The following is a 144179-nucleotide window of genomic DNA, read 5'->3' on the forward strand; positions in this document are numbered from 1 at the left end:
TTAATGTAACAAGTACAAACTTAAAGAGAGAACTCATCTTAAAAAACTAGCCTATTAATAAGGAGAACCCTTTAAATTTATAAACTTCATACTATTTATGAGGCTCCCCGATGTGAGACTTGTAATATTAAGGTGTCGCTTGATTATAATACTTCCAAGATAAAAATGCACCTTTAACTCAAATTTTTTACATGTATTGATCAAGACCAAATGGAAACTTGTCTTAGAAAAGACAAAAATTATGAATTGGTTAAAACACCAGAAGCAAAGCAAATGAGAAAATATCAATAAGATGAAAGAAAATAGTGATTTTGAAACTGAGAACAAAATGAACACACGTTCAAGAACTCTAGCATACGAAACCCAGCACCAGATGGAAATATTGGCTCAAGAATCCCAAGTACGTGATGGAAGAGTCAATCAACCTCTTATGTCAATTACTATCCTCTCTCAAGAATACAAGGGAGCAGGCTGAATAAACTCTCTTGAAATCTATCAAGTGAACGTACATTGCTTGCCTTTAAATAAGAAACAAGACTCTAGACCCAAGACACTAACTAGGAAAAAGAGAGTGATAAGGATATAATAAGATAATTAATGATTTCAGGTTAGGTGGGTCTTATAGAATAATAAAGAGTTGTAATTTAAATAATTTGCAGGATATGATAGATGCGGATATTAAAAAGATATTAAAGGGATATGGTTGGTTTATAATCCATTCAAATCAGATTTGATCTGATTTAAATGAATTTAATAGATATTGGGATTTTTAAGTTAATTCCTAAATAGATAATTGACTAAATCCTAATATGCCATATTTAATTAATTAAGGCACCTAAAACTTGTAAAATAATTAAAATTTGTTTGGGCTTTATAAACAAGTTGATGCCATTTAAATTTTTTGCTTGTTTACAAGTATTTTCTTATTAAAGATAATTTTATTTAAAATATTATCGAGTACTAAATGTGAGCATCTCTTTAAATGAAAATTTAAATTTTAATTGGTCATGTTATAAAAAATTAATTTTTTTTGTTAGATCCAATCTTGTTAGTAGATCATTAAAAATTAAATACAAAAGAATTTGCATTTCAAAATAGACATTAAGGATGCCAATTATGGTGGGCTTGGTGAAAACTAGTTCAAGCCCATCTCGCACGCGCTCGCACGCCCTTTCATGTCTCTTGGCCCATTTGGAAGCTTTAAACGAAAGATTCCATGATGAATGGTACCAAAAAGAGGCAGCTCACATGCACGAGACAATACCTTTTGTTCATTTTCCTGATGCTCCTCACGCTAATCCCAAAAGTCAAAAGCCATCCGTCCATGCGCCTCCCAACCGTTTTGTTGTCTTCTACAACTTGTCGCTCTCTTCATCTTATTCCATTTAATTAATTTCATTATACGGCGCGTATCCATCCCAATGGCTTTGAGAAATAAATTATACTCCCTCCTCCAATTATTAATATAAAATAAGTTTAATTAAGTTTACATTTATCAAGAAATATTCTCTCAATCTCAAATTCTAAAACATTTTTAGACAAAATCACCTAGACAAACAGAACGCCTTTAATATACACTTTACAATTTTATTTTTTTAAAAATATAAATATAAATTTTAAAAAATGTCTTTTATTTAATATCTCATGTGTGAAGGAATATTAAAAAAAGAAAATATAATGAAAAGGATAAATATAAAAAAAACTACTTCCTTCGCCCAAATTATATAATACTTTTGAAGGAGTTTCTTCATTTCAAATATAAGATACTTTAAGTAAAATAAGGTTTCATTAAATACATCAATTTTCATATTACCTTTTCTTTCTCTATAATTAATTTTTATCTATTCTCTTTTCAATATATTAAATGATGGGCATTTTTTAAAGTTTGTATTTTTGTTTCAGAAAGATAAGGTTATTAAGTGTATTTAATGAGATTTATTAATATGTAAAATTTTATCTAAAAATGTCTTATAATTTGGGATGAAAGGAGTATCGCTCTTATTTTGTATTTCTTATAAGCAAAATTACATATCTTAATCAGCACTTATTATGGTTTTCCTAAATTATATACCTCTCATAAAGTTCATCATTTTCATTCACAAGACAAACAACAAATGCATCTATATTTTAATTTTAATTAACAAGGATATTTTAATCCAGTTTTTTTATTTTCCAAACACAATTATTACCGTTAACTAATTTTTTAAAATTATATGATATAATTATTTTCTCTTGTATGTAGAAATGGATGGAGTATATCTTCAAAATTGTTATAAAAAAAATATGAATTTTTAAGTTTACCTTTCTTTGCAATCACTAACTATATTAAATTGCACTTAGTGCATCGCCCTAGTGGCAAAGTTATCCCCTTATATGGGGAAGGTGATAAGTTCATTCCCCATAGGGCTAGTTTAGGATCCTATATTAAATTGTTATTAATGAATTCAAACCATAATAAATAGTCCATCCGTTCAAAAATGTAAATCATTTTTTGAATAGTTAAATGTTCAAAAATATAAGACATTTTTAATCTTTTGAGGTGTAATCATTATTTTTTTTAAAAGTATCCCTATTGATAGAGACTTTATATTTATTGTAGGGAGTTTAAAAGGAGTAAATATAAAAAGACAGAGTTAGTTTGAAAATAAGTAATTACTTTATTGAAGGGTGAGATTCAGTTAAAAATACCTTATTTTTAAATGAAGGGAGTAAATAATAAGGAAACTTGAAAAAAAAAATTAATTACTCTGACTTTACTTTATATTAAGAATCATATAAATAAAGTCTTTCAAATTTGTCTTACGTTAAGGACTGAATACAGTACTATTCATGACTCACAACTATATTTAGCTTATAAAAATATTCAGTTTGCATATATAAACGCACATATAAAATTTAATGCCTATTTAATTCCTTCGCTTTCATGCTTTGAGCCGTAAAGGGATCAAATTACCAAAACTTAAAATATGAGAAGTACCATGCAAAAGACAGTTGACACTTCAGCATCAACTTGAACGTACGTTTCAGTTAAAAGACTACTATATTCTTTGACAAAAAAAAAAAACTACTATGTAAAAAGAAAAATTGAAAATAGTTTAAGTGGTTGAGTGAATAACACACACACAGAGGAGTGTGTACTATATCTATTATTAAATAGAAATCAAAAGCATATACTGCATGTAGTTGTATTGAAGCGTCTCTATTATATTGATATTTAGTCGGCGTGGCCTGCATATCGTTAGAATATCATTATCATTATCAACACTCAACATACACCAACAACTTGAGCATGTGGCATGTGAACAAAGCTGTCATTGGATGGTTGAGAGCTGTTGCTTCTATATATAAGTCACTTTACATAAGTTTTGGGAATGCTATTTGATATATATATATATATATACATATATTTTAAAAATACCCTTTGTAAATTTTCAAGGTATGTCTTTCATATATATTAAATGGAGGTAAAAGTAGAAATTTATTTAATTTAAGATCATTTTAATAAGGCAACTAACCTTTTTTTATTCCGTAGTTAAAAGTGACTTATATTTGATATCAGAAGAAGCAAATATATAAATATATACAACTTTTGTATGTATCCCTTCTAAAATCAAATATAAGACACTTGTTGAGATGTTTTGTTGGCCCAAAATATTAGACATGCTTTCAAAATATTTAGACATTATTTTGGTCATTTATTTTTTTTCTAAAATACCCCTTATTTAAATAAAGTATGAAAGAGATTTGAGATTCACAAATAGGAATGCCAATCATTAATAAAGGATAAATCTAAAAAATATTTTTTTCTATTCAAATTTAATTAGCTTAGCTATTTAAATAATTAATTTCATTAGTTTGTGTGTGTCTTGTGCTTGAAACTAGAGAAAGTATATAAGTTTTGTTGGTCAAACAGAGGAAGAATTTATGAATCGTCGCCATTTGTTTAAGTTTTCAATAATAAACTGTATACCACAGCTAAATAAAGACACTGGTTTTAAGTGTGATATTCTAATTACAATTAGGCCACAATATTGGATGGAATATATTCAAGCAAGTAACTCCGACTACCTCATTGTACGATTAATTAGTTGCAGTTAAAACTGCAAACAGGTAAAAAAAAACTGCAACTAAAATTTGTGCATTTTTTAAAAAGTAAATTGAAAGTTTAGGTAAATTGAATTTCAATAGTTCATCAATGGCAGAGCAGATCTCACAGCTAAAAGTGTGTTTATAGATTTCCTTTGAGATTACTTACTAATAAAATCTTCACATCAAAATAAACACCTTATTTATCATATATGATATTTTAATATATGTTACTCACGTTTTGTCTACAAACTAATCTTATACAATCTCTCTTATGAGATAGGATATGCATTTTTAATGAATGTTATTCACTTTTTCTCTGCTAAATAATCTCATACAATTTCATTTTATTCTCCTATTTCTGCATATATTGAGATGTTAATTATAATTAATAAAATGAATAAAAGTTTGTATGTTCTCGTATTGAAAAGTTGGCATAAATCATGTAACAACATGGTTTACCTATTCATTGCACCTTTGTCTTCACTACTATTTCAACAAAAAGTAAGAACAAATCATTAAATGTATCACTCTTATCTTATGTACAATGTTGTTCCGGAGCTTTAAACATTTCTTATGTATGAAGAAAATGAAGAAAGAAGCTACGAAAGCAATAAAATTTTAACTAAATATTCTTTTGTTGAAATTTAATTCTTTCACGTTAATTTTCCTCTTAAAAATGTCATAAATTTTATCCTTTTTTTTAATATCAAAGTAGCAACCAGCCAAAAAAAAAAAGTAGTGCTAACAGAAAATTAAGAATCAAATTAAACAAAAATTGAATTTCATGTTTGAGTATATATCATAAATTTTTCAACAGCTTATCATATTTAGATATATATATATATATATATCACATATAGATTATAAAAAGTTATTTATTTACTATCCAAACATCTGGCCAATAAAAATATTTTGAATTGCTATAGAAAATAATAAAATTTTTATTATTATGCCAAACGGCACAACTTTTTAAAAATTTTTACCCCTGACAAACAACGCGGCTTTACTTTTTCAAAAATGCATCTTTACCCAAATCAGGGAGACGGTCAAGGGATCAAATTTTGAGATTAATGAGGAGGGAAAAAGGAATAGATATAATTAGAAACATCCCATCAATAAAGGAGTTAATTAAATGTATGTAACCAAAGGCCGATAGTAGGACAAAAGGGGAAATGCAATAAATTGAATTTTTTTTTACATATATTCAGAGAAATAATAATATAAAATTATACTATCTATGAAATTGATAATTTTTCTCTTTACAAAAACAATTATCCTTTTTCCTTTTTCTATCTTCGACGAATATTATGTGTGCGCTCGTGCGCATGTTGGTTGGAGTAAGCAAGCATGAAAATAAATTTAGAGGGAAACCCTAATGTGTTTGGTAATTTGTTGGGAGGGGAGGGTTGTCTAAAACTAGGGTTTATGTATATTTACCCTAATCAGGGAGATGATGTTGAGGGGAAAAGCAATAGGCATCAGAAACATCTTATCATAAAAGGAATCAGAGCCTCAAAGTGGGACCAAAGTGGGACCAAATGCATAGGGAAAAAAAAAATAATGAAACAGAAACCCTAATAATAAATCAGATTTTTTGTTTTTAAAATCATGCAGTCATATGTTAAAAAATAATGACATAAGTTATATTATTGATTTTTGTTATGAATATATATTATATGCAGTGATTTAATTAATTGGTGGTGATTGAAAGCAAACCCTATATAATTAATTAACGTATTTGGTAAAGGCAAGGGAACAAGACTAGAAAAAGGGTTTTATGGACAACCACCAGATAGACACAGGGGCCTTAATCAGTGTGGAAGATTGAAGCGTGATTGAGCAAAATAACAAAAGCAAAACCATGTGATTCTTATCCACTAGTTGCCTTAGCCTACACACACATGAACGCTACTTAAAGGTGCATGCGTGGTCCTTCTGCTTCCATTTGGGTGTGTGAGAGCATATGTCATTGTTTGTCAACTAAATGCTCCAGAGCTTAAGACAAAAATTGCAGGACAACTGATTCCACCAACCTCTTCCCTTACTTTCCTCTCTTTTTTTCTTCTTTAGTTACAGTCCGTTAGTTTTATTAATTATAGCTACTTTGTTCAATAATGTTTGAATACTGATTAATGAGAAATAATTAAGTTGGCTGTATAAAGTGGACGAAGAAGTAATTAATAGTCTCAAATCACATGGGGACGGGATCTTTAATAGATGTTTGGGGTAAGATTAAATTAAATCAAATTGGTCAAATGTGAGCCCAAAGGGCAAAAGTGTGTGTCTGAAGCTTTTTAGTGAACAGAAACGCTTCTATGGTTGAAGGACGATGTCTTCCCTCTATGTTCTAATAGACACTATGCATGTGACAGTTGCAGCGCATGAGAAGCAATAAATTTGTGTGTTTATTTTGGCGGGCCCAAGGTTTATGATTTAACTACTATAATGTTATTGTTTGTTAAAAAAAAATCCTTTAATTTCCGATGTTCAATTTTAATTGATAATCCATTTAAATTTTAATTGAAGTTTTATTTTTTTATCATATGCTATATGAACTGTTTGTATGTGGTTGGTATTCAATATAGCATCATATGGTAAAGAGTTATTTTATTCTAAAGATATTGTTTAGTGAATCACTCCCTCTACCCTTGAAAATATAGGAAGTTTTACCAGTTAGTGTTGGTCTAAAATAAAGAACAGTTGCATAAAATCAATAGCATTAAATCTTTCATTTACACAAAATATTTTAATTATTTGTATGGAGAGATTATATAAAAAATAAATTAAATATAATTAAGATAAAAGGTAGTCTTAATGTAGTAATAATTTTTTTTTTGTTACCGTTTTAATGATAGAAATCACTTTTAACTATTTTCTATAATTCGTGTGAAGTAAATAAAAATGTCCTTTATAAATTTTAGAGGGAGAGAATACTGAATATTTTATTGAAGCAATATGATGTTTGGTCAGTAGGAATTTGATATAATTTCTTATTATATTTCACGAGATTTAATACCTAAAGTAGTTGTTTAATAAAATGATATTATATCCTGGACCTAGAACATTACCGGTATAATAAAATTCTAATTTCAATAGGAAATTGCATTTTTCCGGCTTCCTTAATTTGTCTTTTATGTCTGTTTATATATATATATATATATATATATATATTATTTCTTTGGATTGAGGACAACATCATGTGAGGAAGGAAATTAAGAAATATGAGGTCAAACCATGCACATTTTTGGGTAAATTATATCTAGGACGTAAAGCAACAATTTTTTTTAAATAACCTTAAAAACTAATGATATTATTCTAGAATCAAAATTTTTATGAAGTTAATAACATTTATTACCATGTTTCAAAACTATCACCAGCTACAACACATTTTGAGAAATCAGGTTCTCATTTAAAATATTACTAATATTTTTTCTAAAATTTAATATCAAGTCTCATAATTAATAATTTTAATTCTAGATAATAATTACATTTTTTATTCTTTTTAGCGTACGTTTTTTAGATTTAAGTAATGAACTATACTTTCTCGTTGTCCACCTTTTCTTTTATTCTTCATTTTTGTGCATAATTATCTGATATCCTAAAGTCATATTTTAGCATTATACATTGAGCTCAATTAAGATAACTCTTTTAATATAATTATTTTGTATTTAAAAAAAATGAATTCATCAACATGACGTTACTCAGAGATAGCAAATCCTTTCTACTCTATCAAAACACAAAATCTCTCTCTCTCTCTCCATTGTTTTTTGTTATTCTCCATTTTTATGAATTATAACAAGCAGTGGTCCCCTTGAGATTAAATTATAACAAGTTCAACAATGTAAAACCTACAGAGTGATGGGGGGAGAGAGCGGGGAAGGAGTCAGTGTCAAAATAGCTGTAAGGGAAGAAAGGGAAGGACCAAACCCACCATTAAATACCAACTCTCTCTCTCTCTCTCTCTCTATGGCACAGTGTCACAGAATAAAAAGCCTTCTTAGGGATCCATCATCGTCGCCCTGAGAAGAGAAGAGATCAGAGAATCACGAGACGGCTTTATCTCTCTTTTCTCAATTTCTATGTTTCTTATCCCCTTCTGTCTGTTTTCCATTTATCTGATTTCCTCAAACGCCACCAAATATAGGATTCCTTCCTTCGTCCTCGCTGGTGATATTCTTCACTCAATTCACAACTTGTTGGTCTGAGAGCTTGAAGCTGCCAGCATGATCTGGTAATTAACCTGCCTGCCGCACTACTGCTTAATATCTATCTAAATCTATATAGTTAGTGGGAGAAAATTCTATATTCAATATTCGTTCCGACGGTGGATTTTAGAGTTTGTGTTCAAGAGGTACGTATATTTAGTTTCAATTCCTTCTAGAGATGAGTTAAGCCACATGGATTTCTGAAAATAAATGAGTTATTTTTTGTAAATCGAAAAGATTAATCAGTCAGCGAGAAGCTACACACCTATATATATACAGATCTCGTTAATGTCCTAGATTTGGTTCTTTCTGCTGGGGCATTCTGATTAACTGGGAAAGGATATAGCAAGCTTGAGCAAATGAGGATGCGATAATTCAAAATATTTAGAAGGATTTTAATAATTAAGTCGTATTGTTATCCACAATTACTGGGTATGAAAAAGAAAAGATAATTAAAGAAAATTAACGAGATAAATTAAAAATGATTCCAATGATATCTTTAATTTAAATAATCAAGGCTGTTAAATAATGATAATAAGAGTATACGGCAAATTACATCCACACCTTTAATTTCTCAATCCACAAACCAAATGATTTTTCCTTTGAAGTGGATTTTATAATTGATAGGCAAGCTAATTTCCTAGAATTAGATAAAGTTAAATCCTAATACGACCACTAATTGAAGAGAAAACTTGGTAATTATAAGAGATGAGGTTCCGTCATCAGGTCATCTTGCAGCTTCAATCACTCAAATACCAACAGATCCGTTTCTCAACTTCTGAGTTCATTCTCTGGGATTATTGCTCTCATGCCCTCAATTCATCAATTATCTGATAAGGTATACATTATCTTTCACATTTTCATGTTTTATTCTCTCCTTCTTAAATATTACGGTATTAAGCTAGATGACAATGTTATTATATATTAGATATCCTTTTGGAAATATAATTATATAGAAATGGAGGATGAAACTAGACACACATGGGTAGACACCAGACAGATATTGACATTAATGATGGAAATTTGAAAATATATATGTAAGACAAAGTTAAAGGGTAGTTGCTATATTGAAGATTCCATGACTGCAAACGGATTTGTCTGTACATGCATGTGTGGTTAGGTGAATTTGAAAGTGTTCTGTCCTGAAGAAATAATATAGTAATTTCTTATTTATTACTATTATTTAATGTTTTTAAGCGCAATAAATACTCTCACTTGTGTCCGTTTCATCCACCTTTATTTTGCTTCTTTTGGGAACATTTATTGTGAGTCACATGATGATGAATCTGAAACATAAATAAGCAACGTTTATAGTAGGCACATGTTGATGTGGTCCAATTCAACATACTCAGCCTCCACACAACACACACACAAAAGTACATACTCTCACACACTGTTGAATTTACCATTCAGTACTGCTAAATTCATTTTCTTCATTCAGCATTTAGCCAACTAGAGTTTCAAACTCACTCACATAAATAGCCTAATTAAATCAGATCCAATTCTTTCTTCTTTCCTTTCTTCCTTTCGGCCTTAATTTTGGGTTAGGCCAGCTCGCACACAAGTTTTGACATTGCCATGCTTGTGCTGCATTTTGGTTAGACAAACTTTATTTTAATCCCTGCTGCGATATGTGTTGTGTTGTGCGCGCGTGTATGTATTTTACTTTCCATGCATTAATTTATTTTACTTCAATCTCTCTTTTAATTTGTTGTTACAACGTATTTATTAAAAATTAATGCTATAAATATATGTTGATCTATCTAGCAAAATATATATATATATATATATATATATTAGGGTTAGTATTATTTTTTGGAGAAAAATAGAGATTATAACAGTTAAAAACACTTTATGACCAAAAAAAAAAACTGTAAGAGACCTTTAAAATTGAGTAGCCAGTAAATTTAAAGAAAATTCTACGCAGACCAAAGTTAGGGATGCAAGTATCTGTCATAGACAAAATAATAATAATAATAATAATAATAATAATAATAATAATAATAAAATGAAGTTTCTCACTTCAATATATATATAGGTTTCATGTTGTGTAGGCACAGATGCATGACTAAACCTTTATACTACACTTATCTTTCTCTTCTTTCCAGACAGATAATTACTTACATTTTTTAGAGTTTGTTTTTTCGACCAAACTCAACGTTAGATTTAATATTTTAAAGTGATGTGTCCATGCATAAGCAGGAGACGTACAGCTTCAAAAAATTTGCTTCAGACGCTTCTTCTTGTTTTCTCCCCTTCTAGCAACCATATAACTTGGGCTTGATTTTGAGAGATTTCAAAAAATTAAAAGTACATTGGCTTGTCATTATGAAAGGAAGGTCAACAATGGATACTGAGAGCATATTGTTTCCACTACTGATCTTCCATTAATTAAGAAGGAACATATATGGTTAGGATTCAAGTTAACCTGCATGTTTCTCATTATTACATGGAGTTTAAGAAATGAAATGCATTCTTCAAAGTTTCGAAATATATAGCGCGATTTCTTTTTTAGATTTTTTTAAATATTGTATTTGACCCCATTCTTCAAGAGAAGTATCTTTGCACTATCTTCTTTTCTCTTGTATCCAGTACAATTGTTCTGAAACAAACTAACAGAAAGAGGTTTGTCACTTACGTACCACCCTTGCCTCTTTGGTATCGTACTGCCTCAAGGCAGCAAGGTGTCACCTGCAAGATTGAAGAAGACAACGATGAGCAAGACAAGAAATGCAAAGAGATAAAAGGTACTGTGTAAAAAGTAGAAACTAATGTGGCATAGTCGTTGGTTAGTAAAAGAAAGTTGAAAATAAAGTCATGCAAAATGTTAATTAAGGCTTCATATATACGTTGTATGAGTATTATATATACGTTGATTTTCTTAACAGCTTTTTTTTTTCTAGATTTGCTGTGACATGTGTATTTTTTTGGGATAAAACACAAATATGTATATATGTTACTCTGTGAGATATATAGTTGGTTCATAGCATAATTTTATATTTTTTATCTCCTATTTCTTAGCTCTTAGCATTTATTTGATATTTAGTTAGGATCAATTGTAAACTATTTGATTTCATGGGCTTAATTGGAATTTACGTGACTTTTGGGTTTTATCTGAATTAATTATCCTATTCTTAAATATTATAAATGTCTCATCATTGATTTTATTTTAATATTTGGTGTAGAAAATAATAACTTCTAACGGGTTAAGAGGCCAAGGGGGTGAGGCATTAAATGGAAGGTCAAGATTTATTAAAAGGTGCAAGAGTGAATGATCTAATGGTGGAGTTTACCGGTTTGAAAAATTGATGATTCCAAAGTGAGAGCTAAAATATCTAAGGGCCAAGAAATTGTCCTGCAAATTCAAGTTGATCCAAGGGCGTAAATCAAACATGGCTTTGGGTTTAGGTGATAATTCATATATTTAATTGAAGATCATTTCAAGGATTCAAACAGAGCTAAGTTCTTGAGATTAATTCTTCTCTTTTGTCCTTTTTCTTAAGCATAATTCTCATTCTATTTGTGTATAATTGTGCCTAAGTGTAATTTTTCCATATATATGTTAGGGATATCTAATATGTGTGATTGAATGGAATTAACTCTTCAATTGATCAATTGTATATTCAATTTCATGTAATTTTTGGACTCTAGATTGAGTTGTGTGTTGATAATTTCTTAGACTTAAGTAACTTTCAATGGATGCAATTATATTTGTTGGAATGATTTTCTTATACAAATTCTTAAATTGCTGGAAAATGCATGAGATTGAACAATGTTGAGTTTCATTATGTGTTTGGAGTGCTAAATGGAAAATTTGGGTGGATTAGGATAGCTACACCATCAAGTGTTGATTGTTTCTTGAGAAGTTCTTATTTTCTTAACTAATTTTGAATTCTCCATATATTAAACCAAATTTTAAAGTAGTGCATTTTAGGTAGCTGCTGAATTGTTTCTTCATAAATCATCAACCATTAGTGTTGGTTTAGGTCCTTAGTGAATTCTAGCCTGCATGTTGCATCTTTTTAAATTGGTTCGTTAATTACCAAGTTGGCTCTTTGGAGATTCAAATTAACTTGCCACTCGCTATATAGTCGTTGTAATATAGAATTAATTTTGGTTCGAAGCTTAGGACACCGAATAATATATATTTTATAGTTCTATCTTTTTTTTTTTTGGGTCTTTTGGTCGTTAAGGTACATTTTACGCAATTAGTTGGAAGATTCTCAATTTTTTAGTATCTCTCACTTGGACATATGACTTTTTACATCACTTGTAGATGTGGCTTTATCTACATTACTATTGGGCGGAACTCAGTTTTAGATGTAATAAAAAGTTGGCTAATCTATGTTGTTCTTAAAAGAAACGTAGATAATAGTATCTGCGTCACTTTTCGACATAAAGTGACATAGGAAGTCAATAATAAAGTGATGTAGAGATACTATTATTTGCAAAAGTGACGTAGGAAATCTTTCTATCTCTATATATAATTATATATATGTGTGTGTATATATGTCATGCATATACGATGTATTGATATATTCTTCCTTACACTCATAAATCGAATCAATATCATAGCTAAAAAAAAGCTATATAGCTAATATATAAATGTTTTTAACTACTATATATTTTAGAAGCAAACATACACTACCAAAAAAATGATCTTATTTGACACTTAAAACTTGATGGTTAGATTAAAAAAAACATGCCATATAAGTTAAAGTGGAGGTGGGAGAAGAAATTATTTAACAATTATATGTAACATCCCGATTTAAATTTAAAAGTTAATTAGAATTAATAGAAATTAGGAAGAACATGTAAAGATAATTAAATTAATTAGGAGATGTTTATTGAGCTTAAATCTTGATATAATTTCAAGTTAATATTTTTAAAAAATATAAATAAAATAAAATGAATAAATAAACATGAAAATGAGACACAAAATAAAACAAAGACGGGAGGATAAAACAAAAAAATAGAAAGAGGATTGGCTTAATTAAAGTGCAAGTGTTTTGGCTTAGAGTACAAGGTGTAAGAGGATTGGCTTCAGGTACAAGTATTTTGGCTTAGAGTGCAAAGTGCAAGGGGATTGGCTTGGGAGTGTAAGGATTTTATCTTGGGGTGTAAGGATTTTGGCTTTAGGTGCAAGGTGCAATGGTATGTTTTGACTTAGAGCGTAAGGGTTCTAACTTAAGGTGGCATATTCTCTATATGTTTTTCTTTTAACATGGAATCAGTTTCACCTTACACATAATTTTTGCTTAGGCATGCTCACAAATCTCTTTATAGATTTGTTTTACATGGAATTAGTAGTCGTTTCCATGGAATTTAGGGGCATTAACAGTGGCATGCTTTTTGTGTATTTGATTTACATGGAATCCATTATATCTTACTTGTAATTTTTGCTCAAGCATGATCATGAATCTCTTTATATATTGTTTTACATGAAATTAGGGGTTGTTTTCATGGAATTTAGGGACACAAACAGTGGTGTGATCTTTGTGTGTTTGTTTAACATGAAATCTATTAGATCTTATGTGTAATTTTTGCTTAGGCATGTTCACGATGCTCTTCATAGATTGTTTTACATCAAATTAGTGGCCATTTACATGGAATTTAGGGATACTAACAGTAGCATGTTCTCTCTGTGTGTGTTTTACATGGATTCTATTAGATCTTACATGTAATTTTCACACATTAATTTACGTGTTCTCTGTATGTTAAAATTATATGTAATTGTTTATAATCATCATGAAATCTAGAGTTGCTGTCATGAGCTTGCACTATGTTTGTTAAAATTACATGTAATTATTTGTTATGTATATACTAACCTATAAATGATGCAAATTCAACAATATAACATGGAGGACAATTGAATTGTCCTTGAAAAACAAGTAAATGTGAAGAGTGAGAATGAACAAGAATAATTTTAATGAAGAAATATTCATTCCTATGGCTTTGGTCTATCTTCTTGCCAAGTACAAACAAAACTATAAACAAAGAGCATAGGGCACCTTATATTAAAAAATGTACCATAGGGGTAAGAACAATATCATTCTCATGTTAAATTATATCCTACCCTATATAAAAAAATAACTAAGGGAGATGGCTATAAGTACAATGTTGTCCAGCATGACTTGTTCATTGAATGGTGTTGAGTAGAAATTCCTAACAATCATATATTGTACACTTCTATAGCCTATAACAACAGGAAACAAATAAGTTAATCGAATAAAGTGTTTAGCAAACAATCTTCGCATAGATTGGAAAATGAGGAGGTGAATATATCAACCATTTCAACCAACGTTATACAAGGATGGAATTAGCTTGGGTACAAAATTCCATTAGTCTGAAAACACAAACTATAATAACACACAACTAACCTAAGACAACATTGAGTTCAAGATCATTCCTTCTTGTTTGAAACTGTAGATAACGTGAGATGAAAACTATAGTTCACATGAAAATTGCCTATTCAACCTATGTTAATTGTCAAAAATGGCTTCATTATCAATTTTGATAATTTAGTATACCTTACATCTATATATTGAAAATCAAATCATAAAATGCTTTTGTCGAAGATATAAATTTAGGACTTCATTATGGTGATATGAAACTAAAATTTTGATGTACCTTTAATTGTATCTAAATCTTACTCTGAATAAATTTTGTAGCCTTTTCCTCTAAAGACAAATTGGATGTAGAGTTGATGTTCACACAACTATTATTAGCAGAGTGAGTTAAAGAATCAATTTCTATTCCTTTAGATATATATTCACTTTCGGGTATAAGAATCAAGATCAAATAATTGTTCTAATAGAAAACTTTCAGTTAATAAAAATATTTCACTTTGCAAGCTTGTTCGTTCTAGTTCTTATTACTCTATTTGCAATCTCACAGATAAAACTATGATTTATTTCTTGTGGTTTCAAAGATATTCCTATAGGCATGTATGCTTGTCACTAAATCATTCATACATATCATGTTTGCACTAATTTGTAATACTCTCTTCAACAATCTCACTAGAGTTATATTTAGAAGTAGTGAAGCATGTTTTCTTAGTGCAGTTGTGACCAAAAGCATAAAATTAAGAAAACCAATTGTAGGAACAAAATGGTCAATCTCAATAGTTTTTATTTACATTATATTCTTTGACTTCAGAATCATTCATGCAACCTACCTAATTAAAATTCAACTATCCCAAACTCGCTAACATATAAAAGTTTAAACTCTTATCAACCTTGAATTATTTTCTATTGTTCCAAAGAAAGAAAACCTTAAGGATGGAATTGAAGAACAAAATTAAGAACTGAAACTATAGAGTGAGATGTACCTTGGAGCGAAGTAGTAGACATTTTAGTGAATGTTTTTGCAATTATGGGCTGTGATTAGTAGTAGGGAAGCAAAAAAGCTAAGAGATCATTGCAACCATCGTGATGTCATCAAAATTCAAGATCAAGCTTGTTGGTCTTAACAGTAGTGATGACAAATAGGGCAAGTACTCTTTTATTTAGCTAATCATGAAGATTTAGAATGGGATTTGAGGTAATGGACGAGGAGGTAGTGGAGGGAGGAGTTGGTAAAACATATTCTTTACACATATCTTCCCTTTTTCCTATTTAGCAATAGTATTCTTAAATCTAACATTTTGATGATAACTTTCATCCTTATGAGGAGTGAATGGGGAAAAACAAGAGGTTCCAAACCATCGATTTACTATCATCATCCCAAAGGGACTACATTTCCTAAAGTGATTAAGGTATGAGATGATAGACCTCCAAGGAAAAGTTTGCAAACATGAAAAAGAGACTACAAGGTTTAAGCATTTGAGGGAAAGCAATGGTGATGACTCTAGAGCTATTGACAAGATGAAATAGAACCATGCTAATTATTGGGTGTAAAAGCAGTGAAAGTCAAATGAAATTCACAATAAGCTTTGATAAAAGTATACTTATAGTTCTTGTTGATGACAATGAAGTAGAATAGCTAATTAAGTACAATAAAGAATCTGGACATGTATATATGGTGGAAAATGGAAATAACATCGCAGAAGCATCAATAGATGACCTAATTGACTACTAACATGGGTGAGTTGTGTTAATTGTTTTTATTAGTGTAGATAATGTTAAAATGTTGTACTATTAATGTGTTGTGATTGATATTTTCTATAGAATAGATAATTTATTAGGAGGTTAGAATGGAGGCTCTTTGTCTCTACATAGTTTGTATGTTGAGATTAAAGACTCACCATTGGCATGTGCTATATAAGTAGTGCCTACACTAATACGTGAAATGAATTCAATGAAATGTGTTTGTATGTAAAGGCCCAATTTATTCCAATATAGCAGCCTTTAGACAAATTTTATACAAGAATAGTATTTGCACAAGTTTTCATACAAGTTTTTGAAGAATACTATGAAAAAAAATTTATTGTGAAGTGCAAGGTTGAGGGTCATCCATGGAATATTACAACATATTCAATTGGGGAACATAATGAGTTTTTAAAGGCAAAAAAATTCAACAATGACCATTTCCACAATACATAGAACAACCTTATTGTTTCGCACCCATTAAGGTTAGATTTAACATCATTGATCATTATTTGTGCTTTAAGGTATACTATAGACAAAAGTACTAATGAAATTAGAAGAAAATTATATAGAGAATATGGTATGTGGTTGACCTATAGTCAAGCATATAAGAGAAGAGAAAAAGCCTTGTAGGATATACATGGTCTTTTACAAGATTCTTATATGATAATCACTTGGATTTGTGATAAATTAAGAAAAATTGATCAAACTATAATTTCAAAATGGGATGCCTCAGAGAGCAATAGATTTTAAAATATAAATGATATCTTTAATATTTGTGCACAGATGCTATTTAACTTTATTTTATTTGTGTAGATTTTTTAGATTTAATTTGGAAGATATCGATAGAGAATATTTTGGATAAGAAGAATTTGGGCATACTTGAAGATCAAATAAATAATTAAATCTTTAAAATTTTGTTTAAATTTATTTTGGGTATTTTAATATAGTTTTTTAATTAGGGTTATTCAGGATAATTTTATTATTTTAGTAAATTATTAGACTTTATTTTATTTTGGAAGAGATGCAGCACAGGAGGCGCATGGCCTTATGTATATTATATATATAAATGAAAGAGATGACTTGGATGATTTTTGGATGAAGGCATCATGAGGAAAAAAAAACAGTGTAGCAGTGACTGTGGTTCACTTTTTCTTAAATTTTTCCAGTGATGGCTTGTCAATTTCTCATCTCATGTTTCTTGATTTTTATTTCTATAAATAGCTAATTTTTTTAGTATGATCAATCACAAATTATGATCCTAAATTTTAATTAGAGTCTTTGATATTCAAAGAAAATTTTATTTTAGTTTTATTTCAATTTGCTCTTCTTCTCGCTACCTCTGAATTTTATGCTTTAACTGTTATTACTGATTAAAGTAGCTTTATTGTATAATTTTGGGTTATAAATTTTATATGAGGCTTTGCTTGCTATAGTCGATTGATATAGTAACATAAGAGTAATTTGGCCTAGCTTGGGTAATTATCCATGCTTTGTTTCTAGTGTGGCTAATATGGAATAGTTGTTAGGCTGTGGGTTAAAGGAGATCTCAATTAATCTATAACTTAATTTTTTGTTTAATTCTTGAATGATAATTTGAAAAATATATAATAAAACTAGAATAATAAGGTTAAATAAAATTAATTTAATTTGTGAATAAGGAAGATTAAATTTAGATGATTAGATTGTGATTGACTACGCTGCTTGTGTTTGATAATTTTTTAGTTGAATTTCCTCTATTTATTTAATTCTAATTTAATTTTAATTTCATCATAAAAAACCCCCCATTATTTACCTTTTCATAATCATAATTTAAATAGTTACTCTATTGACTCTTAGGGAGATAACCTAGGTTACGCTTTATTACAAAATCTAGTTTTTATTAATTTTGGTGCTATTCGACAATAGTGTCATATAGTGGAGATATATTGTAAAATTAGTTGAATAAGTATCGATGAAAAATTCATCTTAACAAGGACTGCCTTAATGAAAGACTAAGAGATTCTATCAAAAGCCTTTGAGAAGTTAATCTTCTAAGAAGCTACTTTCTTCCTTTTACCTTTTGCTTAATAGACTTGATACCTTAGATCTGCATCTATAAGGATATTATCGATGATTCCTTTCACACATGTAGTTTGAAATGGAGGGAATAGCTTAGACATTATTGGTTTAAGCTTATTGTTGATGATCTTAGATAAAACTTTACAAGTGATATTATAGAGATTGATTGATCTAAGATCATGTAAGGTAATAACAAGGTTATTATGTTTAGGAATTAAGATGATGAAGGTTTTATCCAACACAGTAAGGCTATGCCTATAACTCCAAAAGGAGGATATCATTTGAAAAATGTCATGTCTAATTAGATTCTAATTTTTTTGAAAGCAAGAGGCATGAAAACCATTAGGACTTAGAGAGTTGTCCTTAAGAAATTGAAAAAATCTTCTTTAATTTCCTGTTAAGAGATCTAAGTATCAAGTAGCCTATAATCATTTTCCAAAATTTGTGGAGAAGAGGTCATGATATGCAAATTACTGAAGCAGAAGAGATATATTCAAAGAAAAGGATGATGAGTAAACAGAATTGAAATAAGATCAAGTCATATTAAGAAGCTCCTCTTAGTTCTTTGACTATGTGTCATCAACTCTTTTTAGCCTCTTATTATGATTTTTGGTCTTCCTTTTATTGACCATGGCATGAAAGAACTTGGTATTTCTTTTTCCCTTTGTCTTCCATTTAACTTTAGCTCTTCACTCCTAATAATAGAAACTAATAAGAGGGAACTAGTTAATGACTCTAGGTCTAGTTAACTTAGATCACTAATTGAAAAGTGAGAAGATCACTAATTGACAAGTGAGAAGCATTCATCAAGCAACTTCATAATTGGGATGAGGATTCTTTTACCATGTAATTTGTACATAAGAACCACATTCATCCATAACATGAGAAGACCCTTAGTTAGCAAATATATTGAAATTACACAAAATATAAAGCTAGAGACATTACAAATAGGTTACTAGTCTTTAGCCTCAAAGCCTTTCCCTTTGTCCTTAGCTTGATCCTTTCTTGTGATATGTTAAACTATGGGGGTGAAATAGACATATAACCGAGCCAATATGTGAGCTTGCAAAGTCGGCATATTTTAAATCAAGATTATCCAAGTCCTCAAGGATGCAATTAAGATAGATATGACATGCATGATCAATACACCACCTTATTACTCTCTTTATTTCTTTTGAGTGAATCCATGGAATGTTATTATGAATAGGATTAATCCATTTAGTTAAATTAGCTTAATGTCATGATTCATCATTTTTCATGAGGTTAAGGAGCTCCGGTATGTTCTAAAACCCTCCAGAAGGCTCCCGGACAACTTTAAGAGTGCTAAAGAGTGCAAGAACATTTTAGAGAAATCTACACAACTCTAGCCTCAATATTTTAATATTTACTACTAGATCTTTCTATGTAAATATTTAGATATTTGTTGTAAATATCTAGGAGAGGATTCTAGAGAATGAATTGTAACTGTAGGATCAATTCAATCTCTACCATCCATTAAGGAGGTGGGAAATATCTAGATCCAAGGGGGAGGCCTATAAATACCTTACCCCTTCCTCATTTGTAACACACAACCCTTGAGTTCTCAAAGCAATACTACTCTCACATTCTCCAAGCTCTCTTCCAAGTATCCTTGCCCTCAAGCTTTTCTTTTCCTCAACTTAGCCAAGCATCCTCCTTTCATACAAATTAGGCTTACTTAGCAACTTCTAGTAAAGATTGTCTAAGTGCCGCATGGGTCGAAAGACTAGCCCCATGACATTAAGCTCTATAGTTGTGAGGCATCATCCGGCCAAAAGAGCCTACACTTACTCTCAAATTATAGATTCCCCCTTTCTCAAACATCAAGGGTGTCATAACACTTAATCCACATCGTTCCCATAGGAACCAGTGACATCAGGCAATACCTAACCCATGCCATTTTTTGAAGGATAATGAATATACTAAGTAATTTAAGTATAATTACACCAACTATGTGGGCTGGCCATGGTGGAGGCTTATCATGTGGATTTAAAGTCTCTATTCTCTCTAGGGTGATCTTCCACCTAAACATGATCATGCAAAAGATACAATTTATATGCTCTTTATGCACAATTTCATAAACTCATGCTTAACTATAGCAACAATCATCAACGTGCTTAAGCTTCATGTTAATTTACACACAAACCATCTCCCTAGTATCATAAAGCATATTCACCCTCTTTATATTATTTTCTAAAACCTAACATATAAAATTTTCATATTAAAATACATTGTAAACATTTCACAAAAACTCATAATCATAAATAACAAGCAAATACAAGAATTTAGGTTCTCGATTACTTCGACTCTTGGTTTTACTAAACCAAGACTACCTGCATCAATCAAATTGAGCATCTAATAAGCCTAAGTATACTAAGGTAAGTTTAATCTACATTCAAAACAATTTAATTATCATCAAATGACCAATCATTATTAATTTCTCCTAATTAATGTCTTAACCTAAAATTCACATTATGGTGATTAACTAAACCTAAGCTCATTTCCACCTTCTACTAATTAGCTTATTTAACCTCTCATTAGTCTAAACAACATCATTAGACAACTATATTGTAATTAACTCACTTACATTGATCTAGGATTTACTCCAAACCTAACTTAAAACCTTAAGTCACCACACTCTTATCAACGCATGGTCTAGTAATGCAAAACAATATCTAACAACCTCATCAAAATCAAATTGATGAGTGAAAATAAACCCTAGCTTCATATCACAACCCTAACAACTTAAAAATGCTAGAAAATGCATAGAAAATATAGATAAGGGAGTTTTAGAGCTTACTATTGTTCTCTAGCTCCAACTAAACTCTAAAGGTTGAAATCCTTAAGCCCTGCGTAACCAAATTGCCACTCTCACACTTACCCTTTGTCTTTTCTATTTCTACTTGTTGTTTATAAATTTAGTATTTTAATTTATAACACATATGTCACGATGCATTGTGTATTCACAGCAGCTAATGACATAAAAATGTGAGGCCTAATTTTGGTCCATTAATCTAGGCCTAATATAGCCTAATACTACTTAGGGTTCAATAAACCTAATGGTTGTCTGTCAATCATAATCTACCTAAGTGAATCTCTAATTTAATAATTTTCTCTTAATTAGCCTTATAAACATTTATTAAATTTTTAGGATGTTACACATAATCGACATAACTCTATCTTTATTTATAGCTGATCCCAAGCTCAGGTAAAGGAGGAGAGTTGTGTTAGGCCATCAACAGCAAATGTAAAACTTTGTTGAATCTATCATGAATATGAATAATAGATGTTATAATACTAATGTTAGGTTATTCCTGTAAGTAACGTGCTACATGGCTCAAGTATAGTGATAAGTGAGTTAGAGCCGCTGTATCGGTGTTGGATGTAGTGTTAAATGAGCAAGGGCTACTGCTTCATTCTAGATGCATGCGACTAAAGAAGTTAGTCCATGAGAACAAGATTAGATTTGGTACTTGAAATGTTGAGACATTAGATTGTAAATCTATAGAGGTTGTAGGGGTTATGATTCAAAGGAAAATTAATATCCTATACCTGCAAAAAACAAAATGGTGTGGAGAAGATGCTGAAGATATTAAAGGTTTCAAACTTTGGTATACAAGAAAAGTAAGCACACGTAATGGAGCAGGCATCATTATTGATAAGAAGTGGAAGAAGAACATCGTAGAAGTTAACAGAATTTGAGATAGAATTATTTCCTTAAAAATGATATTTGGATATAAGACTATTAATATTGTTAGCACTTATGCGCCTTAAGTCGGGACAGAAATAAGTCTTAAGGAATTATTTTGGGAGGACTTGAAAGGGTTGATTCAACACATACCATAGAGCAAAGAGATTTTATTGGAAGAGACTTTAATGGGCATGCCAAGAGGGAGGCTGGTCAGTATGCGAGGGTAAATGGTGGTTTTGGTTTTGGAGAGTTAAACAATGAAGGGCAAACTTTTCTTGATTTCTCGTTGGTGTATGATTTTAAAATTGCTAACACTTTTTCAAAAAGAGAGATAAGCATCTCATCACTTACAAAAGTAGAGCCTCAAGGTCACAGATTGATTTTTTTTGTTAGGAACACAGATAGAAGACTCTGTAAAAATTACAAGGTGATTCTCAAGGATGCTATAATAACACAACATAGGGTCCTTATCCTTGATGTGTGTATTATGAGTAAAACTCAAAAATGTCGACAAGTAATAACACTAAGAATTAGTAAAAGGTGAGAAGCAAGATATTTTTAAGTAGAATCTTTCGGACAAAGGAATTTGAGAATCTCAAGAAAGTGCTAACATCTTCCAGGAGGATATGGCTAAAAAGATAAGGGAGGTTGCAAAAGTAGTTTTAGGAGAATCAAAAAGTTTTGGTCCAAGAGATAAGGAGTCTGGGTAGTGGAATAATATTATGTAAGATAAAATCAAATATAAGAATAACTGTTTTAAGGCCATACATTAACAATGAGGAAAATTGGGAAAGGTACCATATGGCTAAGAAGGAAACTAAGAGAGTTGTGAGTAAATCTCATTCTAAAGCTTTTGAAGAATTTATAAAAGCCTTAAGACGAAGGAAGGAGAACGAAACATTTATAAGATTGATAAGAGTAGGGAAAGAAAATTAAGAGATCTAGAATAGGTAAGGTGTATAAAGGATGAAGAGGGAAAAATTTTAGTTACAGATGATGAAATTAAAAACAGATGAGAGACTTATTTTTTCAAACTTTTCAATGATAGAGAGAGTTTGTCTAGTAACTTAGAGGATTTAGTAACTCATGAAGGAGAATAAAATTTGTCATTCTATCAAATAATACGTGATAAGGAGGTAAAGGAAGCTCTTAAGAAAATGGTAAATGGTAGAGCCAATGAACCTGATTGTATATCTATTGAAGTATAAAAATGTTTAGGTGAAGAAGGGGTGACATGGTTAATAAGTTATTTAATGTGATTTTATAGTCCAAGAAAATACCTAAAGACTAGAGGATAAGTACATTAATTCCTATTTATAAAAATAAAAGAGATATTCAGAATGGTACTAACTATAGAGGGATTAAACTCATGAGCCATGCAATAAAAATTGTGGGAGAAAGTAATTGAGCATAGGTTAAGATTAGAGACAAGTATTTCTGAAAATTAGTTTGGCTTTATGCTAGGAAGATCAACTATAGAGGCAATTTATCTATTAAGAGAATTAATAGAAAAGTATCATTGTAAAGATAAAGATTTACACATAGTTTTTATTGATTTACAAAAAGCTTATGATTGTATACCAAGAGAAATGCTTTGGAAAGCCTGGGAAAAGAAGGGAGTATGGATTGCTTATATTAAAGTTACACAAGATATGTATGAGGGGGTAAAAACTAGTATAAGAACGTCTAGTGATCAAACAAAGGACTTTCCTATAAAAGATTGGACTACATCAGGGGTCATCTTTGAGTTCTTATTTATTTAATTTGATCCTAAATGTTTTGATGGATATATTCAAGGGGAAATTCTCAAGTGTATGCTCTTCGCGGATGATATAATTCTTATAGCAGAGACAAAAGAAGAGATTAATTATAAACTTAAGTTATGGATGAGGATGTAACATCCTAAGTTTTCTCATTAGTAATTATCAGTATTTTCAAGGGTAATTTAGTCAATTTAAATAAATTGTTATTTAACAAGGTTTATAAAGACTAATATAATTTTTGGATCCTTGGATAGCCTTAGAAGAGGGCTAGGTCGAGGTTCAAGTGGGCCATAGCACGAAAGGGAGTTTAAAATAATGTGGGACTTTTTGTGCCATGCGTCGTAGTGGGCATGTTGACACACCGCGGTGTACGTGCAAAATCTGCACTTATCAGATCATGGAAACAGACCGAAAACATAAGAGAGAAGAAGGAAAAATGAGAGAGCAATGAAGGAGAGCTTATAGTCTACTAGGACACGATCCCTGGGCTACTTTGAGAGTATTTGGAGCTTGAATCACCATTAGGTAAGTTGTACATTCTCTCGTCTCCTTCTTTTATGTAAAAATTTGAACATTTGGAGTAATGGGAGCTTTGATTTTGGTTCCCTTGGGTTTAGACCAAACCCATTAGTTTATTTAAGATCTTGGGGAGTTAAATTAAGCTTCTAACCTTAAGTTTATGAGTTTTGTGGTGATTGAGAATTTTTGGTAAGGGATTAAATGAACCCTAAGTGTAATTTAAGGATTTTGAGATAATATGGGATATTGATTAGTGAATTTGGTGAGTTAGAATGTTTAATAGGATGGTTAGAGTGTGTAGGAATGGTTGATGTTGTTAGAAAAGGAATTTGAGTATTATAAGCACTTAGAACCTAGAGAATTTAGAATTATCTGAAGTGATAATTGACAATTGTCACTTATTGGTGTAGATTGAGCATTGCTTGAGTTATTTTGTGCGTATAGAGCATGTGGAGCTAACGTTGAGCCATGGTAACCCTTTTTATGTGACAAAAAGTTGAGGTAACCATATAGTTTATTGTGGTTATTAACTATTATAACTGTGTAGAAGTAATTGCAAATGACAAGGTTGTGGTTTTGAAGAGTTTTATGCATAATTTGGCATCGTAAATAATTTCTAGCATGAAAAAGTGTTTTGTAAGTAGTTATTGTTTCTAATTAAAATGTATATACTATATATATAAGTTTGCGATATGAAAATGTGATGTAAAGTAGTGAAAATTATGAAAGAGCATGATTATAGGGGGTGGGAGTTTATCCGAGATATGTGGGGATATGTGTGTGTGGAGATGTGTGAGTGAAAAATTCACATGGTCGGGTTGATACATAGGTCATCTGGTGCAACAATATATAGGACAGTTACCATGGGTCATCCAGACAGTTTGGCAACTCCTTAGTACTTGTTAGGGTGCAGTTAGGAGTCAACGATGCCTCTATCACAAGTGTGTGAAGAAAGAAAAATCATAGTCTGTAGGCAGATTATATTACCTTTGGCCAAGTATTTCTACCACTGAAAGTGTGCTCGGGTCAACAAGTGGTTGATTCAGGAGAGCCTATGGTTTCATGTTTAGAAGCAATGAAAGTTCGGTGGTTAGATGATCATACTAGTGTGAAACTATATGTTTTATTATGAAAAGATACACTTATCTCATAATTATGGTATACTTGTTATTACTATAGTTATGATACTTTTTCATGGTTATTTGTAGTAATAAACATTCAATGAGCTATATTGGTTACTGAGATGTTTATCTCATCCCATGGTTATATTTTACAGGCGAGGGCTCTGGTAGAGGCAAGGGGAAGAAAGGAGCATCTGCAGAGTGAAGAGCGTTATAGTATAGCTCTTCCCTTTCTCTTTTTAGTTTTGTAATAAATATTGTCACTAAATATTTCTAACTTTAGAACATAACATTATTTGGATATCACTTGCATGAATTTGTAATAAGTGTGTGTATCTTGGTCTAAGATTGATGTTGTGGATTAAGTGTGTGCTTGGCCAAGTTATATTTACAATATATATATATATATATATTTCAAGTGTTTAAGTGTCAAAATGACTAATTGATTTGTATGTTGAATTTTATTCACCCTATTGTTTTCTTGTCATTCGGGAGTTTGGTGGTCATTTTGAGTGTGATTACTCATTTGTGTGTTATAATTGAATTATTATGTGGTGTGTGGTCCATTTGAGGTGGTCAAGTTATATCTGAGGCTAATGGCATTGTGTATGGTGAGTTGGACACCATAGTATGTGTTTTGTTGTGAAAACAAACCATTTTAGGTTCGAGTGTCCATCTTTTAAATGGATGATTGTTTGAGTATGAGGCCAATGCCATTAGCTAGAAGGCTCAAAGAGCTTTGTGTGAACACTTGAACCGCTCAAATCAGATGTCGGATGGCGAAACGATGCGTTCCAGAAGTTTGGAGAGGAGCCATTTACTGTCATGACAGCAGGTGCGCGCCGCGGCACGTGGTTGTTGCACCGCGACGCAAGATGCCCTTAAGGGATTCGTCTATTTGTGCCATTTATAGCGGCGGGGACCGACCAAATTAAGGTTAAAAGGCTTATTTTAGTCTGTTTCGAAGTGAATTGATTTCCATGCTTCTGTATGTGCTCTTAATCGATTTTTAACCATGGTTTGAGCTCAAACAATATTTTAAAATAAAAGGGTTTTCTTGGAATCCTAATATTTTAAACTAATTATCTTTAAACCCTTGAGTTGTGATAATTTCTTTAGAGGGTTTTATATAATCCTAGTTATCACAACGATGTGTGAGTGTTGTCCTGGTAATGTCAAGGTGGACAGTACAAAGGACATTAGAGTTGAAAGGTTTTCGTCTGAATAGGAGTAAGACAGAATATTCATATTGTAAATTTGATAAGAGACTAGTCGACAATAATTTGAAAATAAAATTGGAAGATTAAATTATACCTCAAGTGAAAAAATTTAGATATTTGAGAGCCTTTATTCAAAATGATGGCAAAATTAATGGGGATATTTCACATAGGATTCAAGGGAGTTATTTGTGACCGTAAGGTGGCTAATAAACTTAAAGGAAAGTTTTATCATACTGCTATCAGACCAGCTCTGTTATATAGTAGTGAATGCTGGGCTCTACTAGGACAGTAAGAGCATAAAGTTGGAGTAGCAGAGATAAGAATGTTACGATGGATGTGCAGATATACACATAAAGATAAAATTTGAAATGAGCATGTAAGCAAAAAAGTAAGGGTAGCACCTATTAAGTAAAAAATGGTAGAAACTTGTTTGAGATGGTTTGGGCATGTACCAAAAAAACTGTGAGAGGTACCAGTAAAAAGAGTGGAATATATATCTTTAAGCTCTATTAAGACAGGTAGAGGAAGGCTTGAGAAAATACTTTTAGAAGTTATTGAACGCAATTTCTTAATTAATAATATTTCTAAAAGCTTGGTAAATGATAAAGCACAATAACATCTTGTAATTCATGTAGCCGACCCTACTTAGTGGGATAAAGGTTTCTTGTTGTTATGGTTATTGTTATACATAATCGACATCTTCAAGTCTTATTAAGCTTTTTAAATGCTCTTAATTGGCATCTAACTCTTTAATGTTCAATGCAATGCATGCTTCAATAAAGTCAACGTATGTCATTTGAGTAAAATGACAGAAAGCTAGTTTATCAATAAGATTATTACAAAAACAAGGCTCCTTTATAATTGGGAATTCAATAGCTTTAGTTAATGAAAATTCTCCCCTCTCATTTCCAATCCTAAATATTAATTTATTTGTAAGGACATCAAGTAAAGCACCCCTAGTAAGCAGAAAAGGTCTACCTAAGATAAGAGAGTCATCTATCTCATCTTCTAATTCTAATACTAAGAAATTAGTAGGGGTGTAGAATTTACTAACTTTTACTAATAAGTCTTTCGCAACTCCTTAAAGGTACTTCAGAATCATTCAATCATTTTTATGGTGATATTAATTGGCTTTAAGTCAATAATCCCCAAGCTCCCTAAACATAGGCATACAATTAATAGAAGTACCCAAATCACATAAACATTTATGAATATTAAGATCACCAATAATGCAAGGAACAAAGAAACTCCCTAGATCTTTTAGCTTGGATAGGAGCTTCCTTTTAATGATTATGCTACATTCCTTAATCAAAGCAATTGTAACAAACTCTTCTAGTCTCTTTTTATTTGAGACTATCTCTTTCAAATACTTAGCATAGGATGAGTCTTTCCTAATGCTTCTGTAAAAGGAATGTTTAAATGTAATTTTTTAAACATATCAAGAAATTTCTAAAAATTAACATCATATTTTCTTTTGTTAAGAGCATGTTTGGAGGAAATGGGTGGCACAAAAGGCTTCAAACCAAATGGCAAAATTCCTTGTAGGTACTCACAAACCCTTTTTAGTGCATCATCTTCCTTTCCTACCTTTGAGACTTTCATCTTGTCTATCTTAGGAGGAGTTAAGTTTTTCAATTCCTTTTTTCTCTGTAGGATAATGATCATCACCCTTTAAATAGGATTGATTTCTATGTTGCTAAGAAATTTCCCCTAAAGTCAATCAAAGAGAGTCTACTTACAATTAGTTAATTTAGGTCTCTAAGTTTTTAAGGGTAGCCTAATGTCGAGCTTCCATATTTTTTACCATAGTTTCGGTGTAAGTATGTGCATTCATCTAAGTGGTGCACAACTTAAAGATATCCTTTCTAGCTTGGAGAACTTTGGGTCCGTGTCGGATGGTAAAGGATGGACTACTTGTACAAGTAGTCTACAAGTAGTCTCTCTTGTTGTTGATTGAAGCCTAATGGTTTGGTGCCTTCATGAGTTTTCTAACAGAAGTTAGGGTTGTCCTTCTAGCCCTTATTATATGTGTTGCCATATGGGTTGTAAGGTTGCTCCTGATTGTTGAACCAGTATTGGTTGGCTCCTAAAAAAAATACTTCTTCAACTTGCTCATTATAAGAATCCAACATATAACCATGATCATAGTTAGAATTATTAACAAGAAAAGAGGAAATGGAAATAATGTATGAGAAACAAGGTTATGAACGTTCATGTGTAGTTCTTCTAACTAGGTAATCACAATAAATCTAGCTCTTATCTTATGAGGTTGAACTCTCTATCGACTATCTAACTTTTGCCTTAAGTTCTAAGTAGCATCACACAAATATTTATTATTTAATTAGTAATAGTTTGGCCATCGTAACTGTCGGCCATCGTGTCTACTTGGGTTTGATGCACCACAAATACCTCCTTGTAAAAACTATCAATGAACATTATTAGGGTAAAATTATGGTGTGGACATTGTCTTAATAGTGTATCGAAATGTTCCCATACTTCATGAAATGATGCCCTAGGCATTTGGGAAAAATGAAAAATCTTCTCCCTTATTTCTTCAGTTCAGTGGAGTAAATAAAAGTGAGACATGAAAGCCTTGTATACCTTTGCATGAGTAGTCAATGAATCCTTTGGCAAGTTTAGCAACTACTTACTCATATGGTCATTTAAGTAATGAGAGAAACACTTCATCTTGAATTCATCTTTAGTCAATTCATTAAGAGGCAATAAGGTAACAATAGCATAAAACCTCTTATTAAAAGATAAGTCATCCTCAGCTATATAGCCTGATGAAATTAAGGTAGGATATTCAGGTAGAGTGCTTTGAACTCAATTCTGAGCAAGAGAAGTTAATCTATTCAAGGATAGGCTTGAGACAATGTGAGGAACTGTGATGTCTTGCAACACTTACTAATAAGAGCATTGTTATTGTCGTCATTGTTGTTGTTGTTGACTTCAACCATCTTAGATTTCTCCCACTTCTCTTTATGATTTTTCCTATAGGAATGTTCAATCTTAAAGTTAATTGGGTTCAATTCAAACTCACTTAAAATTTTGAAGCATCTAGTAAGCATAAGAAAGCACGATAAATAAATAAAGGAAAGAAACAAAAAACAACAAAGTTATATGCTTTTCCTGACAACAACACCAAAAATTTAATTGCTCTTACAAGTGTATGGGATTGGAGCAATAAAAATTCTAAAGTATTCTAGGTGTTGAACCTAAAGAAAATTAGTGATCTTTATTATTTCACAAGCAAGCAAATATCAAGAGGTTAATTAAACTAATTAAAGCTATGGAATTAATAAAACAAAGGCAATGAATAAATGAGCTTGTCAAATTAATTACAAAGTGCTAGGGATTACTATTCATCTGCTAGGATAACTTACTCTTAATTAATTATTCCTATTCAATTATAGTGACAATCGTTACTAAACTGCCTAAATTACTTTCCAATACATTAGCTTATATTCAAATAGAGTTTAATTAGCTTTTATTGAATCCCACAACCTCTAATTATATCATTAAGAGACAATTAAAGTTACCATAAATCCTTAAATTAGGTTCACTCTTCTCCTTTCAGTTCATCAAGCAAACCCACAAGCAAATCATATAGTGGCTAGCCATACAATTAGAAACAAGAACAAGGAAAATAAATATAATTGTAACTAAATTCTCATAAAATATAAAAACCAAGTTCAATAACAATCATAAAGAAAGAGAGTAAAGAGTAAGTTCATCCTAGGTAGACTAATCTCTACCCTAACTGGAAACTTAGAAACTAGAAGAAATCATAGCTATAAAAATCCCAAATAAAATAGCTTAATCATATATAAAAGTAAGGGAGAGATGATGTTCAGCTCCCAGATCACAAGACTTCCTCTCGGAGTCCATATTCAACTCCTAAATCATCATTGTTAAAATTGGATGCTCAAATAAAGTACTACCTTAGGGCTTTATTTAAAATTTTTCCACTCCCCTTTGTGACCCCTCCCATTTAGAATTATCAATTATGCCTCTCCTCATTAAAATGATTGAATCATTCATTTTAATTTTACTTTTATGTTAGCCACGTGTGTTAAAGTGATATTTACTTGTGGTCGAACTGCGTTATAGCTCATTCATGCAAGAGGAAACAATGAGCATCGTCTTGTCCTTTACATCTTCTGTAGGTGAATGACAAGTGACCTTCTGATAGGAAATTAGTCGCTTATCCTCAAAATTACACTAAAGCTAATCCTAAAGCAATATAGGGCCAACCCTAGGTCATCTCCCAAGGAATGGTTTTAAGTCTAATTGAAAGTTATCTAGTGAAATAAATCAACCAAAGTTTGTAGGAATTTAGTTACCTAGCTAATTATCTAAACTAATTACCTAATGTGCAAGTAATTAAAATGCTAGTGAAAGTGAGTGAAATGAACTTCCCTTTTCACAATAATGGAACCCTAGAGATTAGTTGATTTTGGACTCATTATCTTCTCATGATTAGGCTAAATTTAGCTTCCATTTCCTCTTGACTAAAGCTGTCATGACTTAAGAAAATTATCCTAAGCCAATTAACCTAATTAGCTAACCTCCCTAGGTCTTAGATTAAAGTCCCTAGTTCAATTAACCAATTAGTGAAGACATTAGCCAAGTGATTCACTCAAAATCCTCTCTCAACAGCCATGGTGAAACACATAAATTGAGCAACCACAAGATTATGTCAAGCTACTCAACAACACAAGCATTAACACCACAAGATTATGCAATATTAACACAAGATATTCACTAATTGAAAAACACAAGATTATGTGCCAAACAAAGAGTGGCAAAATTCAGTCATGGCTGTCCAAGGAAGAAATTAAATGAAACAATCCTCTCTCTTTACATCAACATCAAATTTAAATTAGAATTTATAAGCTAAGATGATTAAACCCTAGATTAAGGAATCTAACCATCTAGTAAAAGAGAAGAGGATAGGAAACAAAAGAACTTAGCCAATTTGAAGCTCAAGACTCATCCTCCATCTTCATCTCTCTAGGATTCCACAAAGAAACTTAGCCAATCTTCATCTTCAAGAACCCTAGTGATTGCTTGTGAAGGCCAAATTCCATAGCTCTTGAATGATGGAAATGAGCTTCAATCCTTGTGAAAATGGAAGGGATGGAACGAAAATGAAGAGAGGAGAAGAATGGTATGAGTTTTGTGGAGGTTTGGTGGCTGAAAATGGAGGTTAGGGTGCTGGAAAATGAAGAACAAAAGAGAGAAAATGAAGAATACTATGAACAAGAGAGAGAGAATGTGGAAGATGAATGAGATATGTGTTGGATCCCATTTAGGGCTTAAAATGGTGTGCTCCTTGGTGTCTCCCATCAGCTGAAGCTTAATTAAAATAAGGAAAAAGAAATTAAAAATGTAAATGGGAGCCTTGTCACACTTGCAAGGTGGCAACTTCCTATTGGTTTGTAGATGATTCCAATGTGTGCCTAATTTCTCATGTGTCATCCACATCATTTTAGCTGATTTAATCCCTCAAAATAATCATAATTCACGTGCAAACCATCAGCCATTGACCTCAAGGAGTGTTGACCTCAATTGCCCAATTGATGCACAAGTCACATGCCACCTATGTCACATAAATCACATAAATCAATTAAATAGCATATGATATAATAAAATCTAATTCATGTCCAGAATTAAATTCATAATTAGAAGAGAGAATTTATTAAATTAACCAAGTTTCAGGCTGCACAAAATTATATAAAAATTTTCACACAAAGGCAAACCAAAAACTAGGACAAATTAAGACACTTAAGAAAGTGTTGACTTTTTTATTTAATTACTCCCAAACTAAAATGAATTTTAAAAACATAATTTCACCATTCATCAACTAGACATAAAATTCACTTTCTCAATTTTTCTTGTACATTTTCTCAAAAATTCATTTTTTGGACCAAAATGCTCCTAGTGCACTGAACCTAGAAACTTGGCAAAATTACAAATCTAATGCAATGTGTGCACTTGAAGGTGATAAGTCATTAATAAAAGGGTCCTAATTGACAAATAAAAGTGGGTAACAAATGTGTTCTATCACCTTCCTTCTTATCTGCGACCAATGATCTATTCTTCTATTTGTATCTTCAAGGTCCTCCCAACTGTGAGTGACATAAGCATTGAATCTAAACAAAGAGCAAAGCTTTTCCCTGGGTCCATTCTTCCACAAGCTGCTTTGGATACACTAAGCTCTTTCGTGACTAGTTTGGGATAGAGACATCAGCTTCTGGTAATGGCTTTATAACCTTTCCCTATATATACTAGATATAGAAAAGGATTAACACAATCACCACTCATACATACCAAATTATGCATTTAAATATTTGGTTTAAAAAGCTTAAGCCCAAGACTTATTTTGCAAAATATCAAAATCTTAATATATCAGAGCCATGCATAGTGAAAACAAATCATATGCATTCATATCAATCATTGCGTGCTTTTAAAATAAGGAAATAAGGTCAAATTATGAGACACGTTTCATGGCATGCAACATATGTGCTATAGCATGTGGCACAGAGCCATATGCCTTGACCTTCTCTGTATCATGTACTGCAATGTGATGCTAACTAATGATTGGATATGATTTAATAGTCTGATCAAAATTTAGACTTTCAGGTGTAAAAAATTGCTTTTTAAAAAAATTTTGCGCACCTAAGTGCTAAAATCTCTCACATTATCTCATCAGTCTATTTTAAGCCTTAACCTAAGTCTAAAAGGACTTTATTCACCTAATTGACCACTTTATATAGCACAAATTCATATAAATCACAATTTGGCCATTCAACAGCTCATTTTTGCAAACACAAACTTTTTACAACTTGGCACAAAAACATTTCTCTGGCCATTTTCACTATAATATCACCATAAATTCACTTCATAATCACCACTAGCATATTTACAACATGTTCACAACTAAATCTTAGCTCTAATTATTCATTTCACCACACGTTTTTATATATGGGCTAAGATTCATAAAATCACTACAATTCTCAACAAATCACAAGTTTAAACATGCATGCAATTTCTTAGGGTAACTTATATATAAGATACACAAAAATAATGTTTATTACATAAAGCTCGAAGATTACACAGCCACGACACCACTATGCCAGTCCTGACTTTTTTCCTTGCCTTGATCATTGCTTTGACTTGTAAAATATAATCACTGGGGTGAGATAAAAATCTTAATAATAGAATAACTTTTTACTATTGACTATCACATGCAACTATAATACAATAAACATAATATTAAGTATCAATTTCATCTCAAAACATTATATGAATATAATAACTCTGCACTTTCACCACTTTCACAACTTATTACACAATTCACCACTAATATAATGTTTAGCATGATCAACACCATTTGAACCTCTGAATCAACCCGACCTAAAACCATATTTTCACCTTAGACTAATGCACACACTCACTGACCCTAAGCTCACCTTCAATAATAGAATCATCCGACCAAAGGTATTTTATCTCACCTTCAGATTATAGATTCCCCTAATACATATAATAGGGTGTCATTGATTCCAACACCTCATCACATTGATACTAAGGAGTTTAAATTTCCAACATCACACATCAATAGACACTAAGGAGATAATCTCCAATACCGCATCTCGAAAGGTACTAAGGAGATACAATTCTCTAATACCGCACCCTATTGGGCATTAAGGAGAATAATGGCATATGGTTTTTCTCTATTTCTCCCTATGGGTGAACTCCCACCCCCTATGATCATGCTTTAGTATCAATCACAAATTCATATTCACCACCATACATACAAATATATATGTATAGAGTATAGAATCACACATTTTCACTTGTTTGTTCGATTAAAATCCATTTTTATGCAACAACCATGTCATGCCACAAAGCATGCTCAATTTAAAATAGTTTCATGTACTAAATAGCTTACTTTCACACAGTTATAATAAATGATCAAACAGAGAAAGTTATTCAATTACCTTAACCCTTCTGTTACTAGAAATGTTATTCATGGACTTTCAATTACCATTATAGCTCTCAACAAGCTTCTTACCACAACTTACTCACAGTATATGCCAATCTACATACAATTGGCACACTATTAGTCAATTAATTCAAATGACCAAAAATACTTAATTATCAATTAAAGCCATAACTAGCCATTCATTTCTTTTCACTTAGTCAATCTAATCTCAATACCACTCAATTATCACTTTATATCACATCAAATGATCCCATTTTGCACAAACACAATTTCACTCCTAATTTCCTTTTAATTTAGGGTTGCATTGAGCTTAGAGGTTCAAAACTCTATCATTCAACTCCAAATTAGTTATGAAGCTCTAATTTAACTCTTGAAAACTTTTTTATTACTATAGGGTAAGAAACAAACTTTTTAAATCTTCTCGATTCATTTCCTCTATAACTCATACTAAAAGAAATTATAGTGAAATTGGAGATAAGGGCTGTATGGAGCTTACCCGATAAGTTACCAGTCGAGAAATGCCTTCCAAGCTCTCAAGCTTTCTTGCCTTATTAGACCTCTACTTCTTCACTTCTCCCCTTACATTTTTTATGTTTCTCCCTTCTGAAATCTAAGCTAAATCACAACTTCTTAGGTCATTTTCTGTACAATGCATTGTGCCACAAGCAGCATCAATCATGATATGTAGCACAGCAAGAAAGATTCTCACCATGCGCACACACTTCATTTCGAGATGTAATTCCTCCTCCCGTATCTGTCCATTCAACATCCAAAGGAGTCAAATTTTCAAATAACCATCCAAATTTTGAATCATTTACTAATTGTTAATCCACCCCTAATTAATAGCTAATTGTAGGATTAGAAAATCAGGACGTTACAAACTTCACCTTGTCATGGTTGGGAAGTACACTGATTTCATTTATGACTAATGTCAAACAAAAGCACAACTCTCTCCCTCCATCTTCTTCCATGGCTAATCACAATCCTATTGAAACTAATCTACGATTATTGGAACCATATTGAGCATAAGGTTCTGACTTCACTCTTTTATCCATTTTTCACTCTTATTTGCTCCTTTTCTTGAAATTTACATAAAGACAATAAGTGAGACAATACATCTTTTTTCCCTCAATTCTAAGTCACAATTAATTAATTTAAGCACCAAAACTTAATAAAACATGTAACATTTGGGCTTATCAATATGTTTCAAGTGCAAAAAGCCTAGATATATCAAATAGAAATGTTCACTATGTTTAAAGGAGCATGAAAACAAAGGGAAGATATATAAGAAAAAGAAGATAAAGACATACTTTGTTCTATTGAGGGAGATAGTGATAAGGAAGATGAGCAAAGTAATGTTGAAGAAGCTAAACCATGCCTGTTGGCTCACTTTTGAAAAATTATATAATGCTTTTAATGAACTCTATAATGAGCCTCTTATTTTGGCAAAAACTTTGATTTCAATAAAGAAGTGATTTGTAATTGTTGAAAATGATTTTTCAAAACTAAAAGAAGAAAATGAGTCTTTAAAGAAAAAGATACAAGTTTTAGAAAATCAAACTCATTTTTCATGTTCCCATTGTGAAACGCTTGCCTATGAAAAAGAAGATTTGAAAAACACTTTAGCCAAGTTTGTAAAAGGAAGAGAAAATTTAAATGTGATTTTATGTCAACAAAAAGTGTTTTTTGACAATGATGATTTGAGTTATAAGACTAACATAAAACAAAAATATTATAAGAACGTCTTTATTCTTGCAAGTATATCAAGTTTTCCTTCTTTCAGTACTTTCCATAACAAGGAAGGACACTTAAATAAATCACATCAAAATCATATCAATAATTATGAAACCAACACCATAGAAGTTGTTCGATGAAACTAAAAAAAAAAAAATCTATCATGCATACAACTTATATCGATTACAAAAATATATCATGATATCATGTAAGTTCCAAAATATGAAATGACATTAAAACAAGCAAAAGATATTAAAAATTACGAAACAAATCTTAAAATAAATCCCACGCAGCTGATGGGGCACAAGGCTTCAATCTTGTTATTGTTTAGAATAATATACACCAAGCCCCCTCTATTTTACCTTAATTACAAATGCCTCTCTTTTATTTTTAAAACTTCTATAAACTTCCATTAAAATAAAAAATTACATTACACATGCCTCTTCTCTATTTTAGAGATTCAATTTCCATTCATCCAACTGTTAACTAACCATTAAAGCATATATTTTCAAATGAAGTACTCCTATTTAACATAATATTATGTAAGAGTCATTTAAGTTTCCAAATAATAATTATAATATATAAGTTCATAAAAATAATAGTAAATATAAATAAACATATCTATGTAGCATACAAGTTCAAGATTCATTTAAATAAACTTATTTATATAGTAATTTTTTAAATTTTAAATATATAAGTTGATAAAAATAATATTTTAAATATATATGAATAAAAATATAATGAATTAAAAATTTAAAATAATCATAATTATAAATTTAATATCATGAGGGATAGATTAATTAATATGAATTTTATTTATTTTATTAATTTAAATATAATTTTATGTTTACTAATTTTAATATTTTGTGATATGTTTATATAAATATGACCATAATATTCTTTAAAATAGGAGGAGAGAAAAGATGTTAGATTATGAGAGTATATTGGTAATTTTAAATTTTTATTACATATTTTAATTAGGAGATAAAATATTTTAGAATTTTAAATGGAATATTCATGTTAAAAAATATATTAAAGTGCATATATTTAAAATAACGCAGGACTGTAATTTTAACAAATTTAAATAGAGGCAGAGTATGTTTGGAAAATACTCTAAGGATTCTAAACCTCATTATGTTTTTGTTTGGTTTAAAATTTTTTAAAAAGAGCATTTATCCTAAAACCTTAATTAGACCAGAAGCTAATGATTCTGGCTTCTGGCATTGCATTAGTCCCGTCGGCATGTAATGCTATTTACATTTTTCTATCATCTGTTAATTACAATCATATCCTTTGTCCAGTGGTTTTGACATTCTTGCTCATTGAATAATTTTGGCCTCTACTATCTATATTTTTTAACTTAATAAACTCTTTATTCGGTTATTATTCCAGTTGTTTTTTTTAATATTTCTAGGCTCCAACCGTTGGATTTAGAATGACTTATTTACTTCGTATGCATAGAGTTATTTTAGTTTTTTATAATTTAATATTTTGAAATTTGTTAATTTATTTTAGAGTTTTATAATTTACAAACAATAAATTATATATCATCTCTCTTTTTTAATTATAACTTAAACTTTAATGCTCCTTTCATTAAAAATGTGATGCATTTTTTGGAGAGTTAGATATTAAAAAATATAAAGCATTTTTAGTTTTTTGAGGTGTAATCTTTATCCTTTTTTAAAAGTGCCCTTATTGATAATAACTTTATGTTTATTATAAGCTATTTAATAGGAGTAAATATAGAAAGATAGGAGTTAGTTGAAAAGTAGGTAACTACTTTATTGGGGTGATATTCAATTAAAAATACCTTACATTTTTGAACGAAGAGAGTATTTTTCATTAAAATATATGCAAGAAAACTTATATTCATTTTTGTCATTATATAACTTAATTGACTTTTAAATTAAATCATCTAAATATTAATTAAATTTTTTAAAAATATTTAAATATAAATCATATTATAATCACATAATTTTTCCTAATTTTAATTGATTTTTAATTTCAATTGAAAATCTTTTCATTCCAACGCACGCTTAATTATATTTTGTTTTCATAATTTATTGTAGTTACGGTCGACAAGTCAAGATATCGTAATCTTTGATCGTCCACCATCTTAGGTATCCGTAGGAGGTGGATGATGATTGTTTTTAGATTGCCCTTTAGTCTGCTTTTAGTTTCTTGTCTCTTCAGGATTGGATGATATTCAGTTTCTTACTAAAAAAAAAAATACCGTAATCTCTACGTTACTATTTCTCTTCTTCTTTTCTTTTGTTATTATTATTATTATTTTTTTAGAATACCGTGGGTGGTCTCGTTTGACACGAGTGCTGTCATCTAATCATCTTCACTCTCACTTTCGTCGTCATAAGCCCCAAATCCAAACCCTAATTCGATTATCTCCCATTTTGTTCCACCTATTGCCTGTCGATTCTCCCATTCTGTTTCATAATCATTCATCCATTCGCGAACATTCTGAATCCGATCGCAATTTTGTGATCCTGACGTTGTTTACTTGCTGGATTTTTCATCTGGCAATGGCTGTACTGTTGGACGATATTTTGCAATCGGTGGAACTGTGGTTGAACCTTATCAAGAAGCCCCAGCCTTACGTGAATCCCAATCTCGACCCTGTTCTGTTGGTGCCTGGTATTGCTGGTTCGATTCTTAAGGTTGTGGATGATGAGAATGGTAAAGAAGATAGGGTTTGGGTTCGTATCCTCTCTGCTGATTATACGTTTCGGACCAAGCTATGGTCTCGATTTGATCCTGCTACTGGTAATCGAATTATATTAGTTAAGTTTGAAAGTGTTTCTTGTTCAATATAAGCGTTTCGTTCTTTCTTAAGCTTTTATACGCTTGCAGGGGGGGGGGGATGGAAAAACTATTAAGCTTTTATGAGAACTATGTAGGTGAACTGAATTTGCTGACTGAAAAAATGCGAACGTTTGGCGCTTATCTGCTTCCACGATTTTTTTCCCCTTAATAACTTTTTGATCCAAAATAGTAATTTAATGTCACTGCAAATATCCTGGGTTTACTATCCTAGCATTTAGAAAGTCAAGGTCAACTCAGACTAGTCTCCTCAGCTTTCCTCATCCTCGTTTGGTTATGCTTTTTTACATTAATATTATCAGTTGTTAATGCAACTTTGTCTGCGTTCTCTCCTTTTATCTGAATGCCATTAATAACGAATGGGTTGTATTAGGGTAAATAAAATATTTTATTGAATATGATTAATACCTTTTTATTTTATATGTTACTACTGAATTAGTAAATTACAAAATGGAAACATGGGAATTATAATCATTTGGTTGTTTATATGGAAGAAGTGAAGATGGTGCAACATGAAAATTAAAATTCAGAAGGCTGAACGCTAATTATTTCTTTTGGAACCAGGTAAAACTGTTTCTATGGATTCAAACACAAGTATTACAGTTCCGGAAGACAGATATGGACTCTATGCAATTGATGTTTTGGACCCTGATATGGTATGCCACCATTGTAGTTCTTGAGATAGAATTAAGACGCCTTCATTCCTTTTGTTCCATGTTCATGTCCTTCTTGATGCATGATTTGCTGTTTTGAACACTAGTACACATGGCATTCCAAGCTGCTAATGTTTTTGATCATATGGTGCAATGAAGTTTGTACGTCTCTGCATTAATTCTCCTTTCTCTTTCACATGATAAAAGTTAGCATGTGCATATGCTTCTCTTTTTTTCCTCAACTAAATAATCCATATGTGAATGCGAGGAGGCTTTTGCCCCCATGTAAATTGAGAATGTACAGCAGGTGCCTGTAGTTTCTTCTGTCTTCTGGTTTATGGTGATTAAATGCTGTGGAATTGCTTTTTTTTTTTAATCAATACTCCCTTCGGTCTTATTTATAAGACACCTTTTAGAAATAATTTTTAATCCAAAATATAGGCATCTTGTAATATTTAATCCACTTTTTTTAATTTTACCTCTTCTTGATTAGTGTGAAGGTATTTAATATAGTTGTATTATTATTTAAAACCACGGGTAAAAATGAAAGTACCTCTCACTTTTTTATGATATCAAGAATAAAACTAACTTTTCTTAAGATGCGTAAAATGATTGAAAGTGTTCCATAATAAGGACCGAAGGGAGCATATATTTAGCAAGAAAAGTGCACTTTGTTGGCGAACTTTACATTTTATGATAAATTAAGTATTTATAGGCATAATTGGCCTCAAAATTCTATGAATTAATGTAAGTCTATAACTTAGATGTGTATCCTACAATCCAGATGAATCGACAGTTGATTCTTGCTTCCTATTCATATTTTATGATGCAGGTAATTGGACGTGAATGTGTTTATTATTTCCATGACATGATCGTTGAAATGATTAAATGGGGGTTTCAGGAGGGAAAGACCCTTTTCGGCTTTGGTTATGATTTTCGCCAAAGCAACAGGTGCCATAGCATTGGAAAACTGAATCTGTTTAATCATATTGGTCATACGTTAAAAGGCTGGGGGAATTCCTTTCACTTTGTTGAGGCATGATAGAGAATGTTATTCAACACTCCACTCTGAATAAGTTAGTGGGATTTTTTTTTTTAAATAAGCTCTACAATAATACTTTTCATACAAGGTCATATTAGATTATTAGATTTTTATCCTTCTGTGTTTGGCACAGAAGCTATAGGCATTGTTTGCCACCTCTGCACTCTTGATCCATTGGCTTTGTGCTTCTTTTCCTTTATAATTATGGATGAAAAAAAGATTATGATTCCTCAAATGCAAACCTAATGGGTGGATGTAATGGCTTACAAAAAATGTAGAGAGCTTGTTACTTGGAAGGCATAATTAGAAACATTTGTTTTTTCATTTGATGCATACCTGTTACAGTATCACAGAGGATAACATGCTATGGTGATTAATGATTTTTCTCCAGGTTTTGTTGGTTCCACTGGAAGTATACGTCTGGAAAATTTTTCTTTTTAAGATGGGTGGGAAAATTTTTTACTGTTCTTGTGTGGAAAGTTAGCCAGAACTAAATTGTAACTGCAAATCAAGGGGAAAATTACTGCTGAAGGCCCCATGTTAAAGATATTTAAACTGAAGGGCCTTAATTTGAAAATCATTTTTAGGGACTCTAGAATACAAAATTTTAACTTGTGGTTTGAACTATAAGGTTGTGCGTTTTAAATTTTTGGTCTAAGGGTCCTTTAGAGTAATTTCAAAACTTAAGTCCCTTCAATGTAGATATCTTCAACTTGGGTCCCTGAACTGTAATTTTGTCAAAATTTAATTTAATCAGACTTCTTATTCTTAATATGTATCTGTTGGGTTCTGTTTTGCTGGTCGTATGATCGGCAATTTATTCAAGGATAACTTCTTTAATATGTATTTACTTTTTAGTAAGATTAAATTCAGTGCTGTGACAATTGTACCACTTTTTGTGGTGCAGGTTTCCGGAAACTTTAGATCAGTTGGCTGCAAAATTAGAGTCAGTGTACAATGCTGCGGGAGGGAAAAAGATAAACATCATAAGTCATTCTATGGGTGGCCTTTTGGTGAAATGTTTCATGTGCTTGCATAATGATGTAAAGAATCCCTCTGGCCTCTTAAATTTGTATGAGTTTGTTTCTATTTGTCACTACAGTTTTCTGTAATATTTTAATTTGTCTGTCAGCTTGTGGTCTGTAGATGTGTATCGTGGAATTTTTTTTAATGGATGTTAGGTAAAATTGACAAGTTTGTGCCTTTTGTTTTGCAGATTTTTGAGAAATATGTTAAGAATTGGATTGCGATTGCTGCTCCATTCCAGGGTAAGTAACGGATCTCATATATGCTCAGAGGTACCAGCATTGATACTGAATGAAATCACACTATGCATTTTTCAATTTGATTTTTCAAGCTAGGGACTGTTTGTTTTGAAGGAGATATTAAATGTTTATAGGCTAAATTTGTTGCTGGGAACATAAACAATGGCCGTGCAGAGGTTACAAAATGATTGATAAATAAAAATAGAACATGGTCATGATCTTGCGTGTGGCTTTGGGAAAGAGATAGAAGGAAGCGTGAAAGGTTATTCAATAGTGAATAGTTAATGTAACTTGATATTTACTTAATTCAATTGCTTTTGCTGCAACTCTAAAAGCTAAAAGCTTGTTTAATGTGGGTTGTAAGAAGGTTTATTTGTTACTAGTATAATTATTTCCTAATTTGTATTTTTTTTCTTTTACTTTTTTTTTTGGTTCATCCACTTTTGTTTCTTTTTCATTTCTCATTTCAATTTCCATAGAGTTTTGCATTACAAAATAGTCTTTACATTTGCATGGAAAAAGAGTGTGTACCTGGGAAGACATTCTTCATGCATCTTTCTTATTCTGTGATTGTGATACCCTAAATTAAGATGTCCAAACTATCACAATCTGAGTAGGAGTAAAACAGAATATCTACATTGTAATTTTGATTAGAGGTTAGTGAGTAGTAATTTGGAAGTGAAATTGGGTGATTAGATCATACTGCAAGTGGAAAAATATAGATATTTGGGAGCAATTGTTCAACATAATGGGGAAATTGATGGAGAGATTGCATGTAGGATACAAATTGGGTGGTTTAATTGGAGAAAGGCTAAAGGAGTTATCTGCGATCGTAAAATACCTAATAAACTTAAAGGGAAGTTTTATCGAACTACTATAAGACTAGTAATATTATATGGTAGTGAATGTTGGGCTTTAACGATACAAAAAGAGTATAAAGTTGGAGTAACAGAGATGAGAATGTTGAGATGGATGTGCAGATACACACGTAAATATAAAATTTGAAATGAGTGAATATGGGAAAAAATGGACGTCGCACCTATTGAAGGAAAAATGGTAAAAAAATCGTTTGAGGTGGTTTTGACATATATAAAGAAGACCACAGGAGGCATCTGTGAGAAGAGGGGAACAGATGACTTTAAGTCCGGTCAAGAAGGATAGAGGAAGGTCAAAGAGAATATTTTTAAAAGTTATTGAGGATGACTTTTTACTTAATATTATTTTATAAGCTTAATAAATGATAAAACACAATGGCGTCATATAATCCAGTAACCGATCCCATCTATTGGGATAATGCTTGTTATTGTTGTTGTACTTAATTCTCGGGTTTACCACTTCTCGTTGCTTTTGATTTTTACTCTTAATGTGCCCATCAAGTATGAGGAACATGTGTTTTGTTGTTATGCCTTCCTTAAGAATCAATGAAATTGTGGGAAAGAGTAATTGAACATAGGTTGAGATTGGTGATTGATATTTCTGAGAATCAATTTGGTTTGATGTCAGGTAGGGCAACTACAGAAGTAATTTATCTGTAAAGAGAGTTTATGGAAAAAAATATCAAAACAAGAGTAAAGATTTACACATTGTTTTTATTATTATTAATTTAGAAAAAGCTTGTGATGGCGTATTAAGAGAAATTTTTTGGAAAGCCTTGAAAAAAAAAAGGAGTTCGAGTTGTCCACATTAGAGTGATACAAGATATGTATGAAGGGGCAGGAATCAATATATGAATGTTTGGCAGTGAAACAAAGTGCTTTCCTATAAGGATTGGACTACATCAATGCAGGAATTGGATTAGATAACACGTTTATTCCATTATTAAGGAGAAATATATACACATTATAGTTGACTATACTCCGAAATAATAAACAAAAAATAAAACTCTCATTTATTCTCATTTGCTCCCCAAATATAATTATATCCTTGAAAATTTGGAGTAAATAATTCTCAATTAATTTCTAAATAATTCTATTTCACACTCCTCTTCAAGTTGCATTATAGATGCTAATTATGTCTAACTTGCTTATGCAACTTTTGAAAGCGGGTTTATGTAACCCCTTGGTCAACACATTGGCTGCTTGGAGATTTGTTGTTAGGAAGGTCAAGCAGATGATCTCATCTTCTACCTTCTCCCTAATAAAGTGCCTATCGATTTCTACATGCTTTGATTTCTCATGCTATACTAGATTTAAAGCCATACTTATGGTTGCTTTATTATCACAATACAATTTCAGTAGTAGTTTTACATCAACATGAATTTCTTCAAGTACTCTTCGTAGCCATATTTCCTCTGTTATGTCCTGTGCCAGTGCTCTTAGCTCTAATTCAGCACTACTTTTGGAGACAACTCTTTGCTTTTGACTTTTCCATATGACTAGATTTCCCTATACAATCGAGCAATAATCAGAAGTAGATCTTCTGTTTGGGTGATGTCCTCCCCATTCTTCATCAGTGTAAACTTCTATAGTTCCCTGTTCATGTTTTTGAAACAACAAACCGTTTCCAAGAGTGCCTTTCAAGTATCTTAGGACTTTGTATGCTGCTTCCATGTGTTTTTCCTTTGGCTCACACATATACTGACTAGCCATACTTATTGCAAAGGCTATGTCGGGTCATGTGTGGGAGAGGTAGATGAGTTTTCCCACAAGCCTTTGATATCTCTCTTTATCAGCTAATTTTCCTTCCTTCTCATCCTCCTTCTCTTCCACTAGTTCAACTTCTTTATCAGAATTTCCTTCTTTTGTCTTGGCCTTGTATCTTTTCTTTGGAACAACAATAGGTGTCTTAGCAGGCTTACACCCTAATGTACCTATCTCCTTTAAGAAATCAAGTACATATTTTCGTTAGGACACATGAATGCCCTATTTTGATCTTGCAACTTCTATTCCCAAGAAATACTTCAACTTTCCCAGATCCTTAACCTTGAATTCCTGACTCAGAGCCTCCTTGATTCTCATGATTTCTTTATTGTGATCCCCGGAAAGGATCATATCATCAACATAGCAATGAGAACACATCTTTTACCTCCTTCCATTTTGACAACATGGTGTGATTAGATAATCCTTGGTTATAGCCCTAAGACTTCAAGACTAGTGAGAATCTATCGAACCATGCTCTTGGTGACTGCTTCAATTTATATAAGGACTACTTTAGCTTGCGCACTTGATCACCTCTTCCTTGATCAAAACTTGGAGGCAGAGTCATATACACTTCCTCTTTCAAGTCTCCGTTCAAGAAGGCATTCTTGATATTCAACTAATGCAAGGGCTAATCAAGGTTGGCTGCTATAGATAATAGCACCCTAATGGTGTTTAACTTGGCAATTGGTGCAAAGGTTTCCTGGTAGTCAATGCCATATGTCTGTGTGAATCCTGTGGCTACCAAACGTGCCTTCAATTTCTCAAGGCTCCCATTGGCTTTGTATTTTGGGTTGAACACCCATTTGCAGGTAACAAGCTACTTGTTCTTTAGTTTATTCACAACTTTCTAGGTCCCATTTTCCTCCAATGCCTTCATCTCTTCAAAGACGGCTTCTCTCCACCATGGTGATTTGAGGGCCTCTTGAATGTTATATGGGATACTAGTTACATCTAGATTGGCAATAAATGCTTGATACTTGGGAGATAATGCTTTATATGACATATATTTTTAAATAGGATGTTGTGTACAGGATCTGGGTTTCTTTTTAGGTGCAATAGGTAGGTTCAAATCATTCTCAAATTCCTCCCTGTCATCATCTACTTCCACAATTTTAGTGATATTCTCACCTTCTTCTATAGAACCTCTTGTTGGTTTTGAATCAAGGACTTAGTACCTTGCTTCTTCTTTTGTTTGTATGTTATGATCTCTTTTTCTATGGTACTTGTGTCCTTGTTGTCCTCTGTGCTTGCATTTTCTCTTGTTTTTGGACTAGAAAAGTCAGGGACAGGCACAGGTTCAAAAAAGGAGTCAGGAATAGATGTAAGCTTAGGTGGGGTAAGATCAATAGAAGGAACAGGAGAATACTCAAAAAATGACTGAAACTCGCTTCGAGACTAAAAAAGAGAAACTGCAGGCGCAGAGTACAAGAAGTTGAGGCTTTATATTCAGCACGAGGGAAAGAAGGATGATGGTGTTTGGCCAATTCACAAGTATCACACTGAAAAGTAGAAATTTTATTTGATGAAAACTGAAGAAACAAGCAACTCAAATTTTGAACATTAGGATGGTCCATTCTTTTATGCCATAACAAAAGATTATTACTCTCAGAGGTAGATCAGCACTACCAATCATCTTCCCCAACAAGAGATCTTGAGTAACACAATGACTAGAGAAGAAGTGAGCACTGCAGTGGGCATGCTTAGTCAACTTGCTAATGGATGGTAGATTACAAGCTAGATATGGAACATGGAGTACTGAATCCAAACGTAAAAGATCAAAAAAAGTAATGCTTCCCTTTCTAGCAATAGAGGAGGACGTTCCATTTGCAGTGGCAATTTTCTCACACTCACTACATGGACAATATGATATAAACAGGGTAGAGTTTGCAGTTAGGGCTGCACAAAAGACTGGACGGGACTGGACTTTAGCCTAACCCGGAGTCTGGTCTTTTTCATGAAAAGGACTGGGTTAGGTAACATGTAGTCCGGTCTGGTCCTGTGAAAACCCGGAGATTAACAAGACTGGATTTAGTCCATAGGACTGGAAGACTGGTCCTGTTAGTCCAATACTCACTTGGCCTTTTTTTTTTCTTTTTTTCTCTATGATGACCAATAATCTATTTCAACTTAACAAATTCAATTAAGATAATAAAAACACTTATAATCATAATAAATCCATAATAATTTCTAACACCAAGAAAATAATATTTTAGTTACAGTCCAAACTCCAAATGATTTAAATACATAACTTCAATAAAAAATTAGAGGAAAGACCAAAAATAGACTAGAGGAAAAAATCAGCAAGAACAGAAGTAATAAAAATCAAAACACAGACATGTTCCTTCAAAGTTCGAACAGATCAAGATCAGAGTGCAAAGTGCAAGGCAGGGGCTAGGGCTTTGGCGCACTGAAGAAATTGAGAATGAGAGCAAAGTTGAGTGAGTGGTTGAGAGGCTAAGTGCTGTTGAGTAACAGTGTTGAGGTTTTTTTTTCGATCAGAGTGCAAAGTGCAAGGCAGGATTAAGACTTTTTTTTTCTAAGGCTTATTAATTAATAATTTATAAATTAATTTTAATTATATTAAAATAATTATATAGGACCAAACCGGACCACTTAGTCCAGATGCTTGGTCTCTAGTCTGGTCTTACCCGAAAAATCAATCCTGTCTTTTTGGTCTTTTTGGTCCTATAGGACTAGCATTTTACAGGACTGGACAGGATCGGATTTTCATGGGTTGGATCGGACCGAACGAGACCACGAGACTTTTGCATAGCCCTATTTGCAGTCATGTGGTTAGAGGCCCCAGAGTCGACAATCCATTGGGATTTATTGAAAGAAGCATTCAAAGCATAATGATCATTACCTTGTTCAGCCATAGAAGTAATGTGTGAGGACTGTGCAGGCTCCTCGGATCATTGTAGAGCGTTCAACATCTCTAAGAGCTTGGTTAACTTGTCTTTATCAATTGTAGGAATAGAACCAGATTTTTCTGGTGCTTTTTCAGGAGCTGCTTGATATCCATGTGCCTTCCCCTTGCATGGTTTCCAGTCAACAGGCTTCCCATGAAGATTCCAACACTTGTCTTTTGTGTGTCCCATTTTTTTTACAGTGATCACACAATAATTTCCCTTTTGTTTGCTTCATACCTTGATCAAGGTTTCTGCTTACCAGTGTAGAGGATTTAGATGGAGACTTTGGAATAGGATTAGGAAGTATTACCTTTCGGCGAGAAGCCTCTCTATGAACTTCTCCAAAAGCATCTTTGGTAGAGGGTAATGGTGAACGAGCCAAGATTCTGCTACGAACATCATCTAAAGAAGGATGAAGCCTAGCCAAGAACTGAAACACACGCTCATCTTTAATCCGTTTTTTATATCTTGCAGCATCAAGAGCACAAGACCATTTGTCCTCTTTGTTGAGATCAATCTTCTGCCATATTGAAACCAATTCCAACCAAAACTCTTGAAGATGCCAGCTTTTAATTTTCAGATCATATATTTGGGCACTATCCTCAGCATCCTAGATGTCTTTTGTCGTCGGCAAGAGCGTGAATGAGCATCGAACCTGTGGGATCATAGTTGTGACCAACCATGAAGCCATTATTGATTTCTTTGTCTCCCACTTCAACCTTGCCTTCACGTCTGACTTGTTTGGTGCCTTGGAATCGCCTGTGATGAAACCCAACTTGCCACGACCACCAACAACAAGTCGAATTGCTTGGACCCACTCACAGTAGTTTTGTCCATTGAACTTGTCAGACAGGAAGAGAGACAATCCTTTGGCAGAACTCAACTCGTGAGGGGTTCCACCATAGATATGTTTAAGGGATCTTGGTGTCGGAACCCATGGAAGACTGTCTCGAGTTGCTTGATTGAGACCCCCCTTCTGGCTGAATGTGATCGTGTTCGATTTCCAGGTTAGAGTCAACCTGCTCTGGTACCATGTAGGAATTGGATTAGATTAGGGAGAAATTTATACACATTACAGTTGTTTGTACATCGAAATAGTAAAGGAAATAATAAACAGAAAATAAAACACTCATTTGTTCTCATTTAGTCCCCCAATATAATTATATCCTTGAAAATCTGGAGTAAATAATTCTCAATTAATTTCTAAGTAATTCTATTTCATAATCAATGATCATTTTTGAGTCCTTACTTGTCTGACCTTGTTCTAAATGTTTGATTGAGTATATTCAAGAGAAAATTCTCAAATGCATGCTTTTTCCGAATGATATAGTTTTTATTGCGGATACAAGAGAAGAGATTAATTATAAATTGAAGTGGTGGAGGAGGATCCTGGACTCAAAGAGTTTGTGCTTGAGTGGGAGTAAGACAATATTTACATTACAATTTTGATAAGAAGTCAGTAGTAATTTGGAAGTAAGATTAGGAGACCAGATTATACTTGAAGTTAAAAAGTTTAGGTACTTGTGAGTTATTATTCAACACGATGGGAAAATTGATGGGGATGTTGCTCATAGGATACAAGTTAGGTGGCTTAATTGGAGAAAGGGTAAATGAGTTATTTGTGATCGAAATGTATCTAATAAACTTAAAAGAAAGTTTTATCGAATTGCTATAAGACTCACTGTTATATAATAGTGAATGTTCAGCTTTAAAGGGATAGCATGACCAAGAAGTTAGAATAGCAGACATGAGAATGTTGAGAGAGATGTGAGAGTATACATGAAAAGATAAAATCCAAAATGAGAATTTATAAGAAAACATGGGCATGGTATTTGTTGAAAGGAAAATGGTAGAAAATCATTTGAGATGGTTTGACCATGTATAGAGAAAAATATGAGAAACACCGGCGAGAAAAGTGGAATGGATAATCTTGAGCATTATAGAGAGGGGTAGGGGAAGATCAAAGAAAACATTCATGCAGTTTGTTGAATGAGACCTAATTAAAAATATTCTTAAAAGTTTGGTTGATGATATAGTATAATGGCGTCGTTCAATTCATGTGGCCGACTCTATGTAGTGGGATAAGGCTTGTTATGTTGTTATTTATTTTCTGAAGGAGGCATGAGGCTTTGGGAGGGGCTTGGAGAGGGGAAGGGCTAGAGTAAGAATCAAACCTGGGTGTGCTGCTAAGGATCTTATGCTTTGTTTTTCTCTTTAGAGTGGTCTAGCATATTGTATGGTCCACAGCCGACTCTTTGGGATGGCTTTGGATCATCTGCAAGATAATTAAGTTATTTTCTTTATCTAGTTTTCATAGTTAAGTAAATTAAGCTGCTTCAAATCTCAAAAAACATGGGGCTTTTCTGTTCTTTCATTTTCAATGTTTTGGGAGGTAAACATGGTCATAGGGATTAGCACCATGCTTCTTAATCATCGTGCAAGCTTCAGGTATTTGGCTGGAAATAATGCTCGAGTATGTTTTGGGAGGTAAACATGGTCATAGGATTTTTTTTTTTTTTTTTTATCGGACAGCGTTGATTTTAGGCTGTCCTATGGATTGAAGCTCATCAGTTCCTTAGGAGGTTGTCAAATTGGATATATCCCTATTTATGCTTTACCTTTTCCCATTATGTCTTTCTTTTGGAGGACGCCTTGCAATCTTCAATTAATAGCTGTAATTGCAAGTGCATAACAGTGAAGTGCATTTTTCGACAGGTGCACCTGGATACGTCAATTCTACCTTTTTAAATGGAATGTCATTTGTTGAGGGGTGGGAGCAGAATTTCTTCATTTCAAAATGGAGCATGCACCAATTGGTAGGGATCAGTTATTTTCAATTCATAAAATTAAATTTGAGTTTACTCTTTAATCATTAATTATAAAATTTTTTGAAATGAATTGTCTTTCCTTTATGGTCATCACTGTTACTTATCACAAGCTGTCTTGGATGCAAAACTTTAGGAAACTTGGCACTTCTATTTTTCTTGTGTAACCGTTAACACTGCCATAGTGGACCATTCTACATTGACAGGATGATGTGTTTATAAATGAGATGAAATATATGACTTGGCTTTGATGAAACTGTCTCATCTTTCATCAAAAAATCCTATAGATAGCATGTAATGGACCCATTTGATGCTGTTTATGTCTATTAGTTTTTGAATACAGTCTTAGAAAAATATTCATGAAAATTTCTGTTAAATGTATCCTGAATTTTTTTTTTCCCTTTTCTCATTACATAGAGTAGCAAGTGGAATTGAATCCATAACCTCACACCACTAGGCCATATGGCCATTGTCTGAAAATGTTTCAACAAGACTCAATTTGAAGATTTTGGAGTTAAAAGGCTGCTTCCTTCGATTCAAGTTTATAATTTATAGCATAAAAATTATTTTTAATATCTAGAATATTATGAAAAAATGATTGATTAACTTGGACTGTAAATTTATTTACAAAAGCAATGAACAAAAAATCATTTTCTTCGTCTTTAAAATGCAGAAGGCAGAGAACTCTGTTTGAAAAACTGAGTAAAAGAATTGCTTAAACAGATATGTTGTTGTTATCAATAAAAGAAAAATTGTTTGAGTTATTAAACTGAAAAAAAAAAAGTTTGAAAACAAGATTCAAGTTGGCTAAGTTTCTGGTCAAACCAAGTGGGTAGAGTTTTTTAATACAGCTAATGTAATTAGTATGATTTAACTGTTGCAAACATAAAAGCTCATTATTTTATTATTTTTCTAGCAAATGAATGATATAATTAAAATATGAAGTTTTCCTATGTTTGTAGAAGTGCTAAGTGATCAATGTTTCTCTGTGATGAAATAGGCAACGATGGGATAAGATCTTTTTTATATGACATATAAAACCCAAATTGTTTGCAGACCATTCTGTTATGTATTTTGATATTGAAAACGAATATATGAATTGGTGTGAACTAACGAAGATATGGAAATGAGGGTTTTGACTTATAGATATCGTCCATAGCTGTGAACAAGGTAGTCAATAATAAGTTGCTATGATGACTTAAGAATAATTAATTATACAATTATATTTTTACTGGGTGTATATTTGCTGGATGGTGTGTTCTTTGTTTTATTAAGGTTATTCCAACTTATCTTTTCATGAAATGATTGAGGCAATGTCATACACCTGGCCTTGTTTTGTGTGATCGGATTTACTTGTGTCTCGTTTTTGTTTGTTTTTCTTTCATTCTGATGCTGTGAAATTTTTAAAATTGATTAGCTTCTTACAATGTTACAGCTGATTGAATGTCCATCTCTATATGAACTTATGGGTTGTCCTGGTTTTCACTGGGAAAACATCCCAGTTCTAGAACTGTGGCGTGAGAAGCATGATTGTGATGGGAAACATAATTCGGATGGGAAACCTCATATTATTCTGGAGTCTTATCATCCAGAACATAGTGTTGAAATTATAAAGGAATCTCTTGCAACTAACAAGGTGAGTTATCTGCTTTATCTTATATGGCAATTGAAATTCAATCTCGATAGCTTTCATGAATTTAATCAACTATATTATTATCTGTACTTTGATGTCTGGATCATGTGATAAATGTTCACTTTACAAATCATATTGAATTTTGTGAATAACTTGTAATGGAAAAACAAGTAATGATGTCTTTAACATGAGATTTTTTTTTTTCTTAAAACTGAAGTCATACTAGGGATTTTGTCCTGTGATCTTTCAGTGTTCAAGGAAAAATGTTTACTCTTCTTATTTCTGTGAAAGGAAAGAATGAAACTGGCAATACCAAGGTTTTGTTGAAGAAAGGCTGTGTAGTTACTATGATGCTTTTGACAGCTAGAAGTATTTCTATTCATTCAAGGTCTAGGATGATTATCAGTACATCTTAGGTTGGTATAATATTGTTAAACCACGATCTAGGTCAACTATGATGGTGAGGATTTGCCCCTTGCTTTTAACATGGAGATCTTGAAATGGGCAAATGAAACGCGCAAGATTTTATCTGGTGCTAAACTTCCCTCTCAAGTCAAATTCTACAATATTTATGGGATTGGTCTTGAGACACCTCATACTGTTTGGTAATGCTTCCAACAATTCTTTCGATGATATTCAGTTTACAGCAAAAACTCGTTATAAAGTTTAAATAACTATTCTGCAGCTTTGGAAGTGGGGAGAAGCCTGTCTCAGATCTGCAACAGCTACGTTATTTTCAGGTCATTGCTTTGGTACCAATATTTGTTTCCTGATGAGAATTTCACGTCTATGGTGCAGAGGTTATGCATGTAAATTTGACACATGCAATGTCGGTTGATCTAGTTTACTCTACATGTTTTATCTGTGCAAGTAGCTAAAATAACTCTGGATAGTTTTCCATCTGCATCGTTTTATCCTCTTTGGTTCTGAGAACGTATTTAATTGAATTTTTTTTGAATAACTATGTATGTGGTTATAAATGTACGTAAAACATTAAATTTAAATGGGTAAAGTGTACCTTTGGTCCTGTTATTTTATATAACATTTTAGTTGGTCCCTTGTTTTTGTAAAGAATCTTTTAAATTTTCTAATCCTAACATCGTCAGTTTCAAATATTTTTTTTTTCTTTGCTAATCATTGCTATTTTAAAAAATTAAACTTAATAAAACAATGTTTGAAAATGTTTGGTCAATATTTAAAAGTTCAATGTTGGAATTTTTTGTCAATAAAACTAATAGTGTCAAGGTGAAAGGACTAAAAATAGACTTTATAAAATTAAGGGATCAAAATGAAGCCTTATATAAAGTTAAAGAATTAAATATGTACTTTAACTAACTAAAATAAAGTAATAACTACATTCAATTTGTCTCCCAAACTCTCCGCTAAGTAATCTATTTTCCTTTCCATTTGTGAATGGTGACTTTTTTTTTTAAAAAACTATTTGCAGGCCAAATACATATGTGTTGATGGTGATGGTACAGTACCAGCAGAATCAGCTAAGGTTGGCCAACTTAGACATGCTTATTTTTATTTGCAATATTTTTTGGGCAATCTACTGGAATAGCATTAGTTTTGGCCACTATTCATTGATTATGATGGATAAGATGTTCTGTAATATAGGTTAATCAATCCTGCTACGTCAGTACCTTTTCGATGGTTTCATCTTTTTTACAGATAGTAATCCGTGGTTACTGTTACAATGAGCGTCTGCTAGGCTGAAGATGTGCTTCACAATTATTAATGCCCACATGTTTCTTCACAATTATTACTACAGTACCCTTGTGATTATCACAAGGTTCTATTGCAACGTTTGGAATGTAGGAAAGTGTCTTTTTAGAAAGAAAATGAGAAATGCATCTGTTACATTCTCTTCCTAGATGCATTTCTTATTTCCTTTTTAGAAAGTATTTTTGCATGTGCCAAATATTAGCCAACTGTCATATCCATTCGTCAGCTATCATCTCACTTGTTACTGATGCAATGAGACCATCGTATTCATTATTGCATCGTATTTTTGTTGAAGCCGATGGTCATCATGGCCATGACCATTTCATGATTTTCCAACCTACGTGTGACCGTTAGTGTGATTTTGGCCAGCAATATCACTTCATCCTTGTTTCACTTGCAGGCTGATGGGCTCAAAGCAGAGGCGAGGGTTGGAGTCCCAGGCGAACATCGGGGTATTCTCTGTGATCATCACGTGTTCCGGATTCTCAAGCATTGGCTGAAGGCGGGTGATCCAGATCCATACTACAACCCACTTAATGATTATGTGATTCTGCCCACTGCGTTTGAAATGGAGAAGCACGAAGAGAATGATCTAGAAGTAGCATCCCTTAAAGGGGAATGGGAAATCATTTCTCATCACCAAGATGAATACAGCCTTTCTGCCGACAAGATTTCTTTGAGCGCTGTCACTGTTTCACATGAAGGAGCTAATCTGTCTGGTTCTGATGTTCTGGCCAGTGTCCTTGTTCAATCTGGCAACAACGGTGAGCAGCATGTTCAACTAAACGAGTTAACTGTCTCAGTCAATGTCTGATAAATCAGCTTCTGTTGATTTGTTGCGGTGGATGTGGGTGGTAATATGTCTGTACAGATTATATAAGTTGGTGACATCTTGTATAAAGGTTAAATTCTTGTGAAGATGTTGGCATATTTCTCGTAATGGTATATGTATATGTAAGGAATGTATCATACGTGAGAAATATGCCCTCTTTCTGACACAACACTCGTGTCTGGTATATGAGATGATGTGTTATCTACAAATTTCTCTGAGGTTTGCTTATATGAAGCTCAAATTTCTCGTTTGGCATGTCATGGTGCTTTCCATATTCCAAGTGGAAAGCAAAGGTACCGAACGTTAGCTTTTGTGGAAGGTATGCGCGGTTTCTTCATTAGGATATAAGCACTTTTTCTCGTGCAATGCGTTGAGAAATGGTTATTTTATTTATTTATTTATTTAAAACGTTACTTACATTGTTTAAAAAAAAAATTTTGATTTGCTTGCAATCTAGTTCGAACATTTATTTTTCCAGGCTGGTCAGAATCTTAGCACTTGGACAAAAATTTGATAGATCTCAAGTGCGCTGTGATGCGATCTGTTACTTCTTCATGGTTCACGCAATAATTTTTCAGTCTAAATGGTAGTCATGGATATAATGTAATCAAATATTCAAGTATTCTCAACTTGGTTTTTCCTTTTGGGATTTCTTTAGGATATATCCTGTGAATGCCAGAGACCAATTCTTCGAGATACTGGGGTTTTATTTAGGCGTGTATTTCTCAATATATATATATATATATATATTGTTATACATGGCTTCGGAATCAAACTCCGGTCATATATATGTTCAAGGAACCCGGATATCTGTGCCACATCTTATTGGCTTCTCAACTCAGTTTTTAACAAACATGTTTTTACCCCTCTAGAAGCCGAACTATTCTCACGTCAAAAGTATGTTTTAACCAAAACCATAAAGATTTCCAAGGATATAAACTTGGAGACGACAGCTTATAAAGGACCCTTAAATTGTTTCTCGTGTGTGATTGTGAGTGAGAGAGAGAGAGAGAGGCAGGCTAGAGAGGAGGGAGAAATAGTACAGACACATGCATATTATACATATATATATATATATAGACCGTGTTGCAAATATATTCATATAGTATAATTGCAAACGCTTATTCATTACATGTAAAACAGACACGTTATTACATTGCTCATGCTGATACTCTCCCCATCATACTAGGTCTCTCATCTCAGCTAGAGCAAACAAAGAAAGCATCCAGCTAGCATTCCCTGGCCAGAATCACACGCGAGCGAGCGAGCGAGCGAGAGAGAGAGAGAGAGACGTATGTGGAATTAAAAGAGATTCGATTTTCATGGATTAGGCGGGCCCACGTTGACCTTCTTGATCACAAGCCCTCCCTTCCATTTACCACTCCACACTTCATAGAGTCCAAAGTAGATCTTTTTTTCTTCGTTAGTGTCACGCACTTCCACATCAACCGAAATCTTGCTGGCGTCGTTATTCAGAGTGGTCTCCGAGTACTGGTACTGGCCCTTCCTGCCCACCTTGGCCATCACCAGAACCGGACTTCCGGTCCACCCGAAGGCGTCCGGCTTCAGCTGCACTTCGAAAGTCACTCGGTACTTGCCTTTGGGAACTTCCACCGAACCTGATACGTCTAGCCATGATACTTGTATCAGTGTCGCGTTCCCATGCGGATCCTTCCTGAAAATTCATTCATTTCATGAAATTTATTTCCTTAAAAAGAGAGACGATTGGGATAGTTAGGTAAAATATGATAATTATTTTTTAATTCAGGGGACTTTGCTTGATTTTTTTTTTTGTGAAATGACATATTTGTTCCTCTTTTAAATTTTTCACTGAAATCCAACAACAAAGATTTAATTACTATTTTCTTTTGAAAAATGACTACTTTTTTTTTTTTAGAAAATGATTGATTAGAATAGAATAACAAATTATAAGTTGTTCTAGATGTATTTTTTTGTTAGTTACTATTTTCTTTTTGAAAAATGACTACTTTTTTATAAAAATGATTAGAATGGAATAGCAAACTATGAGTAACTTTGTGTAAACTTTTTTATTAGTGAAGTTTAACAACTAAAAATCAGCTATTACTTTTTTTTGAAAAATAAGTACTTTTTTTTGAAAATATAACTAACACGGAATAACAAATTATAAGATATGAAGGTTGTGAATATTTTTCTGTCGGTCCCTATTAATTATGATTTGATGTTTTATAAAAGAAAAAGTTAATAGAATAAGAAAAATAATTCAATACGATACTCACTCAAGGTTCCAATATCGAGGGTCGTCTCCCCAAACAATGTTGAGTCCCTTTGGCCAAATCTCCCATTTATTATCAGCAATCTGCATTGTTAATTTTACAATATCCATCAGTGCATGCATGCATAATATAATTCATTAATTATAATCTCCCATCTAAATGTTAGGGCTACTACTCTCCCCATATTTTCTTAATAATATGCATCTTCTTATGTTTTTATTTTCAAGAATACATAATTTTCTCTCAACTAGAGTAAGACTACTCAAAAATCTTTCATTGATTTTGTTCAAATTATACAATTTTCTTTCTCGTTTTAAATACAAACAAAGAGAGAACGCACCTGGGTCATTTCAATAAAAACTAGGGAAGATTTATCTTATTTACTCTTAGAATAATATATATATATATATATATATAATCAGCATGCAAGTATACATATATACTTACCTTGTTTGCCAAGTTCGGTTCTGCGATGTGATGAGGCTTCTTCATGTTGAAACCAGCACTGTATATGTGACCTAGCTCCTTCCTTCCTTCTTCTTTTTCCTCTTTCTTGTTTCTTGTAAATTCAAAGCTCTTTGTCTTCTTTCACTTCGTCAACCTGTGCTTTCTTTTTTTGGATGATGAATGAAATTTGATGGAAGTTCATGCAGCGAATTAGGTTTTTATAGGGTTGATGAGGAAGAGAATAATGTGTTTCATCACAACGCCAAGAATAAAGTTGCTGTCTTGCACGTAAAAAAAGAGAGAGAATATATTTTTAACAAGACATACAACTTGACAACAAAGGAATCCAATCCCTAAGTGACGTCCACTTTTCAATAAATGAAGGTTCCTTTTCTTTATACCAAAGTTTAGGATTAATAGAGAGTTGTGATGCAAAAATACGTATAAATATAATTTCAACTTTGATTATTAAACCAAAAGTTTTAATAAATAGATTTCAATACTAGTTGTGTACTTGTGTCTAATTGATCCGGATCTCCTCTAACTATGAAGTTCATGCAATTGAAGATAAGACAATAATGAATCTCAATTGACAAGTATAACCTACCATTGTGTGTCGTGATAATTACAAATAATATTAATACACTAATGTTATGTTTGAATTGGTAGGAATTTATATTTGGACCAAATCCATTATTATTTGAATACATAAAATTTATGGATTTGGATTTGATTCAAATCCAAATAATTTTATTTTTATTACAATTCCTTATAGAAGATCAAATTCCCAATCTACCTTAGTTATTTTAAATATTAACTATCGTTTTTTTTCCCCGTTTAATTTTAAACCTCTTCCTCTTCCCGTCCCACCGTCCTCATTATATCCATGCTTTGAAGGTTTGAATTGAAATAAAAGATTAGTAAATTTAAATTTTTTATACTACTCAAACAAATGCCTCATATAAAGTTAATATTTAGTTGTAGGGATTTTTTTCTCCTAAATAAGTGATTAGAGGTTCGGTTTTCCTTGGTAGGAATATTTGCCTTCAGCATTCAATACTTTGAAAGAAATCAGGCTTCGTTGATATAAGAGGATAATTATTTTTGTCATTCACATTTTTATTGGAACTCATGCGATTCTTCAAGCCTTTAACTATTATAATTAATCCTTAAAACCAAGGGCTGAGAAAAAAAGAAAATATTAAATTAATATTGAATTGTAACGCTCATATTTATTCTCAAATATTATTTTTATATTTATTTTTTTAAATGTACATACCCTTCTGGTTGAGTGATGCGCATTACATAGAAATATTCGCAGATATCTTCTTCAAGGAGAAATTCGCTTTCTCTTAGGCCACTAGAATTTTATCTTTCTGCATCGACACATGTGATCATTCATATAATGTAGAATTGTTTTTCTCCATGGAATCAACTTTACCAACATCAACCACGAATCTCTCTCAATGCTGTAACTGTTAGTATAGCAAATTTCTTTAAAATTTTAGATTAATTAAAAAAAGAAAGAAATATTCATATGCCATTCCTATGTATCAATTGCAAATTCACAGCATATGATATAGTATATAAGAACATGGTGTCTATTGGTCATTCAAACCAATTAATTTTAGTCGACGACTATATATGGCTTTACTTATTCAGTGCATTGTATAAGCTGTACGTGGGATGATTCAATGTATGATGAGTTAATGCAATGCTTAGTTTAGTTGAATGCAAATCGTTGTATAAATTATATAAATATGAATTAGTTTTGGAAAAATAAAAAAAATTAATAACTCTAATTTTATTTGTTAATATCTCCTTCAAAGTAATTGAGAAAAATGAAAAAGTTTTTCTCAATTAAATTATTACATATACAAGAGTTGAAATTTAAACATCTAACCATTTATTAAGGAACAAGAGCTGCCACCACTCACGCTAAATTTAATTAGTTATTTTACTTATTTAATTTGCTAATATATTGTTACATTATGTGTACTATTCTCATAACATTCTCATGCCAACTCGATGGATCCCAACACGTGAACATGTGTCAGTGCAATTATGTGCGAGTGTGTAAAATTTGGCAAGTGAAACGTGTCATTATTATCTCTATATCTTTAGATCACAACAATATCATAACCATGTTTTAAATATTTTGAAGATTTGAATATTATGCGACTCATCACATTTTGTTATTATCACTACTTGAGCTATATATATATATATATATATATTTCCTGATGGCACATCACAATCATTCTTATCACCGTTCTTGCGCCTCGTAACATGCCATATCAATCGATAATAATCATATTAAATTTAAGTATATATCATCATAGCAGTAGCATGTCGATTAATAGCATCTCTTAATTCTCATATTTATTTGTTAATATTTATTGTTATATCATACTATTATGAGTACTATTAATTATCATCACTTCTTCATACCAACCCCATCCATTCATGCAGTCTGTGCACCTAGACATATGAACCCAATGATAGGTCTGATTCAATAGATTGGTAGAAAAATAATCAATTAAAGCATCATTTCTGGATCGAGGATACAATTTAAAAAACAGAGGCAGGTTTGCAAGTAGTACAAATGACGTGTCTATAGGCCATTCAAATCCAATTTTTAATACCGTTGGGCTTAATACTTTCTAGATTGATTAAATAAAAAACTGGTCTAGAAGAGTTCCTTTTCAGAACTTTCTAAACCGGTTTAAAATGTCGAAAAAAAAAATTTAACTGATTCCATAACTGATTTGAAAAGTCATCTTTTTACGGGGTTTAAAAATCATTTTTTCTGTACCATTGATAGAACTTACCTCTGTTTCTATCTTTAGATCACTCTATTATCACAATCATGTTTTCCTTTTCTTTTCTTTTTTAAAAAACATTATGAGGATTTGAATCTTGAATACTTATTCTTTTCACTTGAGTTATTATTGATCACCATTCATCTACCATGTGAAATATATACTATATATCAATAATCATATAAAATAAAAGAATATATCATATTAACTTACGATATATAAAATATCTTAATTACATCACTTTAACTCTCATATTTATTTCTTATTATTATATATACTGGTATTATATTGTGAGTATATTATTAATTAATTATCACCAACTCTTGATAGCAATTCGATCCAACCAAGTAAATTTATATATGCAATTAGAAATATATTAGCACTGCCAGTTACTTCGTGCTTTCGAGGTTTATTTCAGTGCTTGTAAACTTCGTGACACGAGCTCGATCACTGAATGGCATCCAAAAACAAACAAAAAAAAAAAAAAGAAAAAAGAAAAGGAAATATATTAGCACAAACTTCTACCTAAGTATATCTATATAGATCACTGCAATATCACAATCATTTTTAAATATAATTTAAATCTATCCTTATCACTATGAGCTATTTTAATTAAGATGGCCAAATACCACACCTTTTTTTTTTGGGTAAATAGATACCACACATTTACCACGATTATTCACCATCACCATTCATGTAAAATACGATCGACAATCATATTAAGCAAGGGTATCAAAATAACTCACACTAGAACATCTTAATTACATATATAAACAAATAAAATAATTATATTTCTCCCATTAAAAAGTGTAAGGAATTGTTAACCAAACTGCACGTACTCTCAATAAATTAGTTAACTATTTTCAAACTTACAATATCTTTTTATATTTACCTTTATGTAATAGAGTATTTTTCTTAGAAATAAATATTAAATAATTTATTTATTTAGGGTGTTAAAAAACACGTTAGTTATACATTAAAACATTAAAAATACTTTATATTTTTAACATTTAACCCCTCAAAAAAAATGCTTTACATAGCATTTGGATTGATGAATTTGAAATTTTTTATTTGAAATATTGCATTTCAAATATCACATTTGAAATTCATATATTTAAAATTTTTCATTTGGATAATTTAAAAATTTCAAATGAAAAGGAAAGATGAGCTGAAATTTGAAACGAAAATGAAAAAATTAAAAATAATGTGAGTTTACTTTTATTTTTTAATCGATAAGAAATAAGAAACAATACAAGAGTCATATAGGTATTAATAGTTAAAACATGAGGAGAACAAGATGTCTAAAGTTATTAAAATTTTAAATGACTAGTATCAAAAGAATTTGAAATTATAAAAGAATTATAATCTAAAATAGAATTGGTCTAAATTCATAAATTTTTTTATATCTAAATGAAAGATTTGATTTAAATATAAATTCTCTTTAATCCAAATACACTGTTATTATTATTTTTAAGTGAGAGAGTTGATTCAAGAAGCTGCTGGTTGATTGGAAGAAATCAGGAGCCTGAAAATCGTTTTGACTTTTTTCTGCAGAAAACGGATTCGAATAAAGTTGATCATAGGCTCCGGCATCTTCTTGATCCTATCCTATCAAACCCCGATGGCCACAAATTAACATTCAGACGATGTTGACAAATGACATTAACTGATGTATTCCAGAAACTCAAACGCGTGCATAGAATCAGATTTCACGGACAGCCTCAGCTTTATTATTCCTTTCTTCTACTTCTTCATCTTCAGATCCTTTTTCCATTGCTCTTCAATCTCTGGTGCGGCAAAAGTGGTGAACTGCCCGTTGGTTATGACATGGAAAATATTCCGAGATAATCACTAAGAACTCTATGGAATCAACTTTTACCGACATCAACCAAGAACCCCATTGATTAGAGTCGTATGTTTTCATAGTTAAAGTTCATTTTTTAGATTCCTATATAAAAAATAAAAAAATTCCTCTTTTAGATTAATGAAAAGTGAAATATTCATACACACACATATAAGTTTGTCGGTGTAGTTCTCTTGTCAATGTGATTAAATAAGTCGTTTGAAGTTTATTAATTTAATTTTAATTTGAGGAGTAATTATGTGTTTACCAAGTAGTAAATTTGCTTAATTCAATTCCCGTTAGCAAGTAGCAACTAGTTGCAAGGGACTAACTTTTTGCCCTCAATATCTCAAAGAAAATTTTTTGTATTATCAGTGGGGTTTACTTATTATGCTAAAAGAAATAAGAACTTCAAGACATTCCAAATCTAGAAATTTTAGGTCTCGTTCCTCTCAGAACTTCAATCCTCAAATGGAATAACACTATTAACTTGTTAATCATTAGTGACAAAAGGAGGTGGAACCAGCAAGGGTTATGGCCCCTAATTTTTTAAAATTTTCTTTATATTATATAAGTGTTACATATTTTCGGCTATCCTAAAATTTATAAAAACTTCATAGTATATATATTTTTTAATCTTGACTCTCTTATTCTTATATCCTAAATCTGCCCTGTTAATCATAACTTCAACTTTTATTTCTATCTATTTTTCAGTCGAAAAAGGAAAAAAGACATTATTCAATGAATTTGTGTGCGCATGTGGCGGACATTAGCCAAACTACTAATTATATTTATATATTCTTAAGAGTGTGTGGGTGTATTCTCTTCCTCGATATTCTAATGATATCTGACGAACATCAGATATTATTGAAAAGTTGAATTTAAATTCGTGTATTCTTTTTCATGTTTTTTTATTTGTCAAGTTTAAAGGCAGAAATGGTAATGAGAAAACCCAGATGGAAATAGTAATTTCTAGTAGGCACAATATGATTATTATTGTAAAAGCATTATTTGCGAAATTATTATCCACCCCTGTAGGAGGAGAACTACAGAGGCCCCATAGTAAAAACATAACGACACCATAGTCCCATGAGATTCATAAATGATACAAATTAAAATTTCCAAATCTCTAAACTGTAAATAAGTTTTCGCATGCAGTTACAAAAATACCTTTAATTCTTTAAAAAAAAACAAAAAGTAACCTCTTGAATTCCAAACTATAGTGAAGGATGATGATGGTGGGATAGTAGGATTTGACTTCATAACCTCTTGAATTTCAAAAGATAATGTAGTCACTAGACTACTAATGTCAATTGATTTGTGTATGCAAAATATTTATTAGTCTCCAAAGTTTTTAATAAAGAATTATAAATATTAATTTTAAAAAGTTAGTTCTCAATTTGATATACTAAAATTGTAAATTTTAGTAAGACACTTGTCAATGGAGTAATTGACAAAAGTATAAGCAACCTCTTTTTGGTATGCAAATAACTAATAAATTTCACAAGACTAGTTATCAGTTTCTACTGCTCAAGTTCTGAATTTTAATAGGACGGTTGTTAATTTAATTATAAAAAAGGTTAAAATTAATCAAACTAGATATATACACTATTATTTTGTATATATAAGTAAAATGATATTAATGATTTTGAGCTACATTACCTTCTGAGATTCAAGAGATCATGAGTTTAAATTTTACCATAACTGTCCTTCACAATATTTCACTCACCGCCGATGTCCAATCGGCAAATAGTGATGAGACTCCAGTGATTGGGGGTAGTGGCTTCAGCATCAACCACCATGTTGAATGAGAATTTTTTTTTTAAGAATCAATAGAATTTTTGTAACGGCATGCAAAAACTTATTTACAATTTAGAGAATTAGAATTTTGTGTCATGTCATGTGTAGAATTCATGGGACTGTTGTGTAATTATGTTTCTATTGTGGGACACCAATGTACTTCTTGTTATTTATGACTTAATTATCACTAATATAACGTACTAAATATTTCACGTTTTTTTTTTGAACCATGTATATTCTTATATAAATTATATATATGAGTTGCACATTGTTCATTAACTTGTTATAAATTTTATATCCAAGGATGGCTGAGAAGGGAAGGATCACGAGGCTGGACCCTCCCGGGCTTGGCTTGGAATGTGAATAACGGCGCTTATGTGAAGTTTTGGAAGGACACGTTGGTTATCAGATTTCGATAGTTTGGACTTCGGAGAATTATGTCATGGCGGCTTTACCCGATGGCTTGCAGATCTAGTCGTGGACACCTGTAGATGGAGGTGAGGTCTAGTCACGTTGAGTCCCCCCCCCCCTCCTTTTCTCTTTGAAATCTGCCTATTTTAATTCATTTGCTGGGAACACTTAATTCGAATACATGCATATATCTGGCCAAAAAAAAAAAAACAAAGAAATAATATATACATATATAGATGCTAGTGGTTGAATTGTAAAGAATGGAATACTAAATACTTTCATCTCACCTCTATTGTCATCAGAAGGAAAAGAAACCATATCTTATTTTTTAAAGCTGATGATGATACTTGGATTTAGGACCACAATACTCTGAAAAACATGGTTGCTTCTTACTTTGACAATCTCTTTAAGAAAGATTCTCATGAAAGACCCAAACTTATTAGAGATAAGAGCTTTCCACCTCTCTCTTCCATTCAACTCCAATCCATCCATAGGGAGGTGACTAAAGAGGAGAATAAGACTGCTACCTTTGATATTAGAGCCTTTAAGGCTCTAGGCCATTATGGTATCAATGCTGGTTTCATTTACACTTATTGAAATGACCTTAAAAACAGCATTTTTAAACTTATTAAAAAGGTCTTCATTAATTCAAATACCATTGGTGAGATGAATGATACTTTCATTATACTCATTCCTAAAATCAAAAACCCGACTTGCATGAAGGACTTTCGACCTATATCTTTTTGCAATGTTAGCTACAAAATAATTACCAAAATCCTCTCCAACCGCTTACGTCAGTGTATGAACAATCTTACTAGGGATTCTCAGTGTAGTTTTATCCAAGGTCAGTAGAGTAGTGACAATATCATTATCGCTCAAGAAATTATTCACTTCATGAGAAACAAAATCAAGAATAAAGGTTTTTATGGCTCTTAAAGTTGACCTTAACAAAGCTTTTGATAGACTTTCATGGAATTTCATCGATGATACTCTACATTCTATCGAGTTGAATAACCATTTTAAAAAATTAATTAGAGTCACCATCTCTACTTCTCATGTGAGAGTTCTTTAGAATGTTGAACCAACAAACAAATTCTCTCCCTCTCGTGGCATTAGACAAGGAGATCTTCTATCTCTTTATTTATTTATCCTTTGCATTGAACATCTTAGTCATTGTATTCTCAATTCTATTGATAAAAATGAATAGAAGTTAATTAGACTTACAACTAATGTGCCTCCAATTTCTCTCTCTCTTTTTTTTTTTGCTAGTGATCTATTACTCTTTGCATAGGCTTCCATTAACCAAGCTATGATTATTCAACAATGCCTCTCTAATTTTTGTAATGCTTTGGCCAAAAAGTCAACATTGGGAAATCAAAGCTCTTTTGTTCTAGAAATGTTAACATTAATAGAGCTACTCATATCAATTTTGAATTGGGAATTCCTCTCACATGAAACCTTGGCAAATATCTTGGCATTCCTCTAATACATGAAAGGGCATCCAAGCTGACCTTTGCTCCTTTATTTGACAAAACTGGCTCTCGCCTTACTAATTAGAGAAATCATTTTCTCAACATCGTAGGCAAAGCTAGGCAAAGCTGTCCTTATTAATTATATTCTCTTGGCCATCCCTAGCTATATCATGCAGACCATGCTACTGCTTAATAATGTTTTGGTTGAACTTGAAAGAAGCTCTAGAAATTTTTTTTGGGACACTTCTGACGAGCACAAAAAAATCCATCTTTTTTCTTGGGTTTGTGTTACTATGGAAAAATATAATAGAGGTCTCAACATTAAAAATCTTAAGCCTCAAAATATTGCCTTCATCATGAAACTTTGCTGGGATCTTATCACTTAACCAAATCGCCTATGGGTCAGGATCCTCCATGAAAAATATAAATGTCTTAATCCCATTCCTATGGTATACAAACCTAGTTCAACCACCTAATCCTCATAGAGATGATGATGTCCTAGTTTAGAGACCTTTCTTTAATGGGAACTTCTCTGTCAAATCTGCTATCAAGGCTATGGTCTCTTAAAAGGAACAAACCAATTTCAATATTTGGATTAGGATTTAGAAGGGGCCTACTTATGAAAAAATTAAGTACTTCCTTTGAAAATCTGCTTGGAACAGACTCCAAATTAACTCCATTTATATTGAAGGGAGTACTCATTGTCAATGAACTTGTACTTTTGGATGCAACCCTCCTGACTTTTCTATTCATATTCTAAGAGATTACAAAAAAGCTCGTAATGTTTGGATTGAACTTGTGAAACATTCAAAACTTATTACTTTCTTCTCCATTTCTATGCAGGATTAGACACCTTAGAATGTGAAAGTTAAGGCCAGCAACCTAAACACAAGAAGGATCCCTTAGTAGAGGCTTTTCGCTCAAGTCTGTTGGAACATTTGGAAGGCACATTGCAAAAAAGATCTACTTAGAGGATATCAACCAGGACATTGACATTGCCTTCTCTAATACCTAGCAAGTTGTCAATAACATGAGGGTCCAATCAAGAGCTAACATCTTTAACTATGATGGCAAAAGATTAGAGACACAATGGAGACCTCTAAATCTAAGTTGGATCCGTCTTGACATCGACGGAGCTATCGACTCCAATAGAGTTGTAGCCTACAGTGGAATCATGCGTAATGACCAAGGTAATTGGATTAAGAGATTCTCGAAATACCTTGACTACCAACCTAGCAACACAACAGAACTTTTGACCATTTTAGAAGGACTTCAACTTTATTAGTATCATACCCTAAATGTTTAAAGTGTGACCTGTTGTAATACAAGAAAACTTATATTCCATAAGGTCAAACTCATATAATATATAATGTTTTAATTACCCAATCTTATCATATAATCATCATTTGTATTAAACAAATACTAGTAGTAATAAAATATTTAAGCTTGCTATAAAAATTTTGATAAAATCTCCCCTGTAAGTTAGACTACCTGAAATATCTACAACCTGTCAAAAGAATATCCAAGCATCATTTAGAGTTCTACTCTGATATAGTTTATATGTACATATAATCCAAAATGGGATTCTGCCAATAGGATTCATAGAGCGATTCTAGAGCAAAAACAAAATATTTAAATATTTACATTAATCTATAATGTGAATGGAGTAACAAAAAAACTTCTTGTCTTAAGGAGTCCCATGAGATCTACTAAAAAGCAAGTTCACTTCTACTATCTAAATACCAAAATTTTTTTAACAAATAACGTCCCTAAATAATAATAATAATAATAATAATAATAATAATAATAATAATAATAATAATAATAATAAATAAGATGATCATGAACATATAAAACAAGAAATAAGTAACTAATCTATTTATCAATGGTATTAGAAAATAACTACACAATTTATCTTTAATAATTAAGTAACAGAAATAGAAAAGAAAAAATAAAGAATCATAATCAACAAATTAGGAATATGACTTTTATATAAAACAAATAATAAAAATACAATTCATAAGAACAAAAATATAACTTGAAAAACTTATTTTTCTATTAGGATTTAAACAAAATGAAAAACATGCATGAATATAAAGTCCATGAGGGTAAGTAAGATTTGGCATAACTAGAAGCCACAAAAAACAAGCGCAAGCATAATGCTTACCAATAACAAGCATGGATTATATCCACAAAATTTCATCTTCCCTTCCACATGTCTTGGCCGATACACAGGGTAGCACCTCCAATGTACCCTACTAGCTAAGTGTGCCATAGCACATCAAGGGCTAACAAAAATATCGTTAACAACTAGCATTTTGTATTCAGTCCCATAAAATATTTATAGCATGCATGGAGTCTAAAAATCCTTATAGTTCAAATTACCTTTTAATTTGCAAAGTATAAATGATTTTTTTTCATTAGTAATTTATCTAGCCCATATATGTATTATACTTTTGAGAAAAATAAAATACCCTGAGAATAATTACATAAATAAACTTAAATAATATACATGATATATATTTTAAATCAACTTAATTATAAAGGTATAATAGAAAAATTTATTTAGAATAAATGAAAAATAAAATTAGAAAAGACCATTACTTCTAATTATTGGGAAACATTATTTACTTATCTAATGTATCACCTAGTTTCAAAATTTCCTTTTTATAGCTTCAATCAATTTTTTTTCATTCTTCTAATGATCCTATCAAATATAATAAAATTTTAACATATTTCCTACAAATTAAACAAACTTTCTTGCTATAGTAATATAACCATAATCAATTTAAACAAGTCAAAGGACATTCTTCATCATCTTTTAAGTCTTCAAATTTGTCATATCATTTTAACCTAACTAATTGTATTATTAAAATATAATTCTCTTTTAAACTTTTCTACAAACACCTAACATGCATTTACCTTTCGAATTACTCAATTAAACTTCTAAACCTTCAAATCTCCTGCCCGTGCATTTTCAAACCCAAGTTCCACAAGAAAATAACTCTAATTTTAACAATAATAATTAATTTTATTTTTTACAGTGATTATAAATACCCAAATGAAACTAGCTAACAAAATACACCCTTAAAGTTTAAATCACAGCTTGATTAAACCTTAGCAACAATCAAATTCAAGCTTCAAATAGGATTAGAGAGCAAGATATTAGAGAGGCAACTTTCAATTTTTGCTACAATTCTAAATACATGCACACGGATGAGCATCGTAAAAGAAGGAAGAGAGCTTTCAAAAACACTTACACTAAATCAAGCTAGAGGAAGGGAAAATGGGAGACTGAGCATAGGCAATAGGACAAAGATGGCTCGAACAAAGAAGGAAAAAGCTTTTGGCGGTGCCGCTACAACAGACGGCGAGGAAAGAAGAAGATTGACAACTAAAAACTTGGAAGAGGGAGAAGACTAGTGGACTTCCATAGCAGCAACGGCCGACGCACCTTCGTTCACCGGCCGCGGGTGGATTGACGAGGAGAAATGAAGGAGGAAGACCGAAGGGGACGACTGACGTGTGTTTCCTCTTGAGCTCTCTCTAATGAATCGGGAATGAAGTGAAAGGAAGGCTGAGGAAAATCTATCGATGTGCTGTTTTTGTTTTTGTTTTTGTTTTTTTTTTTTTTTTAACAAAGAGGTAATAAGGTAAATTCACATAGTTAAGAGAAACTAAAAAAAATTTCCACCGCCTATGGCTAGAAAATTCGAACTCTATACAAAGTTAATAGCAATGATAATTTTCACTAGATCAAGGTCAATAGCAATGATAATTTCCACTAAGCCTCATATCCACCTTGTTACACTTCCTTCCCAAAATTAATAAATTAAATTCATTCATTCAAATTTTAATTTTAATTAATTTATTTTTTTAAAATATTATAGTTAGAATGCGTGATTCTTTAATATCAATATATATTCCGACTCAATGAAGGCTCTCTTACTTATTCAACTTAATCTCCCTAATAATCATTTAGTCTCTAATTAATAAAATTAGTTTGTTATGAAAAATTGAATTATTATTTTTAATCACATGTTCATGAAAGCGAATAGATGCACTAGCTTATTCGCTCATCAAGCTTCTCAAAACAATTTAAATCTTATTATTTTTAATCATCCACCTCCAGGATACATATTTCTCATAGCATCTAATGTGACCTAATTTGTATTCATCTTTTACACGCGTTCAATGTAGCCTTCTATTTAAAATATATATATGTGTGTGTAACCCATTTAATTTTCTATTTTTTGTACCAAGTATAAATATATATATATATATATATATATACATATATGTGTGTGTGTAACCCATTTAATTTTCTATTTTTTGTACCAAGTATAAAACCTCTAGAATGTGTGATTGATGTGACTTATAATGATCTTTCTCATAATTCACCAGCATATTTCTATTGCGCTACTCTAATTAGACAATTACAAAGTTTGTTCATTCCCTTCATGCTTTGAATTAATATCATTATTTCATATAAAAATCTCTTATTATTTGTAAATATTATTATTATTAATTATAAATCTTCACACATAATTTATAAATTAACTTTTAAGATATACAAATTTTTGAAGGAGGACTAATTAATTTTGAAAGAAGAGTTATAAATTAACAAATTATTTTAATTTATAAATCACCTATAAATTTATGAAAAATCAGTTGAACTATTAATATTTAAAAGATAATTTATAGATTTTTCAATGAATATTTATAAATAATAATATTAAAATTATTAAATATTAAAATATTTAATATTTTAACAAGATTTTATAAAAATAAACATTTATTAAATTTTATTTGAACAAGAGTTCATGGTACCTAGCGTTCTAGGGAAAAAGTTCAAAAGCAAATTAATACTTTAGTCCTACAATGATGTGCCAGGTCAAATTGTCAATGGGATCCACACTTAATACATGTAGATAAATTACGGTGAAATTGATGGGTTCTTAACATGAGGATAAAATTGCTCCTTAGAAAATGATTTAGAAGAAACATTATCCCACTTGCTCTCTATTTGGTTCAGGGGAGGAATTTTGCTCCTCTCTCCTTGTTTGTTTGGATGGTAAACCCTCCAAAATAGGGGGATAACGAGGGGAGGAGTATTATATTGTTACATTGTGACCAATCTACCATACTATAATATGATAACTAAAAATGCCCCTCCCTCTTTGCTGCTCCTTGGTAATGTGCCCATTCAAGTCGTCATCCCTCTCCTCTAGCTCGTACCACCGTCTCTCTTCCCCAGCTCATGCTGCCATCCTGGCTCCCTCTGTTCAGATCATCATCTGTGTCGAAGTTTTTTAGGCTGCTCGTGCGATTTCATCTTCCCCGCTCGTGCTGTTGTCCCTCTCCCCCAACTCGCGCTGCCATTGCTACTTCCTATGTTTAGATCATCACCCGCGTCATGAAGCCCTCTATTCAGATCATCGTTCGTCGTCGCTGCTCCCTCTATTCAGGTTATCATCCAAAGCTTTCCAACTTGTATCCCAGTAGTGCATTCTATTATTAACTAATATTTATTGTATCTTGTACTTTTATCTTTTAATATAAATATTTGATGTTTATTAAAAAAAGATGTTAACAATCATTTTTATCCTTAAACTTTTTTCAATGAGTGAGGGATGCTTTGTATTGACAAGTGAAGCAATGTTCTCCTTAAATTATTTTTTGAGAAACAATTTTATCTTTTCATTAAGAACCTATCAATTTCACCAAGATCTGCATATGCATATTACATACAGGTCCATTTATCATTTGACTTGGCTTATTATTGTAGGATTAAAGTGTCAATTTGTCTTTGAACTTTTTTTCCAGGAACGGTGGACACCTAAGTCTTGTTAAGAAACCTAAACCATTTTTTGATAAACAATTTTTTCCTTATATTAAAAACTCATCAATTTCACCATGATTTACCTACATATATTGCATTCGAGCACCATTGACCATCCAACCTAACTTATTATTGTAGTGTTAAAATGCTAATTCACTCCTAAATTACACCCCCCCTTTTTTTTCAAGGAGCAATAGGCTCTTTGTACTAAGTGGGACAATGTTTCCCCTAAACCATTTTTCAAGAAGTATTTTCATCCTTCCATTAAAAACCTGTCAATTTCATCATGATCTACCTATATATATTTAGTGTATGCCATACTGACCATTTGACTTGACTTATCATTTTAGGATTAAAGTGTTAATTCACCTTTAAACATTTTTGAAAAAAAAAATGCTTTAACCCTATTGTCTTTTCCTTTTTCGTTTTCTCTTTTCCATCTTTTTACTGACAAATGCTTTTTGTTCTTCATAACCGTTACTATGTCTTCCAGGCAAGCTTTTGGAGAATTCATGCATGCATAGCCTTCTAGCTTGTGATATCATTTAGCCTATAAATTTATGTTCTACACCAAATTTTACGTATCCTATTGAGTACACCGCAAATCGCAACTCGATGTATTTCAATCTGAAAGTTAAAAACAGATCAGCTTTCCAAGTAGAAAAGTTTAATTAGCTTTCCGCATCAGACAGGCCAGACGGGCTTTCCAGTTCTGCAATGCTAGCTCTAGCAGAAGCAAAAGACTCTGTAGATTCCAAAGAAGAAAGGGATGACGCAGAGTCTGAATCGAATACAAGTTCTTCATTTAAGATTATGTGGTCTTCATCTATATCGGATGTCTCAGACCCAGATGCCCCCAGCAATAACTTGTTTATTGCAGACTTTGCTGTCTCCACAAACCATTCATCCTCAGGAAGTGCACTAACCAGAAATCAAACACAATTGAGAGCAGTCAGATTCTCAGACCCCAGTGGAAGACCACCAGGTTAGGTTCCTCTTACGTGAAGACATCACATAATCGTATTATTATAGTCACATCTCATGATCAATATCAGAATAAACTATAAAATCTGTAATAAACTACATGAATACGTCTCGTTCCTTGTACTCTCTACAGTATGCATGCACATGCTCAAAGCAACAAAAGAGACCCATCTATCTAGTTCAGTCAAAACACAACCAATAAAAAGGATGGCAATAAATATGATAACAAATCGCTCATTCTTTGAATTTCATGCGATAAACATGCTTCATACAATGCGTGGGACCCACTCATCTAGTTTTCAATTAAAAATACAACCAGTAAAAAGGATTGCATATATGATGATAACTAAAATTTTCAATACTCAGTGTTTAACAAGGCAAAATTTTGAATGAAATTTGATGTGGCATTGTTCTATCTGTTGATTTACTTTTTAAGTGAAAATGAAATGTGAGATGAACTAAAATGACACTGATATTATGTCATCACATGTGAGGATCCTCATCCAGTAGAAAACGAGTATGGGAAAGAGGGAAGAGCATGGGCTGAAGAAATGACGAATACCTCTGTAAATCTATGCCCCTAGCAGAGAAGGTCCTGACAGCGCGAGCAATTACAGCTGATGCTATTTGATGCACATGTCGAGATGGATATCCCGCAAAGCTTGCGATTTCAACAGTGAAGTGCATATCAAGAATCAACTGCCACAGAAAGTCAATTATGACTCAGATGACAGTAAAAACAACAGGAAAACGATAGTTAAGGACTCACATAAGTGACATTTAAAGACTATCAAATTCAAAATTAATGATGATCATAGGAATAGGTTGCCACAAGAGCTCGCAAAAAGTTAATACGTTCTATAAAGTTACAAGTCTTCCAAAATTCAAAATGGCATTTGTATAATGTCCCCCAAGAAATTTTTAATGGTCCTAGAAGATAGAATCAAGAATAAAAGCCGAGCCTGAAACTCCTGTTTAAATAATAATTCAAACTTGAAAAATTGGAATGTTTTGGGGGAAACTGAGTTTCAAGGCCTGGCCCTAATAGGCCCTAAAAAAAAAGACTCAAGATCAAGTAACCTTCCAAGCCCTATTTTCTTTTCTTTTTTTTTCCTTCCCCCATTTTAAACGCACCATTCAGCTTAGCACCAAAAAGAAAACCCTAAGCACACTCGTGCTGCACACTCTTCAATCCGTTCAATGCAAGTATTGTACTATCAAAATAATTGATGTTAGTTTTTTGCCATTTATTTTAACATAATGTTGATAGATTTTTTTTACTAATTCTTAAACAAGATTATTTTGTTAAGTCTATTTCTTGGTTTTGATTAATATTATACTTTGTAATACACAAGTTTTTGTATTTATAGGATTGGATAAGGTTAATCTGCATGGAAGATTTTTATCTTCATTTTAAAATTTGATTAAAATTTTATATTTGGATTTATATTTATTTATTTTATTGAATTTTTTTCATTTTCTAATTTTTTTAAAAATAAAACGAGCTTATGGGGCTCAGGGCCAAGCTTTAAAAACCAACCATTTTTCAAGAAACTAGGCTCAAGGGCCGAGCCCATCCTTATCTTTACTAGGAGAATAGGTAGACACAAAAAATGGAAAAAGAAACTTGTTCATCTGAACTTCAAAGCTTCTCATATTCATAAAGCTCAGATAAGTCAAACTAACAGATTTTAATATGGCAACTTCAACTAAGATTTTAAAAGCTGAACAATCCACTGAACCAAAGGTCAAACCATGATCAAACCAGTTATACTAACAACAACAAGGAGTATTCTTATTCCATGAGGAAGAGTCAACTATATAGATTGTACAACACCATTGTGCTCTATCATTTACCAAACTGTTAAGAATGTTATTAGCTAAAATGTCTCCGTTAACAACTTCTATAAGTGTTCTCTTTAACCTTCCTCTACCCTCTTAACAGGGCTCAAACTTATTCATTTCACTTTCATCATTGATACCTCTCGCAATCTTCTTTTTACATGTTCAAACCATTTTAAATAATTTTCCACCATTTTTCTCTCAATAGATGCTATGCCCACTTTTTTTGCATATAGTGATTTCAAATTTTCTCTTTACGTATATATCCAAACATCCATCTCAACAATTAAGTTAATATATTTAAAATTTTATATGTTAAATATAACATTGAAGTTATTATTTCATAGAATATTATTTTACAAAATTAAATTTGTAGGATGAGTTTAAATAGTGTTTTTACGTTTTTATTATTTCTGAACTTCAAAAGCTTCCCATATTCATAAAGCTCATATGAGTCAAACTAATGGATTTTAATATGGCAACTTCAACAAAGATTTAAAAAACTGGACCATCCAATTGAACCTAAGGTTGGACTGTGAGTCTGTGATCCAACCAGAGTTGAATCGTGGTCAAACTGATTATAATTACAACAATAATAACAACAAATCTTATTCCATTACGAAGGGCTGACTACATGTACTGGATAACGTCATTGTGCTCTATCATTTACCAAGCTTTTAGGAATATTAACTTAAATGTCTCAGTTAACAACTTCTATAAGTATTCTTTTTAGCTTTACCCTACCCCTCTTAACATGGCTCAAAATTATCCATTCCATTCTCCTCACTGATATATCCCACGGTCTTCTTTACACATGTCCAATCCATCTTAAATGATTTTTTATCATTTTTCTCTTAATAGATGCTATGCCCACTTTTTCTCGTATATACTCATTTTGAATTTTATCTTTATGTGTATACCCCACATCCATTTCAACAAGTTAATATATTTAAAATTTTATATGTTAAATATAACATTGAAGTTATTATTTTATAGAATATTATTTTACAAAATTAAATTTGTAGGATGAGTTTAAATAGTTTTTTTACGTTTTTATTATTAAATATCATTTTATTAGCATATAAAAATTGGAAGGCAAGAAGGTTAGAGGTTGCATTCACTTCAATAAAGCAAAAATGTTTAATGTTTTCAAAAATATATTTTTATAATACACAGACGCATATTTCATGCACATTTTCTCACTAGTCTTTCTTTTTCAATACTTATAGTGTATAGATATGCATAAAGGACAGCTTAGAAACATGATTTAAAATTTTCAAACTTAAAGACTGGTTCACGGTTCATCAGTTTCCTAAAGATTCAACCTATTCTTGATTTTACAACCAATACCAGACTGGACACTAGACTAGTTCCAAGTCCAACCAGTTGAACCAACTTGTCTAGTTCAGCTTTTCAAACATTGCTTATGACCCAATCTAAGGTATGAATCTTCAACTCAAACACCAATAAGATGGCAAAGACATAGTAAATCTAACTTTAAAGAATATTCCAGCTGTATCTAAAATTGGGGGGGGGGGGTTAATTGAACTTTGGGCCCACTTTCAAAATGAGAAAATAGATGAAAGTCCCTCAACTTTCACAAAAAAATAAAAAAAAAAGGTCCTTCTATCTATTTCACCCATAATGAAGTTATCTCATACTCCAAAAAAAAAAAATCTTTGCAAATTATGCGGCAAATTGTTCTGGTTCAGGGTGTTATTGGCAAATTTGAAGTGGCAAATGGAGAGATGGTGTTAAAGGAAAAATAGACAGAGTCATAGATACCTATTTTCTAGAGTGAAAGTTGAATCTATTTACCAACGAGAGTTGGTCCGAGTGGTAATTGACTCAGTTCCGCTTAAGTAAAGTTTCGAGTTTGAATCTTGTGCATGCAAAAAATCCCTGCTGGGAGACTCACCAACCATAGCTAGGTACGCGAAGCAAGTCAGATTCGAATTAGCTAGGGCGAAGCTCTAGATACTAGGTGGGCAACCAAAAAAAAAAAGTTATCTATTTTCCGGCTATCAAAGTTTATGGGCATATTTCCATGTGACCCAAAGTTTAATGGATTTGTTTTTTTTGCATTTTCCATGAAGTTTAATGAAATAACATAATTATTCATAAAAATAATCTATGACAATGAAATGGTTAAGGCTAGTTCAAGAAGATAAGAAAATAGAAAGACAGCTTTTAGAGATAAAAGTACCTGCTGTAAGCCAAGTGGCTGTAGAGGTGCTGAATTATCCTCCAACACACCCCAGAACTCTTGCTCATCTGATAACCAAATTACAACGGTCTCTGTTAACCTAGCAAGTAAAATTTTCTGTATTTTCTCTTTCCCAAGTAACACATCTCCAGCCACAGTGGCTAATTGTTGAAGCTTTGCAAATAATGCCTGCACATATCAGCAGCAAACCAACAAGATAACAATTATTAATTTTGATCGGAAAGATAGCAATCAAAAAATTTAATGCCCTATCCAAATCCAATGCATCTCTATTCAATCCTTATTTGGACAATCTTCCGGTGAGACCACCCAAACCCTGCAATATAATCTCAAGTAGCAAATTTTCTATGTGCAGGCTTCATAAAAGATGGAGTCAGTAAATAAAAGATGTTCAGTCAAAATGCTCCCATTTTTCAATTACTATTCAAAAATCACCTACAGGCTATCACATAAAATAAAAATTGTGCTTAAGGTGAAAAGCTAATTAAAAACTCATAATTGCACAAGAAACGTGATAAAACCAGTAACATGTATGAAATAGGCCTTTTCTTTTTCATCATGATAAACACAATGTAGACACCAGTTATTCATTCACAAGCATCAAAATTGTTGCGAGATGGAGACCATTTGAAAAATTGAAGTGGATAAAGGAAAAGAAGAAAGAAGAATCAATATTCAATACCACCAAAAAGTAAGTATGGACATACAAAGAGAACATCTAGCCATCAAAAACACAATAAAGGAAATTATAGAACAAAACAAGTTCCACAGCTAAAGTTGAAGAAAAAGAGTAATGACCTGAAATGGAAGCGAAGGCAGAGGCTCAGAGTCCCAATAATGATCTTCTCGGTTTTCACTTAAGTAAATTTGGGCATTCAGTCGAGTTTTTCCTTCTCGTGAATAAATGAAACTCAACACATACTGCCTGCAGAAGTGATCCCTAAGTTTGTCAAAAGCATGCTGAAGATGTTTTCTCCAGTCCTTCAATTCTATACTAGTGTTAGGAACAACAGTCTCAGAATTCGCACTCTTTGGTTCATTGCTTTCATTTTGTTGCTTCCACATTGATATTACAGCATTTGGTAACAGTTCATCTAAAATAGTAAATGCAACTCCCAATACTGCAAGTTGTTCTGAGTCTGTCTCAGCTCTGAAAGGCGTAGCCTCTTTCAGCTCTAGAAGATTATCATCATCAGAAGGACCTGGCAAAGCTTTGATAAGAGCATCCATGTACTTATCAAAAAGCTGAGAAATTCTACTCAGTACACTTCCTCCAAAATGCAAAATGGCCATCGACGTCAACTGTCCCACTATCTCCTGTAAATTGCACCATAGGTCCATGAATACAGCATTTACATTTCAATTGAGAATGGGTGAAGCAAGCTTCCATGCAAGTTCAATCAGAGGCATCCATTTAAGGGTTCACTCCTGTACTTGCTTACAGACAGTCAAACTAAAACTTGACAACTGTAAATGCCAACACATTGAGGGGGTTCTTAACTTATGAAGTAAAATTCAAGATAAAGATCATAAATATGATGAATGAAGAGGCTCACACACATGCAGAACTCTAACAAACGGTGGCAGCCACTCTCTTCTATTATTTATAATAATCTCAAGATAGAAATTAACCACAACTCATAAATGTTATGATAAAGATAACTGAGACCCTCAAATAATAATAAACCCTAGACAAAGATAATCTCCTAATGCATGAGGAATTTTACCCAGAGTTATCTCAACAGATATGACTACCAAATCCAATCACTAATAAATACACACCACTATTCATCCTAGACTAGTTGAGTTTGTGAAGGCAACAACATAAAGAAATACAATCTTAAAAATAATTCATTGCATCATTACTGCTATTTTCCGTTTTTGTACAAGGTAGTAGAGGAAATGAATCCATAAAACATACATGCATTATTCATTAAGTATATAAAAGACAAAATATTAACCTAACTTTCACAACGTAAATTCTAGAATTGACACTTGTAACTTGTAAAGCATCCAAAAATATAAAACAATAAACATCCCTATTGCATTATGGAAGAACCAAAATAAGCACCAGAGAGAATGGCTATCAAGGATTACTAAAACCTGATATATTGTCAAAATAACCCTTCCCAACAAGGTTCGCTCAATACATAAAGGCTGGGAATTGAAACCCAAACCACACTTATTTAAGGAACGATAGCCCTGGATAATCATGCCAGCTTGAGTTAGCATGTCAAGACTCTATTTTATTAAATGACAAAAAATTCTTCCAGCAAATGACAGAAATTTTTTTTTTTTTTAGGAGTTCAGATAATGCGCTGCTGCATGCTCTGTTGAGATGACAATCACGTCTATTGTAAAGCTCCTCTTCCTCACAGAAATAACAAGAGGAAACTGCAAAACGAAGAGGGGGAAAACAGAAGACAAGGGCTTTACTGGTGCTATGACAATGTTCACATATTCTTGCCTGTGAAAGAGTAAGGCTCAGGTATCATCTCAAACATCATATAAACTAAATGATTGTCTATTTGATTAGCCATATTATATGATGAAATCAACTGACCTTGGTTATGTACATAAAACGCATTCCACTGTCAACAAGAATGCTACTAGATGATGATACTATTGCAGACAACGAAGATGCAAATTGTGGTGACAATGGGAAGCACTCATCAGATTCTGTCAAGCCAAGAACTACTCTTCTAGCACGTCTAAAATTAGATTCTAAAACTTCCTCTACAGAAGGACGCAAAAGCACCAACAATAACTTGGACATTTTCAGTCCTTGGGACTCCAACATTGAACAATAGTTCAGACTAGCTTGAATGCCATTGCTTGCAGCACGTAAGGCAGAAATAGTCTCAGATGGGGGTGAGTTCTCCTTTACCAATCGTACAAAATATTCAATTTCCCACTCTGCCCACTGAACAACTCTATTGGTATAAACAGGATTGTCTCCAAAAATTGAAGCAGATTCCTTTGTTGCCATTGAGATTACAGAAAAAACAAGCCTAGCTAGTGTAGAAGAAAACATTTCAGGACATAGAGAACAAGAGGGAAGCAAGGCCTCTATCCTCTTTTGGAGGCGAGACCCATAAAATTTCAGAAGTAGCTGGTTTGCTAGAGGTCCTTTTCCAAGTCTGATTAAAACAGACAAGGCTTTCTTCAGTTCATGAAAGCTAATGGAAGGCTGTTCCGCAATTGCAACCAGCTGGTCCTCAAGCATTGCCTTTCTTTCCAAGAAAGCCAGCTTATATGAGGAAACTTCATCTGACAAGTTCCCCGAGCCTTTTAGCTCTGCACAATTCTTTTCTTCAGCATCCATTGCCTCCAATGCTTCTTCCAACTTATGTTCAGCCAAGAGAACATCAATGTTCTCCAAAAATACTGTTTTGTGGTCATGTCTTTCATTTGTTAAGGGTTCAAGAAGTTCACATATTTCAGGTTCTTGCTGAATTTGATCAAAATCATTGCTTGACTGGTTCCATTTTTCTAATTCATGGCAGACACCAGTCATCAAATCCTGTACTAGAATACCTTGAGCTGAAATATGCTTTCGCAGCTCAATCAATTCATGCTTTACCTCCACTGCCTCTTCAGATATCCTGCAAAGTCCACAAAAAAACAGAGCAAGATAATTCAATTCTTTCTTTACAGTTCAGGCATTGGCTTTGTTAGAAATATTGATATAAAGAAGTTCAAGATTGTGAGCCCTTTCTAACAGCTAGAGATTTCCAATGGCTTTGGCAATATCAGGCAATCAAGAATTCAATTGTCATTAACTGCACTCCCGAAAATCAATTTTCATACTAAAAGGTACACATGGCTTTTTGTTTTGTCCACTTCTCAAGTCTACCAACAGCTTTGGTGGAACAGAGGAATGCAGATTGTATTCAGTGCCAATTGATTCATCAACAAAATTCTTGTGCCAGGTAAAATCCCTTTTCCCTCTTTATCACCCATATTAACCTCAGACTGTTAACGGCCCCAAAACAAAAACTCTAGCACTAATAGAACGATTCCTCACTAAAACCCCTACTTTAACTGCAGGTTCCCCCTCTTCCATTTCACACATGTATCATTAAGCTTTTAGAATGGTTATTTCTCAACAAAACTAAAGAAACTTAAAAAAATAAAAATAAAATAAAACAATTAAAAAGTAACAGCCTGTAAGTCATCTTTCAATCAGGCTTCCATATTACATCAACTATCAACATACTAAGCCAGCACTGTGATTCTTGCTTCAGAAAATAATATGTACTCTAACATTAAATTTTAAAATACATCACCATACCTCAAGATAACTATCATGAAGAGTGAAAGCAAATAAACCAAAGTGCTGCACTGTGGTTTTTCCTCTGGACAATGATAGTTTAATATAAAAAATTTTCATGGGCATTCTAATTTTGTTGGGAAAACATTAAAGATCATGATTTATTCAATGGGTTTCTCATTCTTTCTATAGGAAACATTATGTCATAAACTCTGAAAGTTAAAAAATTGAACCATTTGCATGCCTAATCCAATCAAGAAGCTGAAATTGCCAGTTTCTGTTTCTACTGCATAATGAATATTGCATATTTTGTCTTGTGCATACATAAGGAGTGACAAGAAAATGATTTTATCTAGCAGAAAATTTAGACATCATTTCTGGCATACCTTATTGGGTAACATCATCAAATTCAGTTGGCACAATGATGCCACCTGACTAATTAGAAAGAATAGATGGAAGAAATTCAGACAAATGTAATGAAGATAATATATACTACCTCAAGAAAGACAGGAACTTTGAGTGCATATTGCCACATAAGTTCTCCACAGCATCCTTCAGATCTAAGAGCTCACAGCAAAGCTTTCTAATCCCCTGCAGGGATAAAGTTTCATCACATCTAAATATAAATTCACCATGCTATTATGATGGTTATGCATTTCATTCAATCCTTAGAAATGAACTCACCTAACAAATAATAAAAAAGCATTAAAGGGAGATTAACAATATGCAGACTACAAGGTGAAGCCATTTGATACCACTGATGCAGTTAGAAGATAAGAAGAGAGAGAAGAGTAGGACAGAGAGAGAATATAGAGAAGATAGAAGGAGAAATCAGAGTTTTATTGACTAATCTGTCAGTAAGCGCAATAACGTCATAGGTATGCAGTCCTAGACCCTCTGTTTATACTTATCCAAGGATAACGGTCATTAGTGAACATAACAAACAATCATAGCTATAATTTCTCTAACAAATCTCTACTTTTATTTATATCTACACAACACAATTTGAAAGCATTAAAACACATCAATTTTTCAAAAGCACATTAAAGGCATCAAATTTAAAATGGGATGGACTTTCATTGTAGTCTATAAGAAAGACATTATAATTTTATAATTTCAACTCTTCATAAAAAAGTTTCCATCTGTATAGATGCAAAACATCAAAAACATATCAACAATTCTCAAATGAGTTGATTTATTTTATCGCAGTATTTACCTAACTAGACAAAAATCAGAAAATAGGTTTCCTTGATGGCAAGAACAGACTTTTTATGACCATGTACATCAGCTCTACATGCATTAAGTTATTGGGATGCCTGGTTAGAAGCTCAAGTGCAACTCTTTTTAAAAAAAAATAACAATAATAACTCATTTTATTTACAATCGTGTATGACAACATTTATCATTTATGGCAAATCCAAAATAAGGTTTTGCTCAGATGAAAAGGCCTTGAGCAGGGCCATATAAGCATAAGTTTACAGCTTAAATCCCGAACCAAAGTAACATTTCTAGAGAGGGGCAAGAAACACCCCCTCCCAAAGGCGAAAAGGTTATGTAGCTTTCATTTTTGTCCCTCCATATGTTTAGGTATAAATCCATCTCTGCTAAACAATGAAAACAAAAATTAAAATGAAGCCTTTATCTAAATCCATAGCAAACTACCAAAATTTTGAGGGTGAAATGGACAAATGTGTCATCAAAAATTGGAAGGAAAAGGAGATAAATCATTATGGCAATATGCAGTATTATGGTGTAGGTGGTCGAAAAGGAATGCTCAGGTTTTAAAGGGTATACTTTGGAGCTCTAGTAGGAGCGGAGTATTCAAGTCCTCAATATGGTGTTTCCGAACAGTTTCTTTCTTTTTCTCAAGAAGATCAGTATCTGATGGGATTACCCCTCAAAATCAACCTGCATCCTTCCTTAATAGAAGGATAGGAGGTTGTGAGGCAGTTTAAGAGAGTTGGCTTAATTAAAAAGCCACGTGAATTATATTGAAAGGGGTATTTTTCTTTCTCGGATGTCTTGGACATCTCTTGTGGATAAAGATCACTAGGGACTTTTTTTCATAGAGTAGTGAATCTCATGTGTATCGCTGGCCTGAGCTATAAAATTCACACCCTTACATAGAAGGGATGACCTAAGAAAGGGCTACCTAGAGCTCATAGTCAAAAACAGATCTCAAGGGAAGCCACCCAGGGGGTGTCATGTCAGAGGTCGAACTTCAAAACAGTAAGCGATTATATATCCTTTATTGGCAAAAAAATCAAGACAAATGACACTTAAGGCTCGAGACATCCCACCCAATCTTTTAAGACAAGTTCTTATCACATGGTACCAGAGCACTCCCCTATAATCCCAGCTGCAACTGTACAACCTGGGTGTTGAAGATGGTATTGGAGTATGTGCCCATGGCTTGAATGTAGCACAAAGCCCACCTGCATTGGCGCTGGATATGCAGATGAAATGTTACAGGTTGGCCTGGTTATCAGAATTTCCCAGCAAATATATCAAAACAAAAATATTGGGATTTGTCCATAATAAGGGAGAGACAACCCAATGCTTTCGGCCAAACCACATGAAACATCAAAGGCGTTGTTCAAAGAGATAGCATTTAATCCGAAACGATGAGTATTCCATTTCAATGGTAGAACCAGAGTCAATAACTTTACTAAAAAACAATACAGGAAAGTAAATTTGGGAGGCAGTTAAAACCCCCCATTAGTTTGCAGACCATGTGAACAGCAACACGACAAATCAAATAATCAACCAAAAATTCTAATTTTTACGTCGAATGTTCAACTCGTTGTTCTCGCAAACTAACACTTAGCTAATGCACTCGCTAAATGAACGGTTAAGAGATTAATATTGGAGAAGAAGTTAGAAGAACAGCAAACCTTTTCAGTGTGGGACTGGTAGAGGGAGTCAACCTTGCTCTGCGGGATTATGCCTTCAATGGAAGGAAAGTCATCTTCTTCCTCGCTACTCTCCATTGCTGTGTTTTCCGTTTTCTCAGATCTTAACGATGATCTCGTTTCTGGGTCAGCGAGCACAAGCAGCAGCAGAGCAAGAGGAAGGCAAGTGATGAAGCGGAGCGCACAGGCCAAGACTCAAAACCAATGTTTTTTTAGAACTCGATCGAATATTGAACCGGAGAGGCTAGCAATGCATGGTTCATATGGTCCAACAACCAGTGACATCATAATTAAATTTAAAAATTATATATTTATATAATAATATAAACAAAACATTAAATAAATAAAATATTAAAATAAATAGTCAACTTCAACTTCAACATATGATAAAATAACAACTAACAAGGCACAACACAACACACCAATAATTTAAACAAGCATAACATCATATTTATCTATTCATGATTTGTCAAAGATTGGTGAATCCTGATTAAGCCAAGCATGAGTTTCCCGCAAATCATCATCACTATAAGTTTCAACATCTTCTTGGACAAAAGATCTCAAATCAAGTCCTTCCATGATTGAACATCCACCCCCAGACGGAACCTCATTGCCTCCTCCTTCATTATTACCTTTATTAAATAATGTAACAAATCAAATATTAAAATTAATAAGTAATACATATTATAAGAAAAAAAAATAACATGACTAAATACTAAAAAATATCAAAGATCAAACCTTCATCTTGATTGATAGAAACTTGCGGAATTATTGTATCATCATAAAGCATAGCTTCTTCTATCTCATCATAATTAAGGGTGGGAGAATCTTCATCTTCCATGATCCAATACTCAATGTCACCAATATTTTCATAATCAATAGGATCAAAAGATCTTTTCTTGTTATAAACTTTAAAACACATAACCAAAGTATTAAAATTTTAGAAGTTAACTTATAATTAAACTCATGTTAAACAAAGTTTAGCTATAATTAAATAATATACCTATTTCTCAAACAAAGGTTGTAATGAATAAATACAAGATCATTTAACCTTTTATGCTCCAACCTATTCCTTTTTTTAAAGTGTATTCTTTCAAAAGCACTCCAATTTCTTTCACAACTAGATGAAGATGAAGTTTGGCTTAAGAGTCTCATTGCCAATTTTTTAACATTTGGTGCACTATCACCAAACATTTTCCACCATTCATCTGTAAAATTTAGCATCAAAGATAAACATAAGTAAGAACTATAAAAACTAAAAAATATTAAAGTTAAATGAAAAAGCATTAAAATTTACTTGGCTGCAATGAGTTTAAAGATGAAATGGCGAAGGAACGATCGAAGCTATCGACTCTATCTTGATACAACAAATTTTCTTGCACAAACTTGGTTTTGTTAGAAGTGATTGTCTTATCCAAAACATCAAGAAATCCAGCCATAACCTCTGGCTTTTTACAGAAGCTCTGCTTATCATAAAAGAACACAGGATTTAGGAAATAACCTGCTGCATGAAGCTTCTGACAAAGTTGAGAATCCCACCTTTTCTTGATAATCCTTATGTAAGGCTTATATAAGGGCTTTTTATTCATTAATGTATTCTTGATAGTTCTTCTTGCCCTGTACATGCCATCATATACATACCCAAGTAAAGGCCTCTCATCAGCATCAACAATCCTCAACAACCAAATAAGTGGTGAAACAATTTGGACCATAATTTTACAATCATTCCAAAATTGATTGTCCAGCACTATTAAAGTCACATCTTTTGCCTTTTCTCCATTTGAGTATCTAGAATTTAAAAAATACTTTGCTAGTTACCAAGGCTTGCAAATCATGTTTATGCTCATGAAGATGCAATAAAAGTAGTAGCAAAGTGTGTCACCCCAGGGCAAATAATTTCAGTCCAACCTTCTCTTTTTCTCAGCCAAGCAAGCAAAAAGGCATGATTATAAACAAACTTTGTCACCGTAAATGCACGTGTTGCCAAGCCAATCACAATATCCATTTTATCGATATCTCTTAAAATCAAGTTCAAACAATGTGCAGCACAAGGAGACCAAAAAATAGAAGGAAATTTATCACATAATAACCACCCAACAGCTTTATAATTACTTGCATTATCAGTTACCAAGTGCACAACATTTGTGACTCCAACAAAGTCAACCACTTCAGTGAACAAGTTGCACAAATTTTGAGCATCCTTAACTATGTCTGATGCATCAACAGATTTAATAAAAATAATTATCTTAGGAGAATAGACAAGAAAGTTAATCAATTGCCTATTTGCTTAATCTTGCCAATCATCGGCCATGATTGTACAACCAGTATCATCCCAAAAGTTTCTAAAACTATCAAGCATTAATTGAACTTCCTTTTTAGTATCAAGCAATAACTTAGTTCTCATGGCATGATAACTTAGCCCTTTATAACCAAGGCCAATAGCTATAAACACATCAATCATAGGTTGAAAGAATGCTGAATTGACAACATTTAATGGAATACAACAATCATACATCCACTTAGCAAAAGCCATATCTACCCTACATATAGGTTCTTTACCTGCAAGCACACTTCGTATCCCTGGCTGTGCTCCTGAGGTTGTTCTTGGTGTAAAATATTTGTCAATAGGAGCCTTTCTTTTTCCAAGTTGAGTTTGACTTTGTGATTGAATTTCCTTGAGGGTTTGAGATTGAGGAGTAGAAATTTATTCTGAATTTCCATCATGACTTTCTAATGGTGTGACATTAGGGCCATATGGATTGTCCTCTTCATAACTATCTTGCTTTTTGCCTTTATTCTCCCTAATCTCCTTTAAATTTTCTTAGAGTCGGTAGCGAACATCAGCAAGCACCTTTTTGCAACTTATTGCATCCCCTTTCTTTCTAGAAAGATGTTGTTTCATTCTATGAATCCCTCCACCAGTGCATTCTTTTGCACAGTTCAAATATTTTAGGCAAATTTTGCCATCTGGGAGCTTGACCTCAGCACAATGCTCCTATGTAGGATCTATCTTTGCTCTAACAGATTGTGTTGATGCAGTAGTTGAAGCATTTTCAGATGTCATTTTCTACAAGGCAAAATTTAGATTTGTCATTAAAAGACCTAATCAATTCAGTGAAGTCACAGTGGCAAAAGAGCTAGAAATCAAAGTTGAAGCCTAAAAGACAAAATCAAAGCTCAAAGAGACAAAGAAAATGCATAAAGCTAAAAATAGAAAGCCACCGCCGCACTGCCAAAGTCAAAGAGAATGAGAGGAGAAGAGCAAAATCTAAAGCTTGAAATCACAGTGGGAAGCTTGAAATCGAAACTCAAAGAAAAAGTGTATGTGCTGAGTACATTCCCCATTAAAGCTGCTTTGACAAGAAATCAAAACAAAACGCATCAAGCTTTAGCTTACTTTTTTAATCACTTATTTTCTTGGTTGACAGAACTTGGACGAAGCACATAGCAACCCTGGGTTGCATGCTACAGCTGGACCTGGTCTTACAGAAGGGTGTATGATGCTGGTATTTTTAATCATATTTTCTTTTTAATTGCTTCAGAAAAAAATTCTTTATGTGCTTAATGTTGATAATATGTGAGCTTAGGGCTTTATTAATAAGTTTAATACTTTTTACTGCAGCATATAATTTTTGAATTCTTTTGTGAGTTTAAGGCTTTGGTTGGAATATTAACTACATTATTCTTATCACATGCTAGTAATCCTATTTGTTTCTAGTAAACATCTCTGATAAATAGTGTTGTCTCAGACTCAGTGGCATGACTGATGAGTTCTCCAGAAGTAATATGTTTATTATCGACATATACTGACTTTGTATCTTTATTCTTGACAAGGTGTACGTCGAACAGGAATGGCTAAAGTCACTAATGCATATGACCTTCCTGCAAGGTTGATATTTTGTCTATAGGGCCCTCTTCCATATACTTGTTTGTGAAGAAGAGAAGAAGATATAAACAGTCTTTATTTATGTTGTTAAAGGACTACTCCATGCAAACATGGTTTACTTTATTTTTTTGTGTCTGCAGAATGGACACTGATGATTCATTTTCAGTCATTAGTGTTCCATTTTTTAGGAAATCAAAACAAAACACATTAAGCTTCTATGGTAATTCTGTTCATGAAATCATAATTCCAACTCATTTCCCACCACATGAAAAGAACACGTGGTGATAGATTGGATTTATGGATTCATCTCAATAATCAAAAGACTTTGAGAAACACATAGCAAAGTAAAGAGAATACTAAAACTCCTATACAAGATTTTGAGTAAGTTCTGCAAAAAGAAAAGGCTACGAGAGCAATGAAAATAGAGAGATAACTAACATAGATTCAGTCTTCAATTTGAGCATTCGTATGCAGTATGCACACACAGACACACTCACAAAATTTTAGCATGTTACTGGAGCAATTTACTGAGCAATATATACATGAATTCTAAGTCACATCATATATAACACTACTTCATCCAAAACCATAAATAATCAAAAATGGAGACACAAAATAAACAGATAAAAATTAAAGAGAAGTACTTGGCAATCAGGACAGAAACCTCAATCAAATCCCAAATTAGAAATTTACCAGATGCGTCGACCATGAGTTCGTGACTTCGTAGCTCTGAACTGAAACCGTGAAACCGAGAAATGAAACAGGAAGCTAAACCAAATGCGCCGACCGTGAAAGTGATCTGAAAGTCTGAATAAGAAGCCAAAAAATCAGTACCGAACCGTGACTTTGTAGCTCAAAGAGATGAGAGATCTGAAACCGTGACTGCCCTGCGAGCTGCGAGTTGAGTGTGTGTGCGGTATGCCTCTGCGTCTACGGTTTGCTCTGAATTTTAAAATATATGGGGGAAAAAAAGAACCGTCCGGCTTTTAAAAATCGGACCCGATTCGCGGCCCAACTGACGATTTTGGCCAGCTTAACTCGGCTAAATGTCTCACATGGTTTTTCCCCTTTGGCCGAGCCGGAATGTGGACCGGCCGACGGTCGGACCAGTCCGACTGTCCAGTCCGGTCTGGCTTTAAAATCATTGCTCAAAACAAAATCATTTTAATATTAGATTTGTTTTTTTTTAAGTTGTGATGACGTTAGACATTCTATCATGCGAAAAAATCAATCAAAGAGCGTTAAAGGAAATTTATACTTCATCCATTCAAACATATAACATTTTTAAAAAGTTAAATATTTAAAAATATAAATTTTTTTAAATTTTTTAAAATATAATTATTATTTTTTTAAAAGTATCCCTATTAATAAATATCTTTATATTTATTATAAGATATTTAATAAGGATAAATATAAAAAAATAAAGTTATTTTAAAAGTAGGTAATTATTTTATTGAGAAATAAAATTTTATTACAAATATTTTATATTTTTAAACAGAAGGAGTACCATTTAAATATCAATAGATTTTAAAATTACATCAGTTTATTGTTCGATTAGATGAAATTAACTTTTCAAATAAAATGATAGAATTGATTCTAAAAGTAAAAATAATTTTAAAAACATCACCCTTACTACCACCAACATTAGCCGTTAGTGTAAAATGGTAGAATTGATAAAGCGGCCAAATCCCATAACTTTTTAACCACTTAAAAAAGTTAATTGTCACTGAACCAATAGGCTGTTTTAATTATACATAACAAAAAATTATATATATATATATAAACTTAAACTTATAATCTAAGTTTCTACAAGTGTTAGTTTTTTATTAATAAATATTTATTTAATTTTTAATAAAAATTAAGGAGTAATTTTGTCCTTAAACTTTTCTCATAATAGCAATGTTGTCCCTAAATTATTTATCATAGAAATGTTGCCTCTAAATTAATCAAATCGAAGTAATATTGCTCCCACCATTTAAAAGTCCGTTACTATAACTAGTGAGACTCACTTTTCATGAGTTAAGGTATAATTTTACCTCTAAACTATTCTCAAAAAAATAATATTGCCCTCACCATTTAAAAATTATAAAATTAAATAAAAATAAAATTATAATAATATTAAATAAGAATAATATTAAATGTATATATGAAATAAATATAAGAAAAAATATAAATTATAATTTTATAACTTGTTAAATATAAGTGGATCTTGATTAAATTAGATATGAGTAGACTCAAAAATATTTGCATTTGCACCTATAACTATCAATATCTTTATAAAAAATTAGTTTTAATTTATATTTTATACATGTGAATTATTCCAAAATAAAGTTGGCTTTTAGTAGGTTTTAATTTTTAAAATTTTCTATTTTTTAAAAAAATTAAGATTTTTTTAATATTATGTTTAAAACCGTTTGGTTTTTTGAAAACCACTCCGGTTCCCAATTTAACTTTAGTTTATGGCTTAATAACGACTTAACTTTTATCCAATTTAGCTTAATCATGAAAATAGTTTTTTGGTCCAAATTGACTTGTTAACGATAGCTCTGGTTGATAATTATAGGAGCAAATATAGATATTTTTGAGTCTATTCATATCTAATTTAATCAAAATTTACTTATGTTTGATAAGTTATAAAACTATAATTTATAATATTTTTAATTTATGATATTTTATTAACATACTATAAATTTTTTCTTATATTTATTTTATATATACATTTAATATTATTTTTATTTAATATTATTATAATTTTATATTTATATACATATTTAATATTATTATAATTTTATTTTTATTTAATTTTATAATTTTTAAATGGTCAGGGCAACATTGCTCCTTCAAAAATAATTTAGGTGCAAAATTATACTTTAACTCATAAAAAGTAGGTCCCACTAACTATAGTAACAGATGTTTAAACGGCAGGGGCAATATTGTTCTGATTTGATTAGTTTAAGAGCAACATTGATATAATGAATAGTTTAAGGATAACATTGCTCTTCCAAGAATAATTTAATAATAAAATTGCACCTTAATCTTTTTAACAACAATACATTCAAAATTAACAATAATTTGTTTAAGCTTTAATAAGTTAAAAACTAATACGTTTGGCTTAATTATACAAGTGTTAGCCATTCATCAATAAGTATCCATTCAAATTTTAACAATAACTTATTCAAAATTAACAACAATCCATTCAAACTTTAACAAGTTAAAAAAACTAATAGGATGGGCTTAATTATATAAGTGTTAGTCTTTTATCAACAAATATCTATTCAGTTTTTTACAACAACTCATTTGTAATTAACAATCTATTCGACCATTAACAAGTTAGAAAAACTTATAAGATGAGCTTAATTGCACAAGTGTTAAACAATTATCAATAAGTATCTAATCACATTTTGATAACTCATTCAAAATTAATAACAATCCATTTTAGCTTTAACAATTTAGAAAAATTGATAGGATGGACTTAATTGAAAAAGTGATAGTTCTTTATTAACAAGTATCCATTCAAATTTTAACAATAACACATTTAAAATTAACAACAATTTGTTTGGACTTTAACAAGTTAGAAATAGGATGGGTTTAATTATACAAGTGTTAGCTATTTATCAACAAGTATTCGTTCATGTTTTGACAACAACTTATTCAAAATTCACAACAATCCATTCGATCATTGACAAATTAGAAAAACTAATAGGATAAGCTTAATTATATAAATGTTACTTTTTCATCAACAAGTATCCATTCAGGTTTTGTTAATAACTTATTCACAATTAACAACAATCCATTTAGTCCTTAACAAGTAAAAAAAATAATAGGATGGGCTTAATTGTACAAGTGTTAATCATTCATTAACAAGTATCCATTTACGTTTTAATATCTCATTCAAAATTAACAACAATCAATTCGAGTTTTAATAAGTTAGAAAAACTAATAAAATAAGCTTAATTATGCCGGTGCTAGTTCTTCATCAACAAGCATCCATTTAAATTATAACAACAATACATTTAAAATTAATAACAATCCATTCGAGTTTTAACAAGTTAAAAACTGATAGGATAGGCTCAATTGTACAAGTGCTATTTTTAAATTATTAAAACTTGAATGGATTGTTATTAAAATGGAAATGAGTTTACATTTTCATGAATGGTCACTTGTTCACTAGGCAAAGATAGTTTTTGCTTTCCATGAACATTGTAATTTTTTTACTTGTTAATTAGGGAATTTATTCTTTTTAAAATCAAATAGAGCCTTGTTTTTTTGTAAATGGTTACTTATTCACAAGATCAAGACACTTGTTGCTCCCCATAATTTTATGCACTTGTTAATTAGAAAATTATTTGTTGTTAAAATAGAATGGATTTTTGCTTTTTTGCAAATGATCACTTGTCCACCAGACAAAGGCAATTGTTGCTATTTATAAACATTTTAATTTTTATACTTATTAATCAGGGAATTTATTCTTGTAAAAATTGAATGGAGTCTTATTTTTTTGTAAATGATCACTTGTTCTCCAAACCAAGACACTTGTTGCTCTCCATAAACATTTTAATTTTTTGCACTTGTTAAGTTAATTTATTCTTATTAAAATCAAATGGAGGCTATATCCTTTTCAATTGCTTACCATGAAGATCTAGAAGGCTCAAAATACATAACAAGTATTGTATTATTTTCTAAAAGATTTGAAATAAGTAGAACAAAAAGTTCAAGCATAAAGATTGATGCGAACAACTTAACAAAAAAAAATCCAAAAGTCAATTTATTGTTTAACACAATACTTGGTAGAGATCTTTTTTTATGGTTAATCAAAGAACAATGCTAAAAATTAAAGGTAAAGAGAGTATGTAGGGCATCTCTCTTCTATTATTACAATTTGTGACACTCACAAGCAATGTTGCTATGCTCACAAAATCAAATAGTAAGTTTACCTTAAATGTAGCAAGGGGCACAACCTAGGTCATCTTCCAATGAGCTAAGCCAATTAGTTGTGAGGTTACTTAAAGTGTTACAAGTTACCAAGTAGATTGATTCAAGTGTTTATCTAAGTGACAATGGTTAAAACTAGAAGTAACAAATAAAGCAAATGAGTGATTATAAGTTTCCTTATAAATGATAGTAGAACCCTAGAGTTTGGATATGTGAAAGAATTATTATCTTCAATTATGATTGAGCTTTTATTAATTCCCCTCATGGCTGAAAATATCTCCAAGTCAGCTAATCTAGATTACTTAATTAGTTCATTTTCCTAATTGTATTAACTAATGGTCTTAGTTCAACTTCCTTATTAAGTCTAGAATTGACAAAGTATCTCTTCATTCCTCTTTTAGTAAGCCATGACAAATGAGTGATTAAATGAGATTATAAGACTATGAAAACTTTGTCTAATCCGGGTAAGGATTCAAAATACACAACTATGTAGTAAAAATCCAAGACAATCAATAAGATAAGTGCACAACAATGCATTCATTTATTGACCAAAAGAGTAGCATGGGTTCATCGAAAGGAAAATTCCAAGACAAGCATTCTCATTTCAAGTAGAGATGAATTCCAACTAAAATTGCAAACCCATAATGTATCAACTATAAACTAAGAATCAAAATATTGAATCAAATGAGAAAAACTGGGGCTAGAAATGTCTTAGCCAAGTGAAGCCTCTTGATTCATATTCCACATCATCCATTCTCTAGGATTCCATGTTGATTCTAGCCTTCAATCTTCATCTTTAAAGCATTCATGGTGATCCTCACTAGGCCGAGCCACTTCATCTTCAACAATAATTTGAAGCTTTAATCTTGATAAAGTCATAAGGGATGGGACGAAGATGAGGAGAGGAGAAGAATGAGAGTGGTCTTGTGTAATTTAGTTGAGATGTGAGAGAGAGATTAGAAAGAAAGTTGAAGAACAAGAGAGAAAATGAAAGAATCTATGATTTTGCAACTGTGATATTACAAAATAATTTACATCAAAAAAATGCTCTTCATGTGAAATAATCCATTTCTTTAATACTCATTCTCTACAAGATGAATACATACCAATCCATGTTAATAAAATCAATAGGTGCCATAATATTTTTGTTAATACATTCTAGCTATCAATATTCAAGCAAGTCATTGTATAACAAGACAATTTTAAATTATAATCAAAATCACTTTACATGTCCATAAACACTTCTATATTTTTATATCATAACTACCAGTGGTCTACACACAAAAAATTGACAAGTGAGAGAAACAATTTGACAAGTGTTATATCATAATTTATATGTTCATATACAAGTAGGAACAAATTTACATTAGTAAAAACAATCATTAAGGCAATAACAACTTCACAATGTTGTATTTACAAGTAGATTTACATTATTAACAACTAATTTCAAATTGTTCACAAACTGTGACAAGCACTAGTATGAGACAAATCTTCATGGATCTACTAATATGAACATGAAGTTGACTCATGCCTTATCTGATAGAAAATTAAAATGAAACTATGACATGCCAATTTGAAGACTCGTTCCTCATTTGCTATAATAGGGTGGTCGACCTTCATAAGCCATAATTTGCTTGCTTTATGCACTACTATAGTACATTCATGTGAGAATGAGAATTATAATATTAACAACATAACATAAAGCTTTTAACAATAAGAATTATAATATTAACAACATAAATTTACAATACAAACCTGTATATCATTAATATTTTAACTCCAATTACTTTATCAGTACTAGACGAAATCATAAATTTATAATAAGAATTATAATGTTAACAATATACTATAAAGCTTTTAACAATTCACCATACAATGACAGAACTTTCAATACCCAATAGCTTTATATTTGCAAATTTTAACATTAACACTTTATATCAACTAAAAACACTAACTCTTTCATGCCAATCGATTGATCTATTCTATGCTCATTTGCCATACTAAACCTACACTCATGCCCATACTCATACCCATATCCATACCAATACCATATATGTATTTAACAGATAATGCCTCTAATCATTATAAATGATAGTATTTTACCTCCACATGATTCATCACTGCCAAGCCGTCCTCCAAAAACATCCTTAGTTGACACCAGTCTTGTTTGTTTCGAATCAAATTACATGGACAAGGAAGAATCACATTATATTGAATGCATAATCAAGAAGAAGGTGGGGAATGAATCTTATGGGCTCGTGGGTGATGAATCTTACCAACCACTCCTCCCTAAGGTGAACACTGAGAAATAGAGAATTGCATGTTGAGCTTTTCCTTTTCATGCGCATTTCTTTCTTTCATTATTATATGCTAATTCTTTCTTTGTTTACAGAAGGATATTTTCATCTTTTTTGCATTCAAGTTATTTTTAGTTCAATCCTAGAGGACTAAACTAAAGTTTTAGATTCTTTAGGGACCCACCAGAAATTATGTGTCTTTTTAGGCCCTTAATTGAAATTCTCCCTGAATTTAATCATACTTTAACACTATTTAAGCTTAAGGAGAGCTTTGAAAGTGTTGGTAATTAAGGGGTAAACCTTTAACCTCCTAAAAGTTTGAGATAACTGAAGAAAATTTGGTTTATGCATTTGTTTGTTGATTAATTATATGTTAAACTAAATGATTTTAAAACCAAATGATGTTTATAAACTAACATTTGATGCAAAATATGACAATGTGATTAAGTGTTTGTGATGTGTTGAAATCAATGAAAATGATGCGTACATATGTGTATGCTTACAAGATTGTTGTTATTGAATAAAAGCGTGTACATATAGAAATGAGCAACATAAGAGTTAATTGCAAATTGAAATATGTGTTTAGTATGATAGAAATAAATTGTGATGAGCATGATATGATGTGATTAATGTCAATAGAACTGCATACTATGTGTTGATGTGTGTGTGGCATGATCATTTATAGCAAAAGTTCACCTAAGGAGAGAAGTAGTGATAAAATCCACAAGTGAATGCTGATTGACATTTCTAGAGCTAGATCTCTATATTGAAGTATTAGCTGAAGATAAAATAGATAGCCTTAATAGTGGAGGTGCTGAATGATGTTGATTTTGAGGTCATTCTCCCTTGAATAAATTACTCTTCCTTTAGGATGTTACATCTATCTCTATTTAAGTAGCGGACTCCTCTTCTTTTTCTCTCATCTCTCTCATTTCTAACCCTAATGCACAACTCACTGCATCAGCATATGATGTAAATTGACTCATTTGTGGAAACATAAGCTAATATATATGTAACGGTAACCCCCTTATAAATCTTTTAATCTGTTATTTCTCTATTGAAACTAAGTAAGGTGCATAACGTTAGAGCTTTATGTAAAGAAACTCATACTATGCATAGACATATTACTGCATTTCAATGTCTCAAGTATAGTAACTCATTGTTCTCAAACACTTTGTGGAAGAAATCGGTTGAGAAAATTTTTTCTAAATTCCTCCCATAACATAGGAGGATATCCTGCTTGCCTTCCTAGATGAATTGATCGGATTCATATCTCAATAATATTCTTCAACTGAAAAATAGAAAACTCAACATACTGCTTATCAAGACATCCAAATGCTTAGCAAAGCTTCTCAATATCATCAAGAAATTATTTTGCATCCTCTTCAACATTAGATCCAGAGAAAGTGAAAGGTTTCAATTTAATAAAATCTATCAAGCTTACTCTAGCAACATTTTCTTCAACAATCACTTGAGGTCCTTCTTCAGTAGTTGGAATTGACAATGTAGCAACTTTAGTAGACTAAGAACCTTTTGATTCACCCTCAGGATTGACATTTATGGGAGGTCTAGTACTTCTACCAACCCGGCATCTTCCCTTTCCATGACCTTGAGCTTGACCTTGCCCTTAACCTTCAGGGGGTAAAGGATTAGACTAAATAAGTACTCTATTAGAAGCTTCATTTTTAATGGACCTACTATTGTGCACTTGAGACCTCGAGGGCATATTTCTTCCAAAAAAACATAGAAATTATTACATTTAACATACTTATTTATATATGTAAAAATAATATAGACATGAAATCAAGGAAGACAAAATAAAATTATAAAACCTATAAGGCCTTTAGTAATGCCTCAATTATAATTATGCTCGATTTCATATTGATAATTGAGATCCCACTGAAGAACACTTGCTCCACGAAACTATAGAAAAACCTAAGCTTTGATAGATTAGCTAAAATACAAGAAAATGCATATTCCATAAGCCTAAACTCTTAATAGATCTAACACACTAATTAAAATTTTATTGTACACAATCTTTTATATTAAACAATTATTAACAGGAATAAAATATGTGAGCTTGTTGTAGAAATTTTGGTAGAGTCTCTGCTCTAAGCTAGACTTCCTGAAATCTTTATAACCTACCAAAAAGAACATCTAGATAGCATTCAAAGTTATACAATATATACATATAAAATCCTATATAATGTAACTAAGGATCTTGCCTATATGATTTGTGGAGAAATTCTATAATAAAAACAAAAATGCTTAAATATTTACATTAATCCATAATGTAATTGAAGTAATAAAATACTTCTTATCTTAAGGAGTCCCATAAGGTCTACTGAAGAACAAGTCCACTTCCACCATTTGAAGACTAAAAATTCTTTTGGTAAATAACATCCCTAAATAATATTAATAAATAGAAATGATAATCATAAACATATATAATAAGAAACAAAAGACTTATCTAATTACAGAAGGTATTAGAAAATAACAACACACTTTATCTTTGATAATTGAGTAGAAAAAATAGAAAAGAGAAAATAGAGAATCATAATCAATAATTTAGAAATATATCTTTTATACAAAACAAATCATAAAAATACAATTTTTAAGAGCAAAAATATAACTTGAAAAACTTTTTTTCTGTTAGGACCTAAACAGAATGAATCACAAGTATAGACACACAGTCCACGGGAGTAAGTAACATCTAATGTGGCTCAAAGCTACAAAAAACAAATGTAAGTATAAAGCTCACAAATAACGAGCATTGATTATATCCATGAAATTATATCCTCCCTTCCACATATGTTGGCCGTAACATAGGGCTAGTACCTCCAATATACCTTGCTAGCTAGGTATGTCATGTCACACTAAAGGCTAATGAAACTATCGTTAATAAGCAGCATTCTATATTCAATCCTACAAACATTTTTGTCATGCATGGAGTCTAGAAATCCTTATAGTTCAAAATTTTTCTTTAATTATGAAGTATAAATAACTTTTGTAACCTATAATTTATCTGATCCATGCATGTATAATATTTTTAAGAAAAATCAAATGCCATGAGAATGCCTAAATAATTAAAATTGAATAATAAATAAGCTAATTACATATAAATTAGCTCAATTATGATGTATTGTTAAAAAGATATGTTTAGAACAATTAAAGTAAATAAGTAAATAAATAAATAAAGTAATAGACATATCATCACTTCTATTTATTAAGGAACATTGTTTACTTACTTGATATATCACTAAGTTTCAAAATTTCCTTCTTACAATTGCAATCAAGTTTGCTCTTCTTCTAATGACCTTATCAAATGTAATAGAATTTTAATAGATTTTCTATCAGATGAATAAACTCTCTCACTATAATAGTACAATCGCAATCACTCATCCTTCATTATTTTTTAAGTCTCTAAATTTCTCATATCATTTTAACCCAACAAATTATTCATCTCCAAGAATTCAAATAATCACATATTATTAATTTCATAATCCAATCTCTTTTACAAATTTCAAGTTAAATTCATAGATTAATAACATCTAAGCTAACTATACTTTCCACAAAAATCAATGAAATTTCAAAATATTAAACATCAAGTTCAATTTTTTTTTTGACAAGCATTTTAACAAACATCTTATAGACACTAATCTCAAGTATCCTATCTAAGCTCTTCTCTTCCAACTATATCCTAACCAAATCTTCAATATCAACCAATCCAAACAAAAATCAATTTAGCTTAAAAATTCTAACCCATATATACCATTACCAAGCTTTAATACAAATTTCTAGCTTAAATTTGAATTTTCTCCTCCCTACAATAGCACATGCTAACAGCAAAACACATATTAAAAATGCTGTAACTTTACACACAGCGTAGCAACTGTAGAACACACACTCATACACACACAAAGCTAACAAGAAGATGATGATGAATTGAAGGCTCCTCACCTTGGGCAGTCACAACACCTAAGCAGAAGAAGGCAGTAGAACTAGCAAAATAGGGAAGAAAACTTAATTCTACTACATGTTATGGGGAGAAGAAAGAATCGACAGAGCTTTCATAGTCTTCACTGGTGACAAATAGTAATAAAAGTGAAGGGGAGGAAGATTTGAATGCTCACACATTTACTTAGACAGAGGAGGGAGAATGACCTTAATGATTTGAAACAGGGAAGGAAAAGAGAGACCATGAGCTTGATAGAGTAGCGATTGATAGAGCTCTAAACACTCTCCTACTAGCAACATTGAGGATACAAGATGAAGGAGGAGATGATGGAGGATTCCATATTTTTTTTCTTCTCTAGTTTAAATGTGTGTTTTGAAAAGAAAGAGAAATATAAGGAGAGAGGAAAAAAGGTTAGACTAAATGAGGAGGGCATAATGGTAATTTTTCCTGACTATTAGGAAAAAAATTATCCTCTTACCCTAAGATGGTCCGAACTTGAGACCTATAAGACGAGTAATTAGTATAAACTCCACTAAGCCAACTTTTCCTCTTAGCAAATACATACATACATACATACATATGTATGTATCAATCATTAAAATACTCTACTATCAATTTAAATTTTAATTAATTATTTTTTTATCAAAATTCTAAGTCATTTCATTACCTATGATTTGAGAGATAATTGTGATTTAACAAGGGTGACCTTATAGACTTAGGTAAGAATAGTTTCTCAAGTTAGGTGAATATTAATTAAAGGAATGTGAATTAAAATGTAAACTAAGACAAGCCTGTAAATATGCACTCATGCTTAGCCAAGTCAAAGCAAAATAAAACCCCCTAAAGAGACAACCTTAAAGTGAATCTTTTTTAAATAATTTTCAACCTATATTGAATGAAAGAAAATTAATTCTACCAATCATCTTGGCATATTAAAAGATATAATCTCAATGCTTAAAACGAAGATATAGAAAAACAATTAATTTTATGCCTAAAATGCCCTTAATGCAAGTTAAAACTACACTTAGGCAAATATGCATGAGAGATGCTAAATGACTCAATTAAATACATAAAGTAGTTATTTTGGAGTAGAAAATATATGTAAATATGAGGGTTATCAAACTCTAAAACAAGCAAACCTCTCAGCAATGACACTAAAGGTAGAGTGTAGATCTAGAAGCCATAAAAAGGCTTAGAATCACTTGGAACATAGGAACGAAATGTAAAAGATGGGAACAAGAAAAGAGGAGGGACAAAATAAAATAAAAGCAAGGAAATTTGATTTATACTCTGATAACCAAATGAGGAGAATGGGACTGAAGAAGTGAAGAGTTAGGTGAGGTTGAAGATGATAGGTGTGGGTGTCGAGAGTGGAGACGCGTATTGTGTAATATCCTAAGTTTTATATTGGGGTTTAATTGCTAATTAAGGGTTTAATTAGAAAATAAGTGGATTAATATGTTTATCATGTTTTGTATTACTGATGGAGGTTTCAAATCATTAGGCAGCTTTAAGGTTAGGCTAGAAAAGAGTTCGGAGCAGTTTAAGTCAGATTGGAAGAGAAACTTTTATGGCACATTATGTGCTATCTGCTATGCACCATGACAAGTATAAACTACACCGTGGAGCATGATACATTAACTTGGTTAATAAGTTGTGTATTAGGTTAATCCGAAGGAAAATGTTAAAAACTGGGGAGACATGAGAAGAAAAAGGAAGGGTCTGCTAAGACTTGACAAGTTAGGATACCAAAAGTTTCTTCAGATTGTTGTGCATTTCGGTAAGCCTTTCCTCTCTCCTCTCCACTTTGACATCATCATTTTCAAGAGATTTAGGAAGGATAAGAGTTTGTATGAGTTGGAGAAGCTAGGGATCCATGCTTAAAGGTTTACATGTGATTCTAATAGCTTAATCTAAGTTTCTTGAACTTAGGGCAAATGATTTTGTAAAATGTAGTGATTGGAGGTTAGAATTTGATTAAACCTTAACTAAATTTTAAGGTTTTAAAATCGTACAAGTTAATTAAAGGCATGATTTTGTTTAGAGGGAGTTAGAGGAGATGGGGTGAGTTGGTTGTAGAAATTATGGGTTTTAAGTTCTTAAATTTAGTGAAATTTAGCTAACCAGTACTTATATTGAGTTAATAAACTATCATATAGTGCTTTATATTGTAGGTTTTGGTAGTTAGGACTTCCTTAAGGGTAAGGAAGTGGTAAGAGCTCGCATTAGCCATGGGTAACCCTTTTTATATTAAAAGAGTTGAGATAATTAGATAATCTATATTATTTATTAGGTATAAAGTTGTTTACAAGTGAATGACATATGTGCTAGAATGTGCAAAATCACATTTTTGGTCTGGTTTTCCTATGATTTGTTCCCATTTGTATTTCTTGCTTCCTAACTTTTAAATATCAATAAGTTTAAGCTCAAACTATATATTTAAAATATTTTTGAAATGTCAAATGTTTTCACTTGTATTTTAAATATTTAATTGATTTAATTCTTCTGTGATTACGATAAGTTTAGGAGGACTTAATAACTCTTAATTACCAACATGGTGATTGATTGTAGTGAATTGTGGTAATGTCAAAACGGACATTATAAATTGAGGGAGGGCCAACACTTTTTTTTATTTTAAATATTAAGGGAAAATATATATTTTCACCATCATAATTAATTTTACTTAGGACCCTAGGGATTGTAAAACTAAATTTGAATTAATTGGTCCTTATTGGTGAACAAGTTTGTCTAGGATTCTTTGGTTGCGATTTTCCAAAAAAACTTTGATAGAGAGTCTCTTATAAAAAAAAAGAACTTAGATGAAGAGGTTCGTACACTCCTACTAATTTGCCAAGAAAAAGAAATTACATTTAATTGATGATCCAACAAATGGTATGGTCTATTTATGCATAAACAAGATTTTCTTTCAAAAAAAAATTGTTGATTTGTGTTATGAGAATGCTATCTTTAGAAGCCACCTCTTGGATGGTGTGGCTCCTACATTTGTGACTTTTTTCCTTCCTTTATGTTTATGTTCCTCTGTAAAGTTTATAGAAAATATTAATCTACAGGCCCTCATAGTGTTACATGATTTTGAATTAGGTCCTTATAATTCATTATGTTTTAATCAAGTTCTTATAGTTTGATTGATTAAATATATTAGTCATTGATTGTTAAAAACCTTTAATTTTCTCTTTTATAAAATGAAACTAAGGGCTTCTATAAGTTTATTATTTAGGGAGGGGGAGGAGGTTAAGGGAGGATGGAGGAGGGTGATGACAAGAAGGAGGAGAGGGAGATGATTGTGTGAAGGAGGGAGACGATTGTATAGACAATTGAAAATAAAAAAAACTAAAGGAACTAGTGCATTTTTGAAATATTTTTTAGATCAGGTGCATCAAAACACCTGATATAAAAAGTGATTATTTTTAATTTTTTTAAAATATCTTTTTAAATTGCGTGAGATCCACCCGATATAAAAACTATACTTTCTACATCAAGCCCACCTAATGTAGAATCTCAATTGATGTAGAATATAGTTATTTATTTTATTTTCAAAACATATAAAAACTTTTTACAGTGTCCCTTCTCATCCGATGTAGAAAGTATAGTTTCTACATTAAATGCATCCCACCCGATAAAAAAGTAATTATTTTTTATTTTTTAAAAATACAAGAACTTTATCCATCAAGTCCTTTGCCACTCATGAACTTGATGTAGAAAGTGATCATTTAAAAAAAAACACAAACACCTTTTTACATGGAGTCCTTTTCCACTTGATGTAGAAAGTGAATAGTGATATGCAAATAATATGAAAATACCATTGCATGAATTTTCTATATCGTTTGCCTTCCAACTCATCTAGAAAGTCCCATGTCAAATGCATAATTTATACTAGTATTTTATTTTAATTAAGCCCTTATAGTTTGATAGATTAAATATATTAGCCATTGATTATTAAAAGCCTTTAATTTTCTCTTTATTTAAAAAATGAAATTAAGGGCTTCTATAATTTTATTAAAAGATTATATAATTTTAGAATTAATTTCAAATTTTTGTAATTCAAAATTTATATAATTAGGTTATGTTTTCTAAATAACTTTTATATGAATTATATATATATATATATAATTTTCACAAAAAATAAATAAAAATGTGAGTATTGAATCAATTTTTTAATAAATTTTAAAAGTGTTTTTATTTTGTAAAAATCAATCATTCATTAATAATTTTAAATTTCAGGAATTGATATATTTAATCAATCAAATTATAAGAATTTGATTAAAATAAAATAAATCATGGAGATCTGATTTAAAATTGAAAAAAATTAAAAAGAGTTATAGATTAATCTTCCCAAACCCACAATAGTCTTGGCATGAGTTCAATATTTTGGGCTTTCTCTTTTTTGTGATGTGTACATGCGCAATTAATTCTAGTCTTCCAGCTGCCTGTTTGGACTGAGGACTTAATCCATTTTAGGGGCAAAAAAATCGATTAAGCCATAATTTATCTAAACATTCACTTTTTTCAAAATTGATTTTTTCCCAAAAAATTAATTTTTTCCCAACACTCCAAATCTCAGCTTCTCCACTTCTGCATGTTTTTGTTACAAAGTTATATGAGTAAATTACATAAAAAGTTTAAGAAAAAAATCACAAAAAAGGCACAAATTTAATAAAACTAAAAACAAAACTTTTTTCTCTTTTTTTTCTTAATAAAATTTGAATCTTTAAAAAATTACTAGCATGAGTATACAAACAAATTATGTTATAACATAATTAATTATGATTAAAATTTATGAATCAATTATTTTTATAATCTATCGTATCTAATTAAAATTCAAACGACCCAAAATTAATCGGGTTTATCCCCTCCAGACCTGCTGCTTCCACTCGTCTTCGCTGACAAACAGTACAAAGCCAACATTTGAAACCCTTGTCAAACAGTAAAGAATGGCGAGTGGCCCAAAAAAAAAAAAAACGAGAACTAGATGATAATTCTTTAGAGCTTTATTTATTCTTAAATAAAAGAAAATTTTTCAAAATAAAATAAAGCCACCAACTATAAAACTAGAACATTTCTTACTTTGGGTTTTATTTGTAATTAATTAAAACGAAATTGTTTCACCCACAATCGAAAATTCTAACTTACAATGTTTCTTAAGAGTTGCCATTTACTTATTTCCTATATCGCGTGGATTCGAGTCCAAATTCAAAAAAAAAAAAAGTTTATTAGCAAATGACCTGTCATTATTTATGCAACTCATGTAATTTATCTAACCGATTATAAATTGTATAAATATAATTTTTTAAAATAAGCTTCATAAGTTGGACAGCGTTTTTGGTACAGGTTAAGGAATCGGATATAATGCAAGATACCTGCTACTATTAGTTCAACAGAATTATCTTTATAGAATGACGAGACAGTGTCATCCTTAGCTCGAGAACAAATGTGCTAATTTACTCATAAGGCTTCAGGCAAAACTTTAAACCTTACAATTTGTGTTGATCTATCTGTTGGTTGTAAAAGTATTTAAACTTTGATATGATTTAATTGTTGTACCTTGCACCATTTACTGGGGCCTTTTATTTAAAAAAAAACTTAAATATAGTGCAATTTTGCATATGATTCTTAAAAAATGGTGCGAAAATTCCCAATTTGTCATGGATGCCAAACGTGTTGGGTTAGGGGAGCATCTTGAAACAGGAGAGAACACAACTCGATTGTCCAATGATTTCAAGAGGACGTATAAGTGAGTATGACACCACATTTTAATACAAAACCTTAAGACCTTGAGCTTATGAGTTCTTTTCACTTATATACCTATTTTCTAGCTCAACTCTATCAAATGTAGGAGCTTTCTCCACACCAAGCCAAGTCCACTCTACAATCTGCCCCTCAAGTGTGAATCCATCATTAACCATATAAATATGCTCCCCCCATTCACCTATATTGAAGATGCCAACTTGCTACCAATAGCCCAGTCTAGTAATACTTGTAGGCTTCCAAGGCTTTTTTCCACCATCTTCACACTGGGTCCCTTCCTAGAACCAAGTGATGATACTACTTGTTGGGCTTGAGAAGCACCTTAGAAGATGATAGAACACAATTGGGCCACCCAATAATGGTTCTAAGAGAATACATATAAGTGAGAATAATACTACATTTTAACCCAAAACTTTAAGGCATTGAGTTTATGTGTCCTTTTCACTTACATATCTTTTCTCTAGTCCAACTCTACCTGATGTGAGATTCTTCATCATACCAAGTTAAGTCCACTTACATTTGATAACCCATTAAAACATTCGTTGAGGATGTAGGTCCCACTATGTGAAAAAATATTGGGGCCGAAGGCAAAATTAGTTAAGAGGCCTAATGGCTAATATATCATCATTTATCTATTTTTATATTTTTTTTTCTTTTTTTCAAGCTACGAAATCAAATATTGAAGTTTTATAGTAAAATAATTCTAACATTTCACTTTCAATAAATAATATAACCAATCCATTTAGTATATTTTGTAACATGGTTAATTTTAAATAATATTTAAGCAATTTTAGTTTTGAAAAGCTTCATTCAATAGTAGCAACTGTTACTGGTATTATTAATAATATTTTATAAGTAATATATAATTGAAAAAGAGTCTAATCTTTTAATATAGTATCATGGACATTACCCTTCTAATTAGAGAATGGTTAACTGATATTGAGAACGAGAGTAATAGGTGAAAGTGAACTGTGAGGCAATAAGTTTTTAATGGGAAGATGTAATTAATATTAATTTTTATTGAAAAAAATAATGGCTAGTTATATAAGGTTTATGCAAGCAATAAATTCTTTATAAAATATGTAATTAATGTTAATGTTTAATTAAAAAAAAACAATGAATGGTTGTCCAAGATATAGTGAATATTTTGGAGGCCTAAGGCAATGGCCTTAATTGCTTAGTAGTATACACAACCTTGCACCTATTATGCCATGTCTAAATGGTTAAGGTGTAAGAATATCTATAAAGTAATACATTATAGTGCAATTTTCACAATTAATCCTAGAAATGGTACAAAAATTGCCAATAAGTAACAAATATACGCATTATCAAACATTGACTATGAATGTCGAAAATATTGATAGTTTATTTGACTCAAAGTGCAAACATGAAACTTTGCATCTTTCTCTTTGTTGCTAAAGTTAGCTCATACCTCCTTCCCTTCCTTCTTGGCTGTGAAGTGTGACAAAATAAAATATTGTGCTTAGAACTAATGAAGGTTGAGTCTAGCGAAAGGTGCTAGTCATTGACAGTGTGACAAATCAAGGCCTAATCTCTATTGAAAAAGATGCTCATATTTAGTTTTCAATTGTACCTTAAATAAAATTGTCTATAATAAGAGAATATATGTGAGCAATAAAAAAATTGTGTTTAATTTTGTGTTAGAATAAATTTGAATATATGTATTTTCTCACTTACACTTTAGGTCCAAAAATTTTTAATTATTTTGACATTCACTGTCAATTTTTGCCAACATATGCTTTCATTTTAAGTTGGGGATTTTCACATCATCTTTTAGGTTTTATGGAAAAAATTGCACATTAGTATAATATATTATGATATTTTTGCCCTTAACTCCTTTGCATGTGGCATAATTGGTGATATTTAGAATCCTTACTTAAAGAACATTTAGCCTTCATTATGAATTGAGGATTTTTGCATGATTTTTTACAGTTTATGGGTAAAATTGCATCATACTTAATTAAAAATGCTAATAATTCATCACATAATTTCTTATAAATAGATTTGCAACTTCACCCTTATTCATATTCTCATTGAAAATGTAGAATCCTAATATACCTTTCTTGATATTTAGAAAATTAGATAAGTTACGTGTTAGACTTATATATATATATATATATATATATTTGTGCTTTCAAAGTTTAAGTGAAATTATTCAAGATCAAAATTGAACCCTAGTTTTGATGATAATAAATTAAAAAAGTTTTTTAATAGAGAAAATTAATAGAAATTAAGGAATAATTGGACCTATATGCATTAAACTCTGATTCATATTCCTTTGAATTATTTCTACCCATATTATCTCATTTACACCATATAATTGAGAAGTTTTGATATAAGTGGGAAAAGCTAGAGATTCATGCTTAAAGACTTGCATGTGATTCCAATAGAGTAATCTAAGTTCCTTGGACTTAAGGCAAATGGTTTTAGGAGATGTAGTGATTAAAGAGGGGAGTTAGCTCAAGCCCTAGATTAATTTTAGGGTTTTAGGGCTTGTTAAAGTGAGATATGTTGTGATCATGCTTTATGGCAATTAAAGGTAATGTTGTGGGCCAGATGTAATTTGGATGAGCTCCAGTAGTGAGGTTATGGGTTGTTATTGGTGAAAATTGGGTTTCTTTTAACCATAAAGTACTTATATTAAGTTGAGAAATTGACAGTGTTTATTATTGTGGATTGTGGTATTGAGAATCTTGTTGAAGTTGAAGAAGAGATAGTAGTAAGTATGTGCCACAGGTAACCTTTTTATTAACAAAAAGGTTGAGGTAATTGGATAATTTTTATTATTTATTAGCTAGTAAAGCTATTCACAAGTGGATACTTTGAGTATGCTAAATAATATATGTGCTAGTATATGTTTTACAAATTTGAAAAGTTTTAGAAAGAAAATAAGGTTGCATGATAAATTATTAATTAAAAAGAAGTCATACTTATTTGATATATGCATATTTGATTTATTGGCACCATTCAAGCTTTGTGAAACTTTGAAAGTGAATAATTTAAAGGTAAACCTTTGATCTCTCAAAGGTTTGAAGTAACTAAGGAAAACTTCTCTTATATTTTTGTGTGTTGATTAATTTTCTTAGTTTATATACTATAATTGAAATATGTGAAAATTATTTGAAATGCAAGTATGGCATATGAACTTGTAATCTCCCCATGATAATAAGAGAAAGTTTTGAAATAAACATGTATTAAATAAAGTTCAATGATATGTGTGTAATATGAAGTTTAATGAATATGTGAAATGTGGGGTTCCATAAATGTTTGTGAAGTGGAGTTTGATGATATGTGATTTTTATGAGTTCAATGAATGTGTACAATAAAGAGTTTAATGATGTAATATGTTGTGAAGTTCAATAACGTGTTATTATGTGTTTATGTCATAAACATATACAAGTGAGTATGATGATGAAATTAAGCATGCTTGAATATTAACTAATTTTGCATGCTATGAAATATTGTATTTTATGCATTTTATGATCATATATGGCTAAAGTTCACCTAGGAAGAGGAGTAATGAGTTAAAATTTATGTAATGAGGCTACAATTAGAGCTCGAGAGTTTTCTTGAATATTATTATTTTTATTGTCCCACTTGTATGATAAGGGAATATCCCATTGTGTAATAAGGAACTTGAACCTACTCTAATTTTCATTTGTTTAACAAGGAAATTAGTTTAGGGAGAACAACACTTTATAATGTGAGATTTAAAGGAAATTTCAATCCACAAGTAAGTTAAGCAACCTTGGTCGGGTAACTTCTCACGCATGATTAGCTAAAGTAGCCTCATCACATGAAAAATCTTAATGTGTAATAACTCACGGTTTCATATCGAAAACATAAAGAGGATATAAGGGAGGTGTAATCGTACATATTGTGCTAAAAAGGCATATGATTATTTGTATTATGACCCTTGTGATGAAAACATGTAATTAACTAGCCTTGTAATGTGGAAAATTGGCTATCATGTTGTCATTTCATAAATTTACACCATTGATGATTGCTAACATGTGTTTTGAACATTCTAAAATGATATAAGTATGATAATGAATTACCATTTGCATCTAAATTAATTGACATGCATTAATATAAGTTAGGCATACTTTAATTACTAAGTAGTTGTACTCACTACTCTCTCTTTAATATTATATGAATTAGCTCACTAGTCAGAATTGAGGTAAACAATTTGAGGCAGAGGTTAGCTATCCTATCTATAGGCTGCATTTTTATTTTGAATGTTATATGTATAAATTGCATGATATTGTCAACTTGGATAATCCATGTTTACTTACTTGCATTATGTGAATGTTGAGTTAAGTTATGTATTTTGGGCCCTAGATTGTGTATATATTAAATTATAAAATTTATAAAGGGCCTAAATATTAGTGTAAGTAAGAAGTGAGTAAAATATGATTGTTGTTGAATGATTATGAATTTGAGGCTCCCTCTCCTATTTTTATGATTAAGAGATTGAGTATTGAAAATGTGTTGGATTTGCTATGGTGTGGCATGGTGCACTACACATGTCCGTTATAGTCTATTGTATAACATTCATATTTAAATTTTAATAGTTAATTTAAGATAATAGAAATTTTGGAACACATTTAGAAGTAAGTAAATTATTTGAAAGATAATTATTGGATTAATTTAAGATATACTTTTAAGTTAAGATTTTTTGAAATTATTATTATATATTATTTTATTATTATTATTATTATTAGGAAAGAAGAAAAAAAAATATAATCGAGAGAGATTGAGAAATGAAATATATATATATATATAGAAATAAAAAAAATATAAAAGGGAGGTAGCTCATTCCACGGTTGTGTGTAGGTGTATGTATATTAAAAAAAAATAAAAGAATGAAAAGGGAGTGGCAATGGATTTGGTATCCGTATGTGAGGCAAATCACAAAAAAAAAAAAACAAAGAAAGAAATGAGAGGAAAAGGGACGTGGGTAATGTAATTTTTAAATCAATAAATGTCTTTTTTCCTTTCATTTTCCTTCTCTTCCGCGCACGAACAAAACAAGCAACAGTGCACGATTTTGTCGGTGCTGTAAGCTACGTTTTAAAGGTGAGACTTTCTAATAAGATATTTAAGGTGAGATTTTAAGCTTTTCAAGACTAAGAAAATATTTTAAAATTTTTTGTTAATCATCCTTCTTCTTTGGTTTCAGATTTTGTGGTGGTAGAAAATTTAGAGTTTGAAAGAAGGATGAATTTTTATTGAATAAATGTGGTTATTAAGGTTGTTAGTAGTATAATAAATATTATAGAGTATAAATTTATTAGTGAGCTTTGAATTTGAGACTTATAGATCAAACCCTAGGCTAGATTTTTATTAAATATGAAAATATATGTTGATTTATTGAGGTTTAGATGATTATTTGGTATGAGAAATAGATTATTATGGCTATAGGATGATGATTCTAAGCTTGAGACTCAATTTCTAATTTTTGGGTATTTTAGGTGCGAATTTATGAAATAAAAGGAAAATTGTGATAATAAAAATTGGTTTAGAGGTTGATTTTAGCTTATTAATGTTTCTTGATGACTAAAAGAGGAGCTAGAAATTTTACTTAATAGTACTAACTCTAGATTTGTATTAAGATTGAGATTAAAAATTATTGTATATTCTCTAATTCTATTATTAGAGTTATTTTATTAGTTTTAATAATTGAAACTAATATTTATAAATAATATGTTATTTGTAGATTGTGTTATTAGTAAAGATTGTGGTGGAAGATAAATTGTAAGGAATAATTTATTGAAAAAGCCACAAGGTAACCATGTTTTTAATTTGTGATTAATGTTGCTTCATGTTAATTGGGTGATTATTGAGAAAATTATGAAGTGTTGTTGAGAAATTACCTTGTTATGTTTATGGAAAAATTGTGAAATTGTGAATATGCATTTTGAAGTATTTTTGCCAAGTGGGATGTTATGTTGTAATATTGTTGAAAATAAGAAAATTGCAATATTGTATAATTGTACAATATTGTTATGTATTTGTTTGATTATTATAAAAGGTGTTGGGAGACTTCTTCTTGTTTTTGTATTTATATACCACGTGGTACACCCCTATTGGAGCTCAATAGGTGGCTTGTAAAGGCTCGGGCTAATCTACCTTTGGTCGAATAATTTAACATTGAGTGAGGGTTACGGCTCAAGGTTAATGGAGGGGAATAAGAATGATTGTTTGTTATGCATTGTAACATTTCTTGTATTTTTGTTAGAATTATATGATTGTTGTTTCCCTACTTAGCAAGCACAAATTTAACTGTTTGTATATACTATCATAAATTGACATTGGTTACTGGGACTTTTGAGTCTCATTATGTGGTTAACAATTTTTAGGAGAAGAGCCACGAGTGGCACGTGGAGGAATCCCTGAGGCTTAGTGGCATAGATCCACTATCTCTTTTGGGTATTTGATTTATGATTTTGAATGTGTTATATTGCCCAACTAGGGCTTTTGTTTATTGACAATTATATGAATGTAATGATGTAATCATACCGTTTAAACTATTTCTACTTTTAGTACACTTTGGATGACTGTAACTTTGATCTCTGATTTATTTTGGGTGGTTGAAATGGCATGATTATGAGGCTAAATAATTGGCTTGTTTTGGGAATTGATTAAGTTGTTAATTATTGGTTATGGTTTGTACTTGTTGGGAGTATAAGGATGGAAAATGTGGTTTTAGCCTAATGACATGTGGGAAGTAAAAATTTATCAGAGATATTGTATTGTGTTAGCTTAAGCCAATTATAAAATGTTTTATATTGAATTTATTGATATAAAATGTGTTGGGTGGCTGTAACCCAACTATAGTTGTAAATATATATTAGTTGTATAAAATTATTTTGTATTATTTAAAAAGGGGTTTAATCTTTTCTACCATGGTAGTGTTTTAAATTATAAAATTGTTTAAAAAAATAAAATAAGTTGACTTTTGTTTATCATGATAGACACTTTTCAACCATGATTGAGTTAAATTGTTTTAAAAAAAAATTTAGGTGTTACATATTAAGTGTAGTCTAAATTGTAATTTGGGCTTTTGATATTTGAAATGAAATTAAAATACCCAAGTTGTGCGTAAATTATAAAAGGAGTGAGTTGAGAAATGGGTGTCTAATTTTTGAATAAAAAAATAATTTGATTATAAAACCAGTGTTATTAGCTAGAGTTAAGAGAAAGCTTTCTATAAATACTTAGATCGCATCAATCGAACGTCAGACGGAGAAACGGGGCATGTTAGAAGATCGCACTAATTGTTACCAAATGATAGCTACAGTGTTGTCATAAATAAGCAATGTGCCATGGAGAGGAACTTTGTAAAACCTCTAATTCTTAAACACATAATTAGCATATACTTGATCATAAGGTAAAACTTCCATAATAATTTTAACTAATTTAATTAATAATAAAAGATCTCATGGAAAGAAAAAAGATTAACATTGACAATATAAAAACTTAAAAAGTTAAGTAAGGAAAATCATGTAGAGATAGGATCCCATTAATTATTTCATCTCAAAACCAAGTTTAAAAGGTTATTTAAATATTATAAATAAGAGTAAAAAGTATTTAGGAAGCATGAATATTAATTAGAGTTGAAAATAAGTCAAAATGAAGTAAAATGTATTATTTTTGCTTAATAGGGATACTTAGTTATGGCTAAAGCATAATAAGCCATAGCCAACACTTCTAATAAAGACTTGGTTGTAACCAATTCCTTTTTGGCTGTGGTCAAATGCTCTCAACCACCCTTTAGCTGTAGCCAACAATCTTTAAGCCGTGGCTAAGACCTCATGGGTACTCTTGTTAGTAAACTAAGAGTTGAGGTAATCGAAAATTTTAATTATTGTATATCATGGTGTTTGCAATTGTAAGTTATACTAAGTCATCATTGGCTTGAGATAGGTAATATAGACATGTTAGTTAATATATTGACTTTGAATTAATGTTATGTGATAAACAAGCCTAATAGTGATAAAAATGCTTTATGGCTATGTGATAACCTACAAGTTTTGTTTATGAATGTGTTGAGTTATTGAGATATGCGTGATGTAATGTTCGCCTTAACGTTACTAAGACAACACTCGCACATCCTTGTAATAATTAGGATTAAATAAAATCCCCTAAAGAAGTTACCACAACTTAAAGATTTAAAGATAATTAGTTTAAATCATTGGGATCCAAAGAAAATCCTTTTTAAAAATATTATTTGAGCTCAAACCATGGTTAAAAATCAATTTAGAATAAGTACGGAAGCATGGGAAATAAACCACGTCAAAATTAGGTTGAAAACGCCATTTTCCAGTAAATACTGGTCCGTCCATCGTAGAGCAAGTCGCACCTGCCTCGGCGGATGACAGCCCTCTAAACTTTCGGAGTGTGCCATTTCACCATCCGACATTCGATTTGATCGGTTCAAGTGTTCACACGAAGCTCTTTAAACCCTCTAGCCAATGGCACTAGTTTCACACTCAAATAATCATCAATTTGAAAGATGAACACCTGAACCCAAAATGATTTGTTTTCACAACAAAACACACACCAAGGTGTCCAACTCATAATACTAAATGCCATTAGCCTCAAAGACACATTGACTACCTCAAATGGACCACACGCCACATAAAAGTCCTATCATAACATATAATTAAGCATTTTCATTTAAAATGACCATTGAAACCCCAATTCACAACAACATAAAGGGGTGGATAAATTCTAACACACAGATCAATTGGTCATTTTGGCACTCAAAATACTTGAGATATATATCACATGTAAGTGTAACTTGGTCAAGCACACACTTAATCCACAACATCAATCTTGGACCCAAGATACCCACATTTATCATAAATTCATACAAATGATTTCCAAAAATAATGTCATGTTTCCTAAGTTGGCAATATATAGTGGCAATATTCATTACAAACTCAAAAGAGAAAAGGGGAAGATCTATACTACATACTTTTCACTCTTCAATTGCCCCTTCCTTTCCCTTGCCCTTACTGGAGCCCTCACCTATAAAATATAACCACAGGGTGAGATAAACATCTCAGTAACAGAATAATTCACTATTAATGATCAACATGCACAACTATAAGAGAGTAAAACTAAGAAACTTCCAAAATATACAATTAGCGTATCATCACATACTCTTTTCATCAGCATCTATCTTTTACTACTAGTATGATCATTCTACCATCTGAGCCTCCGTATCACCTAGACCGAACCTATAGGCTCCTGGACCAAGTACACATTCATAATGATTCGAGCTCACCTTCAGTGGTAGAATCACCCCATCAAAGGTGTCCTATCCCACTTTTGAACTACAATTTCCCCCATCGCACATGAATCGGGGTGTCGTTACTCTAATACTGTATCATTGATGCTAAGGATCGTTACTCTCCAGCACCGTATCCCGCATAGATATTAAAGAGAAAATCTCTAATATCATGCCTCACTAGACACTAAGAAGATACATGCCATGGACTTCCACTATTCCTTTCTATGGGTGAACTCCTACCCCCTAAAATAATCATGCCCGCACTCAACATATATGTCACATATACAATACGAATTTCTCAACTCATTCATATACATAATTTTTATCATACTTCATAATTTGCAAATAGATTCTTCATGTACCAAAAATCACATTTCGCAATATGCAAGATTACCAAATCTCAAGTTTAAATCAACATATTTACTCACAAATAGTTAGGCAATATAATTAATCAGTGTAAATTATTTTGTTATCTCAACCCTTTGTCACACACAAAAGGGTTACCGTGGTTTAACATTAGCCCCACATGCTTTACATGCACAATATGGCTCGAGTAATACTCAATCTACACTGATAAATGAAAATAATCAATTATCACACTGAATAACTCAGAATTCTTTAGGTTTTAAGTGTCTAAAATATTCAAATTCCTTTTCTAACAACATCAACCATTCTTAAACACTTTAAACTTCCTATTAAATATCCCGACACACCAAATTCACTAATCAATGTCCCACATTATCTCAAAATCTTCAAATTATACTTAGGGTTCGTCCAAACCCTTACGAAAAATTCTTAATCACCAGAAAACTCATAAACTTAGGGTTAGAGACTTGATTTAACTCCCAAAGACCTTAAATAAACTAATGTGTTCAGTTTAAACATAAGAGAACCGAAATCAAAGCCCTCCATTGCCCTCACCAATCTAGATTTTCTCACAATGAGGGAGAGGGAGAAAAAAGGAAGGCTTACCCAATGTATATGAAGCTTGAAAGGCCTCCAAAATCACGTTGGAAGCAAGCCCTAGCAGCCCCAAGTCTCTATTCATCGCTACTCTCGAGTTCCTTCTTTCTCTCTTCTGTTTTTTAAGTCTGATTTACGATTTGATAAGTACAGATTTTGCACATGCGCCGCGGGGCGTCAACACGCCAGCCGCGGTGCATGGCATAGAACATCCCACAAAATTTTAAACTCCCTTCCGTGCCATAGCCCGCTTGAATATCGACCTAGCCCTCTTTTAAGGCTGTCTAAGGATTCAAAAATCATATTAGTCTCCCGTGACCCTTACTAAATCACACAAAATCAATAATTTATCTAAATTAACTAAATTACCCTTGAAAATACTGATAATTACTAATGAAAAAACTTAAGATATTACACATGAATATATATTTGTACATGATGGGTGGGAGTTCACCCTAAAATAGTAGAAGATTAGGATAGTAAATCCACGTGGTGTGGCCTCCACTATGTTTGGGCACAGTGGTTGGCATATTTCATTATTATGTATACTTAGCATTGTCAATAACCTATAGGTATGGCATGGGTTAGGCACGATGCTCAATATCACTAATCCTGAATTGAACGGTATGGGTCAGGAATTTATGATATCCTAAAATTTGAGTAAGGGAAACTTATGGTTTAAGAGTGAGTACAAGAGCTTTTGGTCGGACGACCTCTCACAATTGGAGAGCGAGGCTAATCTAGTTGTACAAACTAGACCTATATAAGTTGTTAGCTCATAAGTTCAGTTAGAAGATATAAGAAAGGATGTAATGTAGTTGCATTGATCATGTGGCGTACTATCTTGTGTTATAATGTGATTAATGTGTGATTGACCTATGTGATATAAATTGCCTATTCGCTTATATATGCCATACTTTAATAAGCTTAAATTAAGTTTCTTGGTTACTAAGATTATTTAATTTAACTCTCGTTTGTTAATATCATTACAGGAGACGATATGACTAAGGAAAAGGGGAAGGCGTCGACGCTATAAAACTAAGCTTATCTTCTAAACTCTCTAGTTAATTTATGTGTAATTGAAATTATTTTTTCAATACTAGAGGTTTTTTATATTGACTTATGTTTTTTTGAAGTTCACTTATAATAGTAGCCTTAAACTTTGATTTTAGATATTTTTAAATTGTCTTGACCATAGTAGGTATAACATCCTAAAAATTTAAACTAACACATTAAAATAAATTAGAAATTTATTGAGATTAATGTGGGGTTAAATTTTAAGGACTATATTTTAAGTCATATTTTTAGAAAAAGAAGAAAATAAATGAGGTTAAAAAGAATTAAATTAAATTATTTAAGATATTGTTCCTGCTTAAAATATTATAAATATGTTAATGTTTGAAAAAAAATTATTTGAATAGAATATATAAATTTAATTTAATTCAATATTTTAAATTTTAGAAACTTTAGGAATACATATGTGGGTGTATATAGGATGGGATTTAAGGGGAAAAAATTGAATAAATTAATCGGTTTTGAATATATATATATATATATATATATAACAATTTAGATATGTATAAAAAAAAAGGCCGGGGATCAGATATGTTTTTAAGTGGTGGTTCTTTAGCCCTTCCCCGTTCCATTTCGTTCGGCGTTCCTGAGAAAAGAGGCAGAGCGTTCGCGAAACGTCCGCTGGGGCAGAGACAATTTTAAAGGTTGGGTCATATTATGTGATATTTTTGCTGTGAGTTAAGATTCTCTAAAACTAGATAAATTTTTTAGATGGTTTTTTGAGTTTATTTCTCGATTTTATTTTTAAATTTTTGACAGTGAAAGATCTGAGGTGTTTCATAAATTCAAATTTTTAGTTATTTCGATAGTGAGGGAAGTTCTGGATGTTATAGATAGATGAATTGAGTTGTTGGAAGTAATTTTTATTGCTAAAACAGTGGATATGAATTATTTGGATATTTTATCCAAATTTTTATTAATTTGAGCAAACTCTACGTTGGAATTAAGTAACGTAATATTTTATTAGTGATTAATGGGTCCAATTAGATTTACTAGAGTCTAATAAAGCTAATAAAACTAGTAGATAATAAGGTTATGTAATAAATTAAAATTTAAAATTTTTGAGTAAAATGGGTAGTTAGAAAAATGGTGAAATTAATATTATATTGATATTTTTAAGTTGTTTAATTGTAGAATAAACACTTTTGGGCTCTTGAAGTATTTGGGAGATTGAATTTGGATTGAATCCATGGGTGTCCCTTTTGAGTGACTTAAGAGGTGGAGGTAACCTGGAACCTAAATTCCCTCATATACATGTTTAAGTATTTTTGATATTATAAAAATTATAAAAAATGGTTATTATATGTAAAGATGTTATTTTGATGACTTTGGATAATATGTAAAATGGGTATAAGTTAATTTTTTGAATAATGTGAGTGAAATAAGTAAGATGTGCTTTATTGTAAATCATAAAATGGTTAAGGACTCTTTAGATATAAATTGTGAAATATGATTATGTGGATGGAATTGAGCATGCTGATCATAAATTGTGATTTCTTGACATGTGGAATTGCATTATGGTGTATAATTAAGATTGTGATATATTATGGCATAATTGAAATTTGAAATGGGTGGGAGTTCACTCTAATTAGGAGTTGATTATATTATAAGTCCATGTGACATAAATAACACTTGGGTAGCTCCCAGTGTTGGATAGCTGTGGCATCAACTCCGACAGGAGTTCGGTGTGGTTCCGACTTAGCTGATGATACTCACTTTGAGAGTGGGTATGTGTAAGCGATAATAATTATGACACCTTGCAGGAATTTGATTAGCAAGGGAGTCCATGATTCAGGTTAGGGAGTGGTGATCTTTGGCCGGATTATCCCTCTAAAAATAGAGAGTTTAGGCTAGTCCAATCACACGAATTGGTCCTGTTATGAATTGTAGTCCATGAATTTAGTCAGAAGAGATAAGGAGAAGATAAGGAGGAAAACTAATTGATTATGCATATTTAAAAGTTTTCTCTTAATCTAATATTGTTAGTTACTCCTTTATATGCCTTGATGCTTATGTTTGTATATATTAAAAGTTAGGATTTCTCAATTATTGAGATATTTGTCTCACCCTGTGATTAATATTTTTATGTAACACTTTGGGTATTGGCAAAGGGAAGGATCCGAAGACTTAGAACTAAATTGCCTTGTATAACCTCCTTTGTCTTTGTGCAGTAGGAAATACATACATACATACACACACATATATATATATATATATGTAAATATAAATGGTTTTATTTTTTAATTGGGATCCCTATTTTCAAATAGTTTCCTTTGTCCTTATTTTCAGTAACCATAGTTAAATATATTCTACCATAATAATGGTTAATTAGGGACATTAGCCATAATTAACATTGTTGTAAGGATTAATTAATAAGTAAATTAATATGGGTATTACAGTAGGGTCCCAACCCTTAAATCTACTATGGTAGTGGGCCAATATAGTTTGAATAAGTATATTTTAATAAGTTAAATGAGTTTTATATGTTTTGGGTGATTATTTATCTTGAATGCAAAAGATTACATGTTACCCCATTATTATGTGTCTTATAAAGGTTGAGTGGTTAATTATTGTATTAAGAGTTGTGTGATACTTGTGATTGTTTGGACTGGTATATTAGAATTTATTGAGTGTGGTTCAAGCCCTTGTGTGGACTAATGGCTTATGGTTTGAGATTTGAAAATTTAGTTGATGGTTTAAAGGTAAAAATATGAAGTTTTGGTTTCGGGTGTCCAAATTCTTCATCTAATATCGGATTAATGTGAAACCAAAACTATTAGTTAGATTATAAAATTTTTGACGTGTGGGCACTTGAATCACCTTAATTGAAGGTCCGAATCAAAAGTTATGTGTGTTGAAAGTTCATGGTTGGGAGTTGTTATGATAGATGTTGTCATGAGGTTTTGGCCGCGGCTTAAAGATTGTTGGTCGTGGGCAAAAGGTGGCCAAGAGCATTTAGCTATAGCCAAAAGGGAATTGACTGCAACCAAGTCTTCATTGGAAGTATTGGTGGTGGCTTATTATGCTCTGGACGTAATTAAGTATCCCTGTTAAGTGAAAATGACCCTTTTTACTTTATTTTGACTTATTTTCAATTCTAATTAATATTCATACTTCCCAAATATTTTTTACTCTAATTTATAATGTTTAAATAACCTTCTAAACTTGGTTTTGAGATGAAATAATTAATAAAATCCCATCTCTATAGGATTTTCCTTACTTAAAACTTTTGAGTTTTTATATTGCCAATGTTAATCTTTTTCTTTTCACAATATCTTTTATTATTGATTAAATTAGTTAGAATTATCATAAAAGCTTTACTTGAAGATTAATTTCTGTGCTAGTTATGTGTTTAAATGTTAGAGGTATTATAGTTAGTATTAACTCCATCTGACTCCATTTGACTATCTTTCTGCATTCGCTGTACTTTTTCATACCTTTTCAATTTCCTGATCAATGATATTTAAGGCTTGTTTGTTTTCTATTTTTTTAAAATATTTTTCTTGTTTTTGAAAATAAAAAAATTTAAAAACTTGTTTGAATAAGTATTTTTTATTTAATTGTTTTCAAAATTGTTTTCAATTTTTGTTTTTAAAAACAAAAAATAGACTGTTTTATTTTTCTTATTTTTAAAATACACAAAATTTAATTATTAAAAATCATAATTAGCTTGACTAATTTTTATTATTTATTAATCACAATCATTAATTATGTAATAATCATTATTATCAGTTTATTTTTAATTTTAAAACTGTTTTTAATTGACATAACCAAACATATTTTTAATTTATTTTTTTGGAAAAAATTTTAAAAAATATATTACAAAATAATTTTTAGAAATAAAAATTAAGAATAGAAACTAAACATGCTCTTAATTTTTTTTATTTTTCATAGATTTTTTTGATTTATTGTACTTAATATCAATCAATTCTTATCAATTATCATCTATATATATTATTTGTAAAAAGAAAAAAAGAAAATAAAAAGAAGTTTAAGCTTGATTTGGATCATCAATCATTATCTCGTGATCTTGACTCTTCAAAATGTGCATATTTTATCATACATTTTGTGCTGATAAGATAACGTAGTGACTACTTAAATACTCTAAATATGCAAAACTTGAGTCGTAGAGAAATATTTTTGGTTGTCCTTTTGTTTTGCATATAAAAAGAACGAATATGAATCATAAAATACAAAAGAATAGAATATATTTTAAAAGAAAAGAGATTTCAATTCTCTCTTATATCCATATTTTTAAAAATACAATTTATGTGTCATAATTCATAAATTGGTGTCTAATTTTTTTACATAATTGAGAATGAGTTATTAAGAATTTTAAAGGAGTATTTTTTTTGGGTCAATATTTTCTAAGAATTCTAAGAATAGATATTTTTTAGACAAATTTTTTATTATAAACTTGAGAAATAAAAATAAAATATGTATAAATGAAGTATTAAAAAGATGATTGAATAAAAAACATTCCAAAAAATTAATCATTTCAAATACATTGATATTAATAATATTAATAATATTTATTTTAAATTTTTTAATTTATATTTATTTTAAATTTTTTAATTTCAACCCGTGTAGTCCACCAAAAATTGTCTAGTTATTTATCAATTCTTGCGGTTCATTAGAAAGTGCCTGTAATAGGAACGAGAGAATATTAATTAATTAATTAATTATTCAGTCACTTCCTTGCTTGTTTGACCGGCAATCACCCCACTACTGGCCCTACTGCGCCTTTCTCCTACCCGCTCAGCATTTCACGCCTCACTCTTCACTTCATGTCTCACCCTCTCTCTTCCCCTCTGCAACTATGGCTAGTCTTTCACTCAACTTCTACCTCCTTCTCTCCCTTCCTTGCTTTTTCACCGGCGCCGCTCCTTATTCCATCGGCGTCAACTACGGCACCGTTGCCGACAACCTTCCGCCTCCGACTCGCGTCGCTGCCTTCCTCAAGTCCCAAACCAACATCGACCGCGTGAAAATCTTCGATGCCAACCCCGACATTCTTCGCGCCTTCGCCAACACCAGCATTGCCGTCACCGTCACCGTCGGAAACGACGATATCCCTTCCCTTTCCAAGCTATCCGCTGCTCAGTCCTGGGTGGCCGACAACATCCTCCCATTTCACCCCAAAACCACTATCAACCGTATCGCCGTCGGCAACGAGATCATCGCCACCTCCGATAAGTCCTTAATCGCTCATCTCTTACCCGCCATGAAAGCTCTCCATTTAGCTTTAATCCTCGCAAACGTGACCAACGTCCAAGTCTCCACGCCTCACTCGTTGGGGATTCTCTCCTCGTCGGATCCACCAAGCTTGGGTCGGTTCCGACGCGGTTACGACCGGGCCATATTCGCCCCGATTCTTGATTTTCATAGGCAGACCAAATCTCCGTTCATGGTTAACCCGTACCCGTTCTTCGGGCTCCAAGACGCCCAACCCGAAGCGCTGAACTACGCTCTGTTTAAACCAAACGGCGGCGTTTTTGATCAGTTTACGGGGAATAACTACACCAACATGTTTGATGCACAGATGGACGCAGTTTTTTCGGCGATGAAGAAAGCGGGATACGAAGACATAGAGATCGTGGTGGCGGAAACGGGTTGGCCGTCGGCGGGTGACCCGAACCAACCGGCGGCGAGTGTGGACAATGCGATGTCGTATAATGGGAATCTCATAAAGCATGTGAACTCTGGGAAGGGGACGCCGTTGATGCCAAACAGGACCTTTGAGACTTATATCTTCGCTTTGTTCAACGAGGACCTCAAGTTCAGTGTTTCAGAGCGCAACTATGGGTTGTTCAATCCCCATTTTGCCCCCGTCTACGACGTTGGTGTTCTCAAACATGTACAGGTAATCTCCTAAATTTTAGGCTTCTTGGAGTTTGTAAATTAGAAACCGATGCTTTGCGAAATCCAGCTGTTGTTTCAGTTTCGACTTTGAAGCTTGATCTGAACAACTGTTCCTAAAACCGTACAGGACCAGTCAGTCTGACCAGTTAAACTGAGAACTGATTATAAATCCGGTCACATTACACTTAAAAATTTTCTTGCTCTGCGAACGGCTCATGAATCGATTGAGCCGGCTACCAATTGGTCAAAACTGATGACACTGGTAAAAATCCGGTTGAACTGACCATGATATTTTTTTTATTTTTAATTTATATTTTAAAAATATAATTTATACATATTTATATTTAATAAGTATGATGAAATGAAAAAAATATGAGAAATATTTATAAATTATATATATGAGAAATATTTAAAGTTATAAACTATAAATTATGAAATAATTATATATATTTTAAATGAAAATGATATCGTAAATTATAAACTATCTTATTTAAAATTTAAATATTTATTTTTCTTATTATATGTAATTATTTTTTTTATTTTAAATATATAATATTTAAAATATATTAATTTATTTATGATCAATCTTGTTTTCATAATATTGATTTGAACACATAATTTGTTATCTACAAAAAAAAAAATCAGATGCTTCTTTTATGCTATATTCGAAGACCAAGGTACCTTTTAATTTATTTTATTTACTAATTGTCTTATATTTTTAGAAATAAAAAGTTTTATGTGTTTATAAATTAGGGAGGTTGAGAATTATTGTTGTTCCTGCTATATATATATATAAAGATCATAAATAACTTTCAAAGTTCTTTTTATTATCATTCTAATATTAAAAATAATATATTTTGTCATTTTTTAATATTTTTTATTATATAAAGATTATTTTTATTTCCTAACTTTTAATCAAATGGTCAATCCTACTTTTAATATAAATATTTTATAATAAAAAATATTAAAAAATGTAATGTGAGATTGATCAATTAATTATAAAAAATTAATATAGTAACAGGAATAGAAGTTTTTAAAATTAAAAAATAAAATTAATTTATAATTGAATTTAAAGATAAAAATATTTTTAATCTTATAATTTATATCCGTAAATATTTGTCTATAAAAATATATACATAAATATTTTTAATTTAGAGACATTTTTTCAATCTTTTATTCAATATAGAAATTTTTTTTTTTAAAAGTCGATCTTAGTCTCAGAAGAAGGAGAAATTTGAAACATTTTTATGTTAATTTATTTATTTTTATTTTTTTTTGAAGGGCAGTTTCGTTATTTGATAACGCTTTCCATTTACGGGGAAGCGAGAAAGCTTTTCAGTGCGCAAAAAGTCAAAAAGCTAGCAAGCCTTTTGCACTGCTTATTTGCAGATTACACGATCGTTTTTCTGAATGCCAAAACTCAAAATTGCTTGTTATTCAAAGCTTTATTTGAGGACTATTGTCGGAGCTTCTGGACTAGTCTGTGTTTAAGACCCACTCCCTCTCCCTTTATCCCGTATATAAAATATTCTTAATTAAATTACGTAAATTAAAAAAATTAATTATTTAATTAAAAGTAAAATAATATTTTAATTTTATTCTTAATTATTATAAATAAAAAAATAATTTTTTAAAAATAAGTTAATGAAAATATTTATTTTTTCTAATTTAATAAATGTATAATAGTCTATTTATTAAAAATATGTTAATAACCTTTGACAAAAAATTTTAAAATTTTTTTTATATATAAAGATAGAGGGAGTATATGTTAATATATAATGATTAAGGAATTAAGACTTATATGTTAATATATAAGTTACTCTGGTAACGATTAATAATTATTTATCTAAAATATTGTTAAAAGTATATTAAAGTTGTTTATTTCCTACCTAATAAATAATCAATATTGATAATATTAGAAGGATAATTTAAAAAAATATAAAATCTTAGTCACAGAATTATTTTTTACTGGATTAAGTATTTTAATTATTAATACCTTGCATTTAATTTGTAGTATTATGTAATTTTTCCCCTAAAAGAACCTTGTAGGACATAATTTTAAAAAATGCCTTTTCTTTTAGCGGATTATTAGTGTTTAGACTTTAGAGCCCATCCATCAGAATGTCGAAGTGTGACGACCAGGCACAGGGGGTTATAAAGTGGGGTTTTCATTCTGTACAGGCATCGCATCCTACATCCGGTACACCATTGATGGCACCATTGCCGGATTCACAGATGAAGTGGTGTGTGGCAAAAACGAACATGAGCGATGAGGCGTTGCAGAGGAACATAGACTATGTGTGCGGGAAAGGAATAGACTGTGGGCCCATAAAGAAAGGTGGGCCATGCTTTAAGCCCGATATTGTAAGGTCGCACGCACTTTATGCGATGAATGCCTATTATCGGGCCTTCGGGCGCCACGACTCCGATTGTGATTTCTCCGGGACCGGCGTGCTCACTACCACTGACCCTAGTAAGTCTTTTTTTTTTTTTAATAATCATTATTGATTTTTTATATTTATGTTTTAAATTATTTTCTTAAAATATTTCACATTAAATTATTCAATTCTTTTTAAGTTTTGTTAACATTTATTAAGGTTATGCTGACTTTTTCCACAACTAATGAGGAGAATAATTTATGCAGTTTTTTTAGTTTTGTTAAACGTATGCAAACTTCTTATCTTTCTTTGAAATATTCATAGATTTCGTTGGATAATGAAGGGAATATCAAGTGTAATATAAATAAAATATAAGGAAATGTATGCAATATATGTTTTATTTTTAAAAGAAAATTTGTATAATTTTTATAAAGGAATGTTTATGTAATTTTAGAAAATTAACTATAATATAATTTATTGTTTTCTTTTATGGAAGAACCTTGTAAAATTTATTAACAGGGAGATGGCCTGTATTAAGTAAATTTTATAAGTTCGGGTGATCTCTTGTATATTTTATTCGATAGTATTTTGTTCAGAAATAAATTATTATTTTCATCCCATAATTATAATCAGCGATTAGTACTTTAGTTAAATTTTTATAATTTGATCTGTTTCTAATGTTTTTATCATATTATATATTTTTCTGTCCTGAAAAAGATTATATTGCATAAATTATTTTTATCTAATACAATCCCTCCAACTCCAACTCTATTTATAATTTATTATTAATATTTTTAATCAAAATTTAAAAAAATTTGAAGTCATTGATCATGTTAAAATGATTTTACTTTTTTCATATTTAAAGGAGTGAGGAAGGAGCTCAATAGGATTTTCATTTTTCAATAATGTAAACTAACATTTAATGAGGATAAATAAGAAAGCTTGTGATAAAAATAATTGATGACATGTCTTATATTTTCTCTAGATCATAATATGAAAAGCTGGTAACAACTTTTCGGTTCTAAACAAAGTTCTGTAAAATTTTATTTTAATTTTTTAAAAAATTGTACCTTTTCAATTATACTCATTAAATATCCTATCTAAGTATCTTAATAATGATAACTGAAATTAAAATTTTAAAGTATCATGTTTTTTAAAAAAATATAATAACTGAAATGAGATTATAGTTAAAAAATAATTATAAAAATTATTTAATGTCATATATTATAAATCAAACAATAATTAGGAGAAAAATAATTTCTTGCAAGGATCAGATTAAATTAAATTGCAGTAAATTAGCTATGAAAGATCTGCCCACTTGGGGGGCATACTTTATATTGTTCGTAGTATTAAGGATGTGTTTGGTTGAAAAATTTAAAAAAGGAGGACCCTTATTTGATTAAGAAATCTTGAAAGGGAGGCTAGTTAAAATAACCCCTCCTCTCATATTGTTTCTTTTTAAATTGAGGTTTTTTTAGAAGGGTGCTAATGTTTTTGATTATTTTATCCTTATTTATTTTTTAATATTCTAAGCATGCTCATAGTAAAAAAAAAAAAGTTTTTCTTCATATCAGATTGTGTTTTATTCTCAAATACCGGTTGACCTCATTGAATTTTTTTAAAATAACAAATTCATTATATTTTATTATATGTTTAAGGGAGTTATTTATTTTTTATAAAAAATTGTTATCATTATAATTATTAGTTTAATTATTTTTTTATTTACATATTGACAATATGATAGGATGATGGTGAATTTTTAAAAAATCATGTAATTTAAATTGAGATTTAAAATTATGTTCTACAAGAAACAATTAAAAAAATTTAAAATAATGTATAAGGATATAATAGTAAATTAGTTATTACTTTTTCTTCCCTCCTATACCAAACAAAGGATAATTAAAAACCCCTCTTCTCTCCTCCCCTCTAATAAAATTAAATAAGATAATATTAAAATTTTTTTCTCTTTTTGAACTAAGCACACTTTAGTCCTCATACTTAAAAAAAAAACAATGATTAAAATAAATATAAATATAAATATATTTAATTAAATAAAAAGAGGAGAAATTAAATTGGGATGGTGGTGGTAACTGCAGGTTACAAGACATGTTCGTATTCTGGAGCAACGAGTGGAGAAAAGGTGGGCGAACCTTCACAGGCAGAGACAGGTGGCACTGTGAGGCTGGGAAGCACCACTTGCGTTCTCACCCATAACAGTGGCTTAGTCTTGGTCTCCAATGTAGTACTTCTATTCCTGCTACACTTTTACATGCTCTCTTAATCATTATCGTTGTTATCTGAACTTTGAATGGAATTGTCATGTGATTGTGATTCGACACAGCGACGGTATTATTTTAAACTAGAAATTGAAGAGAAAAGTCCAATTTAGGGGCAGTATTTATTCAAATTTTAACCTAAAAATATATATTTTAAATTAATAATATTTCTTTCAGCAGATAAGATGGCTTTAATTATGCATGTTAGTTTTTTATTAATGAATATCCATTCAAATTTTTAACAATAAATTATTTTAAATTTATAACATTATATTCGTGATTTAATAAGTTAAAAAAATAAATAAGATGAGTTTAATTGTACACATATTAATCTTTCATTAACGAGTATATATTTAAGTTTTCACAATTAGTTATTTAAAATTAATAATAATTTATTCAGGTTTTAATAAGTAAGAACAACTAATAGGATAAGCTTAATTATACATGTTAGTTCTTTTTTAATAAGTATTTATTTGTGTTTTGACAATAATTTATTAGTGATTATTAATATATTCGTACATTTAATAAGTAAAATGTACGAAATTTTAAAACTCTCAATTTGTAATTGTTTATGTTAAATCAGCAAGTAATATTAACAATATAATAAGTGCAGTTGATGAATTAATAACATATCGTTATGTTATAATATGAAAGTAGATAAAAGTTTGGTTTACTACTTATATATTTTTGGCATATATAATTAAAGGGCTTGATAACTTTTTAGGTGGCCAAGGGGTCATGGGATCAAATACTCTCTTGACTACCTAAACCAAATATTCCCTGGATAAAATTGTTGCTAGTGCTAGAGTTTCAATGGTTGGCAGTCAATGATCTTGTCCGTGGTAGAAGCTATGATGACCTCACTCTCGATAGAGGTTTGGCAGTAGTCTAACAGCCAACAACAGCGAGGAGTAGCTTTTTTTAACTTTGGGGGCAATTTAGTCTTTTAACTTTACAAATTAATATCAATCAAGGACTAAGGAATTGGATTGTAAGTTTAAAGCCAATTGATTCTTGATTGATGTTAATTTGATATTGAGGTCTTTGGTTGTTATTTTTCCCATAAAATAATGATGGAGTTGGCTTTTCTCTTTCCACTAATCCATCCACCCAACCTCTTCCTATCTTCTTTGCCTTTGGATGTCAATTTTAATGATTGAAGATGTAATGTATCTTAAGAAAAAAATATTTTATATTGTATTCCTAATTTGTTTAGGTCAAATTTTAATATATGAAATTTATTTATTCATTATTTAATATAATAATAGTTTTATCACATATTAAATTTCAATCATTAAAGTTGAGATATAAGGGTGTAGAAGTTAGGAAGAGGAAAGCCAACTCCAATAGCAATAACCATATAGCTAGTAACTTGGATTAGTTCCAATAAGCTCCAAAAAAGTTAGAGTTATGCTTAATAAAATAACATATTTTTAATGCTTGGGTTTGTTTGAATATGCCTGAAAAAATTGGGCTAAGAACAAATATCCAAACAGCACTTTAATTTTTAATACACATAATATTGATTATTAATTAAGTCTTGGGGGAATGGCATTAAGGGCTTTAAAAATAAATTTATTGCAATTTAGGTCTAAATAAATTTGATATTGTTCTGAGGCCTTGGGGCCCTTATTGCAATATTTCTTCATATCAAAAATATAATTTTTTTTCTCTGTTTGATTTGAATTCAAAACCTGTATGAACCCTTAAAACAATGAAATAGACTATGCACGACATAATATCTACTATGCATAAGATGATGCCCATGCATGTTTAACAGAAAGTTCATGCATTTTGGGTATTTTACTAGTCTAGGCTTTAACAAAAATGACAAGTTAGGCAGATCATGCACGATACAACATTCACTATGTAATAGACGATGTCCATACATGCTTAATAGAAAGTCTATACATTTTGAATATTTCACTAGCTTAGGCTCAACAAAATGACAAGTTAGATAGACCATGCATGACACAACGTCCATTATCATGCATACTCAATAGAAAGTCTATGCATTTTTAGTATTTCTGTAACACACCAAATTTTCTTTTTTTAAATAATTTAACTCAACCATAGTTGGGTTACAGCCACCCAACACATTTTTATATCAATAATTTCAATATAAAATATTTTATAATTGGCTTCAACTCACACACTATAACATTTCGGATAAATTGTTACCTCCCACATGCTATTAGGCTAAATCACATTTGTCCATCCTTATACTCCCAACAAGTAAACTAAATTACATTTGTCCATCTTATACTCCCAACAAGTAAAATAAGCAATTTAGTCAATTTTCAACACAAGCCATTATTTGGCCTTATAATCATGCCATTTTAACCAATCCAAAGTAAACCAAATATTAAAATTACAGTCATCCAAATTGTACCAAAAATAGAAATAGTTTGAAAGGTATGATTACATTTATATATTCATATAATTGACAATAAACAAAAAAGCCCTAATATTGACAATATAACACATTATAAATCATAAATCAAATACCCAAAAGAGACAGTGGATTATGCCACTAAGCCTCTGGGACTCTTCCACGTGTCACTCGTGGCTCTTCTCCTGAAAATTGTTAACCACATAATGAGACTCAAAAGTCCAGTAACCAAAGCCAATTTATGATAGTGTATACAAACAGTTAAGTGTGTGCTTACTAAGTGAGAATTAAAAATAATATAATTCCAACAAATAAGAAATATCACAATACACACAAACAACCATCCTTATATCCCTCCATTAACCTCGAGCCATAGCCCTCACTCGGTGCTAAATTACCCGGCCAAAGGTAGATTAGCCCGAGCCCTTACAAGCCACCTATTGAGCTCCAATAGGGGCGTACCACGTGGCACATAAATACAACAACAATAGCAAGTCTCCCAACACCTCCCACAATAATCAAACAAATTCATAATAATATTGCACAATTATACAATATTACAAAATTCATAATTTTCTCAATAATCACCCAATTAACATGAAGTAACACTAATCACAAATTAAAAGCATGGTTACCTTGTGGCTTTTTCAATAAATTATTCCTTAAAATTTCTCTCTTACCACAATCTTCACCAGTAATACAATCTACAAATAGCATATTATTTATAAATATTAGTTTCAATTTTTGAAACTAATAAAATAATTCTAATAATAGAATTAAAAATATAACATAATTCCTAATCTCAATCTTAATACAAATCTATAGTTAATACTATTAAGTAAAATTTTTAACTCCTCTTTTAATTATCAATAAACATTAATAATCTAAAAATCAAATTTTAAACTAATTTCTATTATCAAAATTTTCTTTTTATTTTATAAATTCGCACCTAAAATACCCATAAATTAAAAATTGAGTCTCTAGCTTAGAATCATAATCCTATAGCCATAATAATTCATTTCTCATCCCAAATAATCATCTAAACCTCAATAAATCAACATATATTTTCAGATCTAGTTTAGAATTTGATCCATAAGCCATAAATTCAAAGATCATCAACAAATTTATACTCTAGAACATTTATTATACTACTGACAACCTCAAAAACCATATTTATTCAACATAAATTCATCCCTCTTCCAGATCTTAAATTTTCTACCACTACAAACTCAGAAATCAAAGAAGAAGGATGACTAAGAAAAATTTTTAGAACACTTACTTAGTCTTGAAAAGCTTAAAATCACACCCTAAATATCCTATTAAAAACTCTTACCTTAAAAATTTAGATATTTCGCACTGGTGACTCGCGTTCTCTCTGCCTCAGCGTGCACGAAGGAATGAATGAAGAAACAAAGGAACAGGTGAGTTTTTATAAAAATTCAATGGGTCCCACATCTTTTTTTTAATTATTTCTTCTTTTCTCTCTCTCCCTTTTTTTTATATTATTATTATATACAATGATTGCACGGACGATGAAAAAGGAAGCCAAACTTTCTTCTTCTTCTTCGTTTTCTTTTTTTTAATACCTTTTCTTTTTTTATTATAATAATAATAATTTAATAATATTTATTTTTTTATTTTTATTTTTAATTTATAATTATATCCTAAGTTAGATTTAATAATCATCTCCTACTAATTTGCTTACCTCTAAATATTTTTTTAAAATTTTTATTAACCCAAATTAACTATTAAAATTTAAATTGGGATGTTACAATTTCACTAGCCAAGCTCAATAAAAGAGACAAGTTAGGCAGACCATGCATGACACATTATCCACTATATATAAACGATGTCCACACATGCTTAATAGAAAGTCTGTACATTTTTAATATTAAGAAGGACAATTACATCAAATATGAATAATTTCATATTGATACTGGCTTGGGTACTAAAACAAGTACCCACATGAAATTTGACATGATATTTCAAGTTTGATATATACAGAAAGCTAGCCACTATATCCAAAACATCTAACAATTACTTTATATACAAATAAAAAATATTTATGATTCCCAATTATCCTAAAAATATTACTTGAAAATGCTTCCATATATAGAATTATAATTGCCTATGTACATCAAAAAGGAATAATGTGACTACTTCTCATGTTGGGTCAGGATTCTTCTTTGTCTCGCGATTGTGTCCGACTTCCCCACATCTTGAACAATGATAAATATTCTTTTATTTTAATCTATAATGAAAAAATAATCTAGGTAAATGTCCATATATAAAGCCCAGCTTTTATTTTATGCAACTCAAAGTTCAATATAAATAATTTAAAGTTCATTTTTGCACATCAGATATTCCAATGTCTTTGATAGTAGATTTTCTTTACATTGAGAGTCTAATTTTATTCAATTCACATGTCAAAGTCTAATATGAACAAGTCAACCATCATTATTGTACAACAACTAATTCACTTTAAAAATTTCATAGCTAACTTAATGATTTAGCAACCTTTAGCTTATATCAGTAGGTTAGATTTAACAAAATGCACAAGTAAGTAAACAATGTATAACATAATATCTATTATGTGCAACACAAGGTTCATATATTTTTAACCAAAAATCCATACAATTCTACTTATCAATAGGCTAAGCTTAATAAAATGCTCAAGTTAGGCAAATAGTGCACAACACAATATCCACTATGCACAATACAAGGTTCATATATTCTCACCTAAAAGTCATATGATTCTAATTTATCATTAGGCTAGGCTTATAAAATGTACAACTCAATGTTCAATAACAACTCAAACTTCATTTTTGCACAATAAATACTCTAAAATTTTTTACAGCAGATTTTCTTTATATTGGATTATATTTTATTCAATTCACATGTAAAAGTCCAATATGAACAAGTTGACCATAATTATTGTACAACAACTAATCTACTCTAAAACTTTCATGGCAAAATAGTTTAGCAACCTTTAGCTCATATCAACAGTAGAATCACAAATAAAATTTCAATTTCAATAATATCACAGTGCAGTTTGTACGACAAAAAGTTTGTAGACAAAAAGTCCATCTCATATACACCTTACTACCTCATGTAAAACCTCCTATCAAATGCTTCTTTTAAATGAAACTACTATATATTAAATGAGTGAAGATCATCTCTATTGCCACTTTATTGGCAATTGACATGCAACAATGACAAACCTTGTGCAAGCCACAGCATTGGGCAGGAGCCAATCATCTTTAGTGGGAAACAAAGGAAGTACTCAATTAGCTTTTGCCACCTTATTAACCCTTGAGGAATCAAATTTTGCCAAATGGGATGCATTTATCAATGTTGAGAAGATTCTAAGTGCAAGTTTTGGAAAAATTAATCAAAATCTTGCTGCTCAAATTGGCGATCTCATTAATAAGAGTGCTTGATTGGGATCACATAGAAATAAAATAAAGAAGGAGCTCTCATAGGGGATACTTTTGTTGCAAGATGCTTTGTTGTTGATGATTATTGGATACATATGAGTTGGGGAGAATTTCCCAACATCTGGATCTGATGGACCATTCTCTTAGTAAGAGAAACATTTATTAAAAGAGGCTGTTGTAGATGCCATTCTTGAAAATCCATTAGTAGCCAAACTTAAGTTTCTGGATGGACTAAGGGAAGAGCTTAGAGTTAATTTAAGCAAGCTAGAATGTGAGAAACCTTTAAAATCTCCAGTTAAGATCTTGAAATCATCAGAAGCACTGCTTAAGATGGAGGGATTTTGAAATTTACACACATCAAAAGTTACTGCTTGCTATTAGAGCTTAGAAACCTTCACATCCTCTAGCTGAATACCCATTCCTTCCTTTGTCATCCTCTTTCTTTGTTCAATTCCATTTCTTTTCATTAAGGGCAAAATTAGATTTTTGGTGTGAAGAAATATTGGAATCAGGGCCCCAAAGCTTGCAAAGCAATATCATATTTGTTTAGATCCAAATTGCAATAAAGTATTTTTTTAAGGCTCTTAATGCCATTCTTGATTAATCCTGTAAGTTTGAATTCATTTTATAGTAAGAGACTACATTTTTGAGAGCATTATTATAGATATTTTGTCCAAAAATTTCAAATATTAATATTGTTATATTTTTTATCTTTTTTAATGTTTAAAATATTTTAAAATATTATTTGAAATGCATTTTAATCTTGATTTTTAAACGGTAAGACCCACAATTTTGTTTTTTTTAAAATTGAGCCTTCAACATCTTTTAAGCATTTCTTTTTTTTTTTGCCAATACATTTTTTATGTATTTTAAAAAATTATATTTTACATTTTTTTTGATAATAATAAAAACAAGTAATTTTAAAGTAAAAATTATAATTTATTTTAAAAAAGATAAAAAATTGACAATTAATGTATTCATGCTAGCCCAAATAAAGTTGATCCTCAAGAATGCAATGTTTTGAAACCCGGATCGAATCAAACGATCTGATTGTTACCTGCTGATCAAAATGGCTTGGTCTAACAAGTTGGACCAATTTAGCATTTGGACTCAGTTGACCGGTCAATTTTAAGAGAATTAGATTTGATGTGGAAACTAGAGCGAGTCGACCAAGTTTAAAGCCAAAAAGTTTTAAAAAAGAAATTCAAGCTAAGTTACCCAAATTTATGATTTCTCTTCTCTAATCTCTATTTCTCATTTGTCTTCTCTTCTCTAATCTTTGGTCTCTCCTCCGCGACCTAAACTCAATCTCTAGCCTAAGCTTTTGGTATTAGTTCTAATGATCAGCCTTTAACATTGAGATCAAAACTTTGTGAGTTATGACATGACAACATGCCTCTAGCTCTAGCGTTTTGCTTCAAGATTGTGAGCTTGTGTTAACATGCCTCTGCCTCCAGCTTCAATGGTTCAGGCATTTAACCTTTGGTATCGAGATTTTAAGCACCATAAACAAATTAATATTTTATTTATATATTTATGTATACAAATATTTTTTATTTAATTTTATGTTATCGATTTGACCACTGACCTGACCGATTGAACCATGAAAGCCACAGGCTGTTGCTCTTTTCGATTCAACGTCCGGTTCAAGTTTAAAAACATTGCAAGAAAGTTAAGGCGAGTTTGACTATATAGATTTTTTTTTATAAATTTGACCCAACCAAATTGAGCCAACTTTTTTTTTGGCCAGAGATTGAGCCAACCTGAATTACTAGTTTTAGATAGTCGTGTCTCATAAATGCTCTTATTTGAGATACTCCCCCTATCAAAAATAGGCAAATTTTAATCAAGTCACAATTTAAAAAATTAATGAAGTAATAATTATGCTTGAAAATAATAAATTTGAATTAAATTACCCTCATAATTGATGAAACAAGTTTATCTCTTGAAAATAAACTTTGATTTTAGGATAAATAGTATGAAAAAAAATAATAAATATTTCTTGAATGTTGTAATTTTACTTATAAAAAAAGTATATGACAATTTTTCTTACCATGAAAAATGGATGGAGCACGCGCGGAAGCAACTATGGGGTTGGAAGCGTTTTCACAAGTGCTCTTGTACGCACGACCTACAAGGGTGTTCACAATCACATACATTCAAGCATTCCCACTCCTACCAAAATAATAATAATAATACTGAATTTTTTTTTTTGTAGAAAAAATGCGTACAGAACTCGCATCTAGAGCCAAAAAAGAAGAAGCATAGATTACATCTAAGGAAGTAATTACAAAGATCAAAGTTGAGTATTGAAGACATTAAAATAATTATTAGTACTGAAAGTGTGAAAGATCATATTTAAAAAATGAATATTTAAAAGATTAACTTATTTTATTTCTAACTCAGAACATACTTTTTTCTCCTGATATAATTGACGAGTTACTTCATGTGATAGATAGGATTTGAGAAGTTAGAATTAAATTTATTTTAAGAGGCCAACTAACCAGTGAATTGATTTACTTTTAAGGGTCCGTTTGGAATATTCATTGAATAAAAATGATTATGAAAAAGATTAATTAATATGCTAATTTTGAATATATTTGGTTATGTTATATATAACATGACTGTGTTTGGATATTATTTTTTGAAAATTAATTTTAATAAAATTAAAGATATTTGGATGATTTTAATTAAAATTAATTTTAGATGTATAAATTATTAAAAAGAACATGATTTCATAGTGTAAATATTGATAAATCTGTGTATGATATTATTGATTGTGTTCTGATCTATTTAATAAATAATAAAATAAATATAATAGTTTTGTCATTAAACAAATAAAAGAGACATGAATACAGGATTATCAAATTTTACCTTATGAGATCAAGAAAGAAAGATATGCTGGCATAAGCATTAAACAATTTCTCTCTCTGTTTTTTTTTTTGGGTATGCTCATTAAGCAATTTGTTTAGTAACTATATATCATGCCTATTCCTGGAGTGGGGTCCAAGTTCAAAACCAGATTTAAAGAGGCTAGAAATTTAAAAAAATTATATCATCAAAAGTTTTCTTGCATGGAGTACTATTCCAGAAAGGCACTAGAACTAAAGCTCGGTCATGTATGATGCCCCCCATGAGATTGTCAAAAATTAAAGCAAGTGCTTAAACAGCTCAATCGATTCTATTCTTGAGACTAAATACATTGATAATCTTTGACAGATGAAATGCAAGAACTACTAAGGAAATGGTCCGAAGTTGTCAGATGGGAGGAGGAGGAAGTCACATATCGGTGATGGAGGTCACGAATAGGAGGAGACGAGGGTCGCAGGTCAAAGGGGATGAGACCATAGTTGCACACTTAAGGGACTTGTTTGGTACATAAAAGATTCTGACAAATAATAATTAATCTTAGGGAAATAATTGATAAGCAAAAGCAAGCAAGATGAACTTAATGGAAGATGGAGTTTAAGGAGTAAAACGTGCTAATGGGAAAAATAGGGTGTTTGGATTTATTTATACCGAAACCATGGCTTTGCCTCTTAGAATTGATTATTTTTCCTATCCAAATAGGCACCAAAATTACCCCATAGTTTAGATACGAATTTTGTTACTTTGATCAACCACACCTTGTTGTATTGAGGTGGTAGATGATGAGAGGATTGAAATTTAGTTTTTGATGTCCTTGTAATGACTTCTTGACATTTTAGATTCATCCTTGCTTAGATGAGTACTGTAGAAAGGCTTCAATGAAACTAAGACCAGACCAAGTGAGGAGGCTCTCTAGAACTTGTATGTTTTAAGAAGACAGAAGCACAAGCTTCTTTAGAATGCTAGAACACACAAAGAACCATTCCGGAGCATGGGAGGATTAGTTACAAGAAGTAAATGACTTCTTGAATACATTGAAAATTCATGGGTTTGATCCAGAACTTGTGAGTTATGGGTTTGACAAGTTTTGAACACTTATAATGAAATAATGTAATAACCTCTATTATTATCTACACTTAAAACCCAATTAAATAAGCTGATCAACACAATTAAGAAGCTAAGCAAGGATAGAAGGATCAACCTTAGCAAAAAGGAGATTACAAAGATTAATTGGAACACTTCAAACTATTGGGATCCCAAAGTAATTTAAAAGGTGAAACCTAATAGTCAAGGCCATTGACAAGTGTTTAAAATAAAAGTACAAAAGGTTATAGAATTATGGAAAAAGGGTTTGAGCATTAAAATAGGTTAAATAGAAGCAAAAGGAAAGTTTCAGTGAATTTGGGCATGTCTGCCATGGCTTGTAGCATATAGGCCATTCGTCATGGCCAACACAAACTACATATTCACTATGGCCGACCAAGCGTTCAGTCATGGCACACATAATAGAACAGCAACAAATCTGACAATAATTTAAATTCCAACTTCCAACACACTTAATTTCCAACTTAGACCTCTAATGAAGGTGATTCAAGTGTCCACACGCAAATAACTAAATACTCTAATTAATGACTCTAGTTTCATTTTAATCCTATACCAAACAAGGATCCTAGAACACTTGGTGCTGTAGCATGCTATTATACTTACATCACCTTAACCCAGTGTCTCCCCGCCAAGTATAACCACTAGCATATACATACTAACTAGTATCAACCACACTCAAACGCAACATGCACAACCATAACTCAAGCTATAATGGTTGGTAATCATCTAACATTACAATTTGCCTGGTTGACATTTTCTCAAAAACATAAAAAGCTAACATCCGAAGTGTCCAAGTCAAACACTAAGGGCTACATGCAAATAACAATACTCAACATATACAATAAATCCTTAAAGTTGTCAAATTAAGTATTCAATTACACAACAAGGTAACTAGAGGTTTTACAACAACAAAAGCTCTAGTCCTTTGCCTATGAAGCCTCCCTTTTTCCTTTTGTCTTATTGTTTCTTGGAAAAGTATTGACAAACAAGAGTGAGATTATATAATCATAATGACTAAGAAATTTAATTAAAGTATATCAAAGTGTGGCATTTGCAACAACTAAAGCATGATATCACATATGGAAAATTCTCATGCTAAAAACATTGCATCCTTAAGAGATAATTCTTATGATTAAATGCAACCACCTTATTCTTCTCCTCATATCATTTGATTGAATCCATGGGCTACTACTCATATAAGTCCAACTCAAGTGACTGGGCTAGCCTTGCTCTCTAATTGTGGGGGGTTATTTGACTAAAGGTTTCCATATCATTCTTGGACCATGTATTCTATATGGGTATGCCATAATTGCTCGACCTATATCATCTTGTAAGACTCATGTTATTGAGCATCATGTTTGACCCATGCCATACCCATAGGTTAATGACAATACTAAGCAAATGTATTTAACTAGTTGTGCCAACCACTGTGCGTAAACTCAGTGGAGGTTACATCACATGGATTTCTAATAATACCCTCTTACTATCTCTTAGGTGAATTCTCACCTATCTATGATCATACAAGTTCAATGTATATATGCATAGGCATATTCATATCCATATCAACATCAATATAAAATCACTACTTGTAAACACAATTATATACTAAAATTAAATTCCTAGTTACCTCCACTCTCGGAATACCACACAAGAGTATAATTAAGATTTCTAAAGGAGCTTCCCACTAATGTAAATTCCAAAAATAATTACTCTATAATCAATGACCAATAATTAGCACTAATGACTAATCATCATTAATTATTCTTAATCATAACTTAGAATTGAATCTCTTATTAAACATGATTAAGTAAAATTAATCCTAAAACTCACTTTCGTTAGCTTATTTAACTTCTATTAAGCTTAATAACACTATTAGCTAACCTCATTAGGTTAAAATTAATTACTCAATATTAGGGTTAACTCCAAACCCATCATTAATGGCATTTAATGTTGCCAATAACTCAAACTAGAGGTTAGAAACTTAATTATAGATCTTGCTTGTATCCTCCTCACTTTATCCTTTCTCCCCTTGTGTCATTATAAAAAATGAGGTTCTTCACCGAGTCTTCTATAAAGAACTCTTAATTGGCCTTGAAGGACCTTATGATTAGACAAGGCAGGAAAGTTGTTATGAGAGATATGGATAAGAATATCAGGTAAAGGAGGTAGTATAGTAGTAGAAGGAGGATTGTATAGGAACATAGTCCTTGTATTAGGATCAAGAGGAGTCATAGGTGGGATTGTATTCTCTAGAGAATACTCTTTATCTATATTAATGACTTCTAGCCCTTCATCCTTTTGAGATTCAGACCATATATCAATACTAGTAGGCCTATATAATTCCTTAATAGAAGCTCTTTCAACCTCATTAGCTTCCAAACTTGAAATGAAGTCAGCCCCTTTTATCTTAATCCCTTTTTCCATTACATCATGCCCTTTTGCCATAACCTCAAACTTTATTTTATTCTTTTTCTATTCCTCCTGAAGAACAAGTTTAGATTGGTAGGTTTTCTTAGTTTTTCAGATGGATTTCTTTATAGAAAAGGTCATAGTGGCAGATTGTTGGGTTTGAGGTTCTTGATTTTCTGATAGAGAAGATGGTAGAGTCTTCTAGCTAGTAGTGATGGAAGGTTTGGTGGAGGAAGATCATGAAATGGATCAATAGGAGGATTTTATTAGCTAGTAGATAGAGGCAATGATTTTTAGGAGTTGGTTTGATGTAAGGGTAAGGAATCAAAATTTACCTTTTTAATATATATGGGAGACATTGGCTTCTTCAATAAAGGTCTGTATATTAGACCTCTTTATGTTTAAATATTCCATAACCTTTTGTCATTGAGACCTTGAAACTTCTTTTTTGGCATAAATATCTATCATAATATTGCTACAGCCAGCAAGCTTCTCATTCATTTAAACTCTAAGCTCCCATACAAACTATAATGCTCCTTATGACATTACGGTACAACAAAATTTCAATAGATTTACACCTATGTTTAAAATTGAACATCATCAAGAATTAGGATCCCAGAGTTAAATCTTTTGAAAAACCACTTACATTGTTTAAAATACTCATTTATGCGTAGGAAAATCATATAGATTGCATATATAGCACATAATAAGAAAATAGAAGTGAAAAGATGATTTTAGGCTAAACTGGGCTGTATGTTGTGGCATGTAGGGCATGTGTCACGACATGTGGTACAAAGCTAGAAGTTCACATTCTATGATATGTGCTGTGGCGCACATCTTAGATTTTGCCGTTAAATATCATATCATATTTTTCTTATTTCTTTCTTTTCTTTAACCTAACACAGTTATTACTCTTTATGTCTCACCATGCATTATAAACTTAAATCATAAAAAAGTAGGATAAAAGGGTAAAAAACCCATAAAGTGGTCAGCCATAGGTACCCAAAAAGGGACAAAATACCCATAATGTTACATAGATGGGTGTAAAAGTGGCTAGACTATTAACTCTGACCTAACACTATTATCTTTGATTGTTAAATGCTGACTGTACATACCATGTGTCAGTCTTTACTGATGTGGATTGATAAAGGGGTAAAAATACTCATGAAGTCATCAGCTAGGAGCAAAAATACCCACAAAGTCGTAGATCAAGAGCAAAACTACTCATAACGTTACTAGAGTTAATGCCAAAGTACCAATCAATCCAATTCCTTAAATATTGACTATTTAGTTGACATCTAAATAAAAATTGACTTTTTTTTTGCTAATGTAAACAAAAAATATTCCTAGGTGAATTTTTATGAATGTTGATCGATCATCGTATGAGTACCTAAAATGTTACTTTAGTAGGTGTAATAGTGATCAATATGTTAAAATCAATGTTACAAAGTTTCTTTCCATTGCTACATATCTCGCCCTCTTCGTTTCTCCCTCTCTACTCATTTTTCTTGTCTATAAAACTTGAGATTCAGCATAGTGAGATAGGTTGTACAAAATTGAAGATCAAGACTGAGTACGTCTAGCTTAAAAAATTACACAACCTTAAGCAATTGCATTCATAATTGGTTTAAAATTTTCAAATAGCGCTATTACTATAAACAAACAAGCGATTTAACTTGATATTCAGTTAAAATGATATTTTCTCACATGATATTCATGTAATGACCAATTATCCTCAAGAGAATTTCATCTAGGAATATTTTTTTATCCATATCAGTGAAAAATGGTTAACTTTTGCTTAAATGTCAGCTAAACAGTCAATATTTAAAGGATCAAATGGATTGGTACTTTTGTACTAACTCTGGTAATGTTATGAGTAATTTTGCTCTTGGCCTATGACTTCCTGAGTATTTTTGCTCCTAGTTGATAACTTCATAGGTATTTTTTCCCTTTATTAGTCCATGTCTGTAAAGACTAACACGTAGCATGCACAGTTAGCATTTAATGATCAAAGTTAACTACATTAGGTCAAAATTAATGGTCTGATCACTTTTACACCTATCCATGTAATATTATGGATATTTTTGTCCTTTTTCTCACTTTAGTTATTGGGTGCTGTGGCTGATTACTTTGTAGGTATTTTTACCCCTTTACCCTAAAAAGTATTCTCATGAACACCATTACAATCATCCATAACATTATACATAAGATATATCATATACCATATGGCCTTCAAACTATCCTCAAAATATTAGTAAACTAATGTCTACTATACCTCTTTGTGTGTGTATATATGTATAACTAATAAAAAAGATCACTCTCTCTTATAAGCCACCCTTCTATACCTTAGCCTTTCCTTTGTCAATTCTACTTATGCCTGAAAGGTTAGTTAGATAGAGTCTAATTCAAAGAATCTTAGTAGCAACTATACTACTCATGGAGGTACATGATATATATATATATATACAAACCTTTTCATAAAACATCTAAGAAAAACCATGTATATTAACATCATAACCATAGCATGGAAATTCATATTAGCCAAGGAATCTAGCATAACATCATCATCATCATAAGTGTACATGGCAAATACTTTATTTTAACATACTCAAAAATAAATACAAGAGTTAGTAGTATTTAGCTACTTGCTGCTAATTTATCTCTTAAAGTCTTTAACCTTGGGATTCGCTCACAAATACCAACTCTTATTATAGGATAATACTAGGGTTAACATTCATACAAAGCTTCTTTTACAAATAAAGAATAAACCCTAGCCTACCCTAACTTAATGCTTAACCTTGAGACTAAAAAGGTGACTCACTTTGGCTTAAGAACATGTAATTGTAACATATAAACTCAAACTTCTTTAACCCATGATGACTAGCTTTAGGTGGTAGCAAGTGCTTTATACAACCCAAGTCTAGTCTAGGCTCAAACATGGAACATATGTTTAGTAACTTGGACTTTGGGAATTCTTAAATTTCTGCCCCCACATAAATTTTTTAGAATTTCATATTAACTTTGAAAAATCCTAACTAATGACACTAGTTTTGTTTCAATCTGATATTTTATTTGGAAGACACCTAGATGCAAAATGACCATTTTACATCATTTTTACTCACTCAAGTGCCCCAATTCCAAACCACATGTCATTAGTCACTTTTAGGACCTTGACCACATCTAATGGGATATGTAATACCTGATTGACCATTCATATTATCAATATTACATATATACACAAGTTTCACTACTAAATTGCCTTTTAACACATACATCAGGGAAAAATCACATATACATACTGATAAATCATATATTTTATATATTTTATCTCACATTTTTCATGCATTTTAATAATGATTTTGGGCTAATTTGGGTTTACTAGATATTATTTGAATTATTAGCTAATTTTGAGGAATAATATATTTTTGAATTAATTAAAGGAATTTTAGGCTTAAATTGTTAATATTTTATTTTTTTATATTTTTAACATGGTTTAATTTTTCCAATATTTAATTAAGCTTAATTTGAATTATCATACATTAATTGAGTTTTTGGCTATTTTGTAGAAAATTATGATTGCTGAAAAAAATTAATTTAAAAATATTTTATGAGACATGTGATTTATTTTGGACATAATTTACAATGATAGGTTTATGTTGACTTTTCAAGTTATGAAAGCAAAATTATTAAAATTCAATGGTGAAGATTAATTCTTGAGCTTGATGAGACATTCAATGGTTAAGGCTTTGAAATACAAGAAAGAAATTATCAAAGTTAGATATAATGGGCATTTTCAACTAAGAAAAATTAGAGAACTTTTTCATTTTTTTTCTTTTTTCTTATTGGCTGTTTTTAAATTCAATGACTGTAATTTTTCTTAAATTCTCTATCCTTTTTTTTAAGGATCATTTATCTTTAAACCCTCTCTCCCTCTCACTAATTTTACACAGCCGCTGAGATTGAGTGGAGAGCATGCTGTGTTTCGGGTTTCTCGATTTTTTTTTCCTTCTCTTTGGCTTCTTCATCCAGCGTCTTCATCTGTATTCATTTGATCCTCACAGCACCGCTTCACCAATAGAATAATCATCCATCATCTCACACCTCACCATTGATTCTTCCATATTCTCTTCTCCAACTTCAGCCACGCACCATTCATTTCCCCATTTAAATTTTTTTATTTCATTGTTCAATCTTCTCCACAGCCATGCACAGTCCATCATTCAATTCTTCTATTTCCTTCTTGCGCCACCTCATATTCCATCATCTTTCGCCCATATCCACACCACTCCACTATCACAATTTGATTCCACCATTTTCATCTATGGCCCCAGAAATGACTTGGTTAAAGCTTGGAGGAAGAGCAAAATCCATGAGAGCTTGAGCTAGCTTGAGATATAACTTAGGATGAATATAGGGGAAGCTAGAGCCTATGATTTACACTTGAAGACCATAAGGGAGTGATTTTCCATTTATCTTTTTAATTCAAGAGTTTAGGATTATTTAATTTTAAATGATTTTAAGTTATAATACTTGAGACAATCTAGTTCTAGGTTGTAAATATTTTTAAGTCTTGGATTAGATTGATATTTGGATTAATTTTGTGTTGAATGAATTTTTGAAATTTATGGTCATTACCCTTGCTTTGCCAGTTAAATTAATGATTGAGTTCTAATTGTTGATTTAATTGTCATTGTGGTGTTTATTACAAATTTAGATTGTTCCTTTTATATCTTGATTGTTCAATTGAGTTGATAATTTTTTTAATTGTTCAATTAGATAATTTAAATATATTTTCTAGAATTATTTTGAGTTAATCATCATTGGTTTTAATGGATTTAATTTACCTAAAAAATACTCATAATGTTATCAGAGTTAATGCCAAAGTACTAATCCATCTAATTTTTTAAATGTTGATCATTTAGCTGATATCTAAGCATAAATTGACTTTTTTTTGCTGATGTAAAAAAAAAATTCCTAAGTGAATTTTTATGGATGTTGATCAATTATCGTATGAGTACCTATAATGTTATCTTAATAGGTGTAATAGTGACTAATCCATCAAAATCAATGTCAGATGGTTTCTTTCCATCATTAGGTATCTCACCCTCTTCATTTCTCCCTCTCCACTCATTTTTCTTGTCTGTAAAACCTGAGATTTAATATAGTGAGATAGGATGTACAAAATAGAAGATCGAGACTGAGCATGTTTAGCTTAAAAAAATTGTCACAACCTTAAGCAATTGTA

The 144179-nt window shown here is 31.2% G+C and overlaps 4 protein-coding genes, 1 long non-coding RNA gene and 1 other non-coding gene across 6 annotated transcripts; 4 read left to right on the forward strand and 2 right to left on the reverse strand.

The window, feature by feature from the left end:
• Positions 1–7974: 7974 nt before the first annotated feature.
• Positions 7975–11944, forward strand: LOC129305164 (uncharacterized). Its single transcript, XR_008591892.1, has 3 exons — positions 7975–9132; positions 10887–11041; positions 11480–11944. It is a non-coding gene; the product is annotated as an uncharacterized LOC129305164 (long non-coding RNA).
• A 17276-nt stretch (positions 11945–29220) lies between these two features.
• Positions 29221–29327, forward strand: LOC129307543 (small nucleolar RNA R71). The gene has a single exon (XR_008592432.1). It is a non-coding gene; the product is annotated as a small nucleolar RNA R71 (small nucleolar RNA).
• Positions 29328–38814: 9487 nt separating this feature from the next.
• On the forward strand, positions 38815–55127 carry LOC129306678 (lecithin-cholesterol acyltransferase-like 4). Its single transcript, XM_054947384.1, has 11 exons — positions 38815–39297; positions 39919–40010; positions 40840–40958; positions 41957–42092; positions 42266–42317; positions 50578–50678; positions 52123–52323; positions 52768–52925; positions 53006–53060; positions 53768–53821; positions 54449–55127. Exons 1-11 carry the CDS (start codon positions 39057–39059, stop codon positions 54860–54862), a joined length of 1623 nt encoding a protein of 540 aa, XP_054803359.1. The 5' UTR covers positions 38815–39056; the 3' UTR covers positions 54863–55127.
• Positions 55128–55936: 809 nt separating this feature from the next.
• On the reverse strand, positions 55937–57771 carry LOC129306677 (protein PHLOEM PROTEIN 2-LIKE A9-like). The gene is made up of 3 exons (XM_054947383.1): positions 57583–57771; positions 57139–57218; positions 55937–56555 (listed from the first exon to the last, which is right to left on the reverse strand). The coding sequence occupies exons 1-3, from the start codon at positions 57625–57627 to the stop codon at positions 56201–56203; spliced, it is 480 nt and encodes a 159-aa protein (XP_054803358.1). The 5' UTR covers positions 57628–57771; the 3' UTR covers positions 55937–56200.
• A 14510-nt stretch (positions 57772–72281) lies between these two features.
• LOC129307125 (exocyst complex component EXO84C-like) lies at positions 72282–84204 on the reverse strand. Its single transcript, XM_054948004.1, has 7 exons — positions 83993–84204; positions 81595–81689; positions 79389–80430; positions 77624–78142; positions 76805–76993; positions 73319–73455; positions 72282–72693 (listed from the first exon to the last, which is right to left on the reverse strand). The coding sequence occupies exons 1-7, from the start codon at positions 84086–84088 to the stop codon at positions 72444–72446; spliced, it is 2328 nt and encodes a 775-aa protein (XP_054803979.1). The 5' UTR covers positions 84089–84204; the 3' UTR covers positions 72282–72443.
• Positions 84205–120973: 36769 nt separating this feature from the next.
• LOC129307073 (glucan endo-1,3-beta-glucosidase-like) lies at positions 120974–126786 on the forward strand. The gene is made up of 3 exons (XM_054947937.1): positions 120974–122071; positions 124252–124543; positions 126545–126786. The coding sequence occupies exons 1-3, from the start codon at positions 121028–121030 to the stop codon at positions 126727–126729; spliced, it is 1521 nt and encodes a 506-aa protein (XP_054803912.1). The 5' UTR covers positions 120974–121027; the 3' UTR covers positions 126730–126786.
• The last annotated feature ends 17393 nt before the right edge of the window (positions 126787–144179 follow it).

The sequence above is a fragment of the Prosopis cineraria genome, unplaced genomic scaffold (assembly GCF_029017545.1).
Source record: "Prosopis cineraria cultivar Desert tree isolate PC_DT_omini unplaced genomic scaffold, ASM2901754v1 PC3, whole genome shotgun sequence".
In the NCBI taxonomy this organism is placed as follows: domain Eukaryota; kingdom Viridiplantae; phylum Streptophyta; class Magnoliopsida; order Fabales; family Fabaceae; genus Prosopis; species Prosopis cineraria.

Bases quoted from the DNA above. Each gene is read 5' to 3' on its own strand.
- LOC129306678 (XM_054947384.1), top strand. From the start codon at position 39,057: ATGGCTGTACTGTTGGACGATATTTTGCAATCGGTGGAACTGTGGTTG. The intron at 39,298-39,918 runs GTAATCGAATTA...TTTTGGAACCAG, and splicing joins TCGATTTGATCCTGCTACTG to GTAAAACTGTTTCTATGGAT. The intron at 42,318-50,577 runs GTAAGTAACGGA...ATTTTTCGACAG, and splicing joins GATTGCTGCTCCATTCCAGG to GTGCACCTGGATACGTCAAT.
- LOC129306677 (XM_054947383.1), bottom strand. From the start codon at position 57,627: ATGAAGAAGCCTCATCACATCGCAGAACCGAACTTGGCAAACAAG. The intron at 57,219-57,582 runs GTAAGTATATAT...TTAACAATGCAG, and splicing joins AACCGAACTTGGCAAACAAG to ATTGCTGATAATAAATGGGA. The intron at 56,556-57,138 runs GTGAGTATCGTA...ATGAATTTTCAG, and splicing joins CCTCGATATTGGAACCTTGA to GAAGGATCCGCATGGGAACG.
- LOC129307125 (XM_054948004.1), bottom strand. From the start codon at position 84,088: ATGGAGAGTAGCGAGGAAGAAGATGACTTTCCTTCCATTGAAGGCATA. The intron at 76,994-77,623 runs GTCATTACTCTT...TGATATGTGCAG, and splicing joins TGCCTTCGCTTCCATTTCAG to GCATTATTTGCAAAGCTTCA. The intron at 72,694-73,318 runs GTATTCGTCATT...ATTTCTGGTTAG, and splicing joins AGGGGCATAGATTTACAGAG to TGCACTTCCTGAGGATGAAT.
- LOC129307073 (XM_054947937.1), top strand. From the start codon at position 121,028: ATGGCTAGTCTTTCACTCAACTTCTACCTCCTTCTCTCCCTTCCTTGC. The intron at 122,072-124,251 runs GTAATCTCCTAA...CATTCTGTACAG, and splicing joins GTGTTCTCAAACATGTACAG to GCATCGCATCCTACATCCGG. The intron at 124,544-126,544 runs GTAAGTCTTTTT...TGGTAACTGCAG, and splicing joins GCTCACTACCACTGACCCTA to GTTACAAGACATGTTCGTAT.